General features: G+C 44.3%; 1 protein-coding gene across 1 annotated transcript; it reads left to right on the forward strand.

Annotated features, from left to right (window-relative positions):
* The first annotated feature begins 2,887 nt into the window (after window positions 1–2,887).
* LOC132379329 (E3 ubiquitin-protein ligase TRIM8-like) lies at window positions 2,888–111,913 on the forward strand. Its single transcript, XM_059947045.1, has 6 exons — window positions 2,888–4,568; window positions 84,835–84,930; window positions 94,793–95,026; window positions 100,542–100,573; window positions 103,240–103,355; window positions 109,542–111,913. The coding sequence occupies exons 1-6, from the start codon at window positions 3,909–3,911 to the stop codon at window positions 110,210–110,212; spliced, it is 1,809 nt and encodes a 602-aa protein (XP_059803028.1). The 5' UTR covers window positions 2,888–3,908; the 3' UTR covers window positions 110,213–111,913.
* The last annotated feature ends 32,266 nt before the right edge of the window (window positions 111,914–144,179 follow it).

The raw sequence follows: 144,179 nt of genomic DNA on the forward strand, positions 1-144,179 counted from the left end.
GAGAGGGTCAGCAACTTTAAATTCCTCAGTGATATCATTTCTGAGGATCTGTCCTGCGCCAGTATGTGAGTCCAATTACAAAGAAGACACAGCAGCGCCTCTAGTTCTTCAGAAGTTTGTGAAGATTTGGAATGCTATCGCAGGAAAACAGCATCCATCATCAGGGACCCCACCACCCAGGCCATGTCCTCTTTCCTCTTCTGCCAGCAGGAAGAAGGTACAGAAGCCTCAAGACTCTATCTACCAGGTTCAGGAACAGTTACTGCCCTCAACCATCTGGCTGTTGAACCAGAGGGGATAATTTCATTTACCCCACCACTGAAATGTTCCCACAACATACAGACTCACTTTCAAGGACTCTTCATCTCGTGCTCTCGATATTTATTGCTTGTTTATTATTAATTGTTTTCTTTGTATTTGCAGTTTGCTGTATTTTGCACACTGGCTATTTCATTGATTCTATTCTGATGGCTGGGTTTACCAGGTGATGCCACAGATGAGGGAGTTACACAATCAGGAAAGACTGACTGTACTTGCTGGAATTCAGAAGAATGAGAGGAGATCTTGTAAAAACATATAAAATTATGAAAGGGATAGATAAGACAGAGGCAAGAAAGTTGTTTCCACTGGCAGATCCGGGGGAGTAGATATAGGACGGAGATGAGGAGGAACTGCCTTTCCCAGAGGGGAGTGAATCTGTGGAATTCTCTGCCCGGGGAAGCAGTGGAAGGTACCTCAGTAAATATATTTAAGCCAAGGTTGGTTAGATTTTTGCATAGTAGAGGAACTGAGGGTTAAGGGGAAAAGGCAGGTTGGTCCATGACCAGATCAGCCATGATCTTATTGAACAGCAGAGCAGGCTCAATGGGCCAGATGGCCTACTCCTGCTCCTATTTCTTATGTTCTTATGAATGCCTGCTAGAAAACAAATCTTGGGTGACATACATATACTTTGATAATAATTAACTTTGAACTTGGAACTTTGATTTTATTTGTCCTCACCTCACCTCAGGCACACACACACATGAAAGAAGAATGTTGCCCAATTTGTAGGTTATGTTTAAATAAAGTATCTATTTTATGAGCACTTCAGGCTGGTTAAAATTTGGGAGGAGCCAAGTTCTTAGGAGCATACAGTTTCATTTTCAACGACAGTATTTTCAACCCAGCCCTGATCGATTTTGAATGGCAGCAAAGGTGAAAAGAACTAAATGAATACATCAATTGGAAGGGCCCCCTCAACACTCCGAAGCCATTTCATGGCTCACCCAGTGTCCCTGCTCACACAACCCACTTTCAAAACTCGCTCTCCTTTTGAAAAATCAGATGCTCTCTCTGCCTCTCTCATTACACGCCCCATTGGACCTTTAAAACACTGGATTGCTTCTCTTAACACAACTGATATTCTAGATCCTGTTTTACGTTTCTCCTTAAACAAAAAAAAACTTACGATAACAAGGAATCTCAAGCCGAGAAGCAACGCCAACGACTGAATAGGATAAAGTAGGATTCGGAGATTTATGGGAAATGGAACACTCCGGATTCTGATAAGGGTTCAAGCTGTGATGAGTTGTGGTCTATTTTAACACCAGTCTCTAACCAGAATTGCTCAACAGTTTAGCTGAAGCTTGAAACAAATTTCTTTAATCCTAGTTTGGGTACCGTGACACCAAGAGGAATAGGAACCTAATTCATTTCCGATAGACCTTGAAAAAAAATGGTAGGAGCGAAAATAAGAGAGAACTTTTATGAGCCGAGCAATAAAACTTGCCAGGCGAATAGGGGCGTATTTCAGCAGGAAGTGACTCACACTCCCTTCCCCCTGTGTTTTGTATATGTGTTAATATCCGCCTTGTCATTTTTAGGACTGATTGGAAACAGGCGATCTCCGCACCCCTGAAATGACCAATTTGGCAAATTGCATGGAAATAATGTTTCATTCTTGACTAATTGTTCTTTGATTTTACTATCGTGTCATAAGATCGCACAATATTTGTGCGCTTGGAGGTGGCTGCTGAAATTGAATTCATTTCAATGTGAACAAGCAGGCTGTTTAGTGAGGCCGTTTATCAAAATCCAACAATCATAAGTTAAAAACGTCAGATGCCTATTGCATCTTCGGAATTGAGTTGCGCAGCATAGGGAAAGCAATCTTGTGGGGTCTAAGAAAGTTAGTGGGCAGCATCGGGGGTGGGGGTGGGGGTGGTAAGTGCGGATGGAATCGGGATCTCAGATCATTTTGAAGCGGATCAAGAGTGGTGATAGGGAGCCGGGAGGTATTCTTTCCTCCTGACTGCGGTGGGTCCCACAAATACAGACAGGCTTGCGTGCGCATTTCTGACTTCGCCTACAAGATTAGGATTGAAGTCCTATTTGGAAGTGATTTTTAAAAGGGGGATTCCAATCAGTATCACGCATCTTTCGTAATCTAATTGAGGTGTAAATCCACCCCCACTTGAGTCAAACTTGGTCACGTTTCAGAAGTAAATATGATTTTTAATATTTTATAAATACATATGTAAAATTATCCAGTTCTACGGTCTCGTGGGGACCACTAAATAGGCATCGGTCTATGCAGGAATATTTTCACTGTAGATTCCACGTAATTACCGAGCAATTTCTAACAATTTTTTTTGAGCGTGGACATACCAACTTTGTACATTTTTTCCACTTTATTTAATAATCTTGATAATGCGTGGGATTAAATAGTATTGAAATTTAAACAAAGCCCTTTAAAAATATTTGTTTTGAGTAATATTATTACCAAATATGTTATTCAGATTATAATACTTTTTAAAATATACATTAAATGCACGAATTAACATTAACTGTTAGCAGGCATTTCCTATTTAATTGCATTTCCTACTCTATATAAGTTATCACATGACCACAAAAAAAGGGGGAGCTAAATTCATTTTGGACAGTACACTGGATTTTTGTTTTGGTGATAAGACCACAGAATATTTTCCCATCTTTTAACTCCCCTACTCCTACACCTCTTCCTGCGTATGATTTGAGGAAGCTCGCGGTCTATTACTACAGGATCAATGCCTTCCGTCTGATTTTCGTTTGTTTATTTTTTTAATTTTTGCGCTGGCATACGTGCAAAAATAAGAACGCCGATGATATATGTCTTCGTGGATATATATTCGTGATTGCGAAGCAAGAGGGGAGAAAAGCTGAAGCAAGGAGAAGGCAAGATGGCTGCAAACTGATTTGTGTGTGTTAGATCTGGATTTAATGCCGTGACAGCCAGTGGCAGATTGGATTCTCGTCTCTCCTGAGTGATCATATTTGCTCGGATGTATCTGGGACTCCGGAAGGAGAGCCGAACAGTTTGGACTTGACAGAAGAGGGTGGTGTTCGACTGCAGCAAGGGGAAGAGGGGGGGAAAAAAGGTACCTAAAGGAAGAAGGGGGTGGCTGACGAGAAGAAAAATGTGCCATAAATATAAATGATTTATACCCCTTGAAGGAGAAATCGGTAAAATAAGCACCGACCGAAAGAAAGAGGCTTGCTGAAGATGGCTGGAAATGAGTGGATGGGTTGGATTTAAAACCAAATGAACGCTTTTTTTTAAACAAGGGAGATTCGTGCCAACAAGATTGGAATTTCCTTTTTAAATCTCTTTTGGAAGAGAGAGAGAGAGGAGAGGCTTTCACGGGCTCGATGGCAGTGAGGAAGTCAGGCTGAGGCTGTGAAGAAGAAAGGGAAGGCAGAATAAGGGAGGGCGTGTTGCTCGCTCCGGGGACTGAAATCGGACGATCTGTTGTTGAATTGACCGGTTTTACCTCCGATTTTAAATGGAAATCTTTACCTACCGCCGCTGCTGAGGTGGGACGGTCGGTCGAGGGGGAGGGGGTTGGGTTTTGACTTTTCGGGGAAAAATAACGAATTCTTCCCCCAAGATGGCTGAAAACTGGAAGAGCTGCTTCGAGGAGGAACTTCTGTGCCCGATCTGCCTGCAGGTCTTCGTGGAGCCGGTGCAGCTGCCGTGCAAGCACAACTTCTGCCGGGCTTGCATCGGCGAGGCCTGGGCCAAGGAGTCGGTGAGCCGCTGCCCCGAGTGCAACAACGTCTACCCGCAGAAGCCGGCCCTGGAGAAGAACCTCAAACTCAGCAATATCGTGGAGAAGTTCAACTCGTTCACGGCCGACGCCGCCGCCGTGGCCGCCGCCGCCGCCGCTTCCTCCGCCGCCGCCGCCGTCGCCGGCTCGGCGGCCGCCGCCAATAACAACCCCGCGGCCTCGTCGGCCGCCAACTCGGCCTACAGCCCGCTCTGCTGCCGCTACTGCCGCAGCTCGCCGGCGCAGAAGGTGTGCCTGCGCTGCGACACCGGCTGTTGCCAGGCGCACGTCGCCGCGCACCTGCAGGCCGCCTCGGTCAGCGGCAGCCACTTGCTAATCGAGGCCGGGGATGCGCGGGCCTGGAGCTGCGCGCAGCACGACGCCTACCGGCTGCTGCACTGCGAGACCGACCAAGTGGCCGTTTGCCGCTACTGCTACTACATGGGCAGCCACCACGGACACAGCATCTGCGACCTGGAGGTCAGGAGGAACGAGATTCGGGTAAGGACGCTGCACCTGCACCTGCACCATTGTCACCTTGCCATTGTGTGTGACACCCCTTCTACCTCTTTGTCTCCCTTTATTCGCTTCTTTCTTTCTCTGTCTTTGTCTCTCATTTTTCTTTCTCTCCTGAATATTTAATCTCGCCTGACTCTCTCTGGCCAGTCTCTCTCTCTCTCACTCACTCTGTCTCTTTCTTTCACTCTCGGCTGTCTCTCACTCTTACTAGTTTGTCTGTCTCCCTGTCGCCTGACTCTCTCTCCCCTCTCTCGCCTGTCCCTCTCATTCTCACCTGTCTCTCTCTCACTAGTCTGTCTCTTTCACTCCTACCTGTCTCTCTGGCCTGCCCCCCTCATGTGCCCTTGCCTGTAACATTCTCGCACTCCCGCCTCTCCCTTTCACTCCATCTCACCTGTCACCCTCTCTCTCCCCCCCCGCTGCCCATCTCTCTCCCCCCCCCCGCTGCCCATCTCTCTCCCCCCCCGCTGCCCATCTCTCTCCCCCCCCGCTGCCCATCTCTCTCCCCCCCCCCGCTGCCCATCTCTCTCTGCCCCGCCGCCTGTCAATCTATCTCCCCCTCGCCTGTCTGACTCTCTCTCTGTTGCCTGTCACTCTCTCGCCTGTAGTTCTTTCTCCCTATCACCTGTCTTTCTCACTGTCTCTCTGACTCGCCTGATCCCCCTCTCTTGCCTGCCCCTCCCTGCCTCTCGTGCCCACCCCCTCCCTCTCTATCTCTCCCATCTTCTCTCTGTCTGTTTCTGCTGCACTTTCTCTCTTCTCTCCCCCGCCCCGCCTGTCTGTCAATTTGTATCTATCTCTGCTCCCGTCTCTCTCTGATGCGTCCCCTCCCCCTTCCCCTGCCCCTTGCTTTCTTTATCCCCTACTAATACCATTCCCCTTCTTAATACTACTCTCCCTCCTAATATCCCTCTCCCTCTCCAGGACCCTCCCACTCTCTCCTCCATCTCCCTCTCCCATTCTCTCTCCATACCCTCCCATCTCTCTCCCCCTCTTCCCTGCACCCCTTCTCTCTCTGCCTTTTTCTGTCGTGTACCGTCTCCGCCGTGCTTTTAACCCCTCTCCCCCCTCTCTTCTCGCCCTCTTCCCCCCTCTTTTTCCCACTCCCACTCTCCCCATCAGCTCTCTCTCCCCTCAGATCTGCCTCCGCCCCCTGCTACCCTCCCTCACAACTCTGTCTGTCTTTCTCTCAGCTGCCTCCATAATCTGCTTTGCTGATTGATCTCCCTCTCTCCCCTCTCCCCCTCTCTATTCAACCCCCCCTCTCTTTCCCCCCCCCCCCCCCCACTGTGGAAGGTTTCAGGATATTTGCTGAAGGTGTTTGTCAGAGGTTTTTACGGTTTTCCCCTTCTGTGGGCAAGGCAAAGTTTGAATGTGACTGATGAGTGCAGTATTGATATGAGTGAGGATCTGATTGTGTAGTTGAAGGTTAATGTTTGGAATAGACTGCCGAAACAGTCACCTTCCATCATTTCAACTGACATGGGGCTGGGCTGACAGATGTCCTGCAGGGGATAATGCTAACTGAGTCAAGTAGCCTCTTTTACCTCTGTGTATCCTCCAAAGCGGAAAAATATTACAGATACTTGGATCATGAGAGGAAATTATTTGTGTTTTGTGTCAAGTGACCCTTCTTCAGAATTCTTCAGCCTTGTCACTGCCCTGTTCCCTGACCTATAGAGTTGCAAAGCTTAGTTTTGTCGTGCCTTTTCAGAAGCAATGATCTAGAGTATCAATGCTTTATTCTATCTTTGAACAAATAATTTAGAAACTAGATTTTTCTATTCCAGAAAAGTGTTATTAATCCTCAGCACTTGAAATCAACTACTTTCTCTTTGGAGAGGTTGAGGTCTTTCTGAAGACACCAGACAAGTGTTCGCTTGACTATAGGATACAAAGGATGATTAAAATGAGGATCCTCGCTGATAAATTGAAAGTGAATCTAAAAGTGGGGGGAGGGAATAATTATCATTAGAGTCTAGGAGAGGAGTTGGGCAATGCAGCACATTATAAAGTATAGCTCAGTACAGGCCCTTTGGCCCACAATATTGTACTGACCCTTTAATCTCCTCGAAATTCAACCTCACCCTTCACTCTATTTTTCCTTCATCCATGCGCCTAACAGTCTCTTAAATTATCCCTAATGTCTCTGCCTCTCCCACCAGCCCTGGCAGTGTGTTCTACGCACCCACCACTCTGTGTAGTGTAGAGGCACCACTCGGTGCCTCTGATATACCTGGTGTACTTTCCTCCCAAACATCTTAAAGTTATGTTCCTTATATTGCCCTTTTTCCCGGGGGTGGGGGTGGGGAAATCTCTGATCTATGCCTCTTGTACATCTCTGTCAAGTTACCTCTTATTTACAAGAATGTTGCTGGGTCTGGAGGACCTGAGTTATAAGGAAAGATCGAATAGGTTAGGACTTTATTCCTTGGAGCTTGAAGATTGAGGGATTTGATAGAGATGTACAAAATTATGGGGGATATAGGTAGGGTAAATGCAAGCAGGCTTTTTCCACTGAGTTTGGGTTAGAGTACAACTAGAGGTGGAAAGTGAAACGTTTAAGGGAAATATGAAGGCAAGCTTCTTCAGTTGGAGAGCTGTGAGAGTGTGGAATGAGCTGTCATGCATGCAAGCTTGATTTCAATGTTTAAGAGAAGTTTAGATAGGCACATAGATGGTAGAGAGTATGGAGGGCCATGGTCCCTGTGCGGGACAGTGGTTCAGAACAGACTGAATGGGTCAAAGGGCCTGTTTCTGTCACTCGTTCTCCTCTCCAAAGAGAAAAGTTCTTTCTCACTCGATCTTTCCTCATTAGACGTGCTCTCTAATCCAGGCAGCATCCTGGTAAATCTCCCCTGCTTTCTCTCTAAAGTTTCCATAGCCTTATACTGAGGAGACCAGAACTGAACACAATATTCTAAGTGTGGTCTAAGCAGAGTTTTATAGACCTGCAACATTACTTTGTGGCTCGTGAACTCAGTCCCCTGATTAATGAAGGCCAATACACCATATGCCTTCTTAACCATCCTATTTTTTCTCTGTACTATCCCACTAAAGAAGCAAGGCTCGGCTGCATAGACACTTGGAGTTTTGTCTATCAAGCTGCCAGTCTTTGGAGCTGATGTGAATAGAATGGAATTGATCACGAGCTCAGGTCATCCGTGGGAGGCAGAACTTGCCCGAGGGGTTGCATTTCATTCTGTCACACCCATATTTCTCCGGGTGGCACCTGGTCTATGTAGATGACAAACTTGTATGTCTTAGAAACTTGTCAAATAATTTTGTTGTTTTACTCTTGCAAGTTTATTCTTGCCCTCCGGGCTAAGTGTGTGTACGCAGTTGTGCTGGGCACATTTGCCATTAGACATGACAAAGTTAATAACTAGGTGAGAAGGTATTTTCAAGCTTTTAACAAAGTGAGCTGCCGATACTGGAATCAAAACACGAGCTGCTGGAAGAACTGAAGTGGGTCAGGCGGCATCTGTGGAGGTCTAAACCCTGCATCAGGTACTGAATGGGAGATAACCAGTGTGGAGGAGAGGGGTGAGGCAGGGACCACTAAGCAATAGTGGATTCAGGTGAGAAGGGGTTAATGTTACAACAGCTCAGACCTTTCAGCACACAATGTTGTGCTGGCCTTTTAACCTACTCTAAGATCTATTTAATCCTTCCCTCCCACATAGCCCTCCATTTTTCTTTCATCCGTGTGCCCTTCTAAGAGGGTCTTAAATGTCCTTAACATATCTACCTTCACCAGCACCCGTGACGGTGTTCCACACATTCCCAGCACTCTCTGTGGGAAATTTTAAAAAGCCTGTCTCTGACATCTCACCTCTATATTTTCCTCCAATCACCTTCAACCTTGCCCCATCTTAATAGCTATTTCCATCCTGTGAAGAGGTCTTTGGCTGTCCACTCGATCTATGCCTTTTATCTTGTACACCTCAATGAAGTCTGCTCCTTCGCTCCAAAGAGAAAAGCCCTAGCTTGCTCACCCTATTCTAAAAAAGACGTGCTCCCTAATCCTAGTAACTCTCCACGGAGATAGTGGCCTAGGCAGTGATGGGAAACCGGTGAGTGAAAGCAGTTAAGGGAGGGAGGGATGCTGAACAGATGGGAACAGTAGGGGGAGGGGACCAAGTGTGGATGAATTGGCAGATGGGTGAGAGAAGAGAATCTGTGAAACAGGCTGGGGAGAGGGAAAGGGGTACATGAGAAGACCTAGGTGAATCAGCAACAGGGAAAGGGATAGCGATTGTAATCGGAGGTTCAAGGCTGTTCCATCAGCAGTGCAACTTTTTCTTTCCCTGGTTCCAAAATTCTGAGGCGTTAGGCTGGAAGGGTGTAAGTGAGCTGGTAAACTGAAATGCTGAATTTAGAAAACTATGGGCCTCTTGTGAGCAAATGTCTGTGATTGCCTTCACCACAAAAGCCATAGAGGGAGGGGGTGGAATTTTGCAATGTGCAAAGAGAAAGTTTTCTTTTCTGTGATTCACTCCCAAAGCTGTAGAACTGAATGCTTTTGGGATATTTGTAATCCTACAGATCTGAATTTGACATTTTCTCCCTCGTGAGCACAGCTGGCATTTTCCCCTTTCCTCCTCTGACGTGACTACAGTTTTCTGGGAATGGAGTTCATTTCTGGGATTAGAACATAGGGAACAGGACAGTTCAGTACAAACCATTCAGCCCCAATGTCATGCTGACCTTTTAACCTATTCCAAGGTCAATCTAACCCTTCCCTCCAACATAACCCTCTATTTTTCTTTTATCTGTGTGCCTGTCTAAGCATCTCCTAAATGTCCCTAATGTGTTTGCCTGTACACCACTGTTTGCTGTACATTCCATGCACCTACCACTTGCATATTGACAATAAACTCTAACATTCCCTCTATACTATGATGCCCTCCCATATTAGCCAAGCTACTCTGTATGCTTTTAATCATCTTACTTGCTTCTATCATTGTCTGTCTTCCTCTCCCCCTCCCCAACCCACCCAAGGAGAAAAGCCCTCGCTAGGTCAACCTTTATGACACATTCTCTCTAAAACAGAGTGCATCCTGGTAGATCTCCTGAAGCTTTCCCATCCTCCCTATAATGAGGCAATCAGAATGAGACGCACTACTCATAGTGTGGTCCAGCCGGAGTTTTATAGAGCTGCAATATTATCTCGCAGCTTGAACTCAATCCCCTGACAATTGAAGGCTAACATACCAGATGCCTTCTTAATCACCTTCTTAATTCTGCAACTTTGAGAGATCCAAGGATGTGGATCCCAAGATCCCCTGTCTCACCACACTGATAAGTATCCTGTCATTACTCTTACTCTACATTCAATTCAACCTTCCAAAGTGTTTCACTTTGCACTTCTCCAAATAGAACTGCAGCTGCCACCGCTCAGCCCAACCAAGGTTTCCCTTATGGTGGCAGTGTGGAGTTGACGAATAGGTGGGGGCAGAAGTTTATTTGTGTGAAAGCATTTATGATCTGTACTTCTGTTGCTTTTTGCTCTGCAGTTCAGTTTGGGGAATATTTTAAACACCAGTTTTGGGATGTTGTTTCTTAAGGGCTTTAAAAAGAAAGCAACCATTTCAGTTTTTAAAATACTTTTTATTAGCAGTCAAGTCACGGGTGAAGTCTTGGCCAGATATTTAAGTGCTGTCCTCATTACTAACAGCAGGGATGTGTGGATAGACTGCCTATTATGTCACTGGTGGTTAGGGCAGCAATGAAGGCTCTCCATCTCTGGCAGTGTTCAGGGCTCCCTTCATGTCAGTAGCTTCCTCTCGGTTTTCACTGTCAGTTATGCAAGTCCTAAGTGGTGATTCAGGAATAATGTTGCACTCAGATGTAGAATGATTCTTCATTGCTGCTTCTGTAACAATTTTTTTTTGCAAGTCAAGGTTGTTAACCCTGAGCTGAACCCCTGAATCTGGAGGACCAGTGGACCACTCTTGGTCTGGCCTCTGCCCTTTGACAACAGACAATAGGCGCAGGATTAGGCTATTCGGTCCATCGAGCCAACACCACCATTCAATGTGATCATGGCTGATCATCCACAATCAGTACCCCGTTCCTGCCTTCTCCCCTTATCCCCTGACTCCGCTATCTTTAAGAGCTCTATCTAACTCTTTCTTGAAAGCATCCAGAGAATTGGCCTCCACTGCCTTCTGAGGCAGAGCATTCCACATATCCACCACTCTCTGGTGAAAAAGTTTTTCCTGAGCTCCATTTTAAATGGCTCTTAAACTGTGGCCTCTGGTTCTGGACTCCCTGCAACATCAGGAACATGTTTCCTGCCTCTAGCGTGTCCAATCCCTTAATAATCTTATATGTTTCAATCAGATCCTCTCTCATCCTTCCAAATTCCAGTGACCTTTTGACATGGGTGACTTTACCAAGAGCCAAGGTATGATGTCCTGACTGCACCAACATAGCCCTCTGTCACTGAGGCACACAAACCTCCAAACCTAATGGCAAGGTTGTGGTCCTCTTGGAGGTAACATCAGGGAGGAGGTACAGAAGCCTGAAGACCCACACTCAGCATTTTAGGGGAGATATATAATTCTTATAGCAAGTTATAGTAAGTTTTTGTCTTCCACTGTACTACTTCTTCAAAACATTTAACAACATGTGTTTGCCATAATAACCCTGATTCTGACATAGAAGATGTAACAGTACACAGTCAACCTATATAAGATCACAACACACAGAAGTGGAAATAGGCCATTTGGCCTGAAGAGTCTGCTCTGCCATTCCATCATGGCTGATTTATTATCATTCTCAACCCCATCCTCTGGCCTTCTCCCTGAAAAAAAAAGCCATAAAAATGATTTATGAAGTCATATGTAGCACTGCACTAAACCTACTCCACAGTTGAATCTAACCCTTTCCACCTACACAGCCCCTAACCCTCTTTTTCTTTGCATCCACATGCCTAGCTGAGAGTATTCTAAATGTTCCTATTGCATCAGCTTCTATCAGCACCCCCGACAGTGTGTTCCAAACTGTGGTGATGGTTCTTCTGCCAGATCATTAACATAATATACAGGGATGAAATAGTCTGTTGCACAGAAGTAGTTTTCTTATGGAGTGGAATATTTTAAATTCAGGCTTGTGAATCAACCAGTTGTTGATTGGTTTAATTGAAATACAACACCCTTTTGGGGAGGAGGGTGGAAAATCAGTGGTTGTAAACTTTGGTTTTTAGCAACTGAAGGGGTTTGTTCTTGTAAATCAATGGCAGTCATTGTCAAGAAATTTGTTTTACCATTTTATTTCTTTCCACCTTAGTTCATTTAACTTATTGCTTCATGTTTTAATATATTCACCCCTTCCATCCTTCCCCTCAAAAACACACACACACACACAATACTTGGGGAATTGATCTTGAAGGAGATAAGCTTGTTATCAACAAGACCCAAAGTGCAATACAGTTTGCCAGGGTTCTCAGCTGCATCTGCCTCACGTGTCTCTATACTCCTGGTAGTTGAGCTGGTACTTGTGAAGGGTACCAGTACCAGCTTCTCTTCAAGTGATGCTGGTACTTATGAAGCTGGGAACACCATTTAAGATTTTCTGCATGTATATGTGTTCATCACTGTGAACCTATTAGGTAGCTTAGCTCTGAGGTCACAGAAAGCGCTGCCTTCGCTGAATACCAGCATTTTTCAGAGAGAGCTAAAGGCCTTGTGTGGACAGATTGGACTGCAGATGGGCTGGCAAGGTCACATTAAGTTCAAAAATGCCGAGCTGGTGATGCATTTTGTGAATTTCTGAAGTCAGCGGTAATAGTACTCAAAGATTGCTGCTGCACTTTGACTGTTTGGCAAGTATATTCATTTATCCTCAGTTTTGAGATATCTCAGTAGCTACTAAAGCTGATGTACAAGGAGCGTATTTATCTCCAGCTACTTGAATTTTAAAGGAGAATTCAAATTTAAAACACGAGATTTGGCAGATGTTAGAAATCCAGAGTAAGACATGTAAAATGCTGGAGGAACTCAGCGGGTCAGGCAGCATCTGTGGAGATGATGAGTCAACTTTTCAGGCCGAGAGTCCTGATGAAGGCACATGACTCGAAACGTCGACTTTTATTGCTTTCCATAAATGCTGCCTGACCTGCTGAGTTTCTCCAGCATTTTGTGTGTCTTACTCTGGATTTCCAGCATCTGCTGAATCTCTTGTGTTTTAAACTTGAAAGTGTTTGCGATTGCAAAATAATCTACTCCAGTGCTTAATTAGATTTCCAGTTTCTTCTGTGAAAGGTTGCAGCTCTTCCTGAGGGCAATTGACATTGAGGATATAGGGATTATGCACTTTCCGTTCCTCGTGCTTTGTTGTGCAGACTGCATGCTGACATCGCTCCTTGCACAAGATTCCACGATGTCCAGATGATGGGTAAGGTTGGACAGCCATTGTTCCCCTGATATATAGTGCATAAAATATCCACCAGGAGTCTAGGTCACAATGAGAAGTTTAGCCAATTGAAAGATGACTGTATAAGATCATAAGACCTAGGTGCAGAATTAGGCCATTTAGCACATTGAGTCTGCTCCACCATTCCATCATGGCTGACTTATCATCCCTCTCAATCCAATTCATCTGCCTTCTCTTCATAGCCTTTGACTCACTGATTAATCAAGAATCTCTTCTTTAATAAATACTCCCAATGACTTCGGCTATGCAAGCCAATTCTACAGATTCACCACCCACTGACTAAATTAATCTTTCCTCATCTGTTCCAAATGGATGCCCTCAATCCTGAGGCTGTGCCTTCTGCCCTAGACTCCCCCACTGTAGGAAACATCCTCTCCACATCTACTATATCCAAACTTTTCAATATTCACACAAAATGCTGGGGGAATGCATGTTTGACCTGCTGCGTTCCACCAGCATTTTGTGTGTGTTGCTTGAATGTCCAGCATCTGCAGATTTCCTTTTTTGCCTTTTGAATATTCAATAGGTTTCAATGAGATCCCCATCCCTTTCTTCTGAACTGCAGCAAGTAATGGCCCAAAGCTATCAAACCTTCTTCATCTGTTAACCCTTTTGTTCCTGGGATCCTCCATGTGAACCTCCTCCAGAACCTCTCCAATTAGATAAGGGCCTCCAGAACTGCTCACAATACACCAAGTGCAGTCTGATCAATGCCTTATAAAGCCTCAGCATTATATCCTTCCTTTCATATTCTAGTCCTCTCGAAATGAATGCCTTGCTTACCACCGATTCAACCTGCAAGTTGGCCTTTAGGGAATCCTGCTTGGGGACGCCCAAGTCCTACTGTGCCTCTGAATTTTGAATTTTCTCCCCATTTACAAAATAGTCGATGCCTTTATTCTTTCTACCAAAGTGCATGACCATACACTTTACATTATATTCATCTGCCACATTTGCCCATTCCCCCAATGTAAGTCCTGCGGATACCATGCATCCTCTGCCTGCCCTTACACCTATCTTTGTATAATTCGCAAACTTGGCCACAAAGGCATCAATTCCTTCTTTCAAATCATTTTCGTACAATATGAAAAGAAGCAGTCCCAACACCGGCCCCTACAGCACACCACTAGTCAGTAGTTGCTAGCCAGAAAAGCCCCCCCTTATTCACACTCTTTGCCTCCAGCCAGTATATTCTAGTACCTGTCCCATAATACTATGGGCTCTTGTTCAGCAGCCTCCTGTATGGCAAATTGTCAAAGGCCTTCTGAAAATCCAAATAAACATCCACGGACTTTCCTTTGTCTATCCTGCCTCAAAGAATTCTAGCAGATTTGTCAAGCAAGATTTTCCTTACATTAAAATAGGCCAAAGCATAGTTTTCTGTGTGCTTCCAAGTAGCTCAAAACCCCATGCTTAATAATGGACTCCAAAACCTTCCCAATCAGATTAACTGGCCTATAATTTGCTTTTTTTGCCTTGCTCCCTTTGGAAAGAGTGGAGCGACATTTGCAGTGTTTCAGTCCTCCAGGAACCATGCCAGAATCTATTGATTACTAAAGCTTCCACAATCTCTTCAGCTACCTCTTTCCAATCCCAGGGGTGTTTTGCTCCTTCTGGTCCAGGTGACTACATGATAAGAAGTTTATCCATTTCTTACCCAGCTTTCATAGAATGGATTGAACGAAGGTCATAGTTTTATTTTTGTTTCGCCGGTTTCCTTGAATTGTTTCATCAGGAACCAGCGCAAAATATTTATTTTTAAATGTATTAACTATGGTTGTCCCTGGACCTAACAATTTAAGGAAACTTAGGCTAAATTTACCAACAATAATGAAAATCTCAAGCAGTGTGGCTCTTTCCAGGTCTCTTAAACTGAGGCAAAGTAAATAGACTCCAACTTGATCCTAAACATTCAGTGACCCAAATCCATCAGTCACTTCGGATAAAAGAAAAGTTTGGGGGAAGGCTGTGCAGGAATCTATTTGCCATTTGTAAGAGGGGAGTTCCAACAATTTTAATATTGCAGAGACCTTGTTTTGTGAATGCATTAGATCTCTTTAATCAGTCACTTTAAAATTTGACAACAATTAGAGAGAGTGTAGCAGTTGTTCCCTGTGCAGAATTGGTTATTTCCTACAAGCTAGCAGACTGATCAACATCTTCACCCATTAATCCACCCACCACCACGGCTTTATCATTTCCTGTCAGAGTCACATTACAGACAGATACTCTTGTACCTAGCAACATTTTGTGTACTATCAATGTATACAAGTTAATCTTGTCTGTTTATTTATTGTTTTTTGTACCTCAATGCTTACATTTTGTATATATTTCTGACTGAGCAACCTTACCACAATAATTTCCTTCAGGATAAGTAGTTTTATCTTATTGCATTCTTTGTTCACTGTCTTTTCTAATGCATCAAATGAGTGTCCATTCAGAAATTGGATGGCAGAGGGGAAGAAGCTGTTCCTGAATCACTGATGTGTGCCAGGTGTAACATCAGATCCAGTGTAACAATCATTTTGTCTCCTCAAGATTCCTTAATGTGCTATTCCACGCCCACCCTTTGGAAGGTCGATCACCTCCTTAAGTATAGGCAGAGACTGAAGACTGCACTGGACCAAGAAGGCAGGGGCATTTACAGGACTGCTTTGAACTGGTGGACTGGACTGTATTCAGGGACCGAATGAGTACTTGGAATTGTTCCTTAGCTCTTGAAATAGGCCTCCGCAAGTCATACCTGGGTTGCATGTACAGCTCTAGCCCTCAGCAGGCTATGAACCTTTTGGTTCATCCCATTGGTCATCTGAATCCTGTGCCAATCAATTGGTGGGGACATTCAAAGATATTTTCAATCTTTCATTTCTACATTCGGAAGTTCCCACCTGCTTCAAAAGGGCAACAATCATACCAGTGCCCAAGAAGTGTAGCGTGAGCTGCCTTAACTATTGTCCAGTAGCACTCACATCTACAGTAATGAGGTGCTTTGAGAGGTTGGTTATGACTAATATCAACTCCTGCCTGAGCAAGGACCTGGACCCACTGCAATTTGCCTATCACCACAGTAGGCTTATGGTGGATACGATCTCACTGGTTCAACACACAGCCTTGGATCACCCGGACAACACAAGTACCTATTTCAGGATGCTGTTTATTGACTACAGCTCAGAGTTTAACAGCATCATTCCTACAGTCCTGATCGATAAGCTACAGAACCTGGGCCTCTGTACCTCCCTCTGCAACTGGACCCTTGGCTTCCTCACCGGAAGACCACAATCAGTGTGGATTGGAAATTACATCTCCACCTCGCTGACAATCAACACATGCACACCTCAGGGATGTGTGCTTAGTCCACTGTTCTACTCTGTCTCCATACCCATGGCTGTGTGCCAGGCATAGCTCAAATAACATCTGTAAATTTGGTAATGATACAGCCATTGTTGGCAGAATCTCTGACGGTGACGAGAGGGCATACAGGAGTGTGATATACCAGCTAGTTGAGTGGTGTCGCAATAATAACCTTGCTCTCAATGCCAGTAAGACCAAAGAGCTGGTTGTGGACTTCAGGAAGGGTGGGATGTGGGAACACGCACCAGTCCTCAGAGGGATCAGAAGTGGAGAGAGTGAGCAATTTCACGTTCCTGGGTGTCACGATCTCAGAGGATCTAAACTGGTCCCAACATATTGAGCCAGCAACAAAGAAGGCAAGACAGTGGCTAAATTTCATTAGGAGTTTAAGGAGATTGGTATGTCACCAAAAACACCTTCAAATTTCTACAGTTGGACTCTGGACTATTCTAACTGGTTGCATCACTGACTGGTATGGGGGGAGGGGGTGTGGTGGCTACGGCACGGAATCAAAGGAAGCTGCAGAGTTGTAAAATTAATCAGCTCTATCATAAGCACTGGCCTCTGTAGTATCCAAGGCATCTATAAGAAGCGGTGCCACAGCAAGGCAGTGTCCATCAGTAAGGACTTCCACCACCCAGGACTTGCCCTCTTCTCATTGCAACCATCGAAGAAGTTACAGGAACCTGAAGGCACATTTTCAGTGATTCAGGAATAGCTTCTTTCCCTCTGCCATCTGATTTTTGAATGGACAGTGAACCCATGAGCATTACCTCACTTTAAAAAAAAATTCTGTATTTTTTTGCACTACTTATTGAACTATATCTATCAATATCTCTATTACATGCTGTAATTCACTTTCTTTTTCTCTCTATCACGTATAGCATTGTACTGCTGTCACTAAGCTAACAAATTTCATGACACGTGCTGCTGTTATTAAATCTGATTCTGACTCCTTTAAGTTGTGTGGTGAAGAATGACGACATTCTTCATTGAATCTGGAACATGATCATTCAACTTCTGCTTTGCTTTGTGTTATTGAGAGAAATGGGCCATATTGGTTGACGAAGAAAGAAAGTGCAATCGGGCTGGGCAAGGATTCATAATGTGAATCTTGAGAAGACCAATCTGTGTCATGGTTCTGCATTTTGCTGTCCCTTTGGCCACTCTCTATATAATACTTATCTCCTTTTTAAAATTAAAGTGTTTTACTTGAATGTTTTGATTGGCAATGTATTATCCTTCATTGGTCTTCAGCTGACAGCCCAAATTTCTTTTTATTTCTCTCCTGTGTCACTAACCCTGCTGTCTACTCAAAAGGTGGTTTTGTTTAAGGAATGGGCGTAATTTATTGTATTTAATTATTTTTCGGAAATATATTTGGTGTCCCCAATCCAATTTTCCCTTCTCAAGACTGGCAACTCATGCCCTGAAAAATGCTGCTGACAGCTTTTCCGGTACTAAAAGAGTTGCAAGTTCTGTTCACAGTGGGACATCAGAGCCAAACCCAGATTTATCCTTTCCTAACGTGCGCACTCCCAATAAAACTCTCACTTCTCTGTAAAGGTCATTAGATAGTGAAAGAAATCTTTTCTGTTCCAGTTGAGACCAGCTCTCAATGAACCTGTGGAGTCCAGGATTTAAAGTGGAGATTGGTAAAATATTTTTTCTTTCACACCCTCACTCGTGTGAATTATTCCTCCTGTTAACCACACTCGTTAAAAATCTTGCAAGGAAAATTGGAAGAGAGGGCTGGAGTACTTTTTTTCCCTAAATTGCAAAGCTTTTTGTATCTTGAAATATACACAAATTTCTAAAGTAAAAACAATGGCAGGAACTCAGTGGGTCAGGTGGCAGTTCTGGGAGGAGGAGGGAGGTGGCAATTGATGTTGAAATCCTAGATTCTTTGCCAGAAATGGGAAGGAGATAAAGCAGTTTGTATGAAGTTGCAAGAGTGTAGGAGGGATGCACAACATAAAGGGAACAGATGATTGGATGAGGTCAGTGTTGCCTTGGGAACATTTTGAAAATGAGTTCAATGGGAGCCCTTGAGGGAGAGAGAATATGGTGTTTGCTTCATGAAAACTGAACTGAGGTCAGTTCTAGGGAGAGCATAGAGGAATGTACGAGTTGTGCAAAGTTAGGCCAGTGGATTGTATCCATTAGGTGGGGGCTGGAGAAGGAAGATGGGTGATGCAGACTATTACCTAAAGTTGTAGGCCTCAATATTTCACCTGGAAGTTAGGGTGCTGTTCCTCAAGGCCTTGTTGTTATAATTTCTAGATCTTGATGCTTTTGCGATCCAAAGGTTATTAGAAGTTAAGACAGAGGCACAAAATATAACTTAAGCAGTTTTATTAAATGCTACAAGAACAAAGCCTAACCAAAGAAATGCAAAGAGAAAAAAAACCAGTCGTGGTCGTCTCGTACTCCAACAGGAGATAAAAAAATTCCAGTGATAACTATTAACCTATGAAACAGCCAGATTAAAGCAGAGTGACACCTGCACAGACGATTCCAGTAACTACTGTAATTGCAGGAAAATTCACTGAACAACTACATGTATATTGGTGATAATGATCAAACATAGGAAAGTGAAACTACAAGGAAGGAATATGAAAAATAACGAATGTACACCCTAATTCAACATAAGGTGGGAGGTGACAGATGCATTGGAGTACGATGGAGGATTTAAATGCAGCCCTTGGGAATATTGGCTGCTTCAATAGACTGAAATCACAGGAATACCGAATTTTCATTTGATTTCCCCAATGCAGAGTGGATCACATTGTGAGCACTGAATGCAGTATATGCTAGATTGAACGAATCCTCCATACTGCATTCACTGCCCACTTAATCACAGTTTCATGTGGAAAAGGATGTCTGGGTCCCTGGATGTGAGCGAGAGAGAAAAAGCGCAGTTGTGGGAAAAGGCAAGGAGGGGAATGGTTGGCAGAGAGGAGAGTGAATCAGGGGATTGTCCAGGGGAACAGAAGTGCAGAACAGGCAGGGTGGGGAAGGTGATGAGAATTGGAGAAGAGACAGGAGGGGAAACGGGAAATGTTGCTTCTTTTCACCTAGGGGTGAGGAGATGCCACAATACAGGAAGGAGAAGTTCTCTGTGGCAACGTGTGAAAAGTCATATCCAAGGAAATTGTGGAGGAACTGAGGGGACTGGATGGGGTCCTTGCAGGAGACATGATGGGAGAAAATAGGATTGAGATGGTTTGGGGAGACCACAAGCTTAAAGGATGTTCGTGCCTGGCCTGCCTCTTGATGGAGGCAATGATTCAGAACAAAAGAACTCAAAGTGAAAGTATCAGCAGGTTGGAAATTTTCAAGTGCTGATAGAGTAGTTGAGAAAATTGTTGAGGTAGAGGGCAGAAAAGAAATGAAGCAAAGACTTTCATAATAACCAGTAAAACAGGCCCATGAGTATTCCAGCAACTGCAGAATTTTAATCTTCACTTGCCAATTTATTTCTAAGAATAGGCTTTTTAATTTTGCCTTCTACATAGTTCTTCAATGAATACGCTTTAGTTTAGAGAGCATTGAAGCCCTCGTCCGCTGTCTCAGGCAAGATCCTAGGTAATGGTGAGGGCTGATAGCAGTGGCACAGTGGCTGATATTTCTGGGTTCAAAGTAAATTTATTATCAGAGTACATGTATGTCACCACATATAACCCTGAGATTCATTTTCCTGCAGTCATTCATAGTAGATAGATACAAGGAAGCACAACAGAGTCAATGAAAAACTACACAAAGACAAACAGCCAATGTGCAAAAGTAGACAAATGGCGCAAATACAAAACAAACAAACTAACAAATAAGTAATTCTGAGAACATGATAAAAGTAGGTTGTGAAATCAGCTCAGTGTTGAGGTGAGTGAAGTTATCCACGTTGGTTCAGGAGCCTGGCAGTTGAAGGGTAATAACTACTCCAGAGTGTATTTAGAGTGCTCCGCTGTCTGTCTTCGACTGCAATGCCAACAAAAATGCATTAAAATGAAGGATGACTACATGCTCCGATCTGACTAATGGCTTGGCTAAAAGATCAAGAGGAACCTAAGCCAACCAGAAATGTTCTCAGTATTTTGTTTAATTGGCCGATGGAAGCTAGCCAGCTTAAATCTGCTTGTATTGCCAAAGTCAATACTTCCCAATCCAATTAGCTACCAATGGGAGGGTCTTGAGGTTTGCCATCTGTGACCACCGCTGTTAGCTTCAGCTGTGTTCATGCATCTCTGTCACTCATGACGGTGTGATGTATTGCTTAACCTGGTAGAGGACAGTAAGAGCTTCCACTGTAGTTTTCTGGTGAAGGTACAGTTCTTGCCTGGTATTTTTGTACAGAGCTGGCTATTTGTAAAAGATTTGCATCTATTCCTTGTCCTCCTGTTTTTTTCATTGCTGGAAGGACAGCTGATTTACACAGTCCTCATTGTACTTGCCAAGGAGATGGTGAATGCTGCCTTAAGTTGCAGTGTTTGTTAAGATCAAAATCTTGAGACTTAACAGCTTTATTTGTCACAGGTATGTTGAAACGTCTAGTGAAATACGTCACTGGTGTCAACGATCAAACAGTCTGAGGACGGGCTTGTTGCTATGCTTCCGTTGCAGACATAGCACGTCCATGACTTACTAACCCTACCAATTTCGGCACCTCTGGGTGCTCCAGTTTCCTCCCATATTGTAAAGACCTATGTTTAGGGTGAGTGAGTTGTGGGCAGGCTACGTCAGTGTCAGAAGAGTGGTGATCTTGTGGGCTGCCTCTAGCACAATCCTTGGATTGTTAGTAGTTGACACAAAATGACGCATTTCACTGTATGCTTTGATGTTTCGATGTGTACGTGCCAAATAAAACTAACCTGTATGTTTTTGAATGTGGGAGGAAGTGGGGGCACCTGTAGGAAACCCACATGGTCACAAGGAGAACTGACAAACAGAAGCAGCAGGAATTGAACCCTGAACATTGATCGCTGGTTCAGTGAAGCACCAGGCTTCTCGTTTGTCCCCATTCCTCTGGGCACCCAAACATTAAAATAAATTAATAAATATTTAAAAATATATATCTATATACATTACACACACACACACACACACACACACACACACTCACTCTTCCCCCTCAGGTTCCCCTTAAATATTTCACCCGTAAGTCTTAACCCATAACCTCTAGTTGTAGTCCCACCCAACCTCAGTGGAAGAAGCCTGCTTGCATTACCCTTGTCTATACCCCCAGGAATTTTGTATACCTCTATCAAATCTGCCCGCAAGGATATGTGGTTATCTCAGTGATTATGTTCAGGAGGATGGTGGCAGATGTAGAGGTGCAGGCCATTGGATGTTAAGGGAATGGGTCCTAGTAGACAGGAACACACACAAAATGCTGGTGGAACACAGCAGGTCAGGCAGATTCTTTAAGAAGAAGCGCTGTCGACGTTTCGGGCCGAGAAGGGTCCCTCCTAGAAACGTCGACAGTGCTTCTCCTTATAGATGCTGCCTGACCTGCTGTGTTCCACCAGCATTTTGTGTGTGTTGTTTGAATTCCAGCATCTGCAGATTTCCTCGTGTTTCCTATTGGACAGGCCTTGATACTTCAGGAACCGTGTTTCTTGGCTAGCGTGAGTGTGTCAGCCAGTTCAACAGTCCATGACATATTTTGTAATCAATATAAACTTCGTCCAGATGTGAGGATGAACCCATTACCCTATTCTGCAGCTGCACCCTGTACTAAATGATACAAAAATGCTTCTCTGAGAATTGGATTACATCATTTTAGCTGCTACAGCACCCTGCTGTATCTATCTACTGTGGTGTAAAGAAGCTTTTCAATCCTCAGGATAAATATCTCATGTTTAATATGCAAGAAAAATGACTTTGAAGCCATTTGACATACAGCTGATGCTTTGCTTTGAACTGAACCACTCTAGTTTGGGCACATTTTTTTTTGGGAAGAACACTTCTAAATAAGGGTTAAAATGCATATTTGGGAGCCCTGGCACAAGAATCACAGATCAACTTGTACCAAGTTTGTGAATGTTGTTAGCTCAACACAGCGTGGTAACATGGTGGTTAGCGCAACGCTTTACAGTTCCAGTGACCCGGGTTCAATTCCCGCCGCTGCCTGTAAGGAGTTTCTGCGTTCTCCCTGTGACCACGTGGGTTTCCTCCAGGTGCTCCTGTTTCATCCCACTGTACAAAGATGTACCAATTGGTAGGTTAATTGGTAGTTGTAAGTTGTCCCATGATTAGGTGAGAATTAAATTGGAGGATTGCTGGGTGGGTGGTGTGGCCAGAAGGGCCAGTTTCATACTGTGTCTCAGTAAATAAATACATAGAACATAGACCAGTACAGCTCAAGAACAGGCCCTTCGGCCCACAATGTTGTGCTGAACCAGTTAAATTAGTAATCAAATGGCTAACTGAACTAATTCCCTCTGCCTACATCAAGTCCTTATCTTCCCATTTTCCTATCTTAAAAGTCCCTAATGTATCTGACTCTACCACCACTCCTGGCAGAACATTCCAGACACCCACCACTCTATGTACATATTTAAAAAAACTTGCCCTCAATTTTTTTAAAATCACCCCTTCTTACCTTAAATATATGCCCCCTGGTATTAGCATTTCAACCCTGGGAAAACAATGCTGTATGTCTGCTCTGTGCCTCTCAAAATCTTACAGACCTCTATCTGATCTCTCCCCGGCCTCCGTCTCTAATGAAAGTAAACTTTATTTAGCCTCTCGTTATGGCATATGTCCTCTAATCCAGGCAACATCCTATTCAACCTCTTCTGCATCCTCTCCAAAGCCCTGACGATTCTTCCGATAATGGGGCAAACAGAAGTTGTGAATATCTTTAGATCCAAAGCACTTGTATGGGGGCAAACACGAGGAAATCTGCAGATGCTGGAAATTCATGCAACACACACACAAAATGCTGGTGGAACGCAGTAGGCCAGGCAGCAACTATAGGGAGAAGCGCTGTCGACATTTCGGGCCTAGACCCTTCGTCAGGACTAACTGAAAGGAAGGATAGTAAGAGATTTGAAAGTGGGGGGGAGGGGAAAATGTGAAATGATAGGAGAAGACCAGAGGGGTTGGGGTGAAGCTGAGAGCCAGATAGGTGATTGGCAAGAGGGATACAGATCTAGAGAAGGGAAAGGATCATGGGACGGGAAGCCTAGGGAGAAAGAAAGGGGGAGGGGAGCACCAGAGGGAGATGGAGAACAGGCAGAGTGATGGGCAGAGAGAGAAAGAAAAAAGGGAGGGGAAAAAAACTAAATATATCAGGGATGGGGTAAGAAGGGGAGGAGGGGCATTAACGGAAGTTAGAGAAGTCAATGCTCATGCCATCAGGTTGAACACCTATGCTCTGTCTGCCAGAGAAAGCAGGATCTCCCAGTGGCCACACATTTTAATTCCACGTCTCATTCCCATTTTGATATGTCTGTCCATGGCCTCCTCTACTGTCAAGATGAAGCCACACTCAGGTTGGAGGAACAACACCTTATATACCGGCTGTGTAGCCTCCAACCTGATGGCATGAACATTGACTTCTCTAACTTCTGTTAATGCCCCTCCTCCCCTTCTTACCCCATCCCTGATCTATTTAGTGTTTTTTTCCCCTCCCTTTTTTTCTTTCTCTCTCTGCCCATCACTCTGCCTGTTCTCTATGTCCCTCTGGTGTTCCCCTCCCCCTTTCTTTCTCCCTAGGCTTCCCGTCCCATGATCCTTTCCCTTCTCCAGCTCTGTGTCCCCTTTACCAATCACCTTTCTGGCTCTCAGCTTCACCCTACCCCCTCCGGTCTTCTCCTATCATTTCGTATTTTCTCCTCCCCCTCCTCCTTTCAAATCTTTCACTACCTCTTCTTTCAGTTAGTCCTGACAAAGGGTCTCGGCCCAAAACGTCGACAGCGCTTCTCCCTATAGATGCTGCCTGGCCTGCTGCGTTCCACCAGCATTTTGTGTGTGTTATTTGTAGATAGATAGATAGATACTTTATTCATCCCCAAGGGGAAATTCAACATTTTTCCAGTGTCCCATACACTTATTGTAGCAAAACTAATTACATACAGTATTTAACTCAGTATAAATATGATATGCATCTAAAATCACCCTCCCAAAAAGCATTAATAAATAGCTTTTAAAAAGTTCTTAAATAGTTTACTAAAGTGCATTGAGTGGTAACTTAAAGCTCAGTCCTAACCCCGGCACTTAACATGTCTTGCCCCTGGTGGTTGAATTGTAGAACCGAATGGCGTTGGGGAGTAATGATCTCCTCATCCTGTCTGAGGAGCATTGCATTGACAGCAACCTGCCGCTGAAGCTGCTTCTCTGTCTCTGGATGGTGCTATGCAGAGGATGTTCAGGGTTTTCCATGATTGACCGTAGCCTACTCAGCGCCCTCTGCTCTGCCACCGATGTCATACTCTCCAGTTCTGTGCCCACAACAGAGCCCACCTTCCTTACCAGCTTATTAAGACATGAGGCGTCCCTCTTCTTAATGCTGCCTCCCCAGCACGCCACCACAAAGAAGAGGGCGCTCTCCACAACTGACCGATAGAACATCTTCAGCATCTCACTACAAACATTGAATGACGCCAGCCTTCTGAGGAAGTACAGTCGACTCTGTGCTTTCCTGCACAGGGCATCTGTGTTGGCAGTCCAGTCTAGCTTCTCGTTTAACTGCACTCCCAGATACTTGTAGGTCTTAACCTGCTCCACACATTCTCCATTAATGATCACTGGCTCCATATGAGGCCTAGGTCCCCTAAAGTCCACCACCATCTCCTTGGTCTTGGTGATATTGAGACACAGATAGTTTGAGTTGCACCATATCACAAAGTCCTGTATCAGTTTCCTATACTCTTCCTCCTGACCATATAGGGGGTGTGTATTGTTTAAAGGCAAAAGAAAAGATCGTCTAGTCTGCATCAGGGCCACAACAATGACTGAAGGAGTAGTGAGTGTGTGGAACGCTCTGCCATGGGCGGTGATATTTAAGGGCATTTAAGAAAGGTTGGCTATGTAGGAGGAAAGGATTAAATTGACTGTAGAGTAGGTTAAAATGCCAGCACAACATTGTGGGCTGAAGGGCCTGTACTGTTCCATGTTCTACTTTCAGGGTTTATGACATTTTTACAGGCAAAGGTTACTTATGAAGATTTTGCCTTTTCTTAGACCCCACCCACTCTTATTGTTCCCATTGGTCAAGTTGTTTGCAATATTTGCTGTGCTAGTGGTTTAAAAAAAAGGGTCTTTCTCTACTTGTCATAGTTCAGAATATTTACTATTTAATGTTCGGCTTGGTACAAACATGATGATGAATCTGTTCAGTATTCTAGCATTTTGGTTGTGTGAAGATGTTCTGAGGCTTGAGTTCTGTGTTTCGCATTGTCAATATTTGTCTTCCTTGTGTCAAAGTTACATCTTATCTTTATAGTATCTTACACATTGTCTCATAGTTAGCTATCCAGTCAAGAATTAGTGCAAGACAAGCTGTCTCCTTGGAAATGCTGAATTTGGTAAGAGCCTGGAAAGCTAGAGATTAATAATTTGGGCCAAAAATATACTACAAACCCTGAAAATAGATACCATCCATAAATCTCTGTGGACAAAATGTCCATCTAACCATGGCTCAAGAGTATACAGACTTGTAAGAGTTGAATTAGTTTTAATTTGTGAGGGCAGGAATGGTCAAATAACAAGTCAAAGAAGTGGGATGTTTAAACAGCATATTTGACCATTCAGCACCTTTTGAATCTTGGTACCTTTTGAACGTGTGAGGGTCAGAGCTGAAATTTGTTTGTGATTTTGCGCAACAGGGTTCTTTGAGCCAATTTAACCAGTAACATCAAACACCTTTTGATGTTTACTGATTAGGTACAAGGATATTAAAATTTGAGAATCTTTGCCCTTAGGAATTATCACATGATGGGTCCAATAACATTGTTATGTTCAGTGGTGAGTTGCTACTTGTATAGAAGGCACTAGGTATACAATTGCATCATCAAATAAGATTTTCTGATATATGTCTACAGCACTTAAGTAAATGTGAGTAATTAACAACTCAGTATCTTGTAACCCTACAATCTGCTAGTTTGGTTGCAAATATCTGCTGCTAAAGAATTACTGACACTTAAATGCTTGAGCCTCACCAACTTTTCATATCTAGTTGCCACTAGTTGTTTTGTTTGGGGTAATTTTATTTTGGAGACAAGAAATGGTGTTAAAATACTGCAACTTTAAGTATTCATGCTTAAGTGAATACTTTTCTCTCAAACGTTTATATATTGCAGGTCCTGAAGAGTCCAGTTGGCCTCCAATTCAAGTGCAGAGGAAATGTTCGACTATATATAGTATAGTTCCATTTGGGCATTTGTTTCTCCCAAGCAGAGTCAGAATTGTAACTTTTTATTGGTTGGGGGGGGGGGGGGTTTAATTCATTTTGATACTCTCTTTACTTAGGGAAAAGTAGAAAATCTGGGCAAAGTTTTCTCTCATATCTGCGTCAGCATGGGAAGAAGGATATATCACTATTTGCAGCCAGTTTGCATTTCCATCTTTCTAAAGACATATGCAGATGGTAGATGACCTTCTGTACCTTACCCAAGTTATATATGGGGTGTTTAGAGGTACAGCACAGTAATAGGCTTTTCTGACCCAATGGGCCCATGCTACTCAGTTACATCAATGTGACCAATTAACCTACTGGCCCTTATGTCTTTGGAAAGTGGGAGGCAAATGGAGTAGCTGGAGGTAACCCACGTGGTCATGGGGAGAACGTACAGACACAGCAGAAATTAAACCGGGTCACTGCCGCTGTAATAATGTTATACTAGCCGCTACTGTGCCACCCCGATTTTCCATTGGTGAACTATTTTTAATTTTCTATCACCAAAACTTCCATTGTCTCCATGGAAGTTTAAGTGATTATAAATCTTCATAAAGTATCTGAAGATACAAGCTTTACCTCTTGATTTATTAATCCAAAACAGCAAGCTGGGATTTGATGGTCCTGCCAAAAAATGTTTGCATTGCGGTTATTTACAGCCAGAACCTGAGATTGACATGGCAAATACTGCAGATGCTCGAAAGTCATAACCATCAACAGAAAATGGATTTTGATAAAGGGCCATTGACCTGACACATTGCTGAGTACAAATAGTATTGTTTGTTTTGTTAGCACGGACAGACTGACCATAACAAACCAATTTACCAGAACAAGGCTTATTGTAAATCGGTTTCTTACTGAGGTATGGTGTGTCCCGTCGGTGACCATGTGCTTTGACTTCCTCTCACCTTCCAATCAAAAGCTGTATGAGTCAGGGTTAGTGAGTTTTGGACATGCTATGTTGGCACCGGAAGCGTTGTGACACTTGCAGACTGTCCTCAGCACATCCTCGAACTGTGGTTATTGATGCAAATGACACATTTCTCTGTATGTTTCAATGTAGCTGTATCAAGTAAAGCTAATCTTAGATCTTAATCTTAACCATACAGATCATTCCATTGCATTACCTCTCAGCTTCTGTCTTAACTTCTTCTACCCCACTTCACCCACCCACCTTTCCTCCTCACCTGGTCTCACCCATCACCTGCCAACCCGTACTCCTCCACCCACCTTCCCCCTCACCTGGCCTCACCTATCACCTGCCAACCGTACTCCTCCACCCACCTTCCCCCTCACCTGGTCTCACCCATTACCTGCCAACCATACTCCTCCACCCACATTCCCTCTCACCCATCACCTGCCAGCCATACTCCTCTACTTCACCCCACCCTCTTATTCTGGCTTCTGCCCCATTTTTTCCCAGTCCTGATGAAGGCCTTTGGTCTGAAATGTCGACTGTTTATCCCTCCCTGTAGATGCTGAGGTCATCTGGCATTTTGTGTGTGTGTTGCATTTCATTCCAACGTTGAGTCGAGGTACAAGAGCTTGGAGTTATAGAATGAAGACTTTAAGGAGTACAACTAATAGAGTAGAAGCAATGGGTAGAACCGCAGGGAGCAGCTTGGACCAGTTGTCATGCTTCCGTACTGCTCTAGGATCATCTATTCTCTACGAGTTCTTCATTATGTTTGAGATTTAGCTCTGGAGTCTTCATGATGTTGGGGTCTGCTGATCTGTCGTTTTCTGTGTTACCCCAGCGTGGAACTTTTCCTGTGCTTGTTTACCGTGTATCAGGAGGAAGCCACGTGGGCTGTTCATTCCGTGCGTGACAAATCCCACTAGTCCTATTCCTCTGTTTCAATTCCTTGCAGCTCTGTAACTTGTTTGCAGCTTGCTATTAATTCTTTGCTGCTTTTGCCACTGAACCACACAAAGGTGAAATTTCCAGTGGGCGATTAGCCTGCCAACATGTCGATGGCATGAGGAAAGGAGCAGAGCACCTGGCAGAAGCCTCCATGATCATGGGGAGGAGTGTAGGAATTCCGGGCAGTGCCTGGGGGTCTAGATGGAATCCTGGAGCCACTCCTCTTTTACAAACACCCAAGAGATTCTGCAAATCCAGAGCATCACACACACAACACTGGAGGAATCCAGCAGGACAGGGAACATCAATGGAGAGTCGACATTTTGTATTGAAACCCTCCATCAGAACTGGTAATGGGTTTTGGCATGAAACGTTGACTGTTTATTCATTTCCATAGATGCTGCCTGATCTCTAGCATTTTGTGTATGATACTCTGCTGTTGTGTTTTTTTTAAATGTTTGCTGAGTTGGTACACTTTTGAAAACCAAGAAGCTGTTACCGAAAGGTGTTTTTCCAAGGTTAAATGTTGTTATTTTTTCATTAAAACCAGGTTTACAAAGAAATGTATTATTGCTGAACTGTTTACATAAATGATCAATGTCCTCCGGCCCTTTGTTGTGCTCCAGCAAATCCTTCTGTTCACACACAATAGGCTTCTGTTTATTTGGAGATACAGGCACAATGAGCCCAGGCCACCCAATTATGCATGTGACCAATTAACCTACTAACCCATACGTCTTTGAAATGTGGGAGGAAACTGGAGCAGCCATGGGAAGAAGGTTCAGACTCCTTAAGGATGATGGCAGAATTAAACCCAAGTCGCTGATATTACAATAGCATTAAGCCAACCACCTTATTACTGTTCTGTGTTAATGCCACATGCTCCCATGTTCTCATTTCCCTCTGCTGCAGATTCTACTACGTGCCTACACACTAGGGGCAATTTATACTAACTTGCCCACCCACACGGTTTTGGGATGCGGTAGGGAGCTGGAGAAAACATACAGACTTCATGTAGACAGCACCCAGGGTCAGGATGGAAGAGGCACTGGCTCAGCTCTCTTTACCACTGGGAAATTTTGAGTAGAGTGGGAAGAGCTAAAGGTTAACGATGATCTTTATTTGTCACACGCATGTTGAAATGTGTTGTTTTCATCATCATTTTTGCAATGTACTTGGGGGTAGCCTGCAAGTGTCACTGAACTTCCGGCACCAACGTAGCATGCCCACACTTCACCAACCTGAACGTCCCCAGAGAACCTGGAGGAAACCCATGTGATCATTGGGAGGAGGTACAAACTCCTTAGAGAGCAGCAGGAAATGAACCCTGATCAATAATCCCTGGAGCTGTAAAGTGACTGGCTAACCTCTACACTACTGTGCTGCCCACAGATGTAGGCACCCTTTGTTATAGAAGGAGGGACTCAGCCAGTGCAGCAACCGGGTACCATGGTAGCATGGCGGTTAGCGCAATTCTATTACAGTTTGGGGTGTCAGAATTCAGAGTTCAATCCTGGCATCCTCTGTAAGGAATCTGTGTACATCCTCCCTCAGAGTTCAAAGTTCGCTCCTCTGTAAGAAGTCTCTATACATGCTCCCCATGAAATGCGCAGGTTTTCTCTGGGTCCTCTAGTTTCCTAAAGACATATCAGGTAGGTTAATGTGCCATTGTAAATTGGGGTTTTCCAGAGATTGCTGGGTAGTGCCGGGAGGGCCTATTTCATGCTGTATCTCTAAATAATAATAAGGCTGATTACTAACTGGCCAGAAAATTGGTTAAGGGAAAAATCTCACCTTCTAAATGCAAGCGTATAGAAAAATACTTGTATTGGGTGTCTACAACAAAATGATTATTAAAAAAATCTGATCAACTGCTCCAAATAGAAAACAATGGCCAAGACCCGAGAGCCTGCTTTTGAAGGAAACTATAGGGGGAATGTCAGATAGTGTTCTTTTTAATCACAGCGGTGGGTATGTGGAACATACAGAGGTGGTGGTAGAGGCAAATACATTAGAGCTGCCTCCTGGGCCTGTTCCTACCCATTAACGCCACTGCCTTGAGCAATTCTCTGTGATCCCGCTCCTTTCCAGGTATGGAGATCTTTCTCTCTGGCACCTGGATGCTTCTGGTAAAGAGCTGTACATCTGGTTTTGATAAGGAATCAGTTATATTGCTGCATGAAGTAGCTGCAGCTTGTAGTGGATTCTGGTTAATTGGAGCACATCCGGAACAGTCTCCTGCCCCAATTTTGCAGCGTAGTGTCCCAAATAAATGAAAGGAATCCAGGCTATTTTCTCGACTTAGTCCAAAGTAAATGGCTGCCCCAATTAACTGGAATCCATTATATTGTAGTTTCAGTTTTAACTAAAACTCTTTAAAACTTAACACCCTCCACATCTTGCAACTTGTTACTTAGAACATCTCATCTACCAAAACTTTTTGGCCATTCACATCAAAACATTGAAGAATCTAACTCTGTTCTCCAACTCTTGACCTGCATGAAGTCATGACAAAAAAATGGCCCAGTGCAGCTGAGGAAAAAGCAAACCTTTTTCATCCAGTAAGTTCCACCCCTCATCACCCTCCAGGTGGGGAAAAAGTCTTTGACTTTCAACTTCCCTCTGATCCAACCAGCAATTATTTTTAATTTATGTCTGGTTATTGACCTCTCTGACAATAGGACATGTGTAACACCAACAGCTGTTATTTGTGTGTGTGATGTAGCAAAATTCCCCAAGGCAAAAGGGAGATTTACCTATCTCTTGTCTAACTCCACATCATTTTGCACGCAATTGAATTTCTCCTTTGTCCTATTTAAATGAGCCAACACCAACCTCTCCTTGTAGTTTTAATTAGTTGCAACACTTTCTTGCTCAACTCCCTATCCTTCACACACACACACACACACACACACACACACACACACACACACACACACACACACACACACACACACACACACACACACACACCACACACACACACACACACACACACACACACACACACACACACACACACACACACACACACCACACACACCACACACACCACACACACACACACACACACACACACACACACACACACACACACACACACCACACACACACACCACACACACCACACACACACACCACACACACACACCACACACACCACACACACCACACACACCACACACACCACACACACACCACACACACACCACACTCACACCACACTCACACACACACACACACACACACACACACACACTCACACACACACACTCACACACACACTCACACACACACACCACACACACACACCACACACACCACACACACACACACACACTCTCTCTCACACACACACCACACACACACACACACTCACACACACTCACACACACACACACCACACACACCACACACACACACACACACTCTCTCTCACACACACACCACACACACACACACACTCACACACACACACACTCACACACACACACACACACACACACACACACACACACACACACACACACACACACACACACACACACACACACACACACACACACACACACACACACACACACACACACCACACACACACACCACACACACCACACACACACACCACACACACACACCACACACACCACACACACCACACACACACCACACTCACACCCACACACACACACACACACACACACACACTCACACACACACACTCACACACACACACCACACACACACACCACACACACACACCACACACACCACACACACACACACACACTCTCTCTCACACACACACCACACACACACACACACACACACACACACACACTCACACACACACACACACACACACACACACACACACACACACACACACACACACACACACACACGAGATTCAGCAGATGCTGGAAATCCAGAGTGACACACACAATGCTGGAGGAACCCAGCAGCATCTATGGGGCAGGGGTGGGGGGGGGGGACACCTGTCGACATTGCGGGCCGAGACCCTTCACAAGGATTTCATCATTGAAAGACTTCCCTTCATCAGAAGTTGTAGAATATCACCCCAATTCCCTCATTCCTTTCATATCCATATTTAAAAAATTCCTCTTGTGTGTCCTTGCTGCAAGGTATTGAGTACTGTTTGTAAACCTGTAAAATGTAGTTTCAGCATACCCGCCCCCTTTGTGACACACAGAATTGTAGAGGTACTGTACAGAAACACGGTCCATGTCTTGTAACCAAGCAGGCGGTCATCCTGGTTGATTAGCAACGCGCTGCGTACCTTATTAGAAACCTTAGCCTGATCGCTGGTCATCTGCTGTTACAAAGAAAAAAAGATTCTAATTATGGATGGATGAGTGCTGCCTGCAAGCAGATACCTTCAATCTAGCAAATACTTGGGAGTGGTTTGCCTGCTCGTCCTTATAAGAAGAGTAACACTCACAAAATGCTGGAGGAACTCAGCGGGTCAGGCAGCATCTTTGGAGAGAAATAGGGTCGATGTTTTGGGCCAAGACCCTTCGTCGGTACTGGCTGGAAATGGCTCGGCCCAGAACGTCGTCTCTTTATTCCTTTCTATACTGCGTGAACTGTTCCTCCAGTATTTTGTGTTTGTTACACTGGATTTCCAGCGTCTGCACAATCCCTTGTCCCTATAGGAAGGGAATGTGTTGAATGGTGGATACATTGAATAGCAAGCAGAAGTGTTACAATCCATTGGGCTTTCCAACAGTGTTACATAGTTATTTAATATGTGATCTTTAAAATCAGAAGTATTTGTTCCCTCAGCAAAAACATTGCTTTGCACCCGACTTCTGATATACATATTTAATGCCTGATGAATATCTGGTAACAGAATTTAAATAGGTAGCATTTGCTTCTATCCAACATTTTCACCCTACATATATTTTAAGGATGGCTCCTGTTAAGCAATGATCTGAATTACAGTCAGATTTTGTTACATAAGAATCATTAAACATCTGAAACCACCTTCTGTATATGATCATGCTGAAGGACGAAATATCTTGCCTCAAATTGTTGATTAAAATCTGCCCCAAATACAAATCAGTTCCTAGAAAAATCTAGTTAAAATGTGCTAAACAATGAATCCTAGTTCAGTTAACTAATTTATTTTAAGTTCTTTTGGTTCTTTTTCTCAAATTTCTTTACAAACTGAAATGCAAATCACATCTTTTAAAAATATATTTGTTCATATTGTTTCGGTGTCAGATGAGAAGTTTAAAATCATGACCTTGTTTTCTTGCTCTTCTGGAAAGAATCTGACTTCTACTCTGTGCTCTTCCAGACCCATTGCAATGAGAAGTTCCAGCGGATACCCCTGAGTACTTTGTTTAAACCCTGATAACATTCAGTCAATATGGGCTGCTCATTTCTATTCTTAGGAAAGGATGTAAGATTAATCAAAGTAAACCGAAGTCGTGACTTAGTGATGCCAATCTTGGTTTTTCAAAGACTGCAGATTGCAGGGAGGAGTGGTGTCTGTGGGAGATGAGGAATTGCTATGATCTTGTGTGTAAAAAAAAGATGAGAAACAGGAGGCAATCAATCAGCCTTGATTTCAATGCTGGGAGTGCAGACAGAAAGGGAAACATTGAGTGTATAGATAAAGGTGGACAGTAAGGCAGAGCACATATACACACTGGTTAGTAGGTTAATTGGTCATTGTAAATAGTCCTCTGATTAGACTGGTGTTAAATAGGTGGATTGCTGAATGACGGAAGGGCTTGCTAAGCACTCTAAATACAGTACTGTGCAAAAGTCTGAGGCATGCATATATAGATAGGGTGCCCAAGACTTTTGCACAGGACTGTAGTAAATTTATATATTACCCTGCACTGCTACCACAAAAGAAAAACCGATTTCATGGCATTTGAGAGTGATGATAAACCTGATTCTGATATGAGTCTCTATTGCGCACTGAGTGTGGGAAGGGGGCAGGGAGAAGGGAATCACGGTTGGGAAAAGGGGAAGGAAGAGGGGAAAGGGGTGGGAAGCACCACAGAGACATCCTGTAATGATCAATAAACCAATTGTTTGGAATCAAGTGACCTTGCCTGGTGTTTCAGAGCTGGATGTGTCTGCACCTGCACCATGCCCCCCCCCATCTCTGGCACTCCTCCTCTGCCACCCCTTCTACGGCACCACACCCTTGCCACTCCTAACATCCTTTGCTCCTGCTAGATGTACGAATGCACTCTCCACTCCTCGTTAACAAATGCAATAGTGTGTAAAACTCCTAGGCATACGAGTGATATACTGATGTCCCAAACTTTTGCATAGTACTGCAAATCAAAAAAAATGTGGATTCAGATTTTGAAAGGGCACAATTCAAAAGAGGGTTGTGTACTTTGAATTTTAATGAAAGAGAAATTATTTTGAAAGCTTTGTCTTGTAACCTGTACACTAGTATGAGCCAGCTGCCAGGGAGGCTGTAACTTGAGGTTAGAATCAGAAAGGAGAAATCTGAGCTGGAAATCATAGCTAGAGGTTCCCGTAATGGGGTATTTAGGAAGGCAAAGAGACAGGATAGGGCAGGGGTGTGGAGAGTAACCATAACCACATAATATCAGGAAAAGGCAGTCGTAGTCATAAAATAATAGAGCGCAGAAACAGACCCTTTGGCCCAACTGGTGCGATAAAACCACAGCATCCTCCCTGCTGCCTGCATATAATAGAGCGCAGAAACAGACCCTTTGGCCCAACTGGTGCGATAAAACCACAGTGTCCTCCCTGCTGCCTGCATTTGGCCCGTAACCCTCCAAATCCCTCCTCTTCCTGTATTTATCCAAGTGATACTTGTACGTTGCAATTGTACCTGCCTTATCCACTTCCTCTGGCAGCTCATTCCAGGTACCTGCTACCCTTTGTGCTCAGAAGTTCCCTCTCAGATCAGTTTTAAAACTCTCCCCTCTTGCATTCTTGTTAGGGAGTTCCTAACCTCAGGATATAGACGATGACTGCCCACCTCAACAATACTCAGTAATACTCCTCTTAACCCTGGGCTGAAGATGACGACTGCCCTCCTTAACAATATTCCTAATTTTATAAACTTCTATGAGGTCACCCCTCCCCTCATTCTCCTGTGCCCCATCAAATAAAGATACAATGTGGCCAACTCAGTTTCTCTTGTGCAGGTGGCATCCTCATCAAATCTCCTTTGCACCTTCTCCAACTTGACAACGGTTCAATTTAATATCAGAGAATGTTTACTGTATACAACCTGAAATCCTTAATCTGTGCAGACATCTACAGAGCAGATGGGGGAAAAAGCTCAAAATGAATAACAGAAAATGTTAGAACCCTAAAGTCTTTCCTGCACCAGGTGACCAAAACCTGACACAATACACTCACATTTTTAACCCATTTCTGAACTTGGGTCCTACTCTGCCTTGAATGTCCAAAGTGCATCGCCTCACACTTGGCCAAGCTGAAATCCATTTTCCGTTCTTCAGCTCATCTCCCTAACTGATCAAGATCCCTTTTGCAACCGCTTCACTGCCGGCAAGATCCCCAATTTAGAATCTTTAGGAAACTTGACGAATGTGCCACATACATTCAAATTAATTTACAAAATAATCAGTAACAGAGGTCCCAACGCTGACCCCTGGGGAATCTCTGCTTGTCACATGCAGTCAAAGAACCGACCTTCAACAATCATGCTCTGCTTTCTGAATCCACTTGACTAGCTCTCCCTAAATCCAATACAACCCAACCTTACAGATCCATCTGCTCTTTGGGACGTAGCCAAAGGCCTTACTAGAGTCCATTTGGACAGCATCCACTGTCTTCCCTTCCAAAAACTCTAAAAATATATATATATATATATTTGTCAGATATGTCCTGCCATCCACAAAACCATGGTGACTACTCCTGATCAGGCTTTGACGATCCAAGTGATGGGTGATCTTGTTTCTCAGAAATTTTTTCATTGACTTCCCTACAGCTTAAGTCAAAGCTGGCAAGTAACACACAAAACACTGGAGGAACTCAGCAGGTCAGGCAGCATCTAAGGAAATGGACAGAGAGTTAATGTTTTTGACAGAGACCCTCCTTCAGGACTAGAGGTACCAGAATGTACTAGAGGTACTAGAGGTACCAGATGCCAGAATAGGAAGGTGAGGGGAGGGGAAGGAGGCCAGCTGAGTGGGAAAGGTAAAGGGTTGAAGAAGGAGGAATCTGATAGGAGAAGCGAGGGCACCACAGGAGAAAGGGAAGGAGGAGGGGACCCAGGGTGAGGTGATAGGCAGGTAAGAAGTAAGAGACCAGAATGGGGAATATTTTTTACCAGAAAGAGAAATCGATATTCATGCTGTCAGATTAGATGGAATACAAGGTGTTGCTCCTCCACCCTGAGGGTTACGTCATCTTGGCACAGGAGGAGCTCATCGACCGACATGTCGGAACAGGGATGGGAATCAGAATTAAGATGTTTGGTCACTGGGAAATTCTGCTTTTAGCAGAATGGTATATGGTTCCTTGGCCTGTCCTTACTACCCTTCTTGATTAACAATTCCCCTGGAGCATAGGAGAATGAGGGGAGATTTGATAGTGGTTTTAAAAATTGGAGAGTATAGTTAAAGGCAAGCAGGCATTTTCCACTGAGGTTGGGTGAGACTAGAACTAGAGGTCATGGGTTAAGGGTGAAACCTGAGGGGGAGCTACTACACTCAGAGGGTGGGGAGTATGTGAAACGAGTTGCCAGGGGAAGTGGTGGGTGCAGGTTTGATTGCAGCGTGTAAGAAAAGTTTGATTAAGTACTTGGGTGGGAGGGGTGTGGAGGGCTATGCTCAGATCCAGGTCAATGGGACTAGGCAGGATGATTGTTCAGCATGGACTAGATGGGCCAAAGGGCCTGTTTCTGTTCTGTAGCACTCTGACTCTATTAGCCACCCTCCAGTGGTGAACAACAAAGCCTATATCGCCTATCCACATGGAAGGTTACTATCCAAGAATGAGCACATGGAGTTTGGGGAGAAGGTAGGGGAAGGGACGAGCTAATAGAAAGCAGAGTCAGAATAGAAAGGCTGGTTATTTGGTTTGGCAGTCAGTAACTGCCAGAAATAAACTATTTCTTACGTATATTGATGTTTGAATGAAGGGACTGACTACTGTGGCGAAGTTTGTTGTTGATACAAAGAAGGTGGGTTAGCAAGTCATGATGCTGAGCCTGGAAAGAGATGTAGACATAGTAACTAATTAGGCAAGAAGTTACAAAATGAAATGTAACAAGAGAAATTATAAGATGATCTGCAATGGTAGGAAATATTTACTGTTGAAATAAGGGAGACTTCAGAATGTTGTGACAGGTAACAGCAGGTAATTAGGAAGATGAATGTGATGTTAGCATTTATTGCAAGGTGAAAGGATTGAAGTTGTTGCATTTGGAGTACTTTACATAGCAATGATCTATCTCTGAGGATGTGCATACACTAGAAGCAGTGCAAAGAAGGTTTGGTAGATTGATTCTTTGGTTGAAGAGGGTGAAGAGACTTTTTTTTATAGATACAGCATGATAACAGGCACCCAATTACACCCATGAGACCAATTAACCTACTGACCTATGTGTGGGATGTGGGAGGAAACCTGAGCACCTGGAAGAAACCCATGCATTCACAGGGAGAACACACAAACACATTACAATGGAATTGAACCTGGGCCGCTGGCACTATAATGCATTATGCTAACTGCTACATTACTGTGCTACTACACTGCGAAATATTGAGCCTGTTGGGCCAGTGCTGTTTGGAGCATAAGCCCTCATGGGAGTACCTGGAACTAGTGTGCTTCGTTTTACATTGAGGATCACCAATTTGACAGATGAGGACCACAAAGAGAGTTGTGGATATTCAACTGCAAGGGAGTTGAGGGAATTGAGGACGTAGGAGAGTGGTGTTGAGGCATACAATGAAACAGTCAAAGCTCACTGCCAGAAGGAGTCAGGAGGAACCAATGGAAACAAAGGGATTGTTGATGTTTCGGGTCCAGGCTACCCCCAGAACATTTGTAGGTTTATTGGTGGTGAACGCAAATGATGCATTTCACTGTATGTTTCGATGTTCATGCGATAAATAAATAAACCTGAATCTTTAGTGTTTAGATGGGTGGCCTGCAAGATGTGGGTCAACATTCAAAGTTCATTGCTGATTTGATTTGGGAAAATGAGACATTTCACTGTGTGTTTCAACGTACACCTGACAACCAAAGCTATCCTTTATTCTTCAAGTCTTGGAGGGATTTTCTCTCTATTCAAATTTTTAAACAAATATCTGCCATCACAAAGTAAATTTGGTAGCAGTTTCTTGATGGTTAATTGATTTTGATGTCAACATTTGACTCTGCAGTTCGATGTACTAAGGGCTTAGTACAAAAAAAGTTGCAAAAAGTGGAGGCTGTTAATAAACAGGAAAGTTGCCTAGCAAGAAATAAAGCCCTTGCAAATAATGAGACATTCAGAAAAGTAACTGTGTGAATCATTGAGAAAGAAAACTCTGAGAAATCGGCTGGTGCAGATCAAAGCCTTGATGAGCTTACTTGAAATTTGTAGGGACCTGGTAGCTAGATCAGGTGCAGGGCTTAGAAATATCCAAGACAGTGACACCCTATTTTGTAATTAGTTACTAAGTGCACATTGGTGCACTGGTCAAAGGCCCAAAATAGTGATTTCATTTCTGAGGAGCAGAGTTCCCAAAGAGAATAGCAGAAAGAACAGATCTTCAGAACGCTTATGATGGAATCTACAAATTGGAAGAAATAACAGCCAGTGGGTTGCAGCCATCATTAAACTATAGTTGACTTGCATTGACAGTTGGTTCAAAGTATCAAATTTTAAAAGGTTTTTCAAGCAACTAGGTAACCTTCTTCAGGCAGATGTGTAATGACTATAAAGACAGGTATCAAATTTGAAAGTTGCATTAACACAGGCAGAACTTTTGTTAGTGTTCCTCTCATCTAACTGCTTTCCTTCCTTTGGGAATGTCGGCTTTAACTTAATACCAAGGCAATTGTTGATTAGCAATCTTGATGTGTAAATATTTGTTTTAATCTTGGCATGACTTTGTGAACCTATATGGAAATGTTTTAGTAATCATAAGACATGAAACCACAGCATACAAAAAAAATTTCATTCTGTTCCCACCAAGCATTTCTAGACACTGAATGCTCTTGTTAATTTTGGAAATTAGTTTTGCTAATATCATGTGGTATATACATTATTCCTCCCCCTCCCATTTTGGTTAACAACTGAAGGTTTTACAGCCATCTCCAGTGATTATATATTTGATGAAAATCCTTCCACAATGCTGTTGGCATTCATTTCAGGGTTTATACACAGTAATGATGAGGAGGCGGTGAAGATGCTGTGTGTCTTTAAGGGGAGTGTGCTGATAATAGCATTCTCATGTACTATGGTGCTTTTGGGACTGCAGGCACAGTACTTAGTGAAGATGTCAGACGTGGATCGGGATACCAATCAAATGGCCTCTTTTCTAAAGGATGGTGTTGGGCTTTTTATGTTGGAACTGCAGTCATCCAGGCTAATTATTCTGTTATCTTCCTGATCAAAAGATTTAGAGTGTTAAACCTTTGAATACCAAACCTTAGCCCGGTTCTTGTTGCCACACTATTTATGTAGCTGGTCAGTCAACACTAACCCACTCATGAGGTTCACGGGGACCCTAGTCATTAGTAAAGTGGTTTAATATTAATGGTGATTAAATTGTTGGAAATTGCTTGGCCTAAGTGACATTACTGTTTCTTGTCAGGTGCCAGGGTGTATTTCAGTCATCTTTAGATGTTGATGCATGTAGCATAGACTGCTTCGGTTGCTAAGGAAATGTGAACAACACTGGAAATTGTGCTAAACCCAGGTGCTGGCTGAGAGGACATTCATCAGTTTCGATCTTAAATATATTAAATTGCTCTTGATTCAGAAGCAGCAGCTTGAGTTCAGTATTTGGTTTTAAATTCTCTAGCTTTTCTCTTAAACGAGTTTTATTTTATAAAGAATGTAGATAACGTCAGAGATTGCTCACCTGGAGTGCAATCTCATCTCATCTGATCAGTTCTGCAAGGTCAACTGTATTAGAAAGTTAATCCATGGGAGGAAAGGGTGCCTTGCTGATTTAGTGAACTATTAAGTCAAAGTCATTTAATGTTTGGAATTCACATTTGTGCATTTACCCCAGAGTATTCCTTGCCTTGACTATTTACCTGATTATAGTCATAGAGCACTACAGTACAGACCCAGGCCCTTCGGCCCATCTAGTCCATGCAGACTAGTATTCCCAATGACCCATCCCATTATGTGTTGTGCACTTGCTCATGTGTGTCGCCTCTTTCTCGGCATTTGCACTTGATGGCCATTTTGTTCCAGAAGGTTTTTCTGGTTGCTTGCTGCTCGCGATTCTAAACCAAACTTGAATAATGTTTAACTTCATTAACAATCCTGATGTGCATTTAGTGGAAAAAGTGGCAGCATGTAAAGTAATTCCTCACTCCAGTTATTAACTCTTGCTCAACCAGCTGTTACGGGGTGACCCGGCATATAGTCAAAGGGAAGGAGGCTTGGAAACTAATGGACTGTTCCAGCATTCTGTTAAATATCAAACCAAAATGATTGAAATGTTAATTTTTTGAAGCTCTTGTTTTTAAAATGTTATTTATTGATCAGATTTTGTCTTTCATCTCAGAGTGCATATTGACTTGGCCAGCTGAATGCCAACGCACCAATGGTTTGTTAATATGCAGTAACTGTCAGAATGTATAAGTGATGTAACTAAACGGTCTAGTGGCGTGTTCTTTCTCTGCCTCAGAACGCTGTTTATTTACATTGTAGAGTCAGATAGTCTTCATTTATTTGAACGGGGTACACAATGGGAGTCTGTCATGATTAAAACCTTTCCCAGCCAGAACTAAGTTGTAGTGCTTTCTTTATTTATAGTGCCTATAAAAAGTATTCATCCACCACCCCCCAGAGTTCTCATCTTTTACAACATTGAGTCACAGTGGATTTAATTTGGTTTCTTTGACACTGATCAACAGAAGAAGACTCTTTCGTGTCAAAGTGAAAACAATTTTTTATGAATTGGGCTAAATTTATTACAATCATTAAACACAAAATAATTGATTGCATAATTATTCACCCCTTCAAGTCAGTATTTAGTAGATGCACCCTTGGCAGCAATTACAGCCTTGAGTCTGTGTGGATAGGTCACTATCAGCTTTGTAAATCTGGACACTGCAATTTTTTCCCATTCTTTATAAAACTGCTCAAGCTCTGTCAGATTGCATGAGGGATCGTGAGTGAGCAGCCCTTTTCAAGTCCAGCCACAATTTCTCAATTGGATTGAGGTCTGGACTCTGGCTTGGCCACTCCAGGACATTAACTTTGTTTTTAAGCCATTCCTGTGCAGTCTTGGTTTTATACTTGGGGTTATTGTCTTGCTGGAAAGCAAATCTCCAATGTCACAGTTCTCTATCAGACTGCATCAGGTTTTCCTCCAGGATTTCCCTGTATTTTGCTGCATTCATTTTATCCTCTACCTTCACAAGTCTTCCAGGGCCTGCTGCAGTGAGACATCCCTACAGCATGATACAGCCACCACCATGCTTCACAGTAGGGATGGTATTTTTTGATGATGTGTGGTGTTTGGCTTATGCCAAACATAGCATTTAGTCAGATGGCCAAAAAGCTCAATTTTGGTTTCATCAGACCATAGAACTTTCTTCCAGCCAGCTTCAGAGTCTCCCACATGCCTTCTGGCAAACTCTAGGCGTGATTTCATTGGTTTTGTTTTACCAACAGTGGCTTTCTCTTTGCCACTCTCCCATAAAGCAGTGACTGGTGAAGCATCTGGGCAACAGTTGTCTGCAGTCTTTCCCATCTCAGCCACTGAGGTGTGTCAACTCCTCTGGAGCAGTTACATAGGTCTCTTGGTGGCCTCCTTCACTAGTTCCCTTCTTGCAAGGTCACTCAGTTTTTGAGGATGGCCTGCTCTAAGCAGATTTACATCTGTGCCATATTCTTTCCATTTCTTGATGATTGACATAACTGTACTCCACAGGATATTCAGTGACTTGGAAATTTTCTTGTATCCATCTCCTGACTTGTGCTTTTCAATAACCTTTTCACAGAGTTGCCTAGAGTGTTCTTTTGTCTTCATGGTGTAGTTTTTACCAGGATACTGACTCACCAGCAGTTGGGCCTTCCAGATTCAGGTGTATTTTTACTGCAATCAATTGAAACACCCTGACTGCACACAGGTGATCTCCATTTAACTAGTGATGTGACTTGAGAAAACCAGTTGGCTGCACCAGTGATATTGAAGTGGGTGAATACTTAAACAATCAATTATTTTGTGTTGTATATTTGTAATTAATTTAGATCACTTTGTAGAGATCTGTTTTCACTTAGACCAGATACTTTCTCTGTTGATCTGTGTCAAAAAAGCTAAATTAAATCCACTGTGATTCAATGTTGTAAAACAATAAAAAATGAAAACTTCTAAGAGGGGGTGAATGCTTTTTATAGGCACTGTATGTGTTTTTACTGTTTAATTGCTTAGATGACATTGGGAAGGACTGAAGAATTGGAGCTTTGGTGCAATACATTAGGCTGTGGCTAAGAATAATTATTTTATTTAGAGAACAGGCCTTTCCAGCCCAACAAACCCTAATCCATGTAACCAATTAATCTACAATCCAGTATGTCTTTGGATTGGGGGAACAACCTGGTCACTGGCAGAGCATACAAACTCCTCACAGACAGTGGCGGGAATCGAACCCAGATTGCTGGCATTCTAATAGGGCTACACTAACTGTTATGTGCGTGAGTGTGTGTGTGTCCCCTTATCCTCAGTTTTTCTGTGTTGTCCAGGCTGACCAAATGGATGTGTAGCCTGTCCATGTTCGCCCATTCTCTGTGCCACACATGTATAAGTTACTCTAAGTCTTTCATGCTCCTTGATTTCCGCCCCCCCCCCCACCAGCATTTAAAGAAAATAAAAAGATGGAAGTGAGCTGAAGATGCTGAATACCCATGTTATTTAGGCGACAAGGAAGAAAAAGAAAGGTTAGCATTCAGGTTCAGAGCCTTACTGTTTCAGAAGACCAAGGCCAATAGGACTGACTGTTCAGCCCATCAATATAGAAAGTGATGACATTTTGAATAACTTCAAAGTCTGTACTTTTTGCACCTTTTTTTGATGTGCTCATTCCAAGAAACAAGAGAAGCTTATCACCACAGTAATGCGATAATGAAAAGTTTCTTAAATTTTCACAGAAGCTTGGGAAATCAAATGAACATAATTAGTTCATTTAAGGGTTTGCAGCTTATGGAGGAGCAATTCATCTTTAAGGAGTTGGTACATTCTCCCCATGACTGCGTGGGTTTATTCCAGGTGCTCTGCTTTCCTCCTACAGTCCAAGGGCACACGGGTTAGGGTTGGTGACTTGTGGGCATGCTATGTTGGCACCAGAAGCGTGGCGACCCTTGTGGGCTGCCCCCTTCCCAGCATGTCCTTGGACTATGTTGGCAGTTAATGCAAAAGGACATATTGCACAGTATGTTGTGACATTTCGATGTACGTGTGACAAATAAAACTAATCTTTAAACCAGAGAATGGCAATGTTAGACCTTGTGTGATATAGTAATATTAATAATTGCAATGTAAAGTATGGCATTTGCAATTTGATAGGATTATGTAAACCACTTGAAATAGCAAAAATAATCGGTGTCCTGGAACCCGGAGCAGATGAAATTGTTGGAAAGAATTTATAAATAACAGGGACACTAAAAGACTTACTGCAAATATTTTCTGTGGAGGATATAATGAGTGCAATAGAAATAAGGGAAGAGAGGGTCTAATCAGAGTGAGGACTGTACAAGAATGTATTGGAGATCCAAGGGAACCAATAGCCTATACCCCAGGTTTCTAGGAGAGGGGGGGGAGAGAGAGAGATGCATGAATGATATTGTGTTCTGCAGTGTTTCCAGCAAAAGGGGAGATTTACAGTCGTAATGCCTTGAAGAGGGAAGATGAGAAAAAAGAATGAGTTAAAAACACAAAATGCTGGAAATGGTCAGTGTGTCAGGCAGAATGTGTGGTAAGACAAACAGAGTTAACTTTTTACCTGAAGTGGTAATTCTGTTTTTCTTTTCACAGACAGTGCCTGACCTGCTGAGTGTTTACATCTTTTTTTTTTGTCTTTGTATAAATTTCCAGAATCTACAGTTTTTTCCCCCCCAGATTTTCAGCTATGGAGAGTGAGCCTAACACTAGTTGGATCAAACTCTGTCATTGTTAAGGAACTAGGTCCAGTCGGCCCTCCTTATCCGCAGATTCCGCATGCAACCAACTGCGAATTGCGAAAACCCGGAAGTGCTTTTCCAGCACTTGTTGTTCGAGCATTTGCAGGCTTTTTTCTTGTCATTATTCCCTAAACAATGCAGTATAACAACCATTTTACATAGCATTTACATTGTATTAGGTATTATAAGTAATCTAGAGATGATTTAAAGTATACGGGAGGATGTGCGTGGGTTATCATAGATTGGGATCGAAAATATCGGAAGTTCTCTGACTAAGTAAGCCGGAACAGGTACATCCGGTATTATTTAGTGTCAGTTAGTCAAACGTTTATAGTTAAACATTAAACGTCAGTTAGTTAAACGTTAGTATATAGTATATATTTTACCTTTCATTGCATATAAAACACTTAAGAACGTATGTTTCAGTGCTGGGCTCGGGAAGATCCCGAGTTCGATCCAGTGACAGATCGCTATTGAGTGCGCTCTCCACTGTGCCGGGTTGATGTGGAGGATCAAAAACTCAAAACCCCAAAACCCAATGATTAAACCACTGCGTGGCTTAGTAATAATTGTAGCTTTCATCGGAGCAGAGCCTTTCTCACTTTATCCTTTAAAATTGTTCCGATCGTTGACCGACGTAGCCTAACGCTTTTCCAATGACCGATGGCGTTTCACCTCTTTCTGATCGCTTTATTATTTCCACTTTATTTTCAATCGTAATCATTTTCATGAACAGAAACACTGCAGATTCAGATCTCTGCCACTGGGTCCTAATGTCCACCACACTGAGACAGGTTAAATAAGGCCTGGGGTTCCGCTCGGTCCTAAGTTCCACCGCATTGAGACAGGTGGAATAAGGGACTTGAGCATCCGCAAATTTTGGTATCCGCGAGGAGTCCCAGAACCAATCCCCCGCGGATAAGGAGGGCCGACTGTACTTTGAAAATGACTGTGATGTCTGTATTTTATTGTGGAAGGAATCTGTTTTTGGCAATCCAGTCCAAAGACCCACTAGTTGTGGTGTATCTGGGTTTTCTATACTTATTTGATAATGTATCACATGCAAAGTCATAACAAAGGCCTATTTTGATATAGTGGCATGGATAGAAAACTGGTGAAAAGGCAGAGAGCAAGGGTAGGAAATCTGTCTTCTACCCTTTCGTCAAGTGTACATCCACATGGATCAGTTTGCATTAATGAATTAGGCAGGTTACATTACACCAAATTTTCTACCAAAGTTTACAGACAAAATGAACTATGAGGAGAGCACACGAGTCTGAATAGTAGTATATTGGTTAGTGTAATACTTTACAGTGCCAGCAATCAGTTCCTGCCACTGTCTGTAAGGAGGTTTGTACGTTCTCCCTGTGACCTTGTGGGTTTCCACCAGGTGCTCTGGTTTCCTCATGTATTGCAAAGACATACTCATTTGGGTTGGGGCGTTGTTGGTGGTGGAAACACGGCGACACTGGGGCTCCCGCAGCACAGTGCCCGGGCTGCGTCGGCCATCGATGCACATTATGAAATTTCACTATCTGTTTTGATGTCCATGTGACAAATAAAGCTAATCTTCATTCCTGATGTTCTGATTGTCTTTTAATATATTGGCTGTTGTTGGAACAGTACCATACCAGGTTACTGGAAGTGTGTTTCCACATTTTTTTTCTTGCTTGAAAGATTGTAGGTTTATGGTAGTCATGCTAACCTGACACAGAGTACAGTGATGTACCAACCTGATACATGCCATTTGAATTACTTTGTCTGAAAATGCTTCTCTTTGCATGGCTGTACACTGACACATCGTGTGAAGCCAAACTGGAAGACTTCATTGAAATGTCTTGGATCATTCTGAAGTCATGAATGAGCCTATATAATTAAATCTCTATATCCAGGAACTTGTGAAAAGACACTGTTACAACGTTTCAGTTTCATTATATTTAATTAAAATTTCTTAACATTAATAAATTATTCCTGCTATATTGCCAACCCTTGTAGAGGGTTATAGCTTTTAATGCACTGTGGCAATCTCCACCAGCAGGATTCCGAACTTAAAACTTGTCTGATTTGTGGAAGTTAGAAAGGCCTTACTTTTTGCAAACATAACTTGCAAAATCTGCATATACCCAATGAAATAGAAAGGCAGCCTGTGGAATCAACTTGGCGTAATGTCCTAGTGAAACACACAACACTGCTCAGCTGTGTCGGAGGTTATTTTGATGTGACCCACGTAGCCGCTGTGAAAAAAAAGGAAAGTGACTTTGACTTAAAACTGCAGTGACTTCATCAGCAGCTTTCAGAAATGAAATGTTTTCCTTTTCCATTACAGTGTTTGCTTGACAGTAAAAATTTGCCAAGGGCCCTCCTCCTCCAGTATTTGATTCACATCTGAAATGCCAGTGGTTGACCCGTTCCCATGCCTCTCTCGCACCAGATGGGAGGATGTGAGCAGGAACATTCTGGGTGACTTGCTGGCTTTTGTCCTTCTTTCCCAATGGCATGGGAACCGGTGACTGAAACTCGAGGTCTCTGTGGCCAAAAGACAACCACCAACCTTGCTTTTTGTTTTGTCCTTTTAAAGTCAGAACTCCTTTCAGAACGCAGATGACCTTAAAAAACTAAGTGTAACCCACCTTCGAAGCATTTTCAAGTGCTTTCTTTCATTTGTGCTGACAAGTGTGGTGGCTGGGGAAAGCAGAAATGACCACAGCTCTATTTGTGATTAAATTTTCATGCTCGTGCACGGGCTGAGCCCACTTTGCGTGCTGCTCTCTACACAGGAGGGACACAAGGCTACATTGTGAAAATTACTCACCAACCTCTTCCAGCTTTCAGTGCAGACTGTCTCCATTATCCTGGAGTCTACGGGGAGGGCTGCTGTAATGGGCCATGCATGTCGTTGACTACCATCATTGTTGCTTTGTGATGGCTGTTGTAGAACACGTCACCAGGGTTGCAAGGGGTAACACCAAGTCTGGCTGTTTTATATTTGTGGAGGAAAAACATTGCACAGATAAGCTCTGACTTTTCAAAATGCACAAAGTTGATTCTTTCGTTATCAAACTGTGTAGATAAAGATGTGAGGTAATGCTTCTTCTCACTGTTATCACTGATCTGCGTTAGGATACACGGACGTCCCTTTACTGCAGAGATGAGGAAGAATTTCTTTAGCCAGAGGGTAGTGAATCTGTTAAATTAAATAAGTAGTGCAAAAAGTAGGAAACAAATAGTGAGGTGGTGTTTATGAGTTCATTGTCCAGTTAGAAATCTGATGATGGTAGGGAAGAAGCTGCTCCAGTGTCTTCAGACTCTTGTACCTCCTCCCTGATGGTAGCAATGAGAAGAGGGCACTTCTGAGGTGATGGGGGTCTTTAATGATGGATGCCACCTTTTTGGGGCATCGCTCCTTGAGGGTATCCTGGAAGCTGGGGAGGCTTGTGCCCATGACAGAGCTGACAAAATTCACAACTTTCTGCAGCTTCTCTCAATCCTGTGCAGAGGCTCCTCTGTACCACACAGTGATGCAGCCAGTCAGAATGCTCTCCGTGGTACATCTGTAGAAATTTATGAGTGCCTTTGGTGACATAGCAAATCTCCTCAAACTCCTATTGAAATATAGCCTCTGTTGTGCCTGTTTTGTGATTGCATCGATATGTTTGGCCCGGGATAGATAATCAGAAATGTCGACACCTAGCAACTTGAAAGTGCTCGTCCTTTCCACTTCTGATTTATCCGTGAGGACTGGTGTGTGTTCCTTCATCTTAACCTTTCTTTGGTCTTACTGACAATGAGTTGTTGCTGCGACACCACTCAACTAGTTCTATCGTCAGCTAATTTATAGATGCCATTTGAGCTGAGCCCAGCCACACAGTCATGGGTGCAGAGAGAGTAGAGCAGTGGGCAAACCACGCACCCCTGAGCTGCCCCAGTGTTGATCGTCAGCAAAGTGGAGATGTTATTTCCGATCCACACAGTCTTCCAGTGAGGAAATGGAGAACCCAGTTGCAGAGGGAGGGACAGAGCCCCAGGTTTTGAAGCTTTTTCATCAGAATTGAGGGAATGATTGGGTTAAACACTGAGTTGTAGTCATTAAATAGTAGCCTGATGTAAATATTAGTACTGTCCAGGTGATCCAAATGCTGTGTGAAGAGCCAATTGGATCATGTCTACTGTAGACCTATTAATGGCGATAAGCAAATTGCAGCGAGTCCAGGTCCTTGTTGATTCTCTTGGATCTCTCTGCTGCATGTCACGGGAACTGTTCTGCTCAAGTGTTATCAACGTAACATTTTCTGTGTGCATAGATGCTGCATCCCTGCTGAGTATTTCCAGCATTTTCCTGTTATGACAGGCCATATTCTGCCCTAAATTCAAGTAAGATCATTACTTATTGGGAAAAAAAAGCTGCAGAGTTGCACTCATGGGCGCTAGCTTCCTCGGCAATGAGAACATTTTCAAAAGCTGCTGCTTCAAAAAGGCAGCATTCATCATTGTGGAGCCCCATCACCCAGGACATGGTCTCCTTTTGTAAATTATTGTTGGGGAGGAGGTACAGGAGCCTGATATACACATTCAGAGATTTAGGAGCAGCTTCATCCCCTCCAACATCAGATTTCTGAATGTTTCTAATTGTGATTTATAGCTTTTATTAGGTACTGCAATGTACTGCTGCCACAAGACACATTTCATGACATGTCAGTGATATTAAACCTGATTCTGATTTTGATGTTTGTGGCTGATAATGCACAGCACCCAGTTTATTTGTTTGCAATATCATAGCAAGGGCAGCTGTTAAAAGCACGCAGAGCAATTATCTGCAACTCAGAATAATTTGGTCCACCAAATGTGCTTGTTGAGAAACTTGAACTGTTAGAATGCAATACCCAATTTGCTTGACCTGAAATGATCCTGGCAATTAGCTTTCCACCCGGTTGTCTGTTTCTGACCAGTTGACTGGTTTATATACCAGGCTTTGAGATACCGTAGGTGCTATTTACAGCTGTGAACCTAAGAGGATTTAATGTTTTCCCCTCTACTTTTGCCTGCTTAAGTCATTTCAGTTCAGCTTTCGTTTAGTGAGGTGAGAAGTCAAAAACAGAGGAACTGATGTCATTAGTGATTGCTTGATAATGTGTTATATTCAAATATTTTTGATCAAGAGCTGTTTATGCTAAGAATGTTTTCACTAATGTGGCAGTTTTTTGCTCTGCGAACAATGGCAAATATCTTGGGTGTGGGTCAATAGAAGGTGACACTTGCAATGTTAGTGTAGTGGCATCCGTACTGGACTTCGAGGCCAGTAGTCCCAGGTTCGAATCCGGCCAGCTCCTTGTACATTTTACATCCATGCTGGGTTGAATGTCAAGCTAGTAGCTTGGCCTCATAAAAAACCAACAAAATGGCACCCGCTGCCTGATGTGCCGCAAAGGCATGGACAGGGACAACACACTTGAAATGTTTAAACTGAATTCTGGTAGCGACTACATTGATCTATTGAGATGCTGGCATGATTTGAAAGGTGTGTTACGTATTTGAAATTCTGCATTTGAAGACTTAATATGTTTTTTAATGAATACAAATTTGAAATTCTTTTAAGCAGTGATAATATTATTGTAAGTAGGTAACTGCCCTTTTGAAGTGTAAAGTGTTGGAGAGAGGTGTGGAAGGGTAAATTGCCCTCAGTTACATGGCACTTGATGCAAGAAAGCAGTTAATTTTCAGAGTACATCTTTTTAAACCTTTATTAGAATAAATTAACGCTGAGATGGGATCTGGTCAATACACCTGTTTCTTAGAAGGAGAAAGAGTTGTTTAAGTTGCTCTGCCCAGTATTTACCCCAAAAACCAATATAATAAAAGCAGATTATCTGCTGTCTTCATAGCCCTGATTGTTTCAAGTTCAAGTTTATTGTCACCTGACTGTACATACATATAACCAAATGAAACAACATTCCTCTGGACCACAAAACAGTTATCACACACACCACATGAACAGCTCCCACACACAACACATAAAACTAAATATTACCACAAGTAAGTTAATAAAATGGAACTCACCCACAGCACAGGTAAACAGTAAACAGCTCACAGTCTTGGTGATGAGACCTCGGTGGGGGCAGGGTATTTATTAGTCTCACATCCTGAGGGAAGAAGCTGTTACCCAGTCTGGCCGCCCTAGTCCTGATGCTCCTGTACCTCCTTCCTGACAGTAATGGGTCAAAGAGATTATGGGAGGAGTGCTGGGGATCCTCAGTACCCCTGGTAAATGCCACAAATAGGGTGGAGGGAGCTCCTGGTAACTTCGATGTATGTAAGTTGGCCTTTTCATACGTTTTTAAGAATACTTGGTAGACTTTAAACTGCTTTAAAGTTGTGAAAGATACCATTGCACGTCCATTCTTCCTCTATGATTAACCAGTAGCTAGCCAGAGTGACTGTGGTTTTAATTTGCGTCTTCCCCCCCACCCCCGCTGTAATGTTTCCACAAGCACAGTAGACAATCATTCCATCTATCTGGAGCCACTCACACAAAAAGCTAAAGGAACTCATCCAGTCAGGTGGCATCTGTGGAGAAGAATGTTTTGACCGTTATTTCCAGCCTCGGCAGTCCTTCTGCATTGCATGTATCCTGACCTGACTTGCTGCAAACACTTTCTGTTCTGAGAACAGGCCTTCAGCCTACACCAGTAGATCACACTGGAATACCATGTTCAGTTTGATTGCCTCAATATAGGAAGGATGTGGAAGTTTCAGTGAGGGTGCTGAGGAGGTTTACAGAATGCTGCCTGGATTATAGAGTATAGGTTGAGTGAGCTAGGACTTTTTCTCTTTGGACTGAAGGAGGATGAGTGATGACTTAATAGAGGTGTACCATATGATAAGAGGATTAGATCAAGTGGGCAGCCAGAAACTTTTTCCCACGGTGCAAATGTCTAATATGAGGGGGCGTAACTGCAAGAAAGTATAGAGAGGGGTGTCAGAGGTAAGTATTTTTTACGCAGAGAGTAGTGGGTGTGTGGATCACCCTGCAGTTGGTGGTGGTAGAAGCAGACACATCAGAGGCATTTAACAGATACTTAGATGGGCACTTGGAAGGGAAGGTTAGATTGATCGTGAAATAGTTTCAAAGGTCGACACAACATTGTGGGCCAAAGGCCTGTGCTGTGGTGTTTCATGTTCATTAGCTGTTCCTCCGAAGATGAACCCTGATCAGCTCAGTCTTTCATGCATTCTGAACGTTGCGATGCCAGAAGATTGATTAAAGACTGTGTTTATGCAGCCAGATAGCTGGAACACTTACAGAATGACAGAAAATGGATATGGTTCTTAAACCAGTCCTGCTGGTGACACCCACTTCCAATAACAGGCAGAACCAAAAACTGCATAGTGTGTCATGGGAATAAGAAATAAAAGGCATTTTGGGAGTGTTGGAGTGGGAAGACATCAGATTTCAATCAGAGCTGAAAAACAGTAGATGCTGGAAATGAGAGACAAGTGATGAAACTACCAGAAACACTCTGGTAGTATCATCAGGCTGTTTTTGTTTGGAGAGAAGGAACTCTTTTAATAGTGCCATTACATCATAGCATATAGTTGCAAATGTTAGTGCTGCATTAAACTATTCATTTTTGTCTAATGCATTTTCAAATATTGAGATTCTTTGTATTGCTGATCTGTAGTAAATTGCATGGAGCGGTATTCAGGTTTTTTTTTAAACTGAACATTTTAAAACTGCTTACCTAAATTTACCTGCCTCCATTTCCAGTTTTATGTTTGACCAAATAAATGGCTAGAGGGTTGTTTGGCCACTTATCAATGCTTGTTGCAGGAGTTAAAATCTCTGCCGAAGCTTTAGAAGTTGCCTTGAATTATATCGTCTGAAATCATAAGACATTATAGCAGAACTAGGCCATTCAGCCCATTGAGTGCTGATTTACTATCCTTCAGCCCCATTCTTCTGCCTTCTCCCAGTAACTTTTGATGCCTTGACTAATCAAGAACCTATTAACTCAACCAAATATACCCAATGCCTTGGCCTCCTCAGCTGTATGTGGCAATGAATCCTACAGATTAACCACCCCCTGGCTAAAAAAAATCCTCCATCTTTTTTCAAAAGAGGCTTCCTATTCTGAGGCGGTGTCCTCTGGTCCTACATTCTCCCACTTTAGCAAACAGCCTTTCCACATCCACTCTAGCTAGGACTTTCCATATTGATAGGCTTCAGTGAGATCCCTCCCCATTCCAGTGAGTACAGGTCCAGAGCTCCTCATGCATTGACCTTTCATTCCCAGTATCACTCTTGTGAACCTCCTCTAGACCCTCTCCAGTGCCAGCACATCCTCTCTTAAATAAAGGGCCCAGAGTTGCTCCAGTACTTCAAGTGTGGTCTGACCAACGCCTTATGAAGCCTCAACGTTACATCCTTGTATTTATATTCTAGTCACCTCAAAATGAATGCTAACATTGCATTTGCTTTCCCTACCACCAACTCAACCTGCCAGTTAACCTTTAGGGAATCCTGCATGAGGACTCCCAAGTTCTTTAGTGTCCCTGATTTTCTCTCCATTTAAAAATAATCTGCACCTTTTTTCTTCTGCCAAACTGCATGATAGTACACTTCCCAAAAGTATATCCCATCTAGCACTTTGTCCATTCTCCTATCTAAGTCATTTATTCCTGATTGTAAGTACTGACATTGCTTCAAATAGGTTCATGACTTGTAGCATTTTTTGACAAACCTAATGATTGATTCTTTCACAGACTGGGTGGGTACTTGTGAAAAGTGGTGAAGTGGGCTTACTGTCTATCTCTGTGATTGGATCGCCCACGTTAACTACCCTAGATGGTGGGTGTGACAAGACGTTTGAACAGAATGAGGCCATGCTGCCTATTGAGCCTGCTCTGCCATGGCTGATTTATTTTCCCTCTCATCCCCATTCTCTCTGTAACCTTCGACACCCTGACTTGATCTAGCTCTAATGTCTCTTTTACGTAGTTCTAGGAATACCTATATTAGTTTTCCATCAGTATTTCTTCATTCATAACATGTCTGCCATCACACTTGTGTTTTATTTTGCTTATATTTCAGCTTTGCTTTGAACATTCTCTCTTCTGCCCTTTCCCATTGGACAGAAGAAATAAATGCCTGAAAGCACATACCATCAGACCTGTCTCACTTGAACAGACTTACTATATTTAAAGATGGAGTCTTGAATTCACAATCTATCTCATTATGATTATGCACTTTATAGTTTACCTGCACTGCAGATTTTTGTTAGAAATACAAATTGGTCTCCTGGAAACTTTGACTTTTAGAAAGTTATTTTGGCCAATGATTATAACTTTAACCCAGAGAGGCCTTTCTTTGTTAGCCAGAAACTAAATTCTGATTTGCTGGTCTCACTGCTAGCAGGGTGGGGAGTGCGGGTGGGTGGGGGTGTGGAATGTGTAACGCCTATCCTGTTCTAGGCAGATATTTGCAGAAGTACCTTCTTGGAGAGGGTTTTTCCAATAGTGAGGGAGTGCAGGACCAGAGGGAACAGCCTCAAAAAAGAAGTCCATTTAGAACAGAGATCAGGAGAGTTTCTTTAGCCAGAGGGTGATGATTCTGTGGAATTCATTGCTACAGTCGATGTGGAATGCTGCCACAAGAAAGCAGCATCCATCATCAAAGACTCACACCATCCAACCCATGATTTCTTCTCGGGAAGGAGACACAAGAGCCTTAGGTCCCACGACACCAAGTTCAAGAACAGTCATTGCCTTACAACCATCAGGCTCCTGAACCGGTGTGGGTAACTTCACTCATTTTAACTCTGAACTTATTCTATGACCTACAGCCTCACTTTCAAGGACTCCTTACAACTTACCTTGGCCAGAAATTTTGACGTTCATTTCTGTAGATGCTGCCTCACCACCATTTTGTGCATGTTGTTCTTTGCAGCTCCTGTTGTCAGTATTTTTTTATTTGCAGTTTGTCTTCTTTGCACAATGGTTTACAATAAATTAAATGTCTTTCTTGTTTTCTGCAAATGCCTGCAAGAAAACGAATCTCAAAGTAGTATATGGTAATATGTATTTACTTTGAACTTTGTTGTTTGTTTGGTTCAGCTCAGCAGCTGCTGGCTCAACCAGCTGAGCTAGTGGTGTTCCCTGTCCTGGGGATTTCATGATTTTGTACTTTATGGAGCAGGATAACTGGTAATTTGCAGTATGTACAGAAATATTAGCTCTTCATATTTCTTAGTAAATCTATACCTCACTTCCTACTGCATTGATTACAGCCTTGGTTTCGAATACTGAAAACACTTCTCTGCATTTGCAAACGAACCCAGCTGGTGAACGAACCAGCCAACAGGAAAGGCTTAATGTTTTGTGTTCTGTGTTTTGTTTCATAAGCATAAAATGCACTCTGTGCATCTGGCTGTAAGTCGGATTGCTTTTAATTCTGGGTAAGCAACAAATTTCCCAGGATTTCACATCACGAATTTAAATGTCAAATTTATTCTGCTGGATTAAAACCCATAGTGTTTGGGGAAAATATATATGATACAAATACGGTTGTCAAAGGACATCCTGAATTGCTCAAGCACCATAACTCATGATTGTGTTACTTAGACATCCGATGCTGGGGGTTTTGTTGCATAAATTCCCTGGAGTGGAGGAGAATGAAGGGGTATTTGATAGAGGTATACAAAATGATGAGGGGTTTAGATCGGGTAAATGCAAGCAGGCTTTTTCCACTGAGGTTGGGTGAGATGAGAACTAGAGGGCATAGATTAAGGGCAAAAGATGAAATAATGGAGGGAACTTCTTCACTCAGAGTTTGGTGAGAATGTGGAATGAGCTGCCAGCGGGTATGCTGTATGCAGGTTCGATTTCAACCTATACCAGCAGTTTGGATAAGTATGTGGGTGTGCGGGTATAGATGGCTGTGGTCTAGGTGTGGGTGCTGGGACTAGGCAGAATAACAGTTCGGCACAGTCTAGGTAGGCCTGTTTCTGTGCTGTAGTACTTTATACCTCTAAATGGATTTCTGTTCTTTTGAGTGTTTTCCAGAACTCTTTTGCTTGGTCAGTGTTCTAATAATCTACATAAGAAATGCAAGTGGAGTGTTTAGTTGTTTGAACTTGCTGTACCATTCTATAGATCATGGCTAATTTTTACCTCCTGACCCCAATAATTCTTTGATCCTTCCAATATCTAGAAATTTACCAATCTTAAGATTTGACTTAAATCAGTGACGAAGCCTCGACAGAGCTCTGGTACAGAGATTTTGCAAGATTCACCCTCTGAGTGAGAACATTTCTCCTCATTTTAGTCCTAAGTGAACATAGAATCCAGAACAGAGCATGCCCTTCAGCCCACAACGTTGTACCAAATATCTTAACCTATTCCACGATCAACCTAATGCTTCCCTCCCACATAGAACTCCATTTTTCCTGTCATCCATGTATCTATCTAAGAGTCTCTTAAATGTCCCAAATGTATCTGCCTCAACCACCAACCTGGCAGTGCATTACATTATGCCCCCCACTCTCTGTGTCAAAACCAACCCCTGACATCTCCCCCAAGCTTTCCTCCATTCACATTAAAACAATGTCGTCTAGTATTCGCTGTTCCCTGGGAAAAAGGTGCTGTCTTTCCACTCCATCTTTGTCTTCTACCATCTTGTACACCTCTATTGTTGCCTCACTGCCTTCACTCCAAGGAGAAAATCCCTAGCTCACTCAACCTCTTTACAGAAGACATCCTCTCTAATCCAGGCAATATCTTGCTAAATCTCCTCTGCACCCTCTCTGACACTTCCACATCCTTCCAAATGAGGCAACCAGAACTGAAGCGTGATCCATGCAGAATTTTTCAAAAAATATTTTATATTAATCGTCCAGTTCAAAGTGGGCTGAATCTGAAGGCTGAGTGGCGAGGATTACGGGGAGATTTACACAATGTAGGATGGAAAAGTTGTGCTGAGCAACATTTTTGTGGCGCTGCTGCGGCTAGTGGGTTTTTATAAGCAAATTCCTAGAATATTTAATGTTTTACAGCAGTTGAATTCTCTTCAATCAGCAACATTTGCAACTAAATAACGTGTTGCTTTGATGCTGCCCTCAGAATCCTGGCAGCTGCTCCTGTTTCTGGATTGTTTGTTGTTGGGGTATTGAAAATGTTGGGGAGCAGGATGACCAATAGTGATTAAATGTTTAGATAGCGAATCAGAAGTTTTGTACTTTTCCTGATTTAAACTTAGCACGGCCTTTTGATCGTTGTAACTTTCCAGTAGGAAACAGGTTTCTGGTGAAATGGTTAAAGTGGAACTATTGTCGATTCTAAAAGACTTGCTTCATGGCTGTACAACATTAGATATGCACCACAGGAAGAGAAAACATCAATCAATACTTTTCTTTGAAGTAAATAGATTCATGGCTTTGTCTGTTTAGTGTGTGCTTGATTTAATGCATTATTGAATTAGCTACGATACCTAGAACTTCACTCGACACAGTGAATTCCTGTTTTATATTTAACATTTAGGTTGTAACTTTATAAGAAATTTCCAGTACATTGAGGTTCTTTTAAAAAAGTTCCCCTCTTTCCAGCCCCCATGTTTTAGTCTAATTGTGTTCTTCTAATAAAGTTTTTAACAGATATACTGGAACTTAAATAGGTCTCCCATGGTGTTGAGCAGCACACACTATATACTGGAGGAACTCAGCAGGTCAAGCAGCATCTACAGAGGGAATAAACAGTCGACATTTCAGGCCAAAACCCTTCATCAGGACTGAAGTGGAGGGAGGTGGGGAGCTGAAGATAGCGTAAGGTGGTGGGGGTGGGGGAAGGAATACAAGCTGGCATTTTGTCCTACCCTTATTCTGACCTCACCCGCCAGTGTGTACTCTTTCCTCTCCCCCCACCTTATCCTGGCTTTTGACCCCTTTCCATTCCTGATAAAAGTGTCTCAAAATGTTGGTCGATTATTCCCCTCAGCAGATGCAGTCTGGCTTGCTGAGTTCTTCCAGCATTCTGTGTGTGTTGCTCAAGCTCTCGAGTATCTGCAGAATCTCTTGTGTTTATGATTTGCTCTCTCGTGGTACAGTATTGTTCACTGTTAAACTCCAAAGAACTTAAATATTTTCAGATCAGGGAGTTGTCTGAAGGAGAATACAAGCAGCAGCATGCTTTAGACAATTGACAACATTACAATTGTCAATGGGAGAGGGGAAACGTTAGCTCAAAGGAGGTGAGTGTGACAGACAAGATCGGAACAGATTCCACCTGGCATCCTCCTTAGGTTGTCCTTTTGGGATCAAGAAGAGCTTACTTCTGCTGCAGGTCTACAGATTATGAGATCATTGACAATGCTTATGGACATATTACACTCATTCTAAATGTATCCACTAGGTTTCTGCTGGTATCCTCCAAATGGACTCCATTCTTCATGCCATTTCTTCTTCTTGTTCTTTGTCCATTTTGAATAATTCCCAGGATTCAGTGAGGATAAATTTACCCAAGGAAACTCTAGAAACATCCTTGGATCATTTCCTGTGCCCACCTGCTAATCTCTTGCAATACTGACCTCTGAAAAGAGTTCATTGCCACAGGCAGCTGTGGAGGCCAAGTCACTGGGTATATTTAAAGCAGAGTTGATAGATTCTTGATTAGTAAGGGTGTCAAAGGTTATGTGCAGAAGGCAGGAGATTGGATTTAAGAGGAATAATAAATCAGCCATGATGGAATGGTGGAGCAGATGCAGGTAATTCTGCTCCTATGCCATATGGTCTATCTGTTTGGGACGTCTGGTAATGGGCAAGCAGATAGCAAGGCCTGCCTATCAGAGCTGACTGAGGGCCTCAATGTTGAGGGTAGATGCAGGATCACATATTTTGTTCAGTTGGAGGAGTTTGTGGAGCTTTGATATACTTTGTGTTTCAAGGGTGTATGCTGGGGACCATGGCTGTTTGATTGACCTTGAGGTTTGAGGCCTTGATCTTTAAACACACTTCTTCTCAGACAGGCAACAGTTGTTTCGCCACACTGAGGGCGGCGGTGAATCGGTGCCTGCCTTCGTTGCTGGCTCCTGGGATGTGGGAAGCAGTCCGTGTTTTCCCTCCGCAGCTCATGTCTTGTCATTGTCATCTTCGTGTAATCATTTCTTAACCATTCATCTATGGGATGCACCCCTGGGTGTCAGCAATGTTTTTCACTGAATTGTTCCTTAAGGCATTAGAAAAGTTCAAAGTAAAATTTATTTACTTATTTTTATTATCAGAGTACATACACGTCACCACACACAAGATTCTTTTCCCTGCAGGCATACTCAGCAAATCTATAGAACAGTAACTGTAAACAGGATCAATGGACAACAAACTGTGCAAATGCAAATATAAATAAATAGCAAAAATAATGAGCATGAAATAACAAGATAAAAAGTCCTTAAAGTGAGACCATTGCTTGTGGGAACACCAGAAATAGAATTGAGTGTAGTTTATACATAAACATAAAACCATGAGACATGGGAGCAGAATTTGGCCATATGGCCCATTTACTCTGCTCCACAATCCTATCATGGCTGATTTATTTTCCCATTCAGCTCTATTCTACTGCCTTCTCCCTGTAATCTTTGATTCCCTTACTAATTAAGTGCCTCTGCTTTAAATATACCCAATGACTTAGCCTCCACAGCTGTCTGTTGCAATGAATTCCACAGAGTCACCACCCTTCCTCTTCTGCAGCACAGTGATATAGCAGCCACATAGCGCTTTTCAGCTCCGGCTTTCACCGATCGGTGTTCAATTCCTGCTGCTGTCTGCTGCTCCAGATTCCTCCTACATTCCAAAGGCATAGATTAGTGAATTGTGGGCATGCTATGTTGGCATTAGAACTGTAGCAACACTCATGGGCTGCCTAGCACACTCCTCGCTGATCTGATTTGACCGAATGACGCATTTCCCTGTACATCTCGATATACATGCGACATAAAACTAATCTTTCTGTCTTCCTCATCTCTCTTCTTTTGGGCTGTCCTATTCTGTTCCCAGGCTCCCCCACTGCTGGAAACATAGTCTCCACATCCACTCTATCTAGGCCTTTCAATATCTAAATAGCAGTCGGGCCTTTTAAAGCCATTAAAATGGCATTGCATACCATTTAGACGGTTAGGGAAGGAAATTTGTATGTCTTTAGTGCTTTGGTTAAATGCTGACAAAAGTCGAACAGTAAAAGCAATAAAGCAAAGCTTTTTTAAAGGGTGGATGTTACTGTTTTAACATCTTGGAAAGTTAATGAACATCTGAAGTTGAGATCTTCTTAAATAGTTAGTGGGTTACTTTGAGCAGAAAGTATTTTATAAAGATTTCTTTTCAGGTTGTCAGGGAATCCTGATGAAGGGTCTTGGCCTGAAACATTAGCTCTTTATTTCTCTCCATAGATGTTGCCTGTCCTGCTGAGTTCCTCCAGCATTGTGTGTGTGTTGCTCTGAATTTCCAGCATCTGCAGAATCTCTTGTGTTTTTGTTTTCAGGTTGTTTATTTATTTCTTGGGGAAACCAGTTTTTTGACTTATTTCTGCTCTTGGGTTAACCCCGTGAGAGGAGAGTTAGTCATTCTCACACAGTGCAGAAATAGGCCCACTGAGCTTGTGGCAGGCATCAAACAACCACCTATGCTAATCACACTTTATTGTCTCCACATTCCCATCAGATCCCCCCTCCACCCCGTGGATTCTGCCTCTTGCCTGAACAATAGGGGCAGTTACCCTACCAATGTGCTCAACTTTGGGATGTGGGAGGGAAATCATGCAAACTCCACATGGACAGCCTGAGCTGTAGTAGATGAACCGTTGTACCACAGCTGTGTTGTGAATGTTTCTCCAAGACTTTTTCTTCATTTCTTTACAACATGTGGCATGTGTTAAAATGAGTTGGTGGTTTATGCAATTGCAGGCCAAAGCCATGTATGTATAACATACCATGACCTGTATAACTTGGTGATTCAGTGTTGCCTTAAGTTTCTGCATATATTCACACAATGTCTTCTATAGATGGACTCTTATTCATACAATAGTGCAAGCATGGTATTTTTCTATTGGATTATAAGGTTTCTAGAAAGATGCCTATTGATTTTTCTCAGCATTTTGTACATGTTGCTCTAGATTTCCAGCATCTGCAGAATCTCTTGTGTTAGTATGAAATCCTAGCTTTCATCTTCCCAACCGAGACTAAGGAAAACATCATTTGGTTAAATCCAAAAGTAAATACTGCACACATTGAATATCTGAAATCTAGCAGAAAATGCTGAAGTTACTCAGTCAGGCAACAGGAAAAATAAGGTTTGGGTGAATGGTCTTTAGTCGTGACAGTTTTAATGAAATGTCATCAACCTAAAAGCTACTCTTACCAATCTCCACCGCTGATGCTACCTGATCTGAGAGTGTCAATCAGCAGCTGTGGAGAAGGACCACAGCATATAGTTCTGCCTTGAAGAGGGAGGAAGGCCCTCAATTATTTTGGTAGTGTCCAAACACAACAGAGCATGAGTGGCAACAGTGCTATTGGTGTGTAGGCATTGTAATAGAACAGTAAGAAGAGCATTGACCATGAATGTAAGAGTGAAAAGGCTTTGCACGCTGGTTTACTCTTGTAAATATTTTGTATTATATAAAGCAGCAATACAAATCCTGTAGAAGGTAGTTTTCTCATGTTGTCCAACTCTCATTCTCACATTTATCTGACCCCTCTGTCTATTTTTGTCTCTCTCCCCCTCCATCTATACTTCTCTCCCCTGTGCCTCTACCTCTCTACCCTCTGTCTAATCCTCTCCCCCGTCGATTCCTCTCTCCCCTCTGACTATTTCTCTCGCTCCAATCTATCTCACCCTCCCCATCTATTTAACTTCCTCTGTCTTTCTCTCTTCCATCCTCCTCTCTTACCTACCCCTCTCCCCCCCCCCCGCCCCCGTCCTTCCACCCTCTCCGAGTCGCAACAGCCATAAAAGACTTGCAGTGTTGGTTGGTGATCCGTGTGCTTATATCTGGTTTATATTTCAGACTTTACAGTCATCCTCCATCAGTACTAATATGCCACACCCCAACCCGGGGGGCTGCTGATCATTTGTAATAACTATTCATATGAAAGTTTTTCGAATGCCTTTTTGAATTACAAGTACACTCTGGCCCATCTCGTGCCTGTTAGATCTATCAGGGGAAAAAGGCCTCTTTCACAAACTGTTTGCTTTGCGCTATATATACTGTAGATGCTGCCTCATGTTTTGATTTTCTAAGTGCCCTGCATACCTTGTCCTTGATGAATACCAGCAGTTTGGCAAAACTGACATCAAGCTAATTGAAGCAAAAAAAAAGTGCTGGAAATTTGAAACAAAACTGGAAGTAACCACTAAAACTGGGCAGATCGAGTTGTATCTGGGGAGAGAAGTATCAGAGTTATGTTAGGTCCATGACACTTCACGAGGAGCTGTGATGAAGAACCGTTTTCCTGAAATGCTATGTCAGGCTAGCTGATTTATCATTTCATCGTTAAAGTAGCTGTATTACAGATGTTCCTTTCTAATTTATTTGGATTGTTTCCAAACTGGGAGAATTTTGGATCGTTATCAATATATTGGCAATGTTTATGCATCCACCTCTTTCAGTGCTCTGGACGCAAGTGGTCAGTTTCACTGGAGCATTTTGTATTTCGGTAATGCATTTGAGTGGATGGTTTGAGAGGCTGGGATTTCTACTGACTTTTTCCCCCCATGTAGCGGGGTTTTATGGGTTTAGGGTGGGGAGGCAGTGCTGAATATGTTGAGCCGTGTTTAGAATGCTCAAAAGAAAATACGTTTTCAGAATTCTGTTTCTTCGCTCAAATGCACCACACTGTATTTCAAATTCAAATCACTTTTAGCAAGTCAATCTACCCTATCGTATCTACTGTGTCCTTGTCTTGAACTTGTATTACTGTCTAGTATGGAGGGGGTCACAGCACAGGATTGGAAAAAGCTGCAGGGAGTTGTAAACTCAGCCAGCTCCATCATGGGCACCAGCCTCTCCAGCATCGAGGACACCTTCAAAGGGCATTTCCTCAAGAAGGTGGCATCTATCATTCAGGACTGCCATCACCCAGGAAATACTCTGTTTCCGCTGCTACCTTTAGGGAGGAGATAGAAGAGACTGAAGGCACATTTCAGGACCAGCTTCTTCCCCTCCGCAATCAGGTTTCTGAAAGGGCAATGTAATTTATATAATTTTTATGTACTGCTGCCACAGGACAACAAATTTCACGACACATGTCAGTGATATTAAACCTGATTTTGATTCTGATTTGGTAAAATCGCCAAATTGACCACTTGACCAGTGCACTGGCTGCTGTTGTTCAGAGATCTACTTCACCTGTGGTAAGCACGTATTCTGGAAACAAGTGGAGAAAATGTCAAGACAGTGCAGAAATATATTAAGCTGGTAGATTATTGATCTATTCAGTTGAATCTGAAATAGTCAATTAAACAGACCTTCTAGATTGAGCTTTAATCAAATGTGTGCAACAGACCTATACACCAAAGGTCTATGTTATTCTGCAGTCTTTTCATGAATTGGATAAAGATCAAGGTAAATTTGTTATGAAAGTACTTAAATGAGGAAGATTACAAATGTGGCTGAGTGGTGCAACAACAACAACCTTTTACTCAATGTTAGCAAGACCAGGGAGCTGATTATTGACCGGAGGTCCATGAGCCAGTCCTCATGGGGGATCAGAGGTGGAGAGGGTCAGCAACTTTAAATTCCACGGTGTTATCATATTAGACAACCTGTCGTGGAGTCTACATCCTCAAAAGTTCTCAAAAATTCGGCATGACATCTAAAACTTTGACAAACATACAGATGTGTGGTGGAGAGTATATCGACTGGCTGCATCACAGCCTGGTATGGACACACCAATGCCCTTGAATGGGAAATCCCACAGAAAGTAGTGGATATGACCCGCTCCACCACGGGTAAACCCCTCCCCACCATTGAGCACATCCACACAGAGCTCTGTGCCAGGAAAGCAACATCCATCATCGGACCCCACCATGCTCCCTTCTCACTGCCACCATCAGGAAGAAAATGCAGGAGCCTCAGTACTCACACCATCCAGTTCAGGTACAGTTATTACTACCACTCAACCATCAGACTCTTGAAGCAGAGGGGATAACTTCACTCAACTTCACTCGTCCCAAAATCGAAATGTTCCCACAACCAACAGACTCACTTTCAAGGACTCTTTGCCATGTTGTCAATATATATTGTTATTGATTCATAAATAATATACAAATTTAATACATTAGCAAAATGCTATTAGTAAAATACTAATCTGAATGCAAGTACTGCAGGAGAAAGAAGTTCATGTCCTTTATTAAATGCACCTTGTTGTCTTGGAATACATAATTGCCCAATGATAGCCGAACAAACTTTTGGCCAAGCACCAGCCTCCGCCACCTCACTTTGCTGGAGATCTTTTCCTGAAGCTGCAAACTTAAAAGTGTACATTGTCATGGTGATTCCAGGAATTTCTGTAAAGTTAATGCCTCACAGATGTGCTTTACACTAGAATACTGGCTATTCATGTTGGCATAAAGAGTAGCAATTTTCGATAATGATTGAAGGATACTTTTTTAGTAAAAGGCTGGCTTTTTTATTAACGAGTTGGGTCGTATATTCCAACCTAAGTGTAAACTTGTAGAAAAAAGAAAATGGATTTGGAAAATTGCGTTTGGAAGATAGTATGTTGTAAGGAAGGAGGAGTCACCATCTTACATGCCTGCCTGAGATACAAATTAGCCACTTGGTGCTCTGTTACAGGATTTGAGATTAGGAAAAGAAATGGCAGCAGAATTGTAGTCTGCATGGGGAAAGCTGCATGAGTAAAGACTGTGAGCTCTGTTTTGTTTCTGCATCGTATAATAATGGCAAAAAATAGATAATTCCATTATAGTTTATAGATGATAATGTGATTTTGCATTTGATATTTACTATCCTGCTTTGTAAAGTACAAAGCTAGTAACTTGATCTACATGGAAGGTGTGCATAATAGGTCACCCATTTTCAGAATCAAGAATATCTGGTTCATGGGTTGGTTTACTGCCCATTCAGAGATCTGATGGTGGAGGGGTAGAAGCTGTTCCTAAAAGGCTCCTGCACCTTATCCCTGATGGTAGTAATGAGAAGTCATGTCTGGAGTGGTGAGCAACCTTAATGATAGGTGAGGGATGACTCCTTCTTGAAGTAGTGCCTTTTGAAGATGTCATCAATGGTGAGAGGCTTGTGCCCCTGATGGAGCTGACTGAGTTTACAATCCTAGGCAGCTTTTCTCAATCCTGTGCATTTGTTTCCATACCAGATGGTGAAGCAGCCAGTCAGGATGCTCTTCATGGTGCATCTGTAGACATTTGCTAGAGTCTCTGATGACATACCAAATTTTGCATCAAGCATGCATTGAGGTTTAAACGTCAGCTGATATGATAGATATTTTGCATCTGTTTGCACAATCCAGCCCTCTTGACATTGAAGGATTCTCTATCTGTATACGTCTTAACTAATGATTTATTGGCAAAAGTACTTGAGGGTTTGTGCAGTAGTCTAATAAATGGGCATAAATATTGTTCCAGAGGTTAGCAGGAAGTGATGTTCTGATGTTGGTGTGCAAGAATCTGCATCAAGGACTGATTAGGGACGCTCATATGCACCACTGATGTTTAGTCGGATCTCTGCAGTGGTCAGTGTGATTAGAAAACTAAGTAAGGGATAATATGTAAGCTGGTGCAGTGCTGTTGGTAGAGAGTCTTCTCTAGGTCCTCTGTAGCTTAATTAGTCATGGTGCTGTGGGTGGAGTGTAGTGGGTGGTTTGATTCTGCTTTGCTGTGTTTAAGCATGCATCTTCTGAATGCTTTGTTCTGTCTGTAGGATTAGCAAAACAAAGAAAAATGTGAACTTCCTAAATTACTCAAGCTGGGGTTTGACGGTTCAACTATTTGTTTTGTATTCTGGACTGTCATATATTTGTGTCTGTCATTGCTTAAGAGAAAAAAAATCCTATGCAGGCTTCAGAAAACGTGATTCAAGTGAAAGATAGTATCAACTGCAAGCTTGTTTTGCAAATCTTATTGCATAATATCTAATAAAATACGGTGCTTGTCACAAAGTTGTGGAGGAGTGATAATAAAGCCGTGTTTTGCACTTCTGAGTCCAGAATCAATTCCAGACCAGTAAGGTGTGAGAAATACCCCCTCCCTCCCCCTTTCATGAGTCATGGTGCAGAGCTATCAATAACGTGACATTAGTTGACTTGTCTTGCATGGAGAGCCCAGAAGAATGTCAGTTGGAAATACCACACTGCTGCAATAGGAGCCACTGTGGTGACCAGAATGATTAATTAAGGCACTGGACTCAAAAGGAAATTCTTCTTGTATTAATTCATGTTCAGAAATATGAGCATAAATGTGGCAAGGTTCCTCTTCCTGTTACTTTGATCATATTATCTAATGAATTAAATATTGTACTTGCAAAAAGGGAATTTTGAAATTTACCACAGTCGATATAAAATGGGGGCATCAGACATACAGAGGATATCAGATGTGTGAGATATGGGTTTTATTTGTTACTGGACGTAGGCGCTGCTGACAATGCCGGCATTCATTGTCCATTCCAAGGTGTTCCTGAACTGACCAGGCAAGCAGAATAACAATCAGGTTTATTATCATTGGCATGTGTCATGAAATTTGTTGTTATGTGGCAGCAGTACATTGCAATGCATAATAAAATCTGTAAATTACAGTAAATAAGTGCAAAGAAGTAGTGAGGCAGTGTTCATGGGTTCAGTATCCATTCAGAAATCGGATGGCAGAGGGGAAGAAGCTGTTCCTGAATCATTGACTGTGTGCCTTCGGGCTCCTGTACCTCCTTCAGATGGGTAGCAATGAAGGGGCGTGTCCTAGTTGACGGAGGTCCTTAGTGATGGATCATTTGAGGCATCAGTCCTTGAAGATGACTTGGATGCTGGTGTGGTTAGTGTCCACGATGGAGCTGACTAAGTTCACAACTTTCTTCAGCTTCTTTCGATCCTGTGTAGTGCCTCTCTTCACCCCCGTGATGGATGCGGTTCCTGAAAAAAGGAAATTTTCTGGGGACACATGGCAAAATTGCTTCCATAAAGGTTTGTGCACCATGAGGGTTTTTAAGAGAAACTAGTAGTTTTGTGCTTACTGTCTCTGTGATTAGCCTTTTAATTTTTTTTCAGATTTATTTGATTAACTGTAGATTCTCCAGCCACCAGGTCCAGAGAAAAATGATCCAGGATTCTGGATTGCTATTTCTGTAATTTAACTACCTCTGATGTCATATTCTTAACATAAAAAGCCATGTGCTTTGAAAGTCCAATGCTTTAACACCATGTAAGGCTCTGATTGAAAGATGAAATTCTGTATGATGAGCAAACAGGAGGAAATCTGCAGATGCTGGAAATTCAAACAACAACACGCATAAAATGCTGGTGGAACACAGCAGGCCAGGCAGCATCTATAGGGAGAAGTACTGTCGACGTTTCGGGCCGAGACCCTTCGTCAGGGCTAACCGAAAGGAAAGATAGAAAGATAGCTCTGTATAATGGTGGTTTTGTTGGTATTGAAGATGTATTGACAACATTTTTACTGCAATAATCCTAAGCTGCCTTCTTTCGGCAGCCTGGACTGTTTTGCAGCCCATTTTAGCATCTTGGGTTGTTGTAAGGCTGCACACAGGTTTTTAATGAGAATTTTGTGTTTAGAGTATGCACTTCTGGGCTCTACTTAATCTCTGCCAGTTATTCCTAACCACGTACCTGGATGTGATAATGCTCATCTTCCATTATTTATTTAGTGAGCTACAATATTTCACCTCTCCTGCACTTAAAGCAGTTTATTCAGACAACAGTGGCTATTGTACAGCTGTTGGTATATGGATCTTGTTGTCCTTATCAAGACCTTCATGTCTGAACTGGACATAGAATATCTTAGCCCCACCCTAGGCTCAGCAAACTGCATTTCTTGTGCATTTCTTCTATATCTTCAAATAGATATATCAAGATGCATCAAGAATTTGTTTTCACATCCCTACAGCATTATTTTTTTCAGCTACTTTTTGAGAATCTGAAAAACTTTCCGATCATCAGCAGAATGGCTTAGCGGCTAGCTTGATGGTATTACAACACGGGGTATTCTGGAGTCCAGAGTTCAATTCTGCCACCGTCTGTAAGGAGTTTGTATGTTCTCTCTGTGACTGTGTGGGTTTTCTCTGGGTGCTTCAGTTTCCTACCACAGTCCAAAGACGCACCAGTTAGTAGGTTAATTGGCCATTGTAAATTGTTCTGTGATTAAGCTAGTGTTAAATAGGTCAGTTAGTGGGTGGGGTGGCTCTTTAGGTTGGAAGGGCCTGTTCAGCATTGTATCTATAAATAAAAATAATTTTTAAAACTGCAAAACTTAAAACAACTAACAGAAAGACATCTCATGTTGGAACTAAGCTAAATCAAATATGGCTGAAGAATAATGATTTGTTTCTTGAATTGATCTAAGAAATTATTTTCCATGGTTTTCTTTTTTCCTTTTTTATTTTGAAAATCTTATTTTTCTGGTCCCTTTTCTGTTTGATTCTGGTAATCTGCACAATCTCTGTAATCTTCCTGGAGTTCAAATCCTCTAGAGGAGATGTGCACTATGTTTGAAATGACAGTAGGAAGCTTCTATTAGAACAGTGGTGATCAAAGCACATCGAAAAGAAGATGTACTCGTTGGCAGATTAAGAAAATTGGTTAGGTGATCGAGGCACATCCTCCAACCCTTTGTCAAATGTTGATCATAAAACCTGCGTTTGGCCCATGTTGAAAAATATTTCTTTCTTTTCTCATTGCACTGCGGAGCGTTTGTTTTAGAATGTTAGAAAGAAATAACCCACTTGCCTGCAACGTGCTTATTTGCAGTTGGAATGTGGGAGATTTTTACTCTATGAAAAGTGCTTACTTAGACTGCTTAAAATAGTCTAATTTTTAACTGGTGTTTGAACTAGTCTTAAAAATTGATCAGCTTTAAGGAAATAATTTCAATGTGTGTTGCTTGTCCGTCATATCCAATGATGACAGTGAAACCTTTGTGGGAGTGTTTTTAAAGCCACTCTCGTGACCGTGGAACTCCGGGTCCAGTTGTGTGTATAGTCATCACAACTTGGGTCTTTCTTGGTTGTCATGCGTGACTGTGACTTCTGTGTCTTGTCATGCCCTTGGGTCTCCTCGAAGCATAGCAGAACCGCCTTTCCAGCTGTTGGATCTCACTGTTGATCTCATCCGCCATTGTGCCAGAGTTGACTTCACATGGCGAGGACAGACATCTACAGTACCGGGGTAGGAGTCCCGCTGGCTATCCTCACCTGGTTTAGTTGTGTACCAGTTGTGGCTGCTATCACATTCAAAACAGCTACTTGGCGCCACAGGTGAGAGCTGAGGCCAAAAGGTGAGTGAGCTGCCCAGAATGGGCATGACAGGCCCTATCACCACCCCTCCCTGGACCCCATTTTCAATGTGATGTGTGGCAAACCACACCAGTGAAATTTAACTTTGGCTTTCAAGTGAAAATGGTTGGGCAGCTTTTCTCATGGGGCTTAGTTAAAACAACATTTTATATAAAAAAGAAAATATATATAAAACCATTTCCTCAACTAGTTGAAAGCTCAGCATTTTGTTTGATGGATATTTAAAAAATAAGTAGGTGTATGGATGTCTATTATACACTCAATGGCCACTCTATTACACCTGTACACCTGCTCATTAATCCAAATATCTAATCAGCTAATCTTGTTGGAGCAACACAATGCACAAAAGCAGGTAGACATTATCAAGAGGTCCAGTTGTCGTTCAGACCAAGGATCAAAATGGGGAAGAAATGTGGTCAAAATGACTTTGACTGTGGAATGGAATGATTGTTGGTTCTAGACGGGGTGGTTTAAGTATCTCAGAAACTGCTGATCTCCTGGGATTTTCATGCATAACATTCTGTAGAGTTTACAGAGAATGGTGTGAGAAACAAAAGAACATCCAGTTCCATGGGTGAAAATGTCTTGTTAACGAGAGAGGTCAGAGAGAATGGCCAGTCTGGTTCAAGCTGACAGGAAGGTGACAGTAACTTAAGTAACCACGCCTTACAATAGCGGTATGCAGAAGAACATCTCTGAATACACAGCCTGTCGAGCTTTGAAGTAGATGGTCAACAGCAGCAGAAGACGACAAACATACACTCAGTGGCCATTTTATTAGGTATTAGGGATACATAATAAAGTGACCATTGAGGGTATATCTCCATTTCTAGGTTTATTGAGTTTGGTTATTGACTGGCTATAATTTTACAAACACAAGAGATCTGCAGGTGTAGAAATTCCCAGTCACACGCAAGATGCTGGTGGAACCCAGCAGGTCAGACAACATCTATGGACTGATGAAAGATCTCAACTCAAAACATCAGCTCTTTTATTCCTCTCCATAGATGCTGCCTGACCAGCTGAGTCCCTTCATTTGTGTGGGAGCCATAATTTTATTAAACGCAGAAAATATTTGAGGAACTAAAGAGCTTCCAAAGTACATTATTATCCTGCAGTTTTTTTTTGTTGGGTTGGGACTGTCTCAACTTGTCAGTCCTGGTATTTCTTTTTGGAGATGAGCTTATCAAGCTTTTAGATTTAGCAAATGTGGAATGGAAAAGCAAAATGTCTGCCTTTAAGCCTTTATATATCCTGCAGTGAGGATTTGTGACCCGCAAAGAAGTCATATGTTTCTCAAAGCAACATGCAGTGCTATGCCAGATGTTGCCAGACACATTGAATTGGCTCAGTTCTGTTTGGTATCATCCAGCCATTCAGCATCATCTTACTGAGTGAATGCATTAACAAGATGAAAATGGCGGTGATCAAAGATCCTTGATCCTTCAGTCAACATTGTTCTGTGCAGAGTGAGGCATCATTAAAAGTGAGCTAAGCCAAGTTCTAACTGCATGAATGTTAATATCTTTTCACCTCCCCATTAACTCCACAAAAACAATGAAAACTCACCTTGAGCAGCAATAATTCCATCCTCCATTTGGTTCAGAAACAATTCTGATAATGCCAAGTTTTCCAAGTTGTCAAGTTTCTATGTTCCAAGTTGTTTCTGGGGTTGATCAATAAAGCGGATATATTTTTTTTTAGCTTCCCACCCCCTCCCCCCAGAATGGGATTTATTCCTGGCCTGAAGTGACTAATAATGTTTTATATTGTAATGAGGTATTCTTGAGTTCACTTGCAATATAAATAAGTATGCAAGGCACTGGGCATCGTCTTGTAGAGTAGTTGAGCCTTTGCTTCCTTTAATGGAAAAGGAATACCAGCAGTTTCAGAAAGGTGTTGTGCAGTGGGAGAGTCTATGACCAGAGGCGCATCCTCAGAATACAAGGATGTCGCTTTAGAACAGAGACGAGTAGGAATTTCTTTAGCCAGAGTGTGGTAAGTCTGTGGAATCCATTGTCACAAATGGCTCTGGAGGGCAAGTCATTGAGTTTAAAATCATTGTTTAAAGTGGAGATTAATAGATTCTTGATTAGTAAGGGTGTCAAAGGCTGCAGGGTGAAGGCAAGAGAATGGAGTTGAGAGGGATAATAAATCAGCCATGATGGAAAGGTGGGGCAGAACTTGATGGCCAAGTAGCCTACTTCTACTCCGGTGTATTAAAGTCTTACGGACACAGCTCAGCATATCACAGAAACCAACCTCCCCTCCATGGACTCTAGTCAGCACTTCTTGCTGCCTCAGTAAAGCAGCCAGTTTAATTAAAGACCCCTCTCCCTCCACCACGGGCATTCGTTTTTCTCCCATCTTCCACCAGGCCACAAATACAAAAGCCTGAAAACACATATCACCAGTCTCAAGGGCAGCTTCTATCCACTGTTATCAAGTTCCCTGGTACAAAATAGACTCACCCTCACAATCTACCTTATTGCCTACTTCCATTGCACTTTCTCTGTAACTCTACAGTTTGTTCTGCACTCTGTTACTGTTGTAGCTTGCATTACCTCGATGCATGTTTGTAATAAACTGATCTGTATGAGTTGTGTATAAGGCAAGTTCTTCACTGCAAGTAATGAAGCAATTTACCAACTTAACAGTAAGGAGCATGTCGCTGGTAATGACCGTCACTTTCAGCAAATGGAGCCCTTGGCTTGGTGCGAGATTCACTTATTTATTTATTAGAGATACAATAAGCCGCTTCACACAGAAACCCAACCGTTTAACACTATCAATCATCATAGGACAATTTACAATGACCGACTAACCTTCTGAGCGGTGCATAGTTGGGCTGTGGAAGACCGGAGCAGCCAGAGAAAAACCCACCCGGTGCATGGCGAAGACGTAGAAACTTCTTACAGATGGTACCAGAATTGAACTCTGAACTCTGAACTCCAGGACACCCTGAGTTGTAACAGAGTCGCACTAACCTCTACACTGCGGTGCTGCGTAATGTCCTCCCCTCAATGGCCTCTGTATTTGTCCCAGAGCATGGGAATGCTTGTAGTACCTGGATCCGGTTTTGGAACCAGTTTCATGATGTAAGTGAGCAGCAAGTGCCAGTATAAACTAAATATTTGATTTATGAGTTGGCCTTTTCATCCATATCAATAGTTAGAGATTACGTCAGATGTGACATTTCATTTTTCAAGTTGTCTAATGTAGTTGTTTCAATGTGGTTTGCCATTCTGGAAGGATTCCTAAAATTTAAAAGATTTACCAGTGATTATTTTTCCCAACCAACCATGTTTGTCTAACTGGCAATTTCCCGATTTGAAGTTAAAAAGCCAATGCTTCGTTGTGAGTTGTTGTAATCATTTAGGAATTGATTGGCAATGCTGCTTGTGAGTTTGAAACTTTAATGCTTATCTGCAGTGCCAACAGGCTTCGACTTTGAACTGTGATGCTGAATTATTTGGTGCAGAGGAGACAAGTTAGGAGGAGAATGGGCTTAGCAAGAATGGTTTAAAGAAAAGGGTATTTGAAAAGCAGAATCAGATTTATTATCACTAACATATGTCACAAAATTTGTTGTGTAGCAGCAGTACCATGCACCAGTTACGATGTCTAGTTAGGGCAGGCATCTCTAGGCACTGGAAAAATATCGACTTCTGGGAGCACATACCACACACCACAATTCTTTGTGTAAAAAAACCTTAGTTCTGACATTCCCCCCCCACTTCCTTGAATGCCCCCACTTTTCTGGTGTAGTCAGCCAAATATGTTTCATGAAAGAAAACCTCAGGTAAAATCTATAATGTTTAAGAAAACAATTTAATTATCTATGGAAGTGTGTTCTTTGGAGTATGAGGCAGGTTTGAAATTTAAAAGTAATGGTGCAGCTGACTCTTCAGGGAGGGAAGAGAAAAAAGAAAGATTAAAAATCTGTTATTTAAACAGTGCCTGGCGCAGTAAAGATTTAACAGTGCATTGCAGTAACCATTTCCTTTGATCAGTGCACCCTCCTGAATTATTCAGCGATGCTTGTTTCTGTGTGATATATTTGCCTGTCGTTCATTTGGGCTGGGAAATAGCATTTGTATTTGACCCACATCACATCCTGTAGTCAGCACTTATCTTGCTGCAGAGGATTCTGTATTTGAATGGGGTCCAGAGCACATCCAAACCATCTTCTTTCACTTGCTCAGATCAGCTGGATGTTCTCTCCAGCTGCTTAGAAGACCAATGGACGTATGTCAGTTCAAGTTCACTGCATTACTGAAGGAATGCTGCACCATTTGAAGTTGGCATGGTAGCGCAGGGTATAGTGGACTGCTTTGACGCACCAACAATGGGCGATTTAGGGTTTAATTCCCGTTAATTCCTGCCACTGTCTGTATGGAGTTTGTATGTTCTTCCCATAACTGTGTGGGTTTTCTCTGATAGCTTCTGGTTTCCTCCCAATTCCAAAGACGTGTGGGTTGGGGTTTCTGAGCTACCTGCTGTGTTGGTGGTGGAAACATGGTCCTATTGTCTTGTTTATTATTTATTGTAATGCCTGCACTGTTTTGTGCACTTTATGCAGTCCTGGGTAGGTCTGTAGTATAGTTTTTTCTGCGTTTTTTACGTAGTTCAGTTTAGTTTTTGTACTGTGTAATGTAACACCATGGTCCTGAAAAAATGTTGTCTCATTTTTACTGTGTACTGTCCCAGCAGTTATGGTCGAAATGACAATAAAAGTGACTTGACTTGCCTTGGCACTTGGTGGCTACCCAGCACATGTTTGGTTGTTGATACAACACATTTCACTGTGTGTTTCGATGTTTCGGTGTAAGTGTGACAAATAAAGCTTATCTCGTATCTTTATCTGTAGATTCAGTTGGCCCCTGCATCAGATTGTTATCTTTATTTAGAGGTACAGCATGGTAACAGGCCCTTCCAGCCCAATGAACCTACGCCGCCCAATCACACCCATGTGACCAACTAAACTACTAAACTGTACATCTTTTGGACTGTGGGAGGAAACCGGAGCTCCCAGAGAAAACCCACGTGGTCACAGGGAGAGCGTGCAAATGCCTTACAGGCTGCGGAATTGAACCCTGATCGCTGGCATTGTAAAGCGTTACCATAACCGCTACACCGTCATGCCAGCCACAAGTTTATTGCAAAGGCAGTGGGTAATTGCAAAGGATTCTAGTCACTGTTGAGCACAGATTGCAGAGCTCTTATGTTATCCTGTTTAGCAGATGCTTGGAGCCTTGGAACCACATGATCTGGGTGCAATGGGCTTGGGAAGGTTTGAACAAGCTAAGGAAAAGCTCTGAGCCCATGAGTACGACAGAACTTCCATGCCTTGCCACTCACAAATTCTGCAGATGCTTGGAAGTTCAGAGTAGCAGGTACAAAATGCCAGAGGAACTCAGTGGGTCAGGCAGCATCTATGGAAAGGAATAAAAATTAGATATTTTTGATCAAGGCCTTCACCATTTGAATCCTGATGAAGGGTCTTGCCCCAAAACGTCGACTGTTTATTCCTTTCCATAGGTGCTGCCTGAGATCCCCCAGCATTTTGTGTGTGTTGCCACTCACCAAACTTTGCAAGTGTTTAACATCTGCCACTTAAAATAGATTTGATCAGACTAAACACCATATATTACTTAACCTCTTTATTTAGTGATACCGAATTATTGCACAGAATCATTCACAGTACAGTTCTCACTGAAATTTGGGATTTGCAAGCTTTTCTCTTTACTTATATACAGCCAGTGTGATGAAAATTGCTGAACTGGGTCAATTACCTGTTTACATGAGGCAGTTAACTGAAGATGCTTTAAACCACTGAGGATGTGGCAAGCACTGCATCATTACAAGTTGTTTCTGTTTTTCTTAAATAACCATCCTTAAGTACTTGGAAATTAATATTTTTGAAGCTGGCCTGCAGTTAGTGGTGATCCTTCGATAAGGAATTGGCTGCTTGTTTGAAATTTAATCAAAGTTCTGAACAGTTTAGTTGAAATTTCGGTCCTGGTAGTTATTGAGAAGTACAGTTGTCTCCTAGAGTCGAGGAAAAAAAAACGTTAAGTATCAGTTTTGCTGGTTATACTAAGTCACCACTTTATTAGGTACTCCTGCACACTTCGTCAATGCAAATATCTAATCAGCCAGTCATGCTCACTGGATGTTTGGTTTTTTTTGCACCATTCTCTGTAAACTCTAGAGACTGTTGTGAGTGAAAATCCCAGGAGATCAGCAGTTTCTGAGATACTGAAACTGCCCTGTCTGACACCAGCAATCATTCCACTGTGAAAATCACTTAGATCACATTTCTTCCCCTTTCTGTTTGGTCTGAACAGCAGCTGAACCTCATGACCGTGACTGCATGCTTTTCTGCATTGAATTGGCTTCTGAGATATTTGCATTAACGAGCAGGGGTACCAGTGTACCTAATAAAGTGGCCGCTGAGTGACTGTCAGAGATAATAATACTGATTCTAATACCATCCGTACAAATAGAGATTGCTGCTGATTAACACATACATTTTGGCCACTATTGTGGAATATACTTTTAAAATGTAACTGTTATTCCATGATTATGTGGACTATGAATACTTTGGTAGAAGTTTTGGATCATCAGAACAGAGTCCATTTCAACCCAAAATGTCGACAGCTTCTTCCACTCCCCCACAGATGTCGCTCAGCGGGCGGATTTCCTCCAATAGACTTGCTTGTTTGTTGTTCCAGCATTCGCGTCTCTTGTGCCTCCATTTGAATACCTTCTGCTGTTAGGTAGACCTCGCGAACCAAGATTTTTCATCATTCTGTCTAAATGAGTAATTGCAGAGTCCACTTAAATGCGTGGGTGATGACACTTTTCTAATTTCTCTCCTCTGCAGCCCAGAACCTAATTGGTTCATTGATAAGATGACTAATCTTTCCATACAATGTGCCGAGGATCCCTTCCTGTTCGAAATGTTCTTGAGAGCAGCTATTGAGATAGATTTGATAGATATTTTTGCTGTTATCAGTTAATGTTTGAAGTTTTCTGAAGAACCAAACATAACAAAAAGTTAGTTCCATCATTTAAAGTCGTTATCTCAGTAGATTAATTACCATTTTATCCTTGTATCTGAACCGACGTACTTTGAGTTACGTTGATGCCGGTACGAGAGCACAGAACTCCTGCTGCAGACACGGACAGAGCTCCTGTGAGAAGGGTTCAGTGGTGACCTTGAGATCTGTCTGTGTGGAGTTTTCATGTTCTCCCTGTGGCTTCTCTTGGTTTCTTCTGGCCACTGCAGTCTTGGTGCACATCCCAAAGACCTGCTAATTGCTAGGCTAATTACCATGCCTCAGACACCAACGCGGGGCATCCCACAACTGATTAAACCTAACCAACGTCTTTGGAATGTGGAGGGGAGACCAGTGAACCTGGAAGAAACCCACACAGTCACAGGGAGAAGATACAGATTCCTTACAAACAGCAGAATGCTGGTGGGTGGTCACTAGCAATCTAAAGTGACCGGGCTGTCCACTGTCCTGCTGCTCTGCCCATGGCCAGGAACCAAACTCCAGCCAACTGCCTGCCGCTTTGCTACCGTTGTACTTAAATCCCTGAGCTAAGCTGAGAGAAGATTGCTGACGATCAACACAAGATTCTGCAGATGCTGGAAGTCCAGAATAACACACACGAAATGCTGGAGGTCAGGCAGCACCCATCAGTCCTGATGAAGGGTCTCGAGCCAAAACATCGACTACACGTTCCTCTCCATAGATGCTGCCTGACCTCCAGCGTTGACCTAAAGGTTTAGCACAGTCTGGCCCGTTCAACTTGGCTCCATGAAAATGGAATGGAAGAACTGAGCCTTGGAGCATGTTAACTTTGTTTTTTAACGCCAGTTTTGATTATATCCTGTAACCAAGACATTTGTGAATGGAGCACGGGCAAAATTCTGCAGAATCCTGAAGTCTGAGGTTGCAAAAAAAAACAACTGAAGGCCGGATGGTACTGATAGCGACATAATATTTGGGTCAATGACCTTTCATAGTTTGTACGTCCATGTAGCTGGTGTTACGCAGTTCTTTTAGCAAGACCCTTTGACTGCTGCTTTCTTTTTATTTACAGATACAGCACAGTTGCAGGGCCCTTCCTGCCAACAGGCCCATGTGACCATTTAACCTACTAACCCATGCATCTTTGGCATGTGGGAAGAAACTGGAGCATCCAGAGGAATGATATGTGGACTGAAAAAGTTTTCAGTCTGATATGCAAGTCCCTGATTGGAAGCTTAATCATGTTTTGCATACCATAGTTTTAAAATAATTGTACTCTGAGCTACAGTCTATTTCAGAATGTGAAAGATATTTATCAATGATCTGCTTGTGAATTCTTCAGTATTTTAAAGCTTTCAACAATGTTCTGAGTTAATACCAGGATTTAGTAAACATGAACATAATTCAAACAAATATTGGAATTAGAATTTATTGAGGATCAGCTTCATCCCCCATATACATTTACATGTTTTAGGAATTTGACATGGTCACAACATGTAACAAAAAGAACATTCAATGTTTATAAACAATTATATATAAAAAAGGTAGTGGCTAGAGTATAGACAAAGAATAAAATGTACATAAATACCTGCATGTATTTACAATGTAAAAGGGCATTATAAAAATGGTTTGAAGCATTTATGTACAGTGATACATAGAATACATAGGTAATATATAGAAGGGAGTGGGGTTCTTAAGGATATTACATGTATGGGGATTCATATATAATATGAATACCTCATCTTTTAAATTGAGATATTTGCCTGTATTTATAATTTTTAAAAAAATTATAAAGTAACATGTTAAAAATCAGATATGCATTTCATGCAGTTACCTGCAGATGTTGATTGTTCTGCTGAGTACTAGTTCAGATATAGAGCACTGCTTTAAGAGATGAACATTCTCCATTGTGGTTAGGTGTTCCTCATATGTGGGGTTAATATATTGTTTAAAAGCTTGTGTTTCAAATAGTTTTAGTACAAAATCTAATCATATTGATGTACAGTATAAGTGCTAATTCCAGCATCTAGAAATGTCTTATTCAGTTCTGTTTTATCTGTACAATTTTTTACATTTTAGCAATTGGAATTATTGATTTTCAACCTAATGAAGGAGGTCTATTTTACTTTGGCAGATATTCATTAGATCTCAAGCAGTTTGCAGGCTTAGAACTGTACTGGATCTTTTAGAAGATATTAAGGTCTTTAAGCTTTAGTCCATTTTTTTTACTGAGACTCATTGCATTAATCCATGGCTTCCTCTACTGGCACGATGAGACCACACTCGGGTTGGAGGAGCAATACCTTGTATTCCATCTGGGTAGTCTCCAACCTGATGGCATGAACATTTGATTACTTGAGCTTCGGTAATGCACCCCACCCCCACCGAGCCTCTCCTTCATTATTCCCCATTCCTGTTTCCCTCTCTCACCTTACCTCCTTACCTACCCATCACCTCTCTCTAGTGCTCCTCCCACTTCCCTTTCTTCCATGGTCTTCTGTCCTCTATTATGAGATTCCCTCTTCTCCAGCCTTTTATCTCTGTCTCCAATTTCCCAATTTTTTACTTCACCCCTCCTCTCTCTCGGTTTCACCTATCACCTACCACCTCGTACTGCTTCCTCCCTCTCCCCACCTTCCTACTCTGACTCCTTCTCTTACCAGTCCCGAGGAAGGGTCTCTGCCTGAAACATCGACTGTTTACTCTTTTTCCCAAGATACTGCCTGACCTTCTGAGTTCCTCCAGCATATTTTGTGTGTTGCTTTGGATTTCCAGCATCTGTAAATTTTCTTGTGTTTGTGAAATTAAATAATCACCAGTTTTTAGAGAATTAGTTTTTGTTTATTTTAGAAGTGTAGAATTATGTTAGAAATCAATTACAAAAAGAATTGACAGCTATGTGGACGTAATATGCCTAAAACAGCAGCAAAGCAAAACAGCAAGTTGAATTTGACCTTACTTGTCACTCTGACTCCCTCAATCCATTTATCACGAGTGGACCAACAGACAGTAATTGAGTTTGCAGACTGAGTTAACAAGTAACTTCATCATTTTCAGCCATAATTGTTTGGTCAGTACCATTTGCTTTTCATTGAATTTGCCGAAGTCCACACACTGTAATGGTTTGTGGACATGATGCCTCCTTGTTGGAAGGAATCTTCATTCACTAGAACCAGTAGCAAGATTGGAATATGATTTGCCCTTTTGATTCCTTGGAAGTAGATGAGCTTTACTTGTTACATCTACATCGAAACATCGAGTGAAATGTGTTGTTTGCATCACAATCAAGTCAACGAGGACTGTGCTGGGGGCAGCCCGCAAGAGTCACCTAAGCCTTCAACTCACTAATCCTAACCATACGTTTTTGGAATGTGCAAGGAAACCGGAGCACCCAGAGGAAACCCCACACAGTCACGGGGAGAACGTACAAACTCCTTACAGCTGGGAATTCAACCGGGTCGGTGATCGTTGGCACTGTAAAGTGATGCATTAACCACTATGTTACCACTTTTGAGACCCTGGCACAGGTGGTCTGTCTCATCATTCTTGGATGCAGAGTGTAAGGAGGTGAAGGAACGACTCAGAGAGGAGTTTTTGTGAGATGCATAAGGACTGAGGTCGGAGGCCTGGAGGCAGGCTGTCTTGGGGTTGTTTGTGCGTGTGTGGGAGGGTGGGACATGGCGTGCTGGCCACTGTGGGTGGGCATAGTATGTTGGTGCTGGAATGTGTGGCACCACTTGCAGGCACATCCTTGGGCTGTGTTGCTTTGTAATGCAACTGTACATTTCACGCTATGTTTTGATGTACTCATAGTAAATAAATACATTTGAATCTACTGATAAATTCTTGAGGAAAAAGGAATTCTGAGAAATATAGAAAATACTGGAAATACACGGCATGTCGGGCAGCCTCTGTGGAGTGGGAAGCAGATTAACATGTTGGAACACCGACACACTCGCACAAACTGCTGGAGGAACTCAGCAGGTCAGGCAGCATCTGTGGAGAGAAATTAAGAGCCAACAATTCGGGCTGAGACCCATCATCAGCACTTTGTGTGTTCCTCTGGACTTCCAGCATCTGCAGAATCTCCTACACTTGTACCGTGTCGAGTCAGAATGAGAAATAGTTTTATGTTGTGGATGGTGTTGAGAGCACAAAGGGGATGTTTGTGGAAATCTAAGGGAACGGAATTATGCAAACAATGGTCTTTCAGAGGATTATTAATTACAGCTGATTTGTCTTGAGATGTAATTAGGGGAATATGAATGAGGACAATAGGAAGGAGAAAAGTCCCTAAAAAATAAAACTGGAACTATGAGATAAAGATCACAGCAGCTACTGGAATCCTGAGATAATGTTGGAAATCCCCAGGAGGCCAGGCAATACCCATGTGAGAGAGAAACAAAGCAGACATCACAGATTGCTGAGTGGGTCGGAACTATCCAGCCCCAGACAGACTGGAAAAGCTGGTTATCTGAAACTGTTGAGTTCAGCATTGAAATCTCGCGCTAATCTAGCAAAGATTCACCCTGCTACCGACAGTGAGAAGGCTCAGTGCAGTGTTGCACTATGCAAAGCGGCTGTTGTATTGCATAAACACAGGAGATTCTTCAGATGCTGGAAATCCAGAGCAATGCTGGAGGAACTCAGCAAGACAGGCAGTGTCCATGGAAATGAATACACAGTGAATTCTTCAGTCCTGAAGAAGAGTTTCAGCCCGAAACGTCGACTGTTTATTCATTAACAAAGATGCTGCCTGACCTGCTGAGTCCCCTCAGCATTTTGTGTACTGTCGCTATTGCATTGACCCACATTCTGGTTGTGAAAAGTACAGTGAATATAGGGTTTATTTTTCATTTCTAGCCTCACACCTAATAATTTCCTTTTATTGCGTTGGTTGTTAAAAAAAATCTGCTTTACATTTTCAAGTGTGGTATAGTTTGCAGGTGGTGTTGCTGAAACTGTTTCATTGCATCTGGTAGATTTTGCAAAATGCTTGTGTGATGTTGATTTTCTAAAATTGATCTTGCTGTCACCCAGCAAGGCAATTTCTTGGTGGGAGGTGCAGTAATGTAGCAGTTAGCGCAGTGGCTCTACAACACTGGTAAAGTGGTGGTTAGTGCAGTCGCTCTATGTCGCTGGTAACATAGTGGGTAGCGCAGTCACTCTACGACACCGGTAACATGGTGGTTAGCACAGTCAAGCTCTACGTCAGGAGTAACATGGTGGTTATTGCAGTTACTCTGTGATTGCAGTTACTCTATGTCAGCAGTAACGTAGTGACCAGCAAAGTCACTTTACGGTAGCAGTAACATACTGGTTAGCACGGTAGCTTTATGGCACTGGCGATAACCGATCAGAGTTTGACTCACCACTCCTGGTAAAGTGACAGTTCTCCTTGAGATTACGTAAATTTCCTCCGGGCGCTCCAGATTCCTCGCACATTCCAAGATGTACAGTTGGGGTTAGTGAGTTGTGAGCACCGGAGGTGTGTCAACACTTGCGGGCTGCCCTCAGTACAATTCTTGCTGATTTGATTTGACACAAACGACGCACTTCTCTGTTTGTTTTGGTGCATGTAACAAAAACAGATTATCTTTACACAAGAGATTCTGCAGATGCTGGACACGTGAAGGGTCTCTGCACAGAACTGTTTATCCCTTTCCATTGATGCTGCCTGACTTGTTGACTTTCTGTGTGTGTTACCTTTATCTTCTGACATTGAAAATGATCTTCCTGGTTGCAGCTTGCATTCAGACTAAGTAAGAACAGACGATAAGCATAGTGACAACATTGGAATATCATTTTGCTACAACTGAATGCGATTTATTTCGTATAGCATATTATTATATATAGAATTCTTAATGATAAATGTCAAAATTTAGCTGAAAAATATTGCAGATGTCTGACGTCTGAAACAAAAACGGAAAATGCGGTAAAATACTCAGCAATACAGGGAGCATCTGTGGAGAGAGAAAAACAGTTAACATTTCGTGATGCAGATCGCTCAATGTCTGAAACGTCATTGACTCTTAACGTTAATTCTTTCTCCCCCCACAGGCTTTTCCTAACCTATATCCCCAGTATTTATTGTTTTTATTTCAAAGATTTTTATGGTGAAAATTTCAGAGATCAGTAAAACACCAAACGGTGAAGAACCAGTTCTCTGAACATATTTGGTCCAGTAGTGACTTTGGGAGTAATGTGCTATTCCCAGAACACCAGAATGACAAACTAAAAACACTATCCTGCTGCTGTGAAACACATTCAGTGTGTCGCTGTGCTCTGGGAAGTTGCAAGGTATTTCCTGTGCTCAAATGTAAATACCTTCCTTGACAGATTATCTATCTGTATTCTGTTTCTTCTTGGCTGCCTTCCTTCCCTTAGAAAAACAAATGAGACCGAAACCAAAGAATAAAATCTCAGAACCTAGAATTGAGAAAAATTAGTTTGAACATTTCACCAATAAATTTCTGCTTTTAGATTTCCCCGTGTTCTGCAGTGCTTGCAGTCAAGACGAATAACCGAGATCTCAGTTTTCACCAGAGGCAACCTGCCATCTTGTGTGTTTTAGATTGCAGGGTATGTCAGACTTCAGGGGCTCCTCCTCACGGAAGGAACCATCCATCCAGATCTGGAACCAATACTAAAAAATCCAAAGTGATGGCCTGCAGTGCACCAGTGTTGAAAAGATTAGCGAGAGCATAAATCACGAAGGTTACTGCAAAGTTTTGGTGTTGAGGGAGCCAAGACAATAAAGTTAGCATTCCTATTTAAGAGGCATACAGTACTCCTAGTTGAGCTTGTGAATTATTTGTATTGTTTTAACCGTCTCTGGCGGTCTTCAGACCTATGACAAGTAGGTTGCAAAAAAGCACTGCTGCGTGCAGTGTCTTCACTGAAAACATTGATCATCCTTTTGCTTCCGTAGATGCTGCCTGACCTGCCCAGTTCCTCCACCAGTTTTTTGTTTCTAATTCCGAGGGTGGCACAACAGTATATATAGCGGTTAGTGCATTTGCTTTTTAGTGATAGGAATCATCGAACAGTATTTGAATCCCACCATTGCCTGTAAGGAGTTTGTATGTTCTCCCCATGACCGCGTGCGCTTCCTTCGTGTGTTCTAATTTCCCGCCACATTCCGAAGTGAGTTGTGGGCATGCTATGTTGGTGCAGGAAGCATGGCAACACTTGCAGGCTGCTAGCATCAGATCCTGGGACTGTGTTGGTCGTTGACGCAAAGCTCTTCACCGCAGGTTCCAATGTTTGAATGTAAAACTTGTCTTCCTGAGGCAAGTGGTAGTCGGCTTTAGTGGATCTGAGAATCAGCTTTGATAAATCTCAAAGAAACACTTTGGAATTCCTGCTGGTTGTGTGTGAAACACTGACTGCATTTGAGGATGGGGCCAATGGGTTGATGCATGAGGGGCAACTAAGAAGTTTTCTGGTAAGGTGAAATTAAATGCAGACAAGTCGGAGGTGTTGCAACTTGGGAGGACCCACTAGGGTTGGGCTTAACTGTGAACGTTAGAGCATTCAGGAATGCAGTAGAATAGAGGAATCTGGGAATACAGATCCATAATTCCTTGAAAGTGGCGTCAAAGGTAAATGAATCCTTGGCCTTCATAGATCAGGGAATTGAGTATAGCAGTGGGGATGTTAGCTTGAATTTGTAAAAATAAGACATTGGTGAGGCCAAATTTGGAGTATTGGTCACCTTAGTGCAGTTCTGGTCACCCACCTACAGGAATGATGTCAATAAGATTGAAAGAGTATAGAGAAAATTTACAAGGATGTTGCCAGGACTTGACCTGAGTTACAAAGAAAGGTTGAATTGGTTAGAGCTTTATTCCCTGGAACGTAGCGGAATGAGGGGAGACTTGGTAGAGGAATACAAAATGATGAGAGGTATAGGTAGGGTAAGTGCAGGCAGGCTTTTTCCACTGAGGCTGAGTGAGGCTACAACCAGAGGTCATTGGTTAAGGACGAAAGGTGAATTTGAAGGGGAATTTCTTCACTCAGAAGCTGGTGGAAGAATGGAGTGAGCTGCCGGTTGAAATGGTTCAAGTGCAACATTTAAGAGAGGTTTGAATAATTACAAAGGGGATGGAAGGCTTTGGGCCTGGGTTGATGGGGCCTGGCAGAATATTGCAATGTGGATGAGATGGACAGAAGAGTCTGTAGTGTTCCGTTACTCTAGAGCTGTTTGAGTATTGTTCTGTGAATTTAATGCCTTTTTTTGAATAGTTCCACTCTAATTTCTTACTTTTTTTTTAAAGCAAATGCTGATGAAACAACAGGAGAGACTGTCAGAACGGGAACAGGATATCGAAGAACAAATATACAAACTGAAAACTGATAAAAGTGTGATTGAGGTAAGGGAAATTCAACACTTGAATCTTCTCGGCTTGTTGCAATAATGCATGAATGTTAAATGGAGTTGGTTTACTGTGGTCAGCTGAGACTTTGGACTTCCTGCTTACATTGGATCAGTGCCCTGGTTACGTTGCTGAATAGTGCCATTAAGCAGACAAATTAGTCATTCTCCCATTATTAGTTAAATATCCAACTATAGTAAATCTCCAGTTCTAAAATTCTCCTCTGGATCTCCTGACTTCCCTGCTCCAACAATTCTCGATTTTCTTTTGCATTTCTAGTGTTTCTAATTAGCACTTAATTCAAAAGCTGGTTCTGGTCTAGCTGAGTCTTCAATTTGGTTCACGCGCCAAATGTTTAAGTTGAAACTGCAATTTCAAAGTCAAAATAAATTTATTATCAAAGTACATTTATGGCGCCATATACAACCCTGGGATTAATTTCCTTACAGGCATTTACGGGAAAATAAAGAAATACTAATAGAATTTCTGGAAAACTACAGATAAAGATTAATGTGCGTTAGACAAATAAAAACAAATAATTAAATGATGCTGAGAACCTGAGTTGTAGAGTCCTTGAAAATGAGTCCATTGATTGAGGAATTAGTTCAGAGTTGATGGGAGTAAAGTTACACACACTTTTTCAGGAGCTTGGTGGTTGTAGTGTAGTAACTGATCTTGAACCTGGTGGTGTGGGACCCACCTGCCCGATGGTAGTATTGAGAAGAGGGCATAGCCTGGATGGTGGGGGCTTTTTTATGGCTTTTTTATTTCCATGTGAATGTGCACAGAAATGGGGGGAGGGCTTTGCTTGTGAAGGACTGGGCTGCGTCCACCAATTTTTGTGAACTTTTCTGTTCCTAGTCATCGGTATTTCCATGCTAGGACATGATGCAACCAGCCAGGTTACTCTTCACTGTGCACCTTTAGAAGTTTGTCAGTGTTTCCAAATCTACGCAGACGTTTAAGTAGAGACACTGTTGTGCCTCTACTTTCAACACTGACATATTTGCAGTTAAAAGAAATCACTGTCATCAGACTGCCTCTTTTGGATGTGACTTAAGTCAGTTCATGAACATTAAAATACCATCTAATACTGTAATTCACGAAGGTGCCCCATTACCCTTCCAACTTCCCCTTTCTTAAAATATCACTAAGGCCGATATAACTAAAGCTCTTCATGGTACCTTGGAAATTGACTGTGGCATTTACTTTCACAAGTGAAGATAAAGCAATTCCTATTAAAATAATTAAATGTTGTGAAGTGGTTTGGGACATATCTGAGGATACAGAGAATGCTAAAGGAGTTCAAGTAGAATCTTACTTTCAATCCCTATAGGAGCTTCAAAAGAATGAAGACAAGAATGCCATTTGCTCAAAATTAAATCTGCACTGATAATCTTTATTAAATTTTCCATAACTTACCTGGGGGAGTGTAGAAGAGAGAATTACACAAACGTTGATGATCTGTCCACTTGAACCTCTTCTCATCTTCCCTTAACACTGTCAACAGAATCCATTTTATTTATATATTTAGAGGCACACTGTGGAACAGGCCCTTCTGGCCCAGCAACCACACCGTCCATCAACCCACCTATTTAACACAAGCCTCATCACAGGACAGCTTACAATGACTAATTAACCTACTAAGCGGTACATCTTTGGAGATGAGAGGAAACTGGAGCACCCGGAGGAAACTCCCGCTGTTCATGGTGCAAACTCCTTATGAACGGGGCCAAAATAAAACTGAACAGTAATAACGCCGTGCTAACCATTGGTACACCATTGCTGTGGTATTAAGCTGCTGGCGTTTCTTTCTTCTTCATGAGACTAGTGACCTTTTCATTATTCTCCCCTTCACTCCCATTGAGGTAACTTGTACATTTTCACCAACATCTGCTTGACTCTTCACCAACTTGTATTCATTGCTTCTATAAACACTCTGGAGTAGGAATTATTTGTATGACCGAAGTTCTGCTCTGTTAACCTCAAAAGCTGAGGCATAGTTGCAAGAAAAAGACTGTGAACCCTTTGCAATTACTTGGTTTTCTGCATTAATTACACATAAAATGTAGTCTGATCTTCATCTAAGTCACAACAATAGACAAACACAATCTGCCTAAACTAATAACACACAATTGTACTTTTCACGTCTTTATTGAACACATTGTTTAATTGTTCACAGTCCAGGCTGAAAAAAGTATGTGAACCCTTGTATTTAATAACTGGTAGAACCCCTTTTAGCAGCAATAACCTCCACCAAACATTTCCTGTAGCTGCTAATCAGACTTGCACAACGTCAAAGAGGAATTTTAGACCATTTCTCCTTACAAAACTTTCAGTTCATCAATATTTCTGGGATACCTTGCATGAACAGCCGTCTTCAGGTCATGCCGCAGCATGTTGATTGGGTTAAGGTCTGGACTCTGACTTGACCATTACAAAACACAAGTTTTCTTCTTTTTAAACCATTCTGTTGTTGATTTACTCTTGTGTTTCGGGTCATTGTCCTGTTGCATCATCCAACTTCCATTAAGCTTCAGGTGATAGACTGCTACCCTGATGTTCTCCTATAAAATGTCTTGATACAATTTTGAATTCACTGTTCTCTCGATGATTGCAAGCTGTCCAGGCCCTGAGGCCACAAAGCAGCCCCAAACCATGATGCTCCTTCCACCATGCTTCACAGTTGGGATGAGGTTTTGGTTGGTGTGCAGTGCCCTTTTCCCTCCAAACACAACAATATGCATTTCTGCCAAAAAGTTCAACTTTTGTCTCGTCAGTCCACATAACATTGTCCCAGAAGTGTTGTGGAATATCCAGGTGGTCTTTTGCAAACTTGAGATTATGCAGCAATGGCTTTTTTTTTTTGGCAAGCAGTGGTTTCCTCCGTGGTGTCCTTCCATGAACTCCATTCTTGTTCAGTGATTTTCTTATAGTGGACACATGAACAAAGACTAGTATGTTCTAGAGATTTCCCTGCAGGTCTTCTGCTGTTCTCCTTGGGGCCATTTTCACCTCCTTTAGCATTGCACATTGTACTCTTGGTGCGATCTTTGCAGGGCGCCCTCTCCTATGGAGAATAGCAACAGTACTACTTCCTCCACTTGTAGACAGTTTCTCTTACCGTCCACTGATGAACACTCAGGTCTTTAGAAATGCTTTTTTTAGCCTTTTCCAGCTTGATGCATCTCTACAATTCTTCTAAAGTCCTCAGAAAGTTGTTTTGATCGAGGCATGGTGCACATAAGCAGATCTTTCTTGAGAAGAGCAGGCTCTATCAATAACCTGACTTTGTGTATCTTTTTGACAAGGCAGGGCACCCCACACCTCCAATCTCATCTCACTGATCGGAACACCTGACTCCAGATAGCTTTTGTAGAGGCATTACTCCAGAGGTTCACGTACATTTTGAACCTGGACTGTGATTGTTTAAACGGTGTACTCAGTATTGACGAGAAGAAGTACAATTGTTTGTGTGTTAGTTGTTTAGGCAGATTGTTTGTCTATTATTGTGACTTGGATGAAGATCAGACTGCATTTTAAGAGTAATTAATGCAGCAAATCAGGTAACTACAAAGAGTACGTCAACTTTTTCTTGCAACTGTAAATCTGCTTAAGTTACTATTGTGTATATTTAGTGCACACAACTGAAAATCAATTTCTAATCTTTTGTGTCCTTTCATGTTGCTAAGGACCTCACATGCAATGCAGAAACCATCTCTTCAAGAGAAGGGATGCCCATCCTTTTCCCTCTGATAAATGTAACCATGCATTTCCAGTATTATCCTTATAAATATTTCTGCATCATCCCTGAAGCTTCTAATCACTTTACAGGGTAGCATTTCAAACTACTGTGATTCATTTCTGGTCCAACCAGTTTAGCATATCTTACAATTCTGCCCCTCTAGAAACAGATTGTAATATTTGATCCAGCTTATTAATGTTCTTATACTGTATTGCATTTGACAAGGTCCCAGGTGGGAAGTTGGTCAAGAACATTGAGTGGCTTGACTCTCAGGATGAGGTAGTAAATTGGATTTGACTTTGGCTTTGTGGGAGAAGCCAGAGAGTGGTAGTGGAGGGTTGCCTCTCTGACTGGAGGCCTTTGACTACTGGAGTGCTACAGGACTTGGTACATTATTGTTTGTCATCTATATTAACGATCTGGATGATAATGCGGTTAACTGAATCAACAAATTTATGGATGAAACCAAGACTGAGGATTAATGGACTGCAAAGAAGACTATCAGAGCTTACAGCAGTACCTGGACCAGCCGGAAAAATGGCAGATGGTAGTTAATGCAGAAAAATGTGAGGTGTTGTACTTTGGTAGGACCATCCAGGGTAGGTCCTACACAGGGAATGGTAGGGCACTGAGGAGTGTTGTAGAACAAAGGGATCTGGGAATACAGGTAACTAATTCTTTGAAAGTGGTGTCATAGGTAATTAGGGTCGTAAAGAAAGCTTTTGACACATTGGCCTTCATAAATCAAAGTATTGGGTAAAGGAGATTGGATGTTATGTTGAAGTAATATAAGACATTGGCGAAGCCAAACTTGGAGTATTGTGTGCAGTTTTCGTCACCGACCTACAGGAAACAGGTAAATAAACCTGAAAGAATACAGAGAAAATTTACAAGGTTGTTGCCAGTACTAGAGGAAAGATTGAATATGTGAGGGCTTTATTCCTTGGAGCGTAAAAGATTGGGAGTTCTAATAGTCTACAAAATCATGAGGGGTGTAGATAGGGTAAGTACAAACAGACTTATTCCACTGAGGTTGGGTGGGACTACAACTAGAGGTCAGGGGTTAAGTGTGAAAGGTGAAAAGTTTAAGGGGAGCATGAGGGGGTTCTTTTTCACTCAGAGGGTGGTGAGAGTGTAGAATGAGCTGCCAGCATAAGTGATGAGTGTGGGTTCAATTTCAACATTTAAGATAGATTTGGATAGGTGTATGGATGGATGGGCTATGATCCAGGTGCAAGTCGATGAAACTAGGCAGGATAGTATGTTGGCATAGACTGGATGGGCCAAAGTCTGTGCTGTAGTGCTCTCTGACTATATTAACCAACGTCACTATGTTTTAGTGAGTTTATTCATTGGATTCTTACCGGTACTTTACAAATAATAGATGAACTATTATTATAAAAAGTTATAGTTAACACTACTGCAATTCTTTTGTAAAAATGTATGTCTAACATGTAAATATATTGTCAGTCTGCATTAAATTCAAGTTCCTCAAAGAAACATAATTTCCATATTCCACCAGCTTTCAAATTTGGTTGATATTCAAATTTGGATTTTTTATTCTTAAATGTAAATTGTTAACATAAATTGTGAATGCTTGATGTTTCTGGCAATCCACTTATGAACTGCAACATCCAAATTATCATTCCTCATGTGTTTGAACTTCACATGGTTTAACTGCCTTTATCGATCGCTGGAAATATTAAGTGCCCTTTGTAAATCTAGATAATTATGGTGTTGTCCTTATCTATTCCCTCTGTAATTACTTCAGAGAGTTCAATGTTACTGAGGAGAATATTTTCATTTGAGACATTCATGCTGATGTTTGACTATATTGTAGTTTCTGCACATTTTTTAGGCATTCATTTCTTAAACAGGAAAGTGACCTTCCAAAAGTTATGGGAGAAAGCAATTACTTGCTCTTCCTAACCACTTAACTTTCCTGTGCTTGCCCAGTCTGCTTTTGGACCTTCTATTATCACCTCTCTGGTACTTCCTTTCTGATTGAACAGCTATCTACACTCTTAACCTTCTTCATGGTGTTAACTCGTACCTCTGACATTGGTATTGAGTCTGTGTTTCTTATCTGTACTTCCTGTGCACTTGAACGATTCTCTTGTTTTTAGTGATTAAAACTGTGCGTACACCTATCTACAGGAAAGATATCAATACAATTGAAAGAGTACTAAGAACATTTACAAGGATGTTGCTGGAACTTGAGGACCTGGGTTAGAGGGAAAGGTTGAGTAGGATAGAAAATTATTCCCTGGAGCATAGGAGAATGAAGGGAGATTTGATAGAGGTATGCAAAATTATGAGGGGTATAGATAGGTCCGCAAGCGTTTTCCACTGAGGTTGGATGAGACTAGAACTGGAAGTCATAGGTTAAGGGTGCAAGGTGAAATATTTAAGGGGAACCTGAGTGGGTGGTGTAAGTTTGGAACGAGCTGCCAGTGAAAGTGGTGAGTGTAGGTTCAATTGAAATACTTAAGAGAAGTTTGAATAAGTACATAGATGGGAGGGGTTTGGAGGGCTGTAATCCAGATACGGGTTGATGGGACTAGGCAGATTAATAGTTTGGCATGGATTAGATGGGCCAAAGGGCCTGTTTCTGTGTAATAGTGTTCTGTGAATCTAGTTTTTTTTTAATTTCATCTTATTTAGAACTTCCTGTTTGTGTTGGCTTTGAATGTGTTCAGCTTTGAAACTCATGGTCTCCTTTTGGCTTCATCCTATCTATTCCAGCACCATTTATGGGGTCCTTGGATCATCTATTTCCTTTCCCATAATCCTTGCTGTCCTGTAGGTCAGAGCTCTATTAACATTTCAGAGATATGGTTTGTTGTTGCATGAATGAAGTCACAGGAGAAAAGTACTGGTAGCTGTGAAACAGCCTCTTTATTCAACAAAACAAGATACAGCAGGCATGATATTGAGACACTTTTGGTGGAAGGTCTGGCTGTGCCCAGCACTACACACACTTTATGTGCTAAAGATCAAAGAAGATTCAGGACAAGTCAAACAAATCCATATTTACAATCTTCCCTCCCAGCATCATTCCTAAAGCTAGCATAAATCACTAATGCATCCATGCAATGGAATGCTGATTGGACTCATGCACATGCAGACAATCTGCTACGTGCCTGTTACCTGGTCTATGATCCTATTGTTCAGAGCTGCATTAAAATCAAATCCACTATCCATAGTCAGGTCTGAAGACTGGTGGCCAAAGTTGTTTGCTAAATCAAGTCAACTCAAGGTTATTGTCATTTCAACCATAAGCTGCTGGTACAGTACACAGTAAAAATGAAGCAACGTTCCTCCAGGACCCTGGTGCTACATGAAACAACACAAAACTACATTAGACTATGTGAGACAGCACAAGGCTACACCAGACTACATAAAACAACATAAAAACTGCACCAGACTACAGACCTGCATAGGACTACATAAAGTGCACAAAACAGTGCAGGGCAGTACAATAATTAATAAACAAGACAATAGGCACAGTAGAGGACAAATTTCAATATAATAATAAATGATGTAGATGTCAGTCCAGGCTCTGGGTATTGAGGAGTCTGATGGCTTGGGGGAAGAAACTGTTGCACAGTCTGGTCGTGAGAGCCCAAATGCTTCGCTACCTTTTGCCAGATGGCAGGAGGGAGAAGAGTTTGTATGAGGGGTGCAAGGGGTCCTTCATAATGCTGTTTGCTTTGTGGGTGCAGCATGTGGTGTAAATGTCTGTAATAGCGGGAAGAGGGACCCCGATGATCTTCTCACCTGACCTCACTATCCACTGCAGGGTCTTGCGATCCGAGATGGTGCAATTTCCAAACCAGGCAGTGATGCAGCTGCTCAGGATGCTCTCGATACATCCTGTATAGAACGTGGTGAGGATGGAGGGTGGGAGATGGACTTTCCTCAGCCTTCGCAGAAAGTAGAGATGCTGCTGGGCTTTCTTTGCTATGGAGCTGGTGTTGAGGGACCAGGTGAGATTCTCTGCCAGGTGAACACCAAGAAATTTGGTGCTCTTAACAATCGCAGCGGAGGAGCCGTCAAGGTTCAGTGGGGAGTGGTTGCTACGTGCTTTCCTGAAGTCAACAACCATCTCTTTTTTTTTGTTCACATTCAGAGACAGGTTGTTGGCTCTGCATCAGTTCATTAGCCGCTGCACCTCCCATCTGTATGCTGACTTGTTGTTCTTGCTGATGAGACCCACCATGGTCGTGTCATCGGCGAACTTGATGATATGGTTCGAGCTGTGTGTTGCAGCACAGTCGTGGGTCAGCGGAGTGAACAGCAATGGACTGTGCACACAGCCCTGGGGAGCCCCCATGCTCAGTGTGATGGTGTTGGAGATGCTGCTCCCGATCTGGACTGACTGAGGTCTCCCAGTCAGGAAGTCTAGGATCCAGTTGCAGAGGGAGGTGTTCAGGCCCAGTAGGCTCAGCTTTCCAATCAGGTGCTGAGGAATGATTGTGTTGAATGCTGAACTGAAGTCTATGAACAACTTTCAAACATATGTGTCTTTATTGTCCAGGTGGATGAGGGCCAGATGGAGGGTGGTGGTGATGGTGTCGTCTGTTGAACAGTTGGGACAGTACATGAACTGCAGGGGGTCCAGTGAGGGGGGCAGCCGGGTCTTGACGTGCCTCATGACGAGCCTCTCGAAACACTTCATGTGCTAAATGTGCTAAACTCCAAAATCACTTTAACATGTTTAATGGCAAAAGGTAATTTTTTTCTTCCAAATATGTAGAAATGATGAGCACTGCTGTGATTCGACTTTTGTGCAATGTATATGCATTTAAATTAAAATGCCAAAATCTGATTTGACTTGTGAAGCCATCTGACATAGACCAGTTGGTTCAAAGTATTTCAGTGAACAATGGATAAGTCAGCAGAAGGTAGGCGACCCCCAGAGTGCACGTCCCAGTGTTTATGCTGCTTGAGGGTGCTAATTCTCTACAATCAGGATTGTTCAATGCCTTATTGTTGCACAAAATATTGGCCCATGGTGATACAAGAAGGTTCTAACTGCTGCATAATCATTTCAGTTGTGTATTTGCTTTTGTTATTTGAGGCTTGTTGAAAACAAAAGGCTGGGGTATGTCATTTCCATTTTCAATTTTAAAAAAAATCCCCTTGTGCTGCAACAGGTGTGAAGTTATGTTTGCACACAGCAAGCTTTATAAAACTTCTAGGATGTTTGCATTCACAGTTAAGCATAAATGGCTCAGTAACAGGTTTATTATCACTGACATATGTCATGAAATTTGCTGTTTTGCAACAGCAGTACAGTGCAATACATTAAAAATCACTAGTAGTTAAATAATTGGGGAGTACAAAAAGAGAGCAAATAGTGAGAGAGTGCTCACGGGTTCAAGGTCTGTTCAGAAATCTGATGGCGGAGGGGAAGAAGCATTGAGTGTGCATCCTCAGGCTCCTGCACCTCCTCGCTGATGGTAGTAATGAGAAGAGGCCTGTCCTGGATAGTGAAGGCCTCAATAATGGATGCCGTCATCTTGAGACATCACCTATTGAAGACGTTTTTGATGGTGGGAAGGCAAGTGCTGGCTGAGTTTACAAGCCTGTACAGCTCTGTGCATTGGCAGCTCCATGCCCAACAGTGACGTAACCAGTCAGAATTCTCTGCACAATACAGCTGTAGGAATTCGCTGGAGCCTTTGGTAAATACCTAATCTCCTCAAGCTCTTAATGATATAGCTGCTGGCGTGCCTTCTTCATAATTGCATCAGTATGCGGGGCCCAGGTTAGATGTTGGAAGATGTTAACACCCAGGAACCTGAAATTGCTTACTCTTCCCACTGCTGATCTATAAATGAGGACCAGTGTGTGTTCTCCCACTTCCCTTTCCTGGTCTTACTGATGTTGAGTGCAAGGTGGTTGTTGCGACTCTACTCAACCAGCCATTCTGTTTGAGGTTGGGTGTGATTGGTGAACTATGGGGCTGGATTTGTTCGAGGTTTTGAAATTTCGTTTGAATATCACCTTAATAATTGCCATCTGCCCAGGCATCCAGGTACATCACTGTGAATTGTATTTAATCCATAATTTAAATAACTTTTGCCATTGACTATTTGTTTTCCTTAGGAGAAAGTCCATCAGTTGAAAGAGGAAGTGCGTTTGCAATATGAGAAAATGCGTCAGATTCTAGAAGAAGATCTGGGGAAAACGTTGGAACTGATCGATAAAACACGGACAAAATTCTGTGACGAGAATGCATCGCAAGTACATCAGCTAAATGAGCGACTGGAAGAGGCTAAAAAATTACTGAACTCCGTGCAAAAAATGTGGGACAGGACAGAGGATATTTCATTTATGAAGGTAGGTTTCTGAAGCAAGTTTGGCCAGTGAAATGACTAGATGGACTTGAGACCAAATAGGAATCAGAATCAGATTTATTCTCACTGACATATGCCGTGAAATTTATTGCTTTACACCTGCAGTACAGAGCAAGACACAACGTATATTATAAATTATAAGAAATCTTACATAAATCTTAGTACAAAAAGAGAGCAAAAATAGTGAGGTAGTGCTCATGGGTTCATTGTCTGTTCAGAAATCTGATGGCGGAGGGGAAGAAGCTGTTCCTAAAACATTGAGTGTGTGTCTTCAAGGTCCTGTACCTTCCCTATGGTAGCAGTGGGAAGAGAGCAAGTCCTGGGCAGTGTGGATCCTTAATGATGGTTGGCACCTTCCTGAGGCAATGCATTTTGAGAATGACCTCGATAGTGGGAAGGCAAGTGCCCTTGATGAAGCTGGCTGAGTTTACAACCCTCTGCAGCTTTTTCCTGATCCTGTGCAGTAGCCTTTCCATACCAGACAGTGATGCAACCAGTTAGAATGCTCTCCATGGGACATCTGTAGAAATTTACTAGAATCTTTGGTGATATATGAAATCTCCTCAGACTCCTAATGAAATATAGCCACTGGTCTGCCATCTTTGCAAATGCAGGATAGATTTTCTGAGGCGGTGATACCCAGGAATTGAATCTGGTCACCCATTCTGCTGTTGGTTGTAGTGGGTTCAGATGTTAGAGATGCAATTTAAACTCTAGGTTCAAGTTTATTATCAGGCAACTGTATACATGTATATCACCAAACAAGACAATGTTCCTCCAGGAACAAGGTTCAAACACAATACATTTAGCTTTTCATGGGTATATGCTGCAAAACGTTCCTCTGGGAACAAGATTGAAAACACAGTACATATATCACATACAGCACTTAAAATAATATTAATAACATTTATTAACAGACTTAAAAAAAGCATTCTGTAGATATACAAGTTGACAAAAAGTGCGTGTGCGACAGTGTAATGCTGCTGCTGCTGTCGACAGCAGTGTGCACTGGTCGGTAGCAGGTTAAAGTCAAGCATTCTGTTTTTTGTGTATTCTTAGCAGTTTTACATTTTTTATTAGACAGCAAAAATATAGATATTTTGGAAAATAGTGCTAATATTTTCTCTTAGGTAAAATGTTTATAGAAACACAAATCTTGAGATTTATAGTGCAAGGCTCACAGCAATTATACATTACCATCAGATTCATTGAAATGGGTAACTTTCTGTACAAATTTTCTGTAAAAATCTATGATGGAAAATGTTGATGCCAGTCTCTCCATTTTAATACCGGCAAACTGTGAAAGGGAGCCTGCGTTTTCCCCTCTGTTGTTTCTCACATTGTAAGGAATCAAACAGCTGACTGGGAGCATGCAATATCTACCAAGATATGGGACTTCTGGCATGTTGCTCTGTGTTCTGTACTGCCCTTGCTGGTAAATCTGTTGCAATTTCTGTTTTACCATAGGAATGATAGTGACGTTTTCTGGTGTGAAATAGCAAAACACAAATGAACCACACTCTTTAATTGGCAGTACTCATAATTTCCAAACAGTTAATGCAGGAGATGAAATTCATGAAGATAAAATTTAAAGGTCTACCTAATCATACTTTCATTATGTAAAAGATTTACTAACTTTGAAAGCACTTTTCAATAAAGCATTGAATCATAATCATTTTCACTAAAAGGGAAAATCTGGTATGAAAGTCAAATCAAACTGCTGCTGATAACAACATCTTGTCCATTTAACTCGAAATTTAAGGAGTTTAAATTATTTTTCTGCAAAGAGATATTAGCCATGGTTTAGCTTGATGCTTTTTTAATTTATGGGGCAGAGTGGCTATAATATTTTGTAGATTTTTTTTTCATTTTGAAGTTAGTGAGATGTTGTCATAGTAGATGTTTACAGAAGGATTTTTCTAAACTGGCTGAAGTAACACACAACTCATCAAGACTTAACTTTCTATTGGCAAGTAACCCTAATAGGAAAAGAGTTTTATTTAAATTCCTATGCAGACTTTAGCATCAACAATTAGGGAATTAAATTCCAAGCTGAGTCTCCACAACTGCGCATTTCCTTTCTTGCCCCCCCTTATGTTGCTATGTAATTTGCTTTAAGCTTGCCAACTCTTTCTCAAGCTTTTCTACATCAAATTCTTGGGATTAGTAAAATCTAGTTTTTTGCAACAAGTTAGGATGATTGGGGGTAGACATGCCAGTAGGAGCTATGGAATATTTAATTTAGGAGTAATTTTTTTAAAAATCCATGAAAAATAATGCTTCCTTCCTTTTCGCTTATGGGGACCTTGCTGAGGGAGTGTAATCTTGGTAAAATAAACGAGTGTTTCCGTAGGCAAAAGGACATTGGAAGAATGCAGTTTATTTGAAGAATGCAATTCTGTGCAGACTGTAGAAAAGTTTTCTGCACACAAGGAGGCTATTCAGCCCATTGAATCCATGCCAACTTGTAGTCAAGCAATGTGATCAAAATCATTCCTCAACTCTTTCTCACTAACTCCGAATTATCCTCTCTCAAATGCCTTTCCAGTTCCCTTTTGAAGGTTCTGATTGAGTCTGTTTTGACCATCTTTACAGACTGAATTCTGGATCTTAAACTGATTTCAGTCTGTGCAGAACCTCCCCACCCCATATCTTCTGCAGTTTCTTCGTGCCTTAGTCCTGGAGCCATCTGCTTATGGGAGAAATTGCTACCTTGCCTGAAGCAATTATGAAATTATGTATATCTATCAGATTTCCTGTCTACCTTAAACTCAGCTTCACCAAACTAACCTCTTTCTTGGAAAATTGTAGTAAAAGTTAGAACTGTACCATTTAGTCTGAATTGTGACTCCTCTTGCATAAAAAGTATACCACCTCACATTTCAGAAGTTATTACTGTCTTTCTGTTCATTACGCTTCCGAGCTCTCTGTCATTTGCAAATATGGAAATCTGATAAACTGTAAGGATAGTAATAAACTCCTTGAAGAAATGGGCAGCTGCCGCACTCATGTCCAGATAATGACTATGCATCTTAGATCAATAGTGGACCCAGCACTGACACATGAGACCACCATACGGCAGCCTCCGCTCTCTGCCTTCCACCTATCCATCTGACCTTCAATTCCATGAACCACAGTTTTATAAACTAATCTTTTATATGGAATTAATCTTAAAATCAGCAGACAAACGTCTACTGCATTCCTTTTATCAGCTTTCTCTGTCACCAGTTCAAAATTTCAGTCAAGTTAGTTAATGATATAATTAATAAATACTCTCCTCTATTTATGCAAGCTTAATATATTTTAATATTTTCTCTCTTTGCTTTGGAAAGCTTCCTCACAAACATGGTTGAACCTGGAATGTCCATAGAAATAGATGACCGCGGTTGCCACTTCCCAGCTCTCTGGACCATTCTCCATTTTTAGGGAGGATTAAAAGACTGCAACATTAACCCTACTTCACTTAGCAACCTAGTATGCATCCCTGAGAGATCTGCTGATTTATTTAACCATGGACAGCATTTTTAATACTTACTCAAAGTCAGTTTTCACCCAATCAGAAGATGAAAAATGAGCTTTGTTTGCCACATCTAGTTGCTATGCTATCATACTGTATGAAGAGCAGTTATCTCTGTAAGTTCTCTTCCTGAAATATTTAAGGTAAAGGGTTTTGTAGTTTTATTTTTGTCAGACGTGGCCCCTTAGAATGATGGATTTTCTGGGGAAATATTGCCGTTTCTTAAAAGGAGAGTAAATTTAGGATCCTGGGTTCTTACGCATGCAAGGAAGTCCCAAACTTTTGGCCTGACTCTGATAATTCTCTGACATCGAACCTGTTGACCAGAGCAGAGCTTGAAGTTGTAGTTCTGCTGAAAAATGTGTGTGCTAAGCCTGTATCAGATCTGACCTGGTGTAGAAAGATTGCCAATGGTGGCTGCGAGAGGCAGGGGTAAATAATGGGTCATTGGTTTGATTGACTGCTACTCTTGTTTCAATAAACAATCTGCTGGGGGAGCTCAGCAGGTTGAGCAGTATCTGTGGGAGGAAAGGAACTGTTGACAGATGTTGCCTGACCCACTGAGTTCCTCTGGCAGATTGTTTGCTGCTCCAGATTCCAGCATCTGCTGTCTCCTGTGGCTCTGCTATTTTTGGTTGTTGACCATTCAATTGTTTCAGTTTCAGTTTTTAAATTGTTGTGTCATTGAATTGACTTTTAATTATTTTGGAGTCTGATCCTCCAGAAACATTAAGAAGTTAATTGTGTTGACAGGCAACAAAGCCTGGGACATGACTTTCCAGTATTTCCCTTGTTTTGGGCTGCTCACGTGACAATTATTGCCTCCTACAAGGCCTTGTTGCACCACAGCATCTTGCTATTTTGGATCAAAAACACAAGAAGTTCTGCAAATGCTGGGATTCTTAGGCAGTAGACGCAGAATGCTGAAGGAACTCAGCAAGTCAAGCAGCATCTACCTGAGGGCATACGGAATCAACATTTTGGGCTGAGACCATTCACCAGGACTAGAAAGGAAGGGGGTAGAAACCCTGTTAGGAGAGAGGCAGGAGTCCAAGCTGGCAGATGTGTGGGGGGGGAGGGAAGATTTAAAGTAACGCAAATAACAAACTGAAGCAGGTTGGGCAGCATCCGTGGAAACGAGCAGTCAACATTTTGGGCTGAGACCCTTCGACAGGAATAAAGTAAGAAGCTGGGAGGTGGTAGGTGGAAGAGGTGAAGGATTGAAGAAGACCGAATCTGATACGATGGTGGGCCATGGAGAAAGAGGAGGAGGAGGAAGGAAACCAGGGGGAGGAGATGGTTATGTGGGGAGAAGAGAAGGGGTAATCAGAATGAGTAGAAAAAGAGAGAAGGAGGGGAAGGGTAAGAAATTGATGGAAGTTAAAGAAATCAAAGTCATGCCATCAGGTTGGAGGCTAACCAACTGGAATATGAAGTGTTGCTCCTCCAACCTGAGTTTGCCCTCACTGTGGCAGTACGAGGAGGCCCTGGACCGATGTGTTGGAACAGCAATGAGAGGTTGAATCGAAATGGGCACCAGCGATCTTGCCTTTAGCAGTGGATGGAGTGAAGGTACTGTTTGTGGATCAGGTTGCCATTTGTTTTTTTCAGCACCAGCAGCTCTGTAAAAATAAATCTAGTGGGTATAGGTGACAATGATGATCAGGAGAAGAAAACCACTAGCAGGAAGTTCTGACCTTCTGGCTTCATTTCTGTCAGTTTTTCTTGCACAATCTCACCTCTCATATCTCGAACCCCATACCTCAGGCTGCACTGTTTATAGTACATCGACTTTAGTGCCGAGTGACTCTAATCTAGAATCGATCTAAGTAGCTATTTTTGACTGATAGCTGAAAAAAACATTTATTTCCACTCGTGTGTGGGAGTTCTATTTTTTAAGAAAGTTTGTTAGGAAGAAAATAAAACAAGATTCTGAAAATGGATAAAAAGAATGTAATTTTATAATTTTGCTCTCTTTCAGAATACGAAATCAGTAAAAATTCTACTGGAAAGGTAAGCATTTATGTTGTCTTGTAGTTACTGACATGATTTGGAAAAGTGGGAGGTATTTGGGAGTTTGCACGTGAAGGTGGTATTGAAAGAAGCTATTTTGTAAATCAGATTGTTATGATGTGCAGAACTGGGAAATTAATTGTGTTATTAACAATGAGGTTAATTCCATTAATTGAACATTAAAGTGCTACCTTTGAATCACGCCACCTTTAGAAATTTTGAATGATATACGTAGATTAAGTCACTGTGACTTTATCACTAACCTGCTACTGCATGACCTGTTCCAACTAAACACGTTGCTCACACAAAGTACTCTCGCTCCTCCTCTGTGACAATGGGTGCAGGAAGTCAAGATCAATTGCAGCAGGTTAGCAGCAAGAAGTGATCAGGCCGGCTGGAAATCTGAGCAACACACAACTAGCAACTAGCTGGAGGAACTCAGCAGGCCAGGCAGTATCCGTGAAAAAGAGTACAGTTGATGTTTTGGGCCGAGACCCTTCAGCAGGAGTGGAGAGAAAAAGCTGAGGAGTGAGAGGTGGGGGAGAGGAGAGAAACATCAGGTGACAAGTGAAACCTGAAGGGAGGAGGGGTGAAGTAAAGAGCTGGGAAGTTGATTGGTGAAAGAGATACAGAGCTGGAGAAGGAGGAGTCCGATAGGAGAGAACAGAAGGCCATAGAAGACAGAAAAAGAGGGGAGGAGCACCAGAGGGAGGCAATGGGCAGGTAAGGAGATAAGGTGAGAGGGGGAAAAGGGAATGGGGAATGGTGAAGGGTGGATGTTGACATCCAGTTCTAATTTTTCTTTGTTTTTCAAGTTATGGTCATTTTGATCAAAAGTTAGCAGCTGTATAACATTTTAGTCAAGCCACATTTGGAGTATTGAAAGCAGTTCGGGAAGGATGTGCAGCCACTGGAGAGGTTACAAAAGAGGTTCACCAGGATGTCGTCTGGTTTGGAGAAGGTGCTTAGGACAACTTGGATAGTTATATCTGGAGCAACAAAAGCTGAGGGATAATTTAGTACATTAAAATTATAAGAGATATAGACAGGATAAGTAGCCTTTATCCCAGGATGGAACTATCAAATACTGTAGGGGACAGCTTTTAGGTGAGGGGGTGGGTTTAAAGGAGATTTGTGGGGAAATTTTTGTTTTGCCTGGAACACATTGCCAGGGTAAGTGGTGGAGGCTGTTATGAGAGAAGAGTTTGAGGTGTTTAGATACATAGAAGGAAAGGCTTTGAACTGAAGGGCGTGGATTAGGTGCAGTTTAGATTGGCATCATGGTGCAGAGATAATGGGTTGATGTGTTTGTTGTGTTGTACAATTTGATAGGGCCAGCCATGGAAGTATAGAGAATACGAGACCAGGTCAGAGGCTGGGTACCTTACACTGATTGCTGACAGGAATCCCAACATCTACAAGGCACAAGACAGGAATGTGATGAATATTCTCCACTTGCCTGGATTATCCCATAAAATGACTTTTTGAAAAATGATGGTCATTGCTGTCAAATTTAGGGAAGTTTATGAAGCAGAAAAATAGTTGTTTTGTATATAATAGTTCCTCTGAATGAGGAACTGTATCACAATACAGCTAGCAGGAAAATGCTATTAAACACTGTTCTCATTATCAATGGGGATGTGAGAGCTTTAAATGAAAAGGTGGAAAAAAACAAGACCACAGCAAATAAGATTTTACTCCATTTATTGTTAAGTAGAAAATGTGTGCATGAGAAATAATTATTGTACAGAAATGATTTAGTGTTGACCAATTCATTAACTCATGAGAGAGCAGGTAGACTGGAAAGAGATGACCTTACATTAACAAAGCCATTATTAACTTCAATCTAATATATTAAAATAAATTAATTTTGCTGATGACAATTTGATGAAGTGTGTGTTCAATCTCTATTTGACATTACAGAAGTTTAGGACTGCTTTGCAAAACACCAGGGTTGTTAGTTTTGTATTGTGTTACCTTCATCTGTAAGTCCATCCTGTATTAATAATATTAATGTCCACAGTGGCGGATTATTGAGAGTAGATCTGTAATAACTGTCTAGCATCGTTTGTATACAAATTACCCAATGAATAATGGGTTCTGATTTTCCTTAACGCGTTCTGTAATGTAGCCCTCCCCCCACCCCACAGTTTGACCATTCTTCTCTGACCTCTCAGTAATGAGGTGCTTTTTGCCCACTGAACTGCCATTCACTGTTGTTCTTCATACCATTCTCTGAAAACTTGAGAAACTGTTGTGTGTGAAAATCCCAGATCAGCGGTTTCTGAGATAGTCTTATCACTTTGCATGACACCAACAACCACACCACGGTCGAAGCCACTTAGATCACATCTCTTCCCCATTCCGATGTTTGGTCTGAACAACAACTGAGCTTCTTGACCATGTTGGCATGCTTTTATGCATTGAGTTGCTGCCACATGATTGGCTGATTAAATTTTTGCACTGATGAGTGGCCACTCACTGTAGTTCATGGTTATTAGTTAACCATGGCCATTCTGTGCCACTGAAGCCTGAAATAGGCTACATTGTGAGCAGACAGTACTAAATTGTATTGTCTAATTGGTAATCCTTGAGTTCTTGAAACGTTTGATCATGATGTGAACAGAGCACATTATTTTCTTGTCTATAACATGTATTTTTTAAAGGACTCAGGCATGTACTGGAAATGGGTTGCCACCTCCCAAGTTTGGTCACCTCCAGCCAAAGCCTTTCTTGAGTGAAATCGGTAAGAAGGAGAAGCACATCAGAAAGCTGCTTGAAGGTAATAATACCCTATTTAAAAATAATTGCACCAAGAGTTAACCACTGGTGTTTAAAAGTGAAATATACTTTGGTCATATTTAGACTGCAGTACAGGTTGGTGTGTCGTGTAGAAGTACTCAGCCCCAAAGCCTTTGCTCACATAACAGCCAGGGATTTTTTTCAATTTAACTGAGTATTTTTATTTGTGAATCACGTGCTCCTTTTTCTGCAGTAGAGCCAAAAAATAGGGAAAGCGGTTAAGAAAGAAGAATCAAAAATTCAAAAACTGAGATGTCCACAGTTTAAAAATATTCATCCCCTTCTACTCAGTACTGAATTAAACCACTTCTCGCAGCTGTTACATCCAGTAGTCTTTTTGGATAAGTCTCTATTTGCACAACATAGTAGAGCAAGATTTACCCAAAATCGCTCAAGCTGTGCCAGATCCGTTGGGGAGTGGTGGTGGACAGCAACGTTGAGATTTTGCCAGAGATGTTTGATTGGGTTAAGATCAGTACTCTGACAGGGCCCCTCAAGGACATCAGTTTCTTCATTTTGAAGCCACTCCATGGTTGCTCTGGCAGTGTGCTTCATGTCATTGTCCTGTTGAAAGATGAACCTCCTCCCCAGTTTAAGCTTTCTGGCAGAGGCTAGCAGGTTTTTATCTAGGATCTCTCTGTATTTAGCAGCATTCACCTTCCTATCAATCCTGACCAGATTTCCAGTCCTTGCTGCTGAGAAGCATCCCCGTAAGCATGACGCTAACCCCAGCATGCCTTACAGCAGGGATGGTGCTATCTGGCTGATGCACCATTTTAGTTTTATGCCGCATGTACTGCTTAGCGTTGAGGCAAAAAAGTCCCACTTTAGTCTCATCCGACTACAAAACCCACTAAGTGACACTTTGCAAAGTATCCAGAGGAAAGGATATGCTTTGCTTTTAGCGATGTGTGAGGCAGAAATCTAATACTGCATGTCTGCCAGGTCACACCATCCCTGAATACTTTTGCAAGGCACTGTATCTTTTGGCAAAAACTGGGAGCATTTGGACAGGTACTTTCTTGTGTCTGTAGGGATGTGAGAGGCCATGCTTGGTCTCTTTCCTCATTTAAGGAATAATTTTGAATCTTGATCCCTTAATACCCTTTCCTGGCAAAACCTCTGTCGCTGATTTAGTTATTAATGGAAGCAGTGTTTAACGCTTTTGTTTCACGATGTTACAAATTCCGCCACACTCTCTTAAAGTGGTTCCGAATTGCCAGCCAATGGAAAATTATTCTCTCTTAACCCTACTTATTCTTTTCAAAATTTAAAACCATCAAATATGCTATGTCTTAATCTTCTGCAGACCAGGCGATTATTACTTTGTGATCTCTCCTCTATTTAACAGAGAGCCTAGTCTCTATGCTAGTGAATCTGACCTTCCCTCCTCTCCATTTTCTAAGCTATACGGATAACTGTGTCCTTCCAAGGCTGTGTGTGTCTCATCTACATGGTCTAGCCTTCAAAATATCAATTTTTAATTTAGATTGTGTAGCTGAGAACATTTTATGATTCATGGATCCTAACTCTCCTAGATCCTTCTTTTAACATATACTGTGATGTGTTTTTCTGTGCTTCAGAATAGATGACCTCTCACTTACCTGCACTGAAACCCATCCATCACTATTTTGCCCAGTTATTTAATCTATCAATGTCACTATGTAATTTTAAACTCCCATCTTCACTTCTTACTGTGTCACTAATCTTTGTGTCATGGACAAACTTGGGTATGAACACTTTACATGTAAAAACTAATGAATAAAGTGAGTGTTGTCATAACAGAGCAAATGAGTGTGGGTTACCATCAGCCACTTCCAGTTTAGAATTATCCCTATTTTAATTATTCAACTAGTCTGCTATCCAAGAGTTTCAAATTTCACTAATACTCTTATGTGGGATACTCTGGAATTCCACATACTTGTGTATTGACATTCCATGAACTTCAGTTTCCAGTTCAGTTAACTTATCTGGATAAAACCTGCGCTTTAATGGTCTGTATTTGCTCCCTTAATTCCTCTAAGTATCCATTTTGTGGCTTTAATTATAGATTCTCATAATGTTCTATGGTTTCAGATCAATATGACAAATAATCTCCAGTTTCATTCTCTCAATGTCTTTAAAAAAAAGGAGATTTCCAGTTTAAATATGCGATTCCTGACGGTTAAAACATCTGTAATTTCCATTCAACTTTGCCTTGAAAAACCTGAGGTGGAAACAATTAGATTCAGGGGATTTGTATGTATTTAGTGCTATTAAATTTTCCAATATTATTTATGTGCTTATATTAAGATTCCTGAGTTCTAGTCTCCCTGGAATGTTAAATATATGCTTCCTCTGCTGGAAAAGCTATTGGAGAGGAATTCACCAAGTTTGCCAATTCCCTTTTTACATTTCCAATTTTGAGCACTATGGAAGTGTAGCGGTTAGCAGAATGCTATTCAAGTTCAGGGCGTCAGAGTTCGATCCCCAGCATCCTCTGTAAGGAGTCTGCAGATCCTTCCCTTGGAGCGCGTGGGTATTGTCCGGCTGCTCCCTTTATCTTCCATAGTACAAAGACATACCTGTTCATATTAGGTTAATTGGTCATTCTAAATTGTCGTGACTAGGCTCGGGTTAAATTGGGGATTGCTGCGTGGCGGTGCTCAAAAGGGTGGGCAGGCTACAGTTGTATCTCTAAATAAATAAATAAATAAATGTCGCCTTCATCTGTTCTTGGAAGATCCACATTGCCCCTGAAGATATAACCGTATAACATATAACAATTACAGCACGGAAACAGCCCATCTTGGCCCTTCTAGTCCGTGCCGAATGCTTACTCTCACCTAGTCCCACCTACCTGCACTCAGCCCATAACCCTCCATTCCTTTCCTGTCCATATACCTATCCAATTTTACTTTAAATGACAATATTGAACCTGCCTCTACCACTTCTACTGGAAGCTCGTTCCACACAGCTACCACTCTCTGAGTAAAGAAATTGCCCCTTGTGTTACCCCTAAACTTTTGCCCCTTAACTCTCAACTCATGTCCTCTTGTTTGAATCTCCCCTATTCTCAATGGAAAAAGCCTATCCACGTCAACTCTATCTATCCCCCTCATAATGTTAAATACCTCCATCAAGTCCCCCCTCAACCTTCTACGCTCCAAAGAATAAAGACCTAACTTGTTCAATCTTTCTCTGTAACTTAGGTGCTGAAACCCAGGTAACATTCTAGTAAATCTTCTCTGTACTCTCTCTATGTTGTTGACATCTTTCCTATAATTCAGTGACCAGAACTGTACACAATAATCCTCAAGAAGTATTTTTAATTCCTCATGCTAAAATTTCCTTATTACAACATGCGCACTTTTCCTTTCTATTTTTCTCCCAGTCCTTTGGATCTGCCTTCTGTTATTTAGGTTTTATCATCTCACCTTCCTCTTACAGAACATAGCGCAGTGCAGCAGAGTGCAGGCCTTCGGCCCACAATCTTTAACCTACTCCAAGATCAATCTCCTTCCCTCCCACATAGCCCTCCATTTTTGCTTTCATCCACGTGCCTTTCTAAGAGTCTCTTAGGTATGCACATAGTGTCTGCCTCTACCACCGCCCCTGGCAGCACATTCCACAAAAAACCCCACCTCTGACATCTCCACACCCTCCTCCCATACTTTCCTCCAAATACCTTAAAGTTAGGCCCTTTCATATCAGCTATATTCCGTCCTAGGATAAAGTCTCTGGCAGTCCACTCTATCTGTGTCTGTGTATCTCATTATGTTGTACACTCCTATCAAGTTACCTTCGCTCCAAAGAGAGAAGCTCCAGCTCACTCAGCCTATTCCAGGCAGTGTCCTGGTAAATCTCCTCTGCACCTACTCTAAAGTTTCCACATTCTTCCTGTCATGTTTTGTTTCATGCTAAATAAAGACTTTGGCCCTCAGGGGTACACTGCAGTGTTTTATTGAGCCAATTTATTTTTATTCTCTTAAATTTCATCCACAGTTTTATCCAAATACAGTTTTGGCCGTTCTGTAACTTCGATCTGTTTCATCCTGATAAATTAATCCTGTCAAAATCTAAAACCTTGGCCTCATTAATAGTAAAAAAAAATGTTCAATTCACTCCCTTTTCTCAGCTTCTTAACATCGATAAACATTATATTTGAATGAAAACTACATCCATATGAAGCAATATTTGGTATTCAACAATTAGGAAGTATTCAACTGTTTGAACTATTTTGAAATCATAGATTTTAACAGGGGCATCCATGAGAGAAGTAGCTATACAGCATATTTTTTTTTAACTTATTTTTTTTCCTTTCCAACGTCAAACACCTTGTTTTTCAATCTTGTACCTGTAATGATCAGTACTGAAGAGTACTACTTAGGCCTTTCATTTCATCAATTAACCCAAGCATAGATTTTCTATTTGTGTACATTTAAAATTCTTCCCCAGCATTCCACATTGTGATGCATGCTGGTCTAGTACTGGATTCACAACTGGGAGATGAGAATTTGGTTTCACTAGGTCAAAGTTCAAAGTAAACTTATTATCAAAATGCATATTTGTCACCATATACAACTCTGAGATGCATTTTCTTGCAGGCATTCACAGTAGTTACTTTAAAAAACGAAGTTAATAATTCTGTTCAGTTTTAGCTAACAGCAGGAAAGCTGAACATGAAATCTGCGGGTTGGCGGACAACAAAAACCTAATTCACTCATAGTTATCAATGAATTTGGTCCAACCTGGTTAATTATTAGCAATTTGCATATGAGTTTTAACCTTGAACACAAGCCATTCTGCAGATGCTGGAAATCCAGAGTAACACACTCAAAATGCTGGAGGACCCCAGCAGCTCATGCAGCATCTGTGGAGAGGAATAAAGAGTCAATATTTTGGGCCGAGGCCCTTCATCAGGACTTTTCATTATAACCTTGAGCGCTGTTATGAAAATGGTCACCACCAGCTCTTTGGTCAGGCAGAGAAAGCATTAAATGCAGTCATACCTCTGCTGTCAAAATCTTCAGAGAATTAACAAAAGCATGAGAAGTTGTACGGTTGGTTTGTAAGTATCCTTGTGATACGAAGTCATTTCAGATTCTTCTACTTTTAAAAGTAATTTGATCATGGTGAATTCTAATCAGAATTTTTTTTCTGCTGTAGGGGATGGTAGGGGTTTGATTTTATAGCAGATGACAAATTCGATTCCATCCCTGAATATAGACTGGCTTTCCACTGATGGTAACGAGGATCCTGCAAACATCCCTGTTCCTGTATATAGCACATTTTTTAAAAGTGGGCTGTCCCCTGAGTCATCCCACATTCCTGATAGTGAAGCAGCTGTCTTATGCGCTACATAATTTAAAATCTGAGTCAAAGTATTGAGCATTAAAAGTTATGTGCATGCTAGTTAATTTGGCAAGTTGGTTTATTTCTGTCACATACTGAGATGCAGTGGCTTGACTGGTTATTGTTACCTGATAACTTGTTTCACTTCTGTACTGAAGTTGAGGACCTGATCTGCATCACATAACGTCTTAAAGTGTTTGTCACGGCAGCAAATAGGAAAGGGCAAGGGAGCACCTGCATTTACAAAGGCACCTAGAGGTCTTTAGTAAATTGAGGGTTTGATGTGCCGAGAGATTTATAAATCTCTCGGTGGTGTTTCTGATTCACGATCAACACTCTATGAATCAGAATCTGAATCCGAATCAGGTTTATAATCACGGACCTATGTCGTGAAATCTCTTGTTTTGTACCAGCAGTATTAAATTACATTAAAATTACTATAATTTGCAATAAGAATATATAATAAATTAAGTAATGCAAAAAGAGATCAAAATAGCGAGGTAGTGTCCATGGATTCATGGTCCATTTGGAAATCTGATGGCAGTAGGGAAGAAACTGTTCCTAAAACATTTAATGTGTGTCTTCAGGCTCCTGTACCTCCTCATTATCTGTAGTTATAAGAAGAGGCAATGTCCAGGGTGGTGATGGTCCTTCATGAGGTCAATAGTTCCATTTAATATCAGAGAAATGTATACAATATACATCCTGAAATTCTTGTTCTTCGCAGACATCCACAAAAACAGAATGATTAAACTAAATGATTGAATGGGCATTTGTTTGTCTCAATTTTCAGTTCCTCTGTAACCTGTCTCTTTTTTGTGTGCTTTAACAGGAACAATCAGCACTCCTGTACCGTTTCTGCAGAGCATTCCTGCGTACACCTGCAACATTTCCAGTACAGCTGGCGAAAAACGCAAGCACTCCACTGCTTTCCCTATGGCCACGACCTCCGGTGTGGACAATGGCTTCCTGGAAGTGACCGCTGGAAATGTTGCCGGCCAGTTTATGGGCCAGGGTGGGTCTGTTGTAGAGGGCCAGTCAACACAGTCCCTTGTGCCCTGTAGTTCTTCCCAACATATTGTGGGACTGACCAGTGGTCCACAGCCTGTCCATACGGGCTCAGTCTTCAGTACAACTCACTATCCCAACGGCACGCCCTCCCAGCAGTCTGTACTTTCCCAATCGGTTGGCTACGGTGGTCGCAAGATCCTCGTGTGCTCTGTGGATAACTGTTTCTGTTCTGGCGTGCCTTCTGTTTCGAACCACAATGGACACCAGCCCTACAGCAGATCGGGTACGTTCCCTTGGTCTGTGACGTCGCAGGAATATGCACACGCTCTTCCACCTGCCCCCTCGGTACCTCAGTCTCTTATATCGTACGGAATGGGATCAGCATCTCATAACAACACTGCAGGCAAGATAACTGCAGGGTACATGGCCAATCCTTCACTGAACACTACACCGCAAGCTAATCTTCTCAATTCTGTCTATCATACATTTTGAACAGTGTTCATTTTCCTTTTTAATTTTTCTTTCTGTAAATGTTAATTTCAGATCATTTGCTTTAAAAAAAAGTTAGAAAATACATTCCGCACATGATGTAAACTTTTTGTGCAATTGAATTCCAGTGCTGGTTTTAGTAATCCATTCATGAATGGAACCATGTTCTGTATTAAATGGCTTCCTTTGTTGGTCGTTCGGTCCAGGAGTGCCACAACCATAACAGAATTTTTATATGAAAACTCTTAGCACTTTTTTTGCAGAGGCATTTAATATTAGTTAATCATACAGTGCTCTGGTATAATAATTAGCAGCAATAAGCAGAGGTACCATTTGACAGTGAAGCACAAACTGCGCTGGGGGCATTGGCAGCGTTTGTCTGACCTGTTGAATAAGGGTGATCTGTGGGACCCTGACACTGGAAGTCGTCATGAGGTAACGCCATGCTGACTGGAAGGTTGTCTCTGGCTGGTTGGCAGGCAGGACATTTCAATCGTTGATTTCCATAGCTACCCAGTGCTCTTTTACAATAACCCCTTTGAGTATGGACTCACTCATGGAAAAAGACATCAAAGAAGAAAGTATTTTTTTCTAAAATGTTCAAGGTGTGACTCTGGCTTCCTGGATGTGGAAACTACACCCTAATTAAGCATGGCAGATTTGCCTGTCACTTTAATCATAGTTTTTAAAAAAAAATGTCACAATGGGACTACTACAAAGCAGAATGAGAGACTGGTCAGGCTGGGTTCCTGACCAGCTAGAAGAAAGGCAGATTATTTTGGGTTTGGCAAATGAAGTCCTGTAAACTATATATTGATAAATAATTAGGAGTATGCTTAATGCATAACATGAACATTTCTAAATCAGTATTCTGTAGGGGAAAAAAACTGGAGAATTGGGAATATTGTTTTATTTCTAGAAACTGATGGGGATAGAGGGGAAATTTACAATCATGCTCAAGATGTTGATGATCTCTTAGTCAAACAAACATTTTTTTGGGCCTGTTGTGTCAAATGGGCGATGACAGTGGAACCTCATTATTACTAACCCGTGGTGGTTTTGTCAGGCGGGAGGATGGGAGCTGCCGTGCTTTGCCAAGGTTTGAGCTCCAATTCTGGTTTCATTCCTTTACCATCGACTGCTGGGGAAAATGCTCCACAGCCCCATTTTGAAATTCTGTTACCTTTCTTTTCTTTTTTTTTTGGGCAGCGTTGGTGGCAGTAGAATACCCTATGAGTGGTAAGGACGGTTATTATCGTGCAAAACGAAAACGGATTCGTTACAAATGGTGCCAATGGATCTGCGGTCTGCATGTTATAGCAAAGTTTATTTTATCAAGGGATTGAATTCCTTGATTTTTTTTTAAATTAAAAATGAAATGGAGCTTCAGCTGGGGACCTGGGAAAAGCTCAATGTAATGGAAGGTTTGTTGTAACGAGGTTTGGCTGTATTTTAACTGTGTGGTGATGGTCCATAGATGTTTGACCACGGGAGCTCTGTTTTGCTTTGTCCCTGCAGAAAAGGGTGAATGTTAGTGTTTGGAAAAACTCTTGTAATCAGTAAAATCAAGAACTGTCGCCATTTTTGTCTTTCTCAAATACTTATAGTTTCCAGGTTATGCAGGGTTTATCTAAACCTCCTATTTCATGTCACTTTATCGATATCTTCTTTTAAGGCATTGAATAAACATGTATACATGAAGAATTGGGATTGTCTTTTTTTAACCTGTGCACAGAGACTTAATTTGACAGACAAAGACACAAAGGATTTTGGAAATGATTTCTGGGCTCAGCTGGGTTACTTTGGGATGGCACATTTAACATAACGCTTTACAGTGCCAGCTGTAAGATAAGTTCACTTGCAGCTGCTGTCTGTATGGAGCTTTGCCCTGTCCCCGCGTGGCTTTCCGCTGGCTGTTAGCGAGTTCGGGGCACGTGAAATGCTGGAGGAGTTCAGCAGCGTCTATAGAGAGGAATAAAGAGCTGACGTTTTGGGCCGATATCCTTCATCAAATTGAGGGCTTTCTATGTTGGTACTGGAAGGGTGGCCACCTCCCCCCACCTTCATCACATTCCTGACGTAAGCAACACACTTCACTGCTTTGCCATATCAATGTAGATCTGACAAATAAAGCTCAGCTTCGATGTTTGGAGCAAGCCTCTGTTGTGGGGAGCAGGGTCCACTAATCTCTCCTTTAAGATATTAAACTATGTAACCAAGAGATGAAACAACGATCAGCAGAGGTGCACGCCTCTCTTCAGTGGGAGAGCGGAGCCAAGCTCACTACTGTGAGGCTAATGTAACAAGTAGCTAACGAATTGGGTTGAGGCAATGGAATCACTCCAGGTCTGGAAAGAGAAATGGTAATCGACAGGATATGAACTTTGAGTTGTTTAGTACAATGTGTTCTTAAAGCACTTCTTTTCAGCTAAAAAGGAAGTTTGAGTCATAAATAATCAGAGCAGGAGTTGGTCATTTTATCCTTTGAGACAGCACTGCCATTCAGTGAGATCACACTCTCAGTAAGATCTGTTCCCTAAGACCCACTCTCCTCCATTGCCCTGTGTTCCTTGATTCCCTTAATGTTCAAAAACCTTCAGTCCCTGTCTTGGATATCCTCAAGGACTGAACCTCCACATCCTCTTGGGCAGAGTAGTCCAAAGATGCAGTACTCTCTGGGCAAAGAAATTGCTTCTGATCTGATTGAGGAAATGTCTTTATTTGGAGAGCAAGTCTCCTGGTTCCAGAATCTCCGCTTCAGTCCTGTCAATCCTCAAAAGAGCCTTTTGTGCTTTAAGGAAATGATTTTTCTGACCGCTAAAGAATTGATTCAATCTGCTCATCTCACTTTATTCTACAAAACTTCCGTCCTAAAAATCAGCGGGGTGAAACTTAGCTGGTCTTCCTCTGATGCAATTGTACTCCTTCTCGGGTGGAATATCATGAGCAGTCCAGCATAACTAAAGCAAACTCTCCCTTATTCTCAAATTCTCTTGTGTAAAAGCCAAAGTGTCATTTGCCAAGCTGCTTACTGTACCTGCATGTTATATTGCTTGGTGATTGATGTACAAGGACACTAAGGGTTCCCTGAATGTTAACATATTTCAGTATCTTGCTATCTAAAATGTTGAATGCTTTGGGAAACTTGATACTTCTCTGCCCTGGTGGATGATCTCTCATTTTCCCACTTTCTATTCCATCTGTCACATTCTCACCTGTTTTCTTAGAACTTCTGAAAGTTCTACGCACTCACACTCACTTTGCTACCTAGCTTTGTACCATAACTAAACTTTGTGTACTTAAGCACGGATCCTTGCACTACCCTAAAAGTCTCAGCCTCACAACTCCGAGAATAACTTGTTTATTCCTAGTTATTGTTTTATTCATTTAACCTATCCTCATTCAATGCTGTATTGGTTTGTGATTGGTCACTTGTGCTGAGATACAGTGAAAACCCTGTCCTGCATTTTGTTCGTACAGATCAAATCATTCATTACACAGTGCATTGAGGTAGAACAGTTACAATGCAGAATAACGTGTAAACGGCACAGAGAAAGAGCAGTGCAGGTAACAAGGTAGTTGGTGATGTCAAGTCCATCTTATCACACTAAGGAACCTTTCCATAATCTTAATCTGTGGGGTAGAAGCTGTCATTCAAGCTTGTGGTGAAGGAAGTGCAAGATCATCATGAGGTCAATAGTCCACCTAGGGGACCATTCAATCATTTGAAAACAGTGTTTAGAAGCTTGCCTTGAGCATGGTGGTACATGCCTTCAGGCTTTTGTATCTTCTGCCCATCGGGAGAGGGGAGAAGAGATAATGGGCAGGGTCTTTGATTATGCTGGCTTGCTTTATTGTGGCATTGAGAAGTATAGACAGACTCCATAGTGCGTTCTAATTTGATTTTCTTATTTCACGCATGGTGCCTTATTGAAGGGCCTTTGCAAAGTTCAAATAAAACTTGCATGCAGTTACCTATCCTCATCGTTAATTATTTACAAAAATAAATGATCAAAAAATCCCTTTCAAAATATGTGAAGTGTCTTATCATTTTCAAGGACCCCTGTTAACTCTTCTTTACACTTTCAGCTGTAAGGTTGGGGTTCAATTCAATAGACAATAGCCAGTAGGTGCAGGGATAGGCCATTCAGCCCTTCTAGCCAGCACCACCATTCACTGATCATGGCTGATCATACACAATCAGTACCCCGTTCCTGCCCTCTCCTCATATCCCTTGACCCCGCTATCTATAAGAGCTCTATCTAACCCTCTCTTGAAAGCATCCAGGGACTTGGCCTCCACTGCCTTCCGGGGCAGAGCATTCCACATATCCACCACTCTCTGGGTGAAAAAGTTTTTCCGCATCTCTGTTCTAAATGGCCTACCCCTTATTCTTAAACTGTGGCCTCTAGGTCTGGACTCACTCATCAGCAGGAACATGCTTCCTGCCTCCAGCGTGTCCAATCCCTTAATAATCTTATATGTTTCAATCAAATCCCCTCTCATCCTTCTAAATTCCAGTGTATGCAAGCCCAGTTGCTCCAATCTTTCAGCATATGACAGTCTTGCCATTCCAGGAATCAACCTTGTGAACCTTCGCTGCACTCCCTCAATAGCAAGAATGTCCTTCCTCAAATTTGGAGACTAAAACTGCACACAATACTCCAGGTGGCGTCTCACCAGGGCCCTGTACAGCTGCAAAAGGATCCCTTTACTCCTATACTCAATTCCTCTTGTTATAAATGCCAGCATGCCTTTAGCTTTCTTCACTGCCTGCTGTACCTGCATGCTTGCTTTCATTGACTGATGTACAAGAACACCTAGATCTCGTTGTACTTCCCTTTTCCTAACTTGACTCCATTTAGATAGTAATCTGCCTTCCTGTCCTGCCACCGAAGTGGATAACCTCACATTTATCCACATTAAACACTTGCCCACATTATACACTTGCCCACTCACCTAGCCTGTCCAAGTCACCCTGCTTTCTCCTAACATCCTCCTGACATTTCACACTGCCACCCAGCTTTGTATCATCGGCCAAATTGCTAATGTTACTTTGAATCCCTTCATCTAAATCATTAATGTATATTGTAAACAGCTGCGGTCCCAGCACCGAACCTTGCAGTACCCCACTGGTCACAGCCTGCCATTCCGAAAGGGACCCGTTAATCGCTACTCTGTTTCCTGTCAGCCAGCCAATTTTCAATCTATGTCAGTATTCTGCCCCCAATACCATGTGCCCTAATTTTGTCCACTAATCTCCTATGTGGGACTTTATCAAAGGCTTTCTGAAAGTCCAGGTACACTACATCCACTGGCTCTCCCTTGTCCATTTTCATAGTTACATCCTCAAAAAGTTCCAGAAGATTAGTCAAGCATGATTTTCACTTCATAAATCCATGCTGACTCGGACTGATCCTTATACTGCTATCCAAATGTGTCGTAATTTCCTCTTTTATAATTGACTCCAGCATTTTTCCCACCACTGACATCAGGCTAACCGGACTATAATTCCTTGTTTTCTCCCTCCTTTCTTGAAAAGTGGGACAACATTAGCCACCCTCCAATCCGCAGGAACTGTTCTTGAATCTATAGAACATTGGAAAATGATTACCAATGCGTCCACGATTTCTAGAGCCACCTCCTTAAGTACTCTGGGATGCAGACCATCAGGGACTTATAGGCCTTCAGACCCAACAGTCTAACCAACACCATTTCTTGCCTAATAAAAATTTCCTTCAGTTCATGCATTACCCTAGTTCCTTTGGCCACTATTACATCTGGGAGATCATTTGTGTCTTCCCTAGTGAAGACAGATCCAAAGTACCTGTTCAACTCATCTGCCATTTCTTTGTTCCCCATAATAAATTCACCCGTTTCTGTCTTCAATTGCCCAATTTTGGTCTTAACTATTTTTTTGCTATTCACATACCTAAAGAAGCTTTTACTATCCTCCTTTATATTCTTGGCTAGTTTACCTTCGTACCTCATTTTTTCTCGGCACATTGCCTTTTTTGTTATCTTCTGTTGCTCTTTAAAAGCTTCCCAGTCCTCCGGTTTCCCGCTCATCTTTGCTATGTTATACTTTTTCTCTTTCATTTTTACACTGTCCTTTACTTCCCTCGTCAGCCACGGCCTCCCCTTACTCCCCTTAGGATCTCTCTTCCTCTTTGGAATGAACCGATCCTGCACCTTCTTCTGCATTATTCCCTGAAGTACCTGCCATTGTTGTTCCACTGTCTTCCCTGCTATGGTTTTGTTCCATTGAACTTTGGCCAGTTCCTCCCTCATAGCTCCATAAATCCCTTTGTTCAACTGATCCCTGCTGCTGTATGTTCTCCCTGTAACTGTTTGGGTTTCCTCAGGGGGCTCCAGTTTCCCCCCACATTCCGAAGGTATAATGGGCAGGGTTAGTATGTTTTGACCTCTTTATGTTGGTACCAGAAGCATAACGACACTACTAGACTGCACAGCACATTCCTCGCTGATTTGATTTGATGCAAATAATGCACTTCACTCTGTGTTTTAATGTACATGTGACAAATAAAGTAATCTTTAAATCTTTAACCATTTTAACAGTAATTTCCCCTACCAATGATTTTGGGCTAATTGGTCTATGGTTCCTGTTTCCTCTCCATTAACAATTGAGCCTGACATGAGCTATGAGAATCACTGAAAGCCTTAACGCTGCTTCAATGCATTTGGGCCTCCAGCAAAATAAAAATTAACTGTTCAACAGCTGTATGTAGCAGGATTTGAATGCTATTAGCCTCTTACAAAGTGAAATCAAGCAACACAGGGCTCTGCTCCCAAAAGAGCTCCATGCCTTCTATGCTCACTTTGACCGTTAAAGCATGTACACAAACTGCCATGGACCCTGATGACCATGTGATTTCAGTCTCTGAGGCTGACGGGAAAGGATTCTTCAGGAGGGTCAGCCCATGGAAAACATACAACCCAGATGGAGTACCTGGCTGAGTACTAAAGACCTGTGCTGATCAGCTGGCTGGAGTGTTCACCTCTCACTTTGGCAGTCTGAGGTACCCACCTATTTCAAGCAGGCTTCAATTATACCGGTGCCTAAGAGGAATGTAGTAACCTGCCTCAATGGCTATCATCTGATAGTACCTCTTACGTCCACCGTGATGAAGTGTTTTCAGAGGTTGGTGAGGAATCATACTGTCTCCTGCCTGAGAAGCAAATTGGATCCACTCCAATTTGCCTACTGGCGTAACAGATCCACAGCAGGTGCCATTTCATTTTACTTTGCTGACCAAATGTTCAAGCCTGGAACACCTGAACAGCAAAGATGCATACATCAGGATGCTCTTTACCAGCTACCTTGGCATTCAATACTACCATCCCCTCAAAGCTGATAATAAGCTTCAAGACCCTGTCCACAATACCTCCTTGTCAGCACAGGTGCACCACAAGGCTGTGTGCTTAGCCACCTGGTCTACTCACTTTGCAGTTATGACTGTGAGGCTAAGCACAGCCCCAATGCCATATTTAAGTTCACTTACAGCACTACTGTTGTTGGCTGAATCAAAGGTGGTGACGAATCGGCATACAGGAGAGAGATTGAAAATTTAGCTGAGTGATGACACAACATTCTCTCTCTTAATGTCAGTGAGAACGAGGAGCTGATAACTGACTTAAGGGTGAGGAAACAGAAGGTCCATGAGCCAGACCTTACCGGGGGATCAGAAATGCAGAGGGTCAACAACTTTAAATGCTTCAGTGTTAAAATTTCAGAGAACCGGTCCTGGGTCCAGCGTGTAAATGCCATTACGAAGAAAGCACCTCTACATAGAAGTTTGTTTCAGCATGACATCTAAAACTTTGACAAACTTTGGTGGAGAGTATCTTGACTGACTGCATCACAACCTGATTTGGAAACACCAATGCCCTTGAATGGAAAATCCTACAGAAAGTCATGGCCATGACCCAGTCCATCATGGGTAGAGACCTCCTATGATTGAGTATGTCTACATGGAGTACTATCACAGAAAGGCAGCATCCACCTCCCAGGTCAGGATCTCTTCTCACTGATGCCATTGTAAAGAAGGTACAGGGGCCTCAGGACTCACACCACCAGGTTCAAGAACAGTTATTAGCACTCAATTTCACCTGCCCCGTCACTGAACTCTTCCCGCAAACTATGGACTCACTTTCAAGGGCTCTTCAATTCACGTCTTTGGTACTTATTATTATTATTCCATATTTTCTTTTGGATTTGCACAGTTAGTTGCACACTGGTTGTTTGTCCTGTTGTTTGTCTTTCATTGATTCTGCTATGGTTCTTGGATTCACTGAGTATGCTCACAAGAAAACAAATCTCAGGGTTACATTATTGTACTTTGATAATAAATTTGCTTTGAGCTTGTTAGATTTCTTCAGAGTGCTGGAAATTGAATTGTGCAGAATGAAATGTTAATCTAAATTTTGGAATTTAATCAATTTTAAGGTTATTTCAGGGGTGGGAGGTTACCTACGTGTAGTCTTTTCTGTAGCCGGTTTGGAAGAAAAGCTAGCTTTCATTTATATAGTTCAAAGGCCCTGATACACTTTGCAGCTACTAAAGTATATTTGATGTTGAAAATGTCCAAATTAAATATTCACTGCATCCTCCTGCAAATGATGAAGCCAAATTCATTTTGGTGATATTGATTGTGAGATAAATATCAATTATAGTATCTTGGATCTCCAGATCCAGCTGATAGAGTAGATATTCGGTTTGACATCCTCAGCTGTAGGGAGGAAATACATTCACTATTGCAACCTGGTCCAGAGGGAGTAGTCAGAATGACTCCAGGAATAAAAAGGTTAGCACATGAGGAGTGTCTGATGGCTCTGTGACTGCACTCACTGGAGTATAGAGGAATGGGTTGGGGGAAGTCTCATTGAAACCTATCGAATGTTGAAAGGCCTAGATAGAGTGGATATGGAGAGGATGTTTCCTATAGTGGGGGAGTCTGGGTCCAGAGGCATAGCCTCAGAATAGGGGAATGTCCCCTTAGAACAGAGAAGAGGAGGAATTTCTTTAGCCAGAGGATGGTGGAATTCATTGGTACAGATGGCTGTGGAGGCCAAATAATTGGGTACATTTAAAGTGAAGATTAATGGCTACTTGATTAGTCAGGGCATCAAAGGTTATGGAGAGAAGGCAAGAAAATCAAAGTTCAAAGTAAATTTTATTATCAACGTGCATTATATCGTCTTATACTAGATTCATTTTCTTGGGGGAATACTCAACTATAGAACTCAACTATAACAGAATCAATCAAAGACCGGCGTTCAACCAGCGTGCAGAAGACAAATAACAGTGCAAATACAAAAAGAAGCCACAATAATAATAAATAAATAAACAATAAATATTGAGAATATTAGATGACTAGTCCTTGAAAGTAAGTCTGTTGGTTGTGGGAACATTTCAACGAAGGGGAAAATAAAGTTATCTCTTTTGGTTCAAGAGCCTGATGGTTGAGGGGTAATAACTCTTCTTGTACCTAGTGGTGTGAGTCCTGAGGCTCTTGTGCCTTCTTCTTGATGGTAGCAGCAAGAAGAGAGCATGTCCTGGGTGGTGGGGTCCCTGATAATGGATGCTTCTTTCCTGCAACAGCATTTCATGAAGTTGTGCTCAGTGGTGGAAAGGGATTTAACCGTGAAGGACTGGGCCATAACTACTACTTTCTGTAGGATTTTCCATTCAAGGGCATTGGTGTTTCCATACTAGGCTGTGATGCAGCCAGTCAATATACTCTCCACTACACATTTTAGAAGTTTGTCAAAGATTTAGATGTCATGCGAATTTCCACAAATTCTTAAGGAGGTAGAGGCACTGCCGTGCTTTCTTCTTAATGGCACTTACAAGCTGAACCCAGGACAGGCTCCTCTGAAATTATCAGCTCTGAAGAATTTAAAGTTGGTGAACCTCTCCAGCTCTGATCCTCCAATGAGGACTGGCTCATGGACCTCTGGTTTCTTCTCTTGAAGTCTGTAATCAGCTGTTTGGTCTTGCTGACATTGAGTAAGTGGTTGTTGTTATGAGACCATTCAGCCAGATTTTCAGCCTCCCTCCTGTGTGCTGATTCATCACCATCTTTGATTTGGCCAACAACAGTAGTGTCATCATAAACTTGAATATGTCATTGGAGCTGTGCTTAGCCACACAGCCAAAAGTGTAAAGCAAGTAGAGCAGGGGGTTAAGCCTTGTGGTGCACCTGTGCTGATGGAGATTGTGGAGGAGATATTGTTGCCAATCCAAACTGACTGGGGTCTGCAAGTGAGCAAAACAAGGATCCAAATACGCAAGGAAGAATTGAGGGTCAAGGTCTTGAAGCTGATGATTAGTTTTGAGGGGTGATGGTATAGTCGATAAAGGGCATCCTGATGTCACACCTTTGTCAAGATGTTCCAGGGCTGAGTGAAAAACCAATGAGGTACCATCTACTCTGGACCTGTTGCTCTGGTAGACAAATTGGAGTGGATCCAAATTGCTTCTGAAGCAGGAGTTGATATGTTTCATCACCAACCTCTCAAAACACTTCATCACTGTGGATGTAAGTGCCGCTGGGTGATAGTCATTCAGGAAGGTCACCATGCTGTTCTTAGGCTTGAAGCAGCTGGGCATTTCAGATTGCCAAAGTGAGAGCTTAAAGATATCGGTGAACACTCCAGCCAGCTGATCAGCACTGGTCTTCAGTACTTGGCCAGCCAGCTCACACGTTCGCTTCAGATACTGAAATCATAGGACTCATCGGGAGGTATTGTAGTTCATGATGGTCCCTCCATGTTCTGATAGTCAAAGTGAACAAAGAAGGCATCAAGCTCATCTGGAAGCGAAGCCCTGTTGTCACCTATGTGTCTTGATTTAACCTTATTATGTTCCAGTCCTGTTACAGCTGTCCATAAGACATAGGAGCAGACTCAGGCCATTCAGCCCATCATGTCTGCTCTGCCATTCCATCATGGCTGATCCCCAATCCTGTTCAACCCCAACACCTGCCCTCTCACCATATCCTTAGATGCCCCAACCAATCAGGTATCTGTCGAGCAAGTTTGGTCCAGAATTGCCACTTCACTCATGAGATAGCTTTCTGGAGATCGTGCCTGGACCTCTTGTAACATTCTTGGTCACCAGACTTGATCGCCTCTGATCAACAGACAACGGATCTCATGGGTTTCTGATTGGGGAAGACAGAATAATTTCCTGGAGACACACTCATCTACAGTCCCGCTTGTTGGCGCAATAATATCTGCTCTGGACTCTGGAGCGAAGGTTCCCAAGTACGGATCCAGGTCGGGTTGAGCGTCGAGCTAACAACTCGGCCTCGTAAAAACAAGAATAGCTCGCTACAGAAACACCGTCATGATGGTGCCCCGATAACTCCACTGCCAAGTTAAGGGCTATTCTTCGTCTTCAACACTCATCTACAGCTGTCTTATTAAAGTCTGTTACAACCCTGGTGTAGTCATTCAGATCCATTGATGGGCTCTTGAACACGGCCCAGGTCACTGACTCAAAGCAATCTCACATAGTGGCATGCAAAAGTTTGGGCACCCCGGACAAAAATTCGGTTACTGTGAATAGTTAAGTGAGTAGAAGATGAACTGATCTCTAAAAGTCATAAAGTTAAAGATGAAACATTCTTTTCAACATTTTAAGCAAGATTACTGTATTACTTTTGTTTTGTACAACTTTAGAATGAAAAAAAAGGAAAGGAGCACCATGCACAAGTTTGGGCACCCCAAGAGATTTGAGCTCTCAGATAACTTTTACCAAGGGCTCAGAGCTTAATTAGCTTGTTAGAGCTATGGCTTGTTCACAGTCATCGTTAGGAAAGGCCGGGTGATGCAAAGTTTAAAGCTTTATAAATACCCTGACTCCTCAAACCTTGTCCCAACAATCAGCAGCCATGGGCTCCTCTAAGCAGCTGCCTAGCACTCTGAAAATTAAAATAGTTGATGCCCACAAAGCAGGAGAAGGCTATAACAAGATAGCAAAGCGTTTTCAGGTAGCCATTTCCTCAGTTCATAATGTAATGAAGAAATGGCAGTTAACAGGAACAGTGAAGATCAAGTTGAGATCTCGAAAACCAAGAAATCCTGCTCGTAGGATTGCTAGAAAAGCAAATCAAAACCCCCGTTTGACTGCAAAAGACCTTCAGGAAGATTTAGCGGACTCTAGAGTGATGGTGCACTGTTCTACTGTGCAGTAACACTTGAACAAATAGGACCTTCATGGAAGAGTCATCAGAAGAAAACCTTTCCTGCATCCTCACCACAAAATTCAGCGTCAGAAGTCGACAAAGGAACATCTAAACAAGCCTGATGCATTTTGGAAACAAGTCCTGTGGACTGATGAAGTTAAAATAGAACTTTTGGCCGCAATGAGCAAAGGTATGTTTGGAGTAAAAGGGGTACAGAATTTCATGAAGAGAACACCTCTCCAACTGTTAAGCACTGGGGTGGATCGATCATGCTTTGGGCTTGTGTTGCAGCCAGTGGCACGGGGAATATTTCACTGGTAGGGGAAGAATGAATTCAATTAAATGCCAGCAAATTCTGGAAGCAAACATCACACCATCTGTAAAAGAGCTGAAGATGAAGAGAAGATGGCTTCTACAACAGGATAATGATCCTAAACATACCTCAAAATCCACAATGGACTACGTCAAGAGGCACAAGCTGAAGGTTTTGCCATGGCCCGCACGGTCCCCCCAACCTAAATATCATTGAAAATCTGTGGATAGACCTCAAAAGAGCAGTGCATGCAAGATGGCCCAAGAATCTCACAGAACTAGAAGCTTTTGCAAGGAAGAATGGGCGAAAATCCCCCAAACAAGAATTAAAAGACTCTTAGCTGGCTACAGAAAGTGTTTACAAGTGTTTACTTGCCAAAGGGGATGTTACTAAGTACTGACCATGCAGGGTGCCCAAACTTTTGCTTTGGGCCCTTTTCCTTTTTTGTTATTTTGAAACTGTAAAAGATGGAGATAAAAAAGTAATCTTGCTTAAAATATTAAAGAACTGTCTCATCTTTAACTTCATGCCTTTTGGAAATCAGGATATCTTTTACTCACTAGCTATTCACAGTAACAGAAATTTTGACCGGGGGGGGGGGGGGTGCACAAACTTTTGCGTGCCACTGTAGATGCTCTTTTGCCTGCTGCAACCACCCCTTGGTTGTCCTCTCTGTGAAGCTTGGTGCTTTAGGTGGTGCTTGTATGCAGGTAGGAGAAGGACAGCCAGGTGATCAGATTTGCTGAAATGTGCTCTAAGCATGGAATGGTAGACACTCCTTATCTTTGTATAACAGTGGTCAAGATGGATAATAAATCAGGCATGATGGAATGGTGGAGAAGACTTGATGGGCTGAATGGCCTAATTCTGCTCCTATGTCTTATGGTCTTATTTACGCTCCCAATTCCAAGGTGGTTCCAAAATCTACAACTGTTGAGATGACTGAGGTTCTGTCTGTACAAGTACTTAATTCTTTCATTGAGAATCCAGATGATCTTGATGTTATTAGGATAGGTGAGAATTTTATTTTTGAAAATAGTCACCTGTTTGTGATGTACTTAATAACTTGGTTTTAGTTTTGACAAACACAGCCTAATTCTGGTTTTCATATGAATTTGACTGGTGAATAGCATACCTGTGTGTGACATATCAGTCTTTCATAAATAATAAGTGCCAAATTAATTACTAGCCAGAATAATTTGCAGTTTACACCCATTATGTTAATGTTGATGGCTTTCTCAGGTATTGTGGTCCACATGTATATTATTTATGAAGAAAACTGCAGGCTGGCTGACTACAGTGGGGTTTGGATGAGTCAGCGGTTGACAGTGATGTTCACTAGCGTGATTTTGATGTGTTTCCAATATTGCTAAAGGGCACAGAAGAATCTGCATTTAATTCAGAAAATCTAGGTCTTTGATCCAGACAATTTATCAAATCATTATGCCAAATTTTGGGAAGAAAAAATTTGGACGTACTGTTTTCCCTCCAGAGGCTTTAAACACTACATTAATCTAACACAATTTTGGATGCAGCTGGTGACAATGGGTAGACTCATCCTGTGCTAAACTTATTACCCTATTGGATAGCTGACTTTAGAAACGTGCTACGGCCTTCGTACATACCATGATATCCAGCCAAACACATGATTTGCATTCTGTGGATAAAACTCTTATTTGATTCTTTTCATGAAAAAGCAGGAATAACCTTCAAAATATTTACAGAGTCTCGAGTGCTCTGTTGTGTCTGATTGGTGGTCACACACATGTGGTGCCCAACACATCTTAGCAAGAGGTCAAAACCAGAATCAGGTGTAATATCACCGGGATATGTCATGAAAGTTGTTATGTGGCAGCTGTACATAATAAAAACTGTAAATTACAGTAAGAAGTTAGAAATAATTTGGAAGATGTGTAGCTCAGGATGGGTTGAGTTGTTCTCCAATCTTGGCCATCCATTTGCAAATGTTTCATCACCATACGAGGAGACATCATCAGTGTTCATGTGTGATGTGTCCTCTGAATGCTTGACCTTTATATACTTCTCAATCTGCTGATTACTTGTTATTTTGGAAAATCAATTGTGAAAAGTATATAAAGACCAAGCATTTGGAGGGCGTCTTCTCGGACGATGCCCCCTTGTATAGTGACAAAACATTTACAAGTCAATCGCCAAGATCAGAGAACGACTCGACCCAATAGTAGGAAGAAGCTATTCCTGGATTGTTGTGCATGTGCTTTCAGGCTCCTGCACCTCCTTCCTGATGGTGACAATGAGAAGAGGACATGTCCTGGGTGATGGTGTAGATGGAAGTTCTCTGCTGTGCCTACTGCAACCTGCCTCCCAACTTTCAAACATCAAAGCCCCATGAAATAAACTATTTTACAATTGATATAGAGTCTTTGTTGCTTGGATACAACAATAAGAAATATTTATCCACGTTTGAGAACTGGGAAAGATCCAAACTGGCAAAATGCCTGAGTCTAATGCTCTTCTACAATCTTGATAGAAATAAGGAGGGAGTTATTTGCAATCCAATTTTTATGTTTCTGTATCTCTCTTCGTAAAACAATCCAGTCTCCTGAAGATGCTTTTTAACAGTGGTACATTCTGCCATTTTAAGTCTAACCAGTTTGAATTACTTTTAGGAAAGTTAGGTGCCAGTTTAAAGAGCCCATCTGAAAGTAATAGATAGAAAGAAGTTCAAGGTTGAATTTTGCTTCACTTAGTGGATAACTTCACTCACTTCAGCATGGAACTGACTCCACAAGGACTCACTCAAGGACTCGAGAACTCATGTTCTCAGTATTATTTACTCACTTTTTAATTTATTATTGCCCCGATTTGTCCTCCTTTGCACATCAGATGTTTGACTCTCTCTGTTATGTACCGTGCTTCATTCACTCTATTGTATTTCTTTATTTACCTGAAAATGCCTGTAAGAAAATTAATCTCAGGGTTGTATATGGTAACATATACATGCTTTGATAATAAATTTACTTTGAATTGTGAATGCAGTATATGGAAACTGCATGCAATGACAGAGGATGTTGTTGGTTGGAGAAAATCTTTTAATGGTGCCAGGTTCCAAATACAAAGACCGACAGTGTTCTAAGTGTTTTTGACAATTTAATTGGATGGACCAAGGAAGAACAGATGAAAGTTAATGGGGATAAATGTAAGCTCCCACGTAAATCCAGTAATAGGGTGAAGGCTCTTAATCCCATTGAGAGCAATTGCACACCACAACTTTGATTTACATGACACTGTTGTGCAAAGAAACTCACAGGTGATGTCCAACGATGTAATCTGGAACATAGAAAAATAAAGGAAAGGAACCTGCCCCTTTGGTCTGTGATGACCATGATGCCAAATTAAACATCCCATCTGCCTGCGCCTGATCCATGTCCATCTATTTGCTGCATATTCATGAGCCTGTCTAAATGTCAGTGCTTTCATCATCTCTCCTGGCAACACATACCAAGTATTTACTGCTTTGCTAATCTCCTTTAACCTTTCCCCCTCTCATCGTAAAGCCATGCCCCATAGTACTTGACCTTTACATGCTGAGAAAGACCTTGATTATTTACTCTTTGGGCCTCAATTTTATTCTATGGTCCAGTCTCCACTCCTATCTGCCACTTCTTCAACACTTTATCTCTTCCACATATCACCTCCGATCCGCTACTTCATCCTCCCTCCTCTCCACCGACCCACCTTCCCTCTCAGCCGGTTTCACCTGTCAACAAACAGCTTGTACCCTTTTACCCCCCGCCACCTTCTTACTCTGGCTTTCCCCTTTCCTGCCCAGTCCTGATGCAGGGTTCAATGCACAATGTCGACAGTTTGTTCCTCCCCAGAGATGGAACTCCGGTCATGGGGCAGATGGAACTCCGGTCATGGGGCAACTGGAACTCCGGTCATGGGGCAGATGGAACTCCGGTCATGGGGCAGCTGGAACTCCAGTCAGGGGGCAGCCGGAACTCCGGTCATGGGGCAGCCGGAACTCCGGTCATGGGACAGATGGAACTCCGGTCATGGGGCAGATGGATCTCCAGTGATGGGTCAGCCGGAACTCCAGTCATGGGGCAGCCGGAACTCCGGTCATGGGACAGATGGAACTCTGGTCATGGGACAGATGGAACTCCGGTCATGGGGCAGATGGAACTCCGGTCATGGGGCAGATGGATCTCCAGTGATGGGTCAGCCAGAACTCCTGTCATGGGGCAGCCAGAACTCCTGTCATGGGGCAGCCGGAACTCCGGTCATGGGGCAACCGAAACTCCAGTCATGGGGCAGCTGGAACTCCGGTCATGGGGCAGATTGAACTCCGGTCATGGGGCAACCAGAACACCAATCATGGGGCAGATGGAACTCTGGTCATGGGGCAGCCGGAACTCCGGTCATGGGGCTGCAGGAACTCCGGACATGGGACTGATGGTACTCCGGTCATGGGGCAGATGGAACTCCGGTCATGGGGCAGCCGGAACTCCAGTCAGGGGGCAGCCGGAACTCCGGTCATGGGGCAGCCGGAACTCCAGTCATGGGGCAGCCGGAACACCGGTCATGGGGCAGCTGGAACTCCCGTCATGGGGCAACCGGAACTCCGGTCATGGGACAGATGGAACTCCGGTCATGGGGCAGATGGAACTCCGGTCATGGGGCAGATGGATCTCCAGTGATGGGTCAGCCGGAACTCCAGTCATGGGGCAGCCGGAACTCCGGTCATGGGGCAGCTGGAACTCCCGTCATGGGGCAGCCGGATCTCCGGTCATGGGACAGATGGAACTCCGGTCATGGGACAGATGGAACTCCGGTCATGGGACAGATGGATCTCCGGTCATGGGGCAACCGAAACTCCAGTGATGGGTCAGCCAGAACTCCTGTCATGGGGCAGCCAGAACTCCTGTCATGGGGCAGCCGGAACTCCGGTCATGGGGCAACCGAAACTCCAGTCATGGGGCAGATTGAACTCCGGTCATGGGGCAGATGGATCTCCAGTCATGGAGCAGATGGAACTCCGGTCATGGGGTAGCCGGAACTCCCATCGTGGGGTAGCCGGCACTCCGGTCATGGGGCAGCCGGAACTCCTGTCATGGGGTAGATGGAACTCCGGTCATGGGGCAGATGGAACTCCGGTCATGGGACAGATGGAACTCCGGTCATGGGACAGATGGAACTCTGGTCATGGGGCAGATGGAACTCCAGTGATGGGTCAGCCGGAACTCCAGTCATGGGGCAGCCAGAACTCCTGTCATGGGGCAGCCAGAACTCCGGTCATGAGGCAGCCAGAACTCCGGTCATGGGGCAGATGGAACTCCAGAAATGGGGCAGCCGGAACTCCAGTTATGGGGCAACCGGAACTCCTGTCATGGGGCAACCGAAAATCCAGTCATGGAGCAGCCGGAACTCTGGTCATGGGGTAGGCAGAACTCCGGTCATGGGGCAACCGAAACTCCAGTCATGGGGTAGCTGGAACTCCGGTAATGGGGCAGATGGAACTCCGGTCATGAGGCAGCCAGAACTCCAGTCATGGGGCAGATGGAACTCCAGTAATGGGGCAGCCGGAACTCCAGTTATGGGGCAACCGGAACTACAGTCAAGAGGCAGCCGGACCTCCTGTCATAGGGCAGCACTAACTCCGGTCTGGGGCAACCGAAACTCCAGTCATGGGGCAGCTGGATCTCCGGACATGGGGCAGATGGAACTCCGATCATGGGGCAGATGGAACGCCAGTGATGGGGCAGCCGGAACTCCAGTCATGGGGCAGCCGGAACTCCTGTCATGTGGCAGCCGGAACTCCAGTCATGGGGCAGATGGAACTCCAGTGATGGGTCAGCCAGAACTCCTGTCATGGGGCAGCCGGAACTCCGGTCATGGGGCAACCGAAACTCCAGTCATGGGGCAGCTGGAACTCCGGTCATGGGGCAGATTGAACTCCGGTCATGGGGCAGCTGGATCTCCGGACATGGGGCAGATGGAACTCCGATCATGGGGCAGATGGAACTCCGGTCATGGGACAGATGGAACTCCGGTAATGGGGCAGATGGAACTCCGGTCATGGGGCAGATGGAACGCCAGTGATGGGTCAGCCGGAACTCCAGTCATGGGGCAGCCGGAACTCCTGTCATGTGGCAGCCGGAACTCCAGTCATGGGGCAGATGGAACTCCAGTCATGGGGCAGATGGATCTCCGGTCATGGGGCAGATGGAACTCCGGCCATGGGGCAACTGGAACTCCGGTCATGGGGCAGATGAACTCCGGTCATGGGGCAGATGGAACTCCAGTGATGGGTCAGCCAGAACTCCTGTCATGGGGCAGCCAGAACTCCTGTCATGGGGCAGATTGAACTCCGGTCATGGGGCAACTGGAACTCCAGTCATGGGGCAGATGGAACTCCGGTCATGGAGGAGCCGGAACTCCGGTCATGGGGCAGATGGATCTCCAGTCATGGAGCAGATGGAACTCCGGTCATGGGGTAGCCGGAACTCCCATCGTGGGGTAGCCGGCACTCCGGTCATGGGGCAGCCGGAACTCCTGTCATGGGGTAGATGGAACTCCGGTCATGGGGCAGATGGAACTCCGGTCATGGGACAGATGGAACTCCGGTCATGGGACAGATGGAACTCCGGTCATAGGGCAGATGGAACTCCAGTGATGGGTCAGCCAGAACTCCTGTCATGGGGCAGCCGGAACTCCGGTCATGGGGCAACCGAAACTCCAGTCATGGGGCAGCTGGAACTCCGGTCATGGGGCAGATTGAACTCCGGTCATGGGGCAGCTGGATCTCCGGACATGGGGCAGATGGAACTCCGATCATGGGGCAGATGGAACTCCGGTCATGGGACAGATGGAACTCCGGTAATGGGGCAGATAGAACTCCGGTCATGGGGCAGATGGAACGCCAGTGATGGGTCAGCCGGAACTCCAGTCATGGGGCAGCCGGAACTCCTGTCATGTGGCAGCCGGAACTCCAGTCATGGGGCAGATGGAACTCCAGTCATGGGGCAGATGGATCTCCGGTCATGGGGCAGATGGAACTCCGGCCATGGGGCAACTGGAACTCCGGTCATGGGGCAGATGAACTCCGGTCATGGGGCAGATGGAACTCCAGTGATGGGTCAGCCAGAACTCCTGTCATGGGGCAGCCAGAACTCCTGTCATGGGGCAGATTGAACTCCGGTCATGGGGCAACTGGAACTCCAGTCATGGGGCAGATGGAACTCCGGTCATGGAGGAGCCGGAACTCCGGTCATGGGGCAGATGGATCTCCAGTCATGGAGCAGATGGAACTCCGGTCATGGGGTAGCCGGAACTCCCATCGTGGGGTAGCCGGCACTCCGGTCATGGGGCAGCCGGAACTCCTGTCATGGGGTAGATGGAACTCCGGTCATGGGGCAGATGGAACTCCGGTCATGGGACAGATGGAACTCCGGTCATGGGACAGATGGAACTCCGGTCATAGGGCAGATGGAACTCTGGTCATGGGGCAGATGGAACTCCAGTGATGGGTCAGCCGGAACTCCAGTCATGGGGCAGCCAGAACTCCTGACATGGGGCAGCCAGAACTCCGGTCATGAGGCAGCCAGAACTCCGGTCATGGGGTAGATGGAACTCCAGTAATGGGGCAGCCGGAACTCCAGTTATGGGGCAACCGGAACTCCTGTCATGGGGCAACCGAAAATCCAGTCATGGGGCAGCTGGAACTCCGGTCATGGGGCAGATGGAACTCCGGTCATGGGGCAACTGGAACTCCAGTCATGGGGCAGATGGAACTCCGGTCATGGAGCAGCCGGAACTCCGGTCATGGGGCAACCGAAACTCCAGTCATGGGGCAGCTGGAACTCCGGTAATGGGGCAGATGGAACTCCGGTCATGAGGCAGCCAGAACTCCAGTCATGGGGCAGATGGAACTCCAGTAATGGGGCAGCCGGAACTCCAGTTATGGGGCAACCGGAACTACAGTCATGAGGCAGCCGGAACTCCTGTCATAGGGCAGCACTAACTCCGGACTGGGGCAACCGAAACTCCAGTCATGGGGCAGCTGGATCTCCAGTCATGGGGCAGATGGAACTCCGGGCATGGGGCAACTGGAACTCCGGTCATGGGGCAGATGGAACTCCGGTCATGGGGCAGCCGGAACTCCGGTCATGGGGCAGATGGAACTCCGATCATGGGGCAGATGGAACTCCGGTCATGGGACAGATGGAACTCCGGTAATGGGGCAGATGGAACTCCGGTCATGGGGCAGATGGAACGCCAGTGATGGGTCAGCCAGAACCCCAGTCATGGGGCAGCCGCAACTCCTGTCATGTGGCAGCCGGAACTCCAGTCATGGGGCAGATGGAACTCCAGTCATGGGGCAGATGGATCTCCGGTCATGGGGCAGATGGAACTCCGGCCATGGGGCAACTGGAACTCCGGTCATGGGGCAGATGAACTCCGGTCATGGGGCAGATGGAACTCCAGTGATGGGTCAGCCAGAACTCCTGTCATGGGGCAGCCAGAACTCCTGTCATGGGGCAGCCGGAACTCCGGTCATGGGGCAACCAAAACTCCAGTCATGGGGCAGCTGGAACTCCGGTCATGGGGCAGATTGAACTCCGGTCATGGGGCAACTGGAACTCCAGTCATGGGGCAGATGGAACTCCGGTCATGGAGGAGCCGGAACTCCGGTCATGGGGCAGCCGGAACTCTAGTCATGGGGCAGATGGATCTCCAGTCATGGAGCAGATGGAACTCCGGTCATGGGGCAGATGGCACTCCGGTCATGGGGCAGCCGGAACTCCTGTCATGGGGTAGATGGAACTCCGGTCATGGGGCAGCCGGATCACCAGTCATGGGGCAGCCAGAACTCTTGTCATAGGACAGCCAGAACTCTGGTCATAAGGCAGATGGAACTCCAGTAATGGGGCAGCCGGAACTCCAGTTATGGGGCAAACGGAACTCCTGTCATGGGGCAACCGAAAATCCAGTCATGGGGCAGCTGGAACTCGGGTCATGGGGCAGATGGAACTACGGTCATGGGGCAACTGGAACTCCAGTCATGGGGCAGATGGAACTCCGGTCATGGAGCAGCCGGAACTCTGGTCATGGGGCAACCGAAACTCCAGTCATGGGGCAGCTGGAACTCCGGTAATGGGGTAGATGGAACTCCGGTCATGGGGCAGATGGAACTCCTGTCATAGGGCAGCACTAACTCCGGACTGGGGCAACTGAAACTCCAGTCATGGGGCAGCTGGATCTCCAGTCATGGGGTAGATGGAACTCCGGTCATAGGACAGCCAGAACTCTGGTCATGAGGCAGATGGAACTCCGGTCATGGGGCAGTCGGAACTCCGGTCATGGGGCATCCGGAACTTCGGTCATGGGACTGATGGTACTGCCGTCATGGGGCAGATGGAACTCCGTTCATGGGGCAACCGGAACTCCTGTCATGGGGCAACCGAAATTCCAGTCATGGGGCAGCTGGAACTCCGGTCATGGGGCAGATGGAACTCCGGTCATGGGGCAACTGGAACTCCAGTCATGGGGCAGATGGAACTCCGGTCATGGAGCAGCCGGAACTCCGGTCATGGGGCAACCGAAACTCCAGTCATGGGGCAGCTGGAACTCCGGTAATGGGGCAGATGGAACTCCGGTCATGAGGCAGCCAGAACTCCAGTCATGGGGCAGATGGAACTCCAGTAATGGGGCAGCCGGAACTCCGGTCATGGGGCAACCGAAACTCCAGTCATGGGGCAGCTGGATCTCCAGTCATGGGGTAGATGGAACTCCGGTCATGGGGCAGATGGAACTCCGGTCATGGGACAGATGGAACTCCGGTCATGGGACAGATGGAACTCCAGTCATGGGGCAGCCAGAACTCTTGACATAGGACAGCCAGAACTCTGGTCATGAGGCAGATGGAACTCCGGTCATAGGGCAGCCGGAACTCCGGTCATGGGGCATCCGGAACTTCGGTCATGGGACTGATGGTACTGCCGTCATGGGGTAGATGGAACTCCAGTTATGGGGCAACCGGAACTGCAGTCATGAGGCAGCCGGAACTCCTGTCATAGGGCAGCACTAACTCCGGTCTGGGGCAACCGAAACTCCAGTCATGGGGCAACCGAAACTCCAGTCATGGGCCAGCTGGATCTCCGGTCATGGGGCAGCTGGATCTCCGGTCATGGGGCAGATGGAACTCCGGGCATGGGGCAACTGGAACTCCGGTCATGGGGCAGATGGAACTCCGGTCATGGGGCAGCCGGAACTCCGGTCATGGGGCATCCGGAACTTCGGTCATGGGACTGATGGTACTGCCGTCATGGGGCAGATGGAACTCCGTTCATGGGGCAACCGGAACTCCTGTCATGGGGCAACCGAAAATCCAGTCATGGGGCAGCTGGAACTCCGGTCATGGGGCAGATGGAACACCTGTCATGGTGCAACTGGAACTCCAGTCATGGGGCAGATGGAACTCCGGTCATGGAGCAGCCGGAACTCCGGTCATGGGGCATCCGAAACTCCAGTCATGGGGCAGCTGGAACTCCGGGAATGGGGCAGATGGAACTCCGGTCATGAGGCAGCCAGAACTCCAGTCATGGGGCAGATGGAACTCCAGTAATGGGGCAGCCGGAACTCCAGTTATGGGGCAACCGGAACTACAGTCATGAGGCAGCCGGAACTCCTGTCATAGGGCAGCACTAACTCCGGACTGGGGCAACCGAAACTCCAGTCATGGGGCAGCTGGATCTCCGGTCATGGGGCAGATGGAACTCCGGGCATAGGGCAACCGAAACTCCAGTCATGGGGCAGCTGGATCTCCGGTCATGGGGCAGCCGGAACTCCGGTCATGGGGCATCCGGAACTTCGGTCATGGGACTGATGGTACTGCCGTCATGGGGCAGATGGAACTCCGTTCATGGGGCAACCGGAACTCCTGTCATGGGGCAACCGAAAATCCAGTCATGGGGCAGCTGGAACTCCGGTCATGGGGCAGATGGAACTCCGGTCATGGGGCAACTGGAACTCCAGTCATGGGGCAGATGGAACTCCGGTCATGGAGCAGCCGGAACTCCGGTCATGGGGCATCCGGAACTTCGGTCATGGGACTGATGGTACTGCCGTCATGGGGCAGATGGAACTCCGTTCATGGGGCAACCGGAACTCATGTCATGGGGCAACCGAAAATCCAGTCATGGGGCAGCTGGAACTCCGGTCATGGGGCAGATGGAACTCCTGTCATGGTGCAACTGGAACTCCAGTCATGGGGCAGATGGAACTCCGGTCATGGAGCAGCCGGAACTCCGGTCATGGGGCAACCGAGACTCCAGTCATGGGGCAGCTGGAACTCCGGTAATGGGGCAGATGGAACTCCGGTCATGAGGCAGCCAGAACTCCAGTCATGGGGCAGATGGAACTCCAGTAATGGGGCAGCCGGAACTCCAGTTATGGGGCAACCGGAACTACAGTCATGAGGCAGCCGGAACTCCTGTCATAGGGCAGCACTAACTCCGGTCTGGGGCAACCGAACTCCAGTCATGGGGCAGCTGGATCTCCGGTCATGGGGCAGATGGAACTCCGGGCATGGGGCAACTGGAACTCCGGTCATGGGGCAGATGGAACTCCGGTCATGGGGCAGCCGGAACTCCGGTCATGGGGCATCCGGAACTTCGGTCATGGGACTGATGGTACTGCCGTCATGGGGCAGATGGAACTCCGTTCATGGGGCAACCGGAACTCCTGTCATGGGGCAACCGAAAATCCAGTCATGGGGCAGCTGGAACTCCGGTCATGGGGCAGATGGAACTCCTGTCATGGTGCAACTGGAACTCCAGTCATGGGGCAGATGGAACTCCGGTCATGGAGCAGCCGGAACTCCGGTCATGGGGCAACCGAAACTCCAGTCATGGGGCAGCTGGAACTCCGGGAATGGGGCAGATGGAACTCCGGTCATGAGGCAGCCAGAACTCCAGTCATGGGGCAGATGGAACTCCAGTGATGGGGCAGCCGGAACTCCAGTTATGTGGCAACCGGAACTACAGTCATGAGGCAGCCGGAACTCCTGTCATAGGGCAGCACTAACTCCGGTTTGGGGCAACCGAAACTCCAGTCATGGGGCAGCTGGATCTCCGGTCATGGGGCAGATGGAACTCCGGGCATGGGGCAACCGAAACTCCAGTCATGGGGCAGCTGGATCTCCGGTCATGGGGCAGCTGGATCTCCGGTCATGGGGCAGATGGAACTCCGGGCATGGGGCAACTGGAACTCCGGTCATGGGGCAGATGGAACTCCGGGCATGGGGCAACTGGAACTCCGGTCAGGGGACAGATGGAACTCCAGTCATGAGGCATTCAGAACTCTGGTCATGAGGCAGATGGAACTCCAGTAATGGGGCAGCCGGAACTCCAGTTATGGGGCAACCGGAACTACAGTCATGAGGCAGCCGGAACTCCTGTCATAGGGCAGCACTAACTCCGGACTGGGGCAACCGAAACTCCAGTCATGGGGCAGCTGGATCTCCAGTCATGGGGTAGATCGAACTCCTGTCATGGGGCAGATGGAACTCCGGTCATGGGACAGATGGAACTCCGGTCATGGGACAGATGGAACTCCAGTCATGGGGCAGCCAGAACTCTTGTCATGAGGCAGATGGAACTCCGGTCATGGGGCAGCCGGAACTCCGGTCATGGGGCATCCGGAACTTCGGTCATGGGACTGATGGTACTGCCGTCATGGGGCAGATGGAACTCCGTTCATGGGGCAACCGGAACTCCTGTCATGGGCAACCGAAAATCCAGTCATGGGGCAGCTGGAACTCCGGTCATGGGGCAGATGGAACTCCGGTCATGGGGCAACTGGAACTCCAGTCATGGGGCAGATGGAACTCCGGTCATGGAGCAGCCGGAACTCCGGTCATGGGGCAACCGAAACTCCAGTCATGGGGCAGCTGGAACTCCGGTAATGGGGCAGATGGAACTCCGGTCATGAGGCAGCCAGAACTCCAGTCATGGGGCAGATGGAACTCCAGTAATGGGGCAGCCGGAACTCCAGTTATGGGGCAACCGGAACTGCAGTCATGAGGCAGCCGGAACTCCTGTCATAGGGCAGCACTAACTCCGGTCTGGGGCAACCGAAACTCCAGTCATGGGGCAGCTGGATCTCCGGTCATGGGGCAGATGGAACTCCGGGCATTGGGCAACCGAAACTCCAGTCATGGGGCAGCTGGATCTCCGGTCATGGGGCAGCTGGATCTCCGGTCATGGGGCAGATGGAACTCCGGGCATGGGGCAACTGGAACTCCGGTCATGGGTCAGATGGAACTCCGGTCATGGGGCAGCCGGAACTCCGGTCATGGGGCATCCGGAACTTCGGTCATGGGACTGATGGTACTGCCGTCATGGGGCAGATGGAACTCCGTTCATGGGGCAACCGGAACTCCTGTCATGGGGCAACCGAAAATCCAGTCATGGGGCAGCTGGAACTCCGGTCATGGGGAGATGGAACTCCGGTCATGGGGCAACTGGAACTCCAGTCATGGGGCAGATGGAACTCCGGTCATGGAGCAGCCGGAACTCCGGTCATGGGGCAACGGAAACTCCAGTCATGGGGCAGCTGGAACTCCGGTAATGGGGCAGCCGGAACTCCAGTTATGGGGCAACCGGAACTACAGTCATGAGGCAGCCGGAACTCCTGTCATAGGGCAGCACTAACTCCGGTCTGGGGCAACCGAAACTCCAGTCATGGGGCAGCTGGATCTCCGGTCATGGGGCAGATGGAACTCCGGGCATGGGGCAACTTGAACTCCGGTCATGGGACAGATGGAACTCCGGTCATGGGGCAGCCGGAACTCCGGTCATGGGGCATCCGGAACTTCGGTCATGGGACTGATGGTACTGCCGTCATGGGGCAGATGGAACTCCGTTCATGGGGCAACCGGAACTCCTGTCATGGGGCAACCGAAAATCCAGTCATGGGGCAGCTGGAACTCCGGTCATGGGGCAGATGGAACTCCTGTCATGGTGCAACTGGAACTCCAGTCATGGGGCAGATGGAACTCCGGTCATGGAGCAGCCGGAACTCCGGTCATGGGGCAACCGAAACTCCAGTCATGGGGCAGCTGGAACTCCGGGAATGGGGCAGATGGAACTCCGGTCATGAGGCAGCCAGAACTCCAGTCATGGGGCAGATGGAACTCCAGTAATGGGGCAGCCGGAACTCCAGTTATGGGGCAACCGGAACTACAGTCATGAGGCAGCCGGAACTCCTGTCATAGGGCAGCACTAACTCCGGTCTGGGGCAACCGAAACTCCAGTCATGGGGCAGCTGGATCTCCGGTCATGGGGCAGATGGAACTCCGGGCATGGGGCAACCGAAACTCCAGTCATGGGGCAGCTGGATCTCCGGTCATGGGGCAGCCGGAACTCCGGTCATGGGGCATCCGGAACTTCGGTCATGGGACTGATGGTACTGCCGTCATGGGGCAGATGGAACTCCGTTCATGGGGCAACCGGAACTCCTGTCATGGGGCAACCGAAAATCCAGTCATGGGGCAGCTGGAACTCCGGTCATGGGGCAGATGGAACTCCGGTCATGGGGCAACTGGAACTCCAGTCATGGGGCAGATCGAACTCCGGGCATGGGGCAACCGAAACTCCAGTCATGGGGCAGCTGGATCTCCGGTCATGGGGCAGCTGGATCTCCGGTCATGGGGCAGATGGAACTCCGGGCATGGGGCAACTGGAACTCCGGTCATGGGGCAGATGGAACTCCGGGCATGGGGCAACTGGAACTCCGGTCAGGGGACAGATGGAACTCCAGTCATGAGGCAGCCAGAACTCTGGTCATGAGGCAGATGGAACTCCAGTAATGGGGCAGCCGGAACTCCAGTTATGGGGCAACCGGAACTACAGTCATGAGGCAGCCGGAACTCCTGTCATAGGGCAGCACTAACTCCGGACTGGGGCAACCGAAACTCCAGTCATGGGGCAGCTGGATCTCCAGTCATGGGGTAGATCGAACTCCGGTCATGGGGCAGATGGAACTCCGGTCATGGGACAGATGGAACTCCGGTCATGGGACAGATGGAACTCCAGTCATGGGGCAGCCAGAACTCTTGTCATGAGGCAGATGGAACTCCGGTCATGGGGCAGCCGGAACTCCGGTCATGGGGCATCCGGAACTTCGGTCATGGGACTGATGGTACTGCCGTCATGGGGCAGATGGAACTCCGTTCATGGGGCAACCGGAACTCCTGTCATGGGCAACCGAAAATCCAGTCATGGGGCAGCTGGAACTCCGGTCATGGGGCAGATGGAACTCCGGTCATGGGGCAACTGGAACTCCAGTCATGGGGCAGATGGAACTCCGGTCATGGAGCAGCCGGAACTCCGGTCATGGGGCAACCGAAACTCCAGTCATGGGGCAGCTGGAACTCCGGTAATGGGGCAGATGGAACTCCGGTCATGAGGCAGCCAGAACTCCAGTCATGGGGCAGATGGAACTCCAGTAATGGGGCAGCCGGAACTCCAGTTATGGGGCAACCGGAACTGCAGTCATGAGGCAGCCGGAACTCCTGTCATAGGGCAGCACTAACTCCGGTCTGGGGCAACCGAAACTCCAGTCATGGGGCAGCTGGATCTCCGGTCATGGGGCAGATGGAACTCTGGGCATTGGGCAACCGAAACTCCAGTCATGGGGCAGCTGGATCTCCGGTCATGGGGCAGCTGGATCTCCGGTCATGGGGCAGATGGAACTCCGGGCATGGGGCAACTGGAACTCCGGTCATGGGTCAGATGGAACTCCGGTCATGGGGCAGCCGGAACTCCGGTCATGGGGCATCCGGAACTTCGGTCATGGGACTGATGGTACTGCCGTCATGGGGCAGATGGAACTCCGTTCATGGGGCAACCGGAACTCCTGTCATGGGGCAACCGAAAATCCAGTCATGGGGCAGCTGGAACTCCGGTCATGGGGAGATGGAACTCCGGTCATGGGGCAACTGGAACTCCAGTCATGGGGCAGATGGAACTCCGGTCATGGAGCAGCCGGAACTCCGGTCATGGGGCAACGGAAACTCCAGTCATGGGGCAGCTGGAACTCCGGTAATGGGGCAGCCGGAACTCCAGTTATGGGGCAACCGGAACTACAGTCATGAGGCAGCCGGAACTCCTGTCATAGGGCAGCACTAACTCCGGTCTGGGGCAACCGAAACTCCAGTCATGGGGCAGCTGGATCTCCGGTCATGGGGCAGATGGAACTCCGGGCATGGGGCAACTTGAACTCCGGTCATGGGACAGATGGAACTCCGGTCATGGGGCAGCCGGAACTCCGGTCATGGGGCATCCGGAACTTCGGTCATGGGACTGATGGTACTGCCGTCATGGGGCAGATGGAACTCCGTTCATGGGGCAACCGGAACTCCTGTCATGGGGCAACCGAAAATCCAGTCATGGGGCAGCTGGAACTCCGGTCATGGGGCAGATGGAACTCCTGTCATGGTGCAACTGGAACTCCAATCATGGGGCAGATGGAACTCCGGTCATGGAGCAGCCGGAACTCCGGTCATGGGGCAACCGAAACTCCAGTCATGGGGCAGCTGGAACTCCGGGAATGGGGCAGATGGAACTCCGGTCATGAGGCAGCCAGAACTCCAGTCATGGGGCAGATGGAACTCCAGTAATGGGGCAGCCGGAACTCCAGTTATGGGGCAACCGGAACTACAGTCATGAGGCAGCCGGAACTCCTGTCATAGGGCAGCACTAACTCCGGTCTGGGGCAACCGAAACTCCAGTCATGGGGCAGCTGGATCTCCGGTCATGGGGCAGATGGAACTCCGGGCATGGGGCAACCGAAACTCCAGTCATGGGGCAGCTGGATCTCCGGTCATGGGGCAGCCGGAACTCCGGTCATGGGGCATCCGGAACTTCGGTCATGGGACTGATGGTACTGCCGTCATGGGGCAGATGGAACTCCGTTCATGGGGCAACCGGAACTCCTGTCATGGGGCAACCGAAAATCCAGTCATGGGGCAGCTGGAACTCCGGTCATGGGGCAGATGGAACTCCGGTCATGGGGCAACTGGAACTCCAGTCATGGGGCAGATCGAACTCCGGGCATGGGGCAACCGAAACTCCAGTCATGGGGCAGCTGGATCTCCGGTCATGGGGCAGCTGGATCTCCGGTCATGGGGCAGATGGAACTCCGGGCATGGGGCAACTGGAACTCCGGTCATGGGGCAGATGGAACTCCGGGCATGGGGCAACTGGAACTCCGGTCAGGGGACAGATGGAACTCCAGTCATGAGGCAGCCAGAACTCTGGTCATGAGGCAGATGGAACTCCAGTAATGGGGCAGCCGGAACTCCAGTTATGGGGCAACCGGAACTACAGTCATGAGGCAGCCGGAACTCCTGTCATAGGGCAGCACTAACTCCGGACTGGGGCAACCGAAACTCCAGTCATGGGGCAGCTGGATCTCCAGTCATGGGGTAGATCGAACTCCGGTCATGGGGCAGATGGAACTCCGGTCATGGGACAGATGGAACTCCGGTCATGGGACAGATGGAACTCCAGTCATGGGGCAGCCAGAACTCTTGTCATGAGGCAGATGGAACTCCGGTCATGGGGCAGCCGGAACTCCGGTCATGGGGCATCCGGAACTTCGGTCATGGGACTGATGGTACTGCCGTCATGGGGCAGATGGAACTCCGTTCATGGGGCAACCGGAACTCCTGTCATGGGCAACCGAAAATCCAGTCATGGGGCAGCTGGAACTCCGGTCATGGGGCAGATGGAACTCCGGTCATGGGGCAACTGGAACTCCAGTCATGGGGCAGATGGAACTCCGGTCATGGAGCAGCCGGAACTCCGGTCATGGGGCAACCGAAACTCCAGTCATGGGGCAGCTGGAACTCCGGTAATGGGGCAGATGGAACTCCGGTCATGAGGCAGCCAGAACTCCAGTCATGGGGCAGATGGAACTCCAGTAATGGGGCAGCCGGAACTCCAGTTATGGGGCAACCGGAACTGCAGTCATGAGGCAGCCGGAACTCCTGTCATAGGGCAGCACTAACTCCGGTCTGGGGCAACCGAAACTCCAGTCATGGGGCAGCTGGATCTCCGGTCATGGGGCAGATGGAACTCTGGGCATTGGGCAACCGAAACTCCAGTCATGGGGCAGCTGGATCTCCGGTCATGGGGCAGCTGGATCTCCGGTCATGGGGCAGATGGAACTCCGGGCATGGGGCAACTGGAACTCCGGTCATGGGTCAGATGGAACTCCGGTCATGGGGCAGCCGGAACTCCGGTCATGGGGCATCCGGAACTTCGGTCATGGGACTGATGGTACTGCCGTCATGGGGCAGATGGAACTCCGTTCATGGGGCAACCGGAACTCCTGTCATGGGGCAACCGAAAATCCAGTCATGGGGCAGCTGGAACTCCGGTCATGGGGAGATGGAACTCCGGTCATGGGGCAACTGGAACTCCAGTCATGGGGCAGATGGAACTCCGGTCATGGAGCAGCCGGAACTCCGGTCATGGGGCAACGGAAACTCCAGTCATGGGGCAGCTGGAACTCCGGTAATGGGGCAGCCGGAACTCCAGTTATGGGGCAACCGGAACTACAGTCATGAGGCAGCCGGAACTCCTGTCATAGGGCAGCACTAACTCCGGTCTGGGGCAACCGAAACTCCAGTCATGGGGCAGCTGGATCTCCGGTCATGGGGCAGATGGAACTCCGGGCATGGGGCAACTTGAACTCCGGTCATGGGACAGATGGAACTCCGGTCATGGGGCAGCCGGAACTCCGGTCATGGGGCATCCGGAACTTCGGTCATGGGACTGATGGTACTGCCGTCATGGGGCAGATGGAACTCCGTTCATGGGGCAACCGGAACTCCTGTCATGGGGCAACCGAAAATCCAGTCATGGGGCAGCTGGAACTCCGGTCATGGGGCAGATGGAACTCCTGTCATGGTGCAACTGGAACTCCAATCATGGGGCAGATGGAACTCCGGTCATGGAGCAGCCGGAACTCCGGTCATGGGGCAACCGAAACTCCAGTCATGGGGCAGCTGGAACTCCGGGAATGGGGCAGATGGAACTCCGGTCATGAGGCAGCCAGAACTCCAGTCATGGGGCAGATGGAACTCCAGTAATGGGGCAGCCGGAACTCCAGTTATGGGGCAACCGGAACTACAGTCATGAGGCAGCCGGAACTCCTGTCATAGGGCAGCACTAACTCCGGGCTGGGGCAACCGAAACTCCAGTCATGGGGCAGCTGGATCTCCGGTCATGGGGCAGATGGAACTCCGGGCATGGGGCAACCGAAACTCCAGTCATGGGGCAGCTGGATCTCCGGTCATGGGGCAGCCGGAACTCCGGTCATGGGGCATCCGGAACTTCGGTCATGGGACTGATGGTACTGCCGTCATGGGGCAGATGGAACTCCGTTCATGGGGCAACCGGAACTCCTGTCATGGGGCAACCGAAAATCCAGTCATGGGGCAGCTGGAACTCCGGTCATGGGGCAGATGGAACTCCGGTCATGGGGCAACTGGAACTCCAGTCATGGGGCAGATGGAACTCCGGTCATGGAGCAGCCGGAACTCCGGTCATGGGGCAACCGAGACTCCAGTCATGGGGCAGCTGGAACTCCGGTAATGGGGCAGATGGAACTCCGGTCATGAGGCAGCCAGAACCAGTCATGGGGCAGATGGAACTCCGGTAATGGGGCAGCCAGAACTCCAGTTATGGGGCAACCGGAACTACAGTCATGAGGCAGCCGGAACTCCTGTCATAGGGCAGCACTAACTCCGGTCTGGGGCAACCGAAACTCCAGTCATGGGGCAGCTGGATCTCCGGTCATGGGGCAGATGGAACTCCGGGCATGGGGCAACTGGAACTCCGGTCATGGGGCAGATGGAACTCCGGTCATGGGGCAGCCGGAACTCCAGTCATGGGGCAGCTGGAACTCCGGGAATGGGGCAGATGGAACTCCGGTCATGAGGCAGCCAGAACTCCAGTCATGGGGCAGATGGAACTCCAGTAATGGGGCAGCCGGAACTCCAGTTATGGGGCAACCGGAACTACAGTCATGAGGCAGCCGGAACTCCTGTCATAGGGCAGCACTAACTCCGGGCTGGGGCAACCGAAACTCCAGTCATGGGGCAGCTGGATCTCCGGTCATGGGGCAGATGGAACTCCGGGCATGGGGCAACCGAAACTCCAGTCATGGGGCAGCTGGATCTCCGGTCATGGGGCAGCCGGAACTCCGGTCATGGGGCATCCGGAACTTCGGTCATGGGACTGATGGTACTGCCGTCATGGGGCAGATGGAACTCCGTTCATGGGGCAACCGGAACTCCTGTCATGGGGCAACCGAAAATCCAGTCATGGGGCAGCTGGAACTCCGGTCATGGGGCAGATGGAACTCCGGTCATGGGGCAACTGGAACTCCAGTCATGGGGCAGATGGAACTCCGGTCATGGAGCAGCCGGAACTCCGGTCATGGGGCAACCGAGACTCCAGTCATGGGGCAGCTGGAACTCCGGTAATGGGGCAGATGGAACTCCGGTCATGAGGCAGCCAGAACCAGTCATGGGGCAGATGGAACTCCGGTAATGGGGCAGCCAGAACTCCAGTTATGGGGCAACCGGAACTACAGTCATGAGGCAGCCGGAACTCCTGTCATAGGGCAGCACTAACTCCGGTCTGGGGCAACCGAAACTCCAGTCATGGGGCAGCTGGATCTCCGGTCATGGGGCAGATGGAACTCCGGGCATGGGGCAACTGGAACTCCGGTCATGGGGCAGCCGGAACTCCGGTCATGGGGCATCCGGAACTTCGGTCATGGGACTGATGGTACTGCCGTCATGGGGCAGATGGAACTCCGTTCATGGGGCAACCGGAACTCATGTCATGGGGCAACCGAAAATCCAGTCATGGGGCAGCTGGAACTCCGGTCATGGGGCAGATGGAACTCCTGTCATGGTGCAACTGGAACTCCAGTCATGGGGCAGATGGAACTCCGGTCATGGAGCAGCCGGAACTCCGGTCATGGGGCAACCGAGACTCCAGTCATGGGGCAGCTGGAACTCCGGTAATGGGGCAGATGGAACTCCGGTCATGAGGCAGCCAGAACTCCAGTCATGGGGCAGATGGAACTCCAGTAATGGGGCAGCCGGAACTCCAGTTATGGGGCAACCGGAACTACAGTCATGAGGCAGCCGGAACTCCTGTCATAGGGCAGCACTAACTCCGGTCTGGGGCAACCGAAACTCCAGTCATGGGGCAGCTGGATCTCCGGTCATGGGGCAGATGGAACTCCGGGCATGGGGCAACTGGAACTCCGGTCATGGGGCAGATGGAACTCCGGTCATGGGGCAGCCGGAACTCCGGTCATGGGGCATCCGGAACTTCGGTCATGGGACTGATGGTACTGCCGTCATGGGGCAGAT

This window comes from Hypanus sabinus, chromosome 22, assembly GCF_030144855.1.
Source record: "Hypanus sabinus isolate sHypSab1 chromosome 22, sHypSab1.hap1, whole genome shotgun sequence".
Lineage (NCBI taxonomy): Eukaryota > Metazoa > Chordata > Chondrichthyes > Myliobatiformes > Dasyatidae > Hypanus > Hypanus sabinus.

Coding starts and splice junctions, on each gene's coding strand:
- LOC132379329 (XM_059947045.1), top strand. CDS start 3,909: ATGGCTGAAAACTGGAAGAGCTGCTTCGAGGAGGAACTTCTGTGCCCG. Junction 4,569..84,834: donor TCAGGAGGAACGAGATTCGG/GTAAGGACGCTG, acceptor TTTTTTTTAAAG/CAAATGCTGATGAAACAACA. Junction 100,574..103,239: donor GTAAAAATTCTACTGGAAAG/GTAAGCATTTAT, acceptor TATTTTTTAAAG/GACTCAGGCATGTACTGGAA.